Raw genomic sequence first — 104,593 nt, 5'->3', positions numbered from 1 at the left:
GGTGCTTCTGTGAGTTAGGGCTTTGCCAGATTCCCAGCTCCATCCATTCACTTGATAAACATTTATTGAGTGTTTACTGTGTGCCAGGCACTGTTCTCAGCATTTGGGACAACTGTACGTTGAGTCCTACTGTCTTCATGGAGCTAACATTTTGGATAGAAGAGGAAAAATAGATAACAGCTAACCCTCCATGTACAAGTTCCACATCCTTGGATTCAATCAACTGCAGATACAGATATTCAGGAAGAAAGGTTGTAAATGTGCTGAATGTGTGTGGACATTTTGCCCTGAAGAGTAAAATGTCACAGCGATGTCCCTGGCATTCACCTGGCAGTGGGTATTACAAGTCACCTAGAGCAGATGTTGGGAGGATTGCGTGGGTTCTACGCAGATGTGATTCCATTCTATATAAGGGATTTGAATGCCCAAGACTTTGGCATCTGTGGGGGTCCTGAACCAATCCCCCACAATAAGAGGGAAGATTACAAATAAGTATCTGAAAGGAATGTTCTGGAAAAAATTAAACACGGCAATGGGCAGACAAATGATTGTCAGGGAGAAGGGCCCTCATCTAAGGAGGGCATTTCTAAGGAGAAAATGACTTTTGAGTTTGTCCACAAGCAAGAGAAAGAACTAACAGGTGGAGACTTGAGTGTTTTGTTAAAGGAACAATGTCCCAGCCCCCCCTCGGCACTTGGTCCCATCAACACCATCCCCCTCTCTTTCTCTCTTCCTGTATCTTTTTTTCCAGTGCTAGGGACTGAACCCAGGACTTCCTCTACACTTGGCAAGTGTTCTACCACCCAGCTACACCCCCAGCCCAACGGCCTACACTCCTGCAGGACTTTTCCCTTCACGCCCTTTTCTAGACTGCTTGAGCTAAGATGAAGGCTAAATATGAAAATTAAGCGATTTCACAGCCCAGTGCAAGCATAAATTCTGTCAATCCTGGTCTTATTCCTTGGAGGGATTGTCTGGTTAGAGTCCCCGGCACAGCTGCCCACCTGAGCACCCTGCCCCTCCATCCCCTCCATCCCCTCTCATGCTCCCCAGCATTCCCTGCCTGGGCTTTGAGGGAGCTTCAGAGCTCTTGTCTCAGAGCAGGTACAAATCAAAGCCTGGGTGGCGCTGGCCAGAAAGAGCCCCGCCGGGCATGGTGGTACACAGCCATAGTCCCAATCACTTGGAGGGCTGAGATGAGGATCACCTGAGCCCAGGAGCTCAGGACCAGCCTGGGCAACATAGGGAGACCTCGTGTCTAAAAAAGTTTAAAGGAAAAAGAAACAGCCTACAGCCGACGAAGAACTTAAGCACTGAGGATGTCGCTCAGTGGTGGAGCTGTTGCCCACCTGCCTGGCACAGCCCTGGGCTCCATCCCCAGGCCTGGTGGTGGGGTGGGAGGAATAGAGGAAAGAAGGCTAAAAAGACAAAACAGAAAAAAAAAAAATCACAGGGAGGTACCAGCTCACACTTCTTGGAATGGCTGTAATTGGCAAAACAACATAAAACAACAGAAATAACCAACGTCGGCAAGGATGTGGAGAAATCGGAACCCTGGAGCTTGGCTGGTAAACTGAAGGGGTGCAGCCACTGTGGAAAGCAGTATGATGATTCCCCTCCCCCCAAAATCCTCCAGTTACCATAGGATCCAGAAATCCCACTTTGGGGTACAGACACAAAGACTTGAAAGGAGAATCTTGAACAGACATTGGCCCAGAAACACCATTCCTAGCCCAAAGGTGGGAAGTGACCCACGTGTCCAGGAGGGACAAGCTGTGGTCCCTCCACACAAGGAAGAGTGACTCCGCCTTTGAAAGGAAGGGATTCCTGGCATCCTCCGTAGGGCTGGCCCTCCAGGACATTATGCTCAGTGAAGTAAGCCAGGCACAAAAGGGCAAATCCTGCCAGGAGCGGTGGCCCACACCAGGCATCCCAGCAACTGGAGAGGCTGATGCAGGAGGATCACAAGTCTGGGCCAGCCTGGGCAACTTAGCTAGACCCTGTCTCAGAATAAAAAATAAGAAAGCCCAGAGTTGTCGCTAAGTGGTAGAGCACCCCTGGGTTCAATCTCCAGTATCAAAAAAATTAAAAATAAAAAGAGAGGATGAGATGAATAATATCATTCCCCACACAGGAGGTCGCGCAGTGGTCAGATCTTGAAGACAGGAAGTAGGATGTTGGGAGCCAGCCGCTGGGGAGGGGATGGGGCCTGAGTGCTTACTGGGGACGGTTTCAGTGTGGGCAGATGGAAAAGTTTTGGAGATGGACATGATGCACAACAATGGAGACGCTCCTAACGCCATGGACGGTGCATTCCAAAGGGTTCTGGGGGCAGATTTTATGTTGTGGATTATTAGAAGTAATATACTTCTAGCTGGTCAGAGTGGCGCACACGCAGAATCCCAGTGACTCAGGAGACTGAGGCAGGAGAACAGCACATGGGAGACCAGCCTAGCAATTTAGTAAGACCCTGTCTTAAAAATTAATTTAAAACAATTTAGTACTGGGGATTGAATGCAGAGACACTTAACCACGAAACCACATTCCCAGCCCTTTTTGTTTAACTTTTTATTTTGAAACAGGGTCTCACTAAGTTGCTTAGGACCTTGCTAAATTGCTGAGGCTGGCCTCAAACTTGTGATCTTCCTGCCTCACCTCCTGAGTCGCCGGGGTTCTAGGAGTGTGCCACAGTACCTTTTAAAAGACCAAATTTGGAGGGGTGGGCAGTGAGGCAAACTGGAAATGAACAACCGCAGAAGCTTCTGGAAGGGTGGAGGGTGCCGCAGAGGGTAATATTGGAGACCCAGAGCTGCTGGGAACCAGACAAAAGATCTCTGCAAATGTTGTCCTGGCAGTGACAGGGGACAGACCACAGCCCATCCCTGCCTCCTGGTCCCCTACCAGCGCCTCCCCACTGGCTGAGCCCAACGGGAGCCACTTGGTAAAGGAGCCTGGGAAACCAAGGGGGGACACACCCGGCCAGCGACCTCGGATAACATCCTGGCCTTGCTCTGATTCTCTGGGTGTCCTTGGGCACCCTAGAGCCTCAGTTTCCCCTTCAGAACCCAGCTCGATGCTAATCCCGGTGGCCGGGCCTCGGCGAGGGGGTGGGGGCCCTGCAGTGGCCGGAGACAGGCACGGGGCCTGCTATCTTTTCGGTGTCCACCGGGTGGCACTTCCTTCCTTCCTTCCGCCTTTTGTTTTGGAAACGCTCCAAATCGCCTCCGGGAGAGAAAACCGAGCAGCCCACACGGGCCGCGTCCGGGGCCTGCACAGGGCGTTCGATAATTGCTTGATTGAATGAATCGATGCTCAACCGTGTGGCAAACAGGATCAACGAGCCGGGGTGGCTCCAAGTACAATGAGGAGGCCCGGGAGGGGGCGAGGGCGCTTGGTGGGGGTGAGGACACGGTGGCCCTGGCTGGGCAGGGAGGCTGGGAGCAGGGCTGGGGGGTGGGCAGGGTGGCCCGAAGAGGCCAGAGGGGATGGACATTCCTGACGTCTGGCCCGGGCTGCTTACTGCGGAAAAAGTTACTGAAAATCTTGGGGGGCTGGGGGCGTGGCTCGGTGGTGCTTGCTTAGCCCCTGGGTTGCATCCCCAGCACCGCAAAAAATAAATAAAATTAGACAAAAAGAGCAGAGCTTCTCAGGGGCTAATTCTGCTTCTCATGATGGTTCCCTGAGGGAGGGACAGTGACAGCTGCCCATTTTAAAGGGAGGGAGGAGGCATGAGGTCCCTGTGGCCGGGTTTGATGCTCTCTGCCTGCAGTTCTCTGGGTTAGAAGGGGCCCTAGGGAAAGGTGTCCGCCGCCGGCTGGTCCCCGGGGTCTGCAGGGTTAGGGGCTGTGTGCGCATGCGCGCACACTCGGATGGCGTGAGCGGTCAGGGTCTCTGTGGTCCCACTTGGAAGCTCCCAGGTCTGGCCAGGACAGGACAGGATGGGTAGTGGGAGGAAGCAGCTTCCCCAGTCTGACTCCTGACTGGCAACCCCGCTGCCCGCTCCTGCCCCCTGGGCTGACGTCCCTTCCAACCCAAGGCGTCCCAAACCACAGCTGGCTGCGGTGAGTCAGCCTGGAGCCCACGGGGCTGCACACAGGGCTGAGGGTGGAGGCGGGCGGGGTGCTGCCCTGACCCCAGCTGGCTGCGCCCCACCCCGCCCCCACTTGCAGGCAGTGATTTTCCGTCATGAAGGGGATAAGAAAGCAGCTGAGGTTCTGTGTGTGACATGGCCCAGTTCGTGTCCCCCCACTGAGCAGGGCGGCACTCTCAGGCCTCCTGGGTTTCGTCCAGCTCCCCTCCTGGCAGCTCCCATTTCTGTGCTAATTCCTGCTCTGGGAGTGGGGGTGTCCCTTCTGGCTGAATCCTGCTTCTCCCTGAAGCCTGGGTGCCTCTGGGATGGGACTTGAGGGACGTGGAGGGAGATTTGGGGGTAAATAGTGAGATCAGTCACCAAGATGGCCCAGGCCGCTGCACTGTGACTTATGTCAAGAGCTCAGTGGTAGAGCCCTTGCCTAGCATGCACAAGTCCTTGCGTTTCATCCACCACCACCACCACCACACACACACACACACACACACACACACACACACACACCAAGGGGAGTGGTCAATGGCAGGCAGGTTCCCTTGGATCACTATGGGAATTTGAAAATTCTTCCCACATTCCACTGTGGACTGCAGGCCCAGTGTGATCAAGGTCCTCTCCAGGCCAGCTTCCTTGTTGCACCTTGAGCTTTCTGTCCCCCTGCCTGGGAGTTTGTCTCTACGCCTTTGTTCCCTGAGGACTTAGATCTGGGCCCAGTGACCTTCCATCCTGGGGCCCCCTACAGAGTTCTCCCTCCCACAGCGTTTTATTTTCTTTAGTTCATTTATCACCAACTGAAATGATCTCATTCATGGTCGGAATTAGCAGGACATGCTCTGGACTCAGAGGACTTGGATTCAAACCCCAGTTCTGTCACCTGCCTGCAAAACCTGAGATTAATGGCTTTGTCTAGGGTTCCTTCACTGCCAGAAAACACGCGGCCAGGCCCATGGCCCTGGCGGGACCTCGCGCGGCCTTTACTAGGTGTGCTCCTGCGGGAGGGCTGGTGAGACCTGGGCAGCGAGCCGACACTTCTGAGTGAACAGGAGAGGCCACCAGGAGCGCTGAGAGTGACCAGTGTAGGCCACAGGAGGAGGCCAGTCAACTGGAGGCTCCAGTCCCAGACCCAGTCATGCCCACAACCCACCGCCAGTCCTCTCGGCTTCTCTCAGCTTGTCGAGGGCAGCAGGAGGATGGTGGCTTTGTGTTCGACCACCTGCGCTGGAGTCCGGCCTCTGGACTTGGATGCCCCGCCCGTTTCCTGTCTGTAGATGGAGAACAACCTTGACCTGCCTTACCTAGTTCTGCAGGGTGGGTTCACTGTAAGGGACACCAGATGCCAGGCCACAGGAGGGCTCAAGAAAAGGACATGGCCACCCCTGCGCTGCCCTTGCTCAGGGGCCTAGCACCCTGCAAAACCTGGGAGGGCATCAGGAGACGCCCAGCTGGGGCCACCAAGCTGATCTCGGGGCCAGTGCGAGGGCTTGGCCCGCAGACCTGATACAATTGTGGTTCTGTTTTCCAGGGAAGAAACACTGATGTCAAGCCAGGCCACCTAGTGACACCACGCCTGCAACAGGACAGCAGGGCACTGCAACGTCAGCCTGATTTGTCCCCTTTGGGGCTCCAGCATGTGTGGCCGTGGGCCCTCCTGAGTGCTCTGCATTGAGGACAGACCCCTCACAGGCCAGGGTCCCACCTGGGAAGCGGAGATGATTCCTCAGCTCAAGTCTGATCTCAGGCTAGAAGTGAGAGCTGACCCTGGGGTCCCAGCAGTGTGGTTCAGAATCCAGGGTGTCACTCCTGTGACTTAAGGCCAGCCCCCAGACCGTCCGTGCCTCAGTTTTCACATCTATAAAGGTGTCTTGGATGGTGCTGGGGCCAAGTCCCCATCTTGCAGGTGACCCGATTCCTCATTCCCTGGTTGTGGGGACTTGAATTTCATTCCTACCTCAGCAGGTCTGGGCCCAGTACTTCGGGAGCCTCTTGAGTTGAGAACAAGCTAGTGACCATGGGACGGCTCTGAGAACCACCAGGGTGGGGGTGGGGCTCGGGCTGGAGGCTGCAGGCCAACGCTGTCCTGGGCACGGGGCCAGCGCTGGGCAGTGAGTCAGGGCCCAGGCATGGGGAGAGCAGGGGCCTCCCCATCCCTGTGAAATCAGGCACCTCCCTGCACCCGCCTGCCGGGCCCCACTCGGCCACGTTCCTCACCCACTCGCTCCCTCTGTAGGTCAGTGCTTGGGTTGGCCAAGGTGGCAGAGAAGCCAGGGAGCAGGGTGAGGGGCACATGGTCCCTCTGAGCTTGGGCGCAGCCTCCCTGAAGGGACTGTCTTCTCCTTGGGGAAACAGGTCCAGGATGCTGGGGATGAGTGGCCAGCAGGGGACACCCCCTCGGCCCCCTCCCAGAATAAAGCCAGGCTTCTCCTTCAGGAGGGAGAGCCGATGCTGGGGGAGGAGGGCACTTAGAGCCTGGGCCTGGACCAAAGATAAAAGCTCCTTGTGCCCTTATCTGTGCCCTGCAGCCTGCCAGTCTGTTTGCAAGACCAGAGGGAAACACGCCTCTTCTCCACCCCTGGACTCAGCTAGGGGCTGGGGCTGCGCCATGCAGGGCTCCTGTGGTTCTGTGGGCGAACCATCTGGGGCGAGCATCCTGCCCCATGTTGGCAATGACCACCAACGTGACAGAAGCTCCTCAGCCAAAGGCCAAGGGGCTGATGCCAGACTTGCAGACTGGCCTTGTGTGTCACTTCTCCCCGGGACACCCACAATGGCTGAGACATGTCCTGTTGTCATGATAGAGCAGGAGCTACTGGTATTCAGTGGGCGGGGGCAAGGAAGGCGCTAAATGTCCCACATCGCCCAGGACAGCCCTGACAGCCTAACCTGTCCCCGTCACTGGGGCTGAGGAGGGAGAGCCACATCTGCTCCCAAACCTTGCTTGAGGTTGGCTGCTGGTGTGGACAGGGCTCTGCTCTCCTTTCACGTCACGTCCAAGGACCTGGGGTGCCTCCCAGTGGAGGGAGAGCCCTGGCCTGCACACAGGAGGCCTGGTTCCATCTGCAGCATCAGGGGAAGAGAAGTGCACAGACTGTGGTCCCAGGCTACAGTGTCACTGTAAGGGGAGGTTAAGTCAGGGCCCTACAGCTGTGTAGCGCAGGTCAGGCCAAGATCCCACCGCGAAATCGGGGAGAAAAAGAAACATTGCAGCCAGGCACAGTGTCCCAGGCCTGGAGTCCAGCTGCTCAGGAGGCTGAGGCAGGAGGCTCCTACTAAGTTCAAAGCCAGCCTCAGCAGTTAGGCGGCCTTGGGTTCAATCCCCACTAACAACAACAACAACAAAAGGATAATAAAAACTCCTTTTATATACAAACTTTTCTTTTCTTTTTTTATTTGTTCTACTTAGTTGTACTCGACAGCAGAATATATACAGATATTTAAACTGATCACCACGGAGCTACCCACCACCCGCCAAGGCCGATTCTGCAGGTCACGAGGCTCCTGGCTGCCACTCGGTGTCTACCAGGCTCCAGAGGTAGTCACTGATGAATTTCTGGGAGAGCTGGGTGCTGTCCAGGCGGATGGGCTGGGCCACACTGGGGCCGTAATGGACTGAAGGTTCCAATGCAAGGAAAACCCCTCACACACCTGGCCCTTCCACAACCTGGGGGTGGGGAGGGGACTGCCATTTTAACATTTAATCGATTTTTTTTTTTTACTTTTGAGAAAGGGTCTTGTCTTGCTAACTTGTCGAGGCTGGCCTCGAACTTGTGAATGTCTTGCCTCAGCCTCCAAAGTAACTGGGATTACCTGGCTTGGCTAGCCTTTAAAAAAAAAAAAAAAAGTTTAACACAGTGGAAAAACAAACCCCAAAACAATACCACCAAAACAAAAAAGATATTTAGAGGGGCTGGGACGTAGCTCAATTGTAGTTTAAGATTATGAGTTCAATTCCCAGCACCCCTTACAAAAAGATATTTAGAGACTAAAATACATTTTCATGAAGAAAATATTAAGATGCTATCTTCTTAAAAAGTGTGAAGTACGGCTGCGTGTGGTGGAGCATGCCTGTAATACCGGCAGACTGGGAGGCTGAGGCAGGAGGATTGCAAGTTCAAAGATAGCTTCAGCAGTTCAGCCAGGCCCTGTCTCAAAACTGGCTGGGGATGTGGCCCAGTGGTGAAGCACCTCTATGTTCACGCTGGGTTCAGTCCCTGGTACCAAAAAAAGTAAGGGTCTGGGGCATGACTCAGGGGTAGAGTGCTTGTCTCCCATGAGCCAGGCCCTGGGTTCCATCCCTAGTACCACAGGAAAGGGGGAAAAAAAAAAAAAACAGAACACTTCTTTAGTAGGGCATGGTGACCTGTGCCTGGTTTTGGTCCCTGCTGTTGGGAGGCAGAGGCAGGAGGGTCCCTTGAGTCCAGGAGTTAGAGGCCAACCTGGGCAATTCAGGGAAGGCTCGGTGGTAGAGTGCTTGCCAAGCATGGGTGAGGCACTGAGTTCTATTCTCCACGCCACATATAAGTTAATAAATAAATAAAGGTCCAACAACAACTTAAAATTTTTTTAAATAAATAATAAATAAATGTAAAGTGATCGGGACTCCGAGGCTGCCACACCCTGCTGCCCTCCCTTCTTTTGTGTCTATTCCCAGTGGCAGGACTGCTGGGTCCTAGAGTGATTCTATTTCTCGTTTTTGAGGATCCCACACACCGTGTTCCGGAGCGGCTGCACCCCTTCATATTCCCACCAGTTTCTCCAAAAAAAAAAAAAGGATACTGCCTTTGATCACTCCTGGCTCGCTCTCGTAATCCCACTCTATTTTACTCATTCGGTGATAAAGTTGAGCCACATACCTAGACAAGGGCCGGGGTGGGGGGGAGAAGAAAGTTACCCCTGCATCAACTTGAACCTGCAGCTGCAGGACGGGCTGCAGGCCGAGCCCCAGCACGCGTTCCTGGAACCTACACGGCAGAAGGGATGACGACAGTCGTGTCCTCGTCAACGTCTCTCTCCTGTCTTTCCAGATCGGCCTCCAGCTCCCTGAGCTCCTGCAGCTCTCCGTTTAGCTGAGTGCGGCAGGTCGTTAAGGACCCGGCTTAGCAGGAGACCATCGCGCTGCGCGTCGGGCCCAGGCACCAGGATCCCAGGGCTTGCTAGGCCAGTGCCCGCCCCGGGGCCACACCCCAGCCCCATGCAAGGGATTTCTAGGGAGGACGATGGACACGGTCAAGGATATAGGAGGCTGGCCTGCAGATGGGCATCGTCCTCAGCCGCCCTCTGGAGCTCGGCCTCCAGCTGCTGGAGCTCCGCGTTCCCCTGGCAGCTGCGCTCCTTTGAGTGAAGAAGGCTTTGGGCCACCTCCTCTTCTGCAGCCAGTGTCTCTGCAGAGGGAGAGAAGGCTCCTTGGGGTCTGTCCTCCCACCCCCCACTGCAAGCTGCATCGCCACTTCAGATCGCAAGTCCATTTCCAGAGTTGCCGTCAGAACTTGCACATTTTTGCCACCACACATTTAAATACACCAAAAACTGTAAATATGGGATCTGACCCTTCTCTCTCCTTTTTTTTTTTTGGTGGTACTGAAGATTGAACCAGGGGCAGCCCCAAGCCCCTTTTATTTTGAGACAGTGTCTCTCTAAGCTGCCCAGGGTGGGCTTGGCTTGTGATCCTCTTGCCTCGCCTCCTAGGGTACTGGGAATACAGATGTCAGCCACCATGTCTGGCTCTGGTCCTTCCTGTAACACCTCATCTTTTATTTTATTATTTTTTTTTTGAGAAAGCGTCTTTCCATGTGGCCCAAACTGGGTTCAAACCCACAATCCTCCAGTCTCAGCTTTGGGAGCGGCTGGGATTACAGGTGTGCGCCATCGCAACTGTGTGGTTTGGGTGGTACTGGGGATGAACTGGAGCCTCATGTTAGGCCCCGGCTCTACCATCAAGGTGCACCCCAGCCTCTAATCATAATTTACAACAAAAACAAGTCGTATCAGGAAGCCTAGAACCCCGGGACTCAGTTTCCACTTCCTAGTCACCATCCAAGCCTGGCAGCTCCTGTCTGGCTCTGATTCTCTTCCTTCCTTGTGAGAGTCCACTGTCCCTCCAGGGCCACCCAACAGTTCCTAACTGTCCCCCTGCTTTGACTTCTCCCTGAGTCAATATGCTAATTTATTTCCCTATGGGCCTTGAGTGGCTGCATTAGAGGATGCAAAGTTGTGCCCTGCTCAGAGAAGGCTCCATGTCTCCAGGGTAAGGCTCAGAGGCACTGTAAGGATGGCCTTAGCCCTGAGCCTAAATAACTCCATTTTAAAACTCCAGTTTGAAACCTGGCAGGCAGCCTACACCAGGCAGCCTACAGAGCCCCCCAGTACAAACAAGTCATTTCTCCCCCCCTGATGAGCTCAGAGTGAAGTTTCTGTCACGTTGTCCTTGCCCTGATAAGGGAGAGAGGCAAGAAAATCAGGGTGGGGACCACCAGACCAGATGCTGTAACCCCAGGGCAAATGATGTCACTGAGAAATCCCGTGGGAGCTGGTAGGGATTCAAAGGGTGGTCAGAAGCCCCAAATTTTAGTACAAAAAAGCAAATGAACAGACATTCAGCCAGCCGACCCTGATGCCCTCGCGCTGAGAGCCTGATGAGGACCTGGACTGACATCCCAACTCTTCTCATCTTTTGCCTGATCCTCAGCATCTCCTTCACTGTTCTCAAACTCTACAGCCACATCTTGATGGTGAGAGCCACTTCTTCTCCCTAGGACCCTATCCTCAACTGGCTGTCAGCTCCACCCTAGGAGAGTCCTGCCTTGGGTCCTGACCTGATCAGGGCGGTGTGAGTGAGTGTGCATCTGCTGGACTTAAAGCCTAAGGCTTGAGACTTTTGATCTGACACTTAGCTTTTAGCATGCAGAGGGAATGTCTGTCAAGTGTATTTGCAGTGCTTAGAATTAATCTGGAATTGTTTGCGGTAAACTGATTCTGTCTACTGCAGTGCCTAGCATTAAGGATTGTCATTTTCTTGATTAAGAACCTATAGAGTGGAATTGTATTGAGTGATTTGAGTGAATAAAGCATTGAAAAGGGCAGAAGTCCGTGGACATTCTTTATGCCTAAGTCGCCCTTTGCCCATTGCGACAGTCACCTGAGAGTCTTTTTCTTTCTTTTTCTTTTTGGTTCCGACTTCGGGCCTCACCGTGGTGTCCATGCTGTCCTAGAACTTCTGGGCTCCAGCTATTTTTCCTGCCTCCACCTGCGGAGTAGCTGGGGCTTCAGGCAGGCACTGCCGTGCTGGCTTCCCAGGACCCTCGCCAGCTTCTCACCCTGCCACCTGCTGTCCTCCCCACCCTTCCTTCTTCAAAGGTGCCACAGTTTCCACTGCCCGGGCTCCCTTCTCCTGTGCTCCAGGATGTCCCTGTGCCCCTGCCTCCAGGCACATCCAGCCTTCGAGATCCCCTGGGAAGCTGGGCAGGGTAGCAAGGGGCCTGTAACCCCAGGTACTCAGCCACTTGGGAGGCCGATGCAGGAGGATCCAAGTTCAAGGCCAGTCTTTGCAATTCAGCAAGACCCTGACTCAAAACAAAAAATGAAAAGGGCTGGGGATGGGGCTCAGAGTTAGAGCAGTGGATTCAATCCTCAGTACAAGAAAATAAACACAAAAATAAGGTTCCCTGGAAAAGAGTCTCTCTGCAGGTGGGCTGCCCCACACGCTGAATGATTTATCCCTTGTTTTCTTCCTTGAATCAGAAACCACATCTTTTATTCCCCATATATCTCCAGACACTACCCGGAATAAACACATGTTGAACAGAATACTGAGAAAAATCAAAAGCATCTTAAGAAGGCTACTGTGTTTCCTCCAGAACACAGCAATCTGCCAACCTGTGGAAGACACAGGTTAAAATGCTTCCAAAAGGGCCTGCATTTAAGTTCTCAAAAACTGATGTTAATGTTCCATCAAAGTATTTCGTGTGGCCAGGTGTGGGGGGAGCACCCCTGTTATCCCAGAGGCTGGGGTGTCGATTGCAAGTTTGAAGCCAGCCTCAGCAACTGAGCGAGGCCCCACAGAACTGAGCAAGACCCTGTCTCAAAATAAAAAGAGCTGGGAATGTGGCTCAGTGGTGGAGCACCCCTGGGTTCAATCCCTGGTACCAAAAAGAAAGAAAAAAGTATTAGATGTATTTTTGACAACCTAAACACACACACACACACACACACACACACACACACACACTCCTGCAGCACTCCGACCCTCCAGCAGCCACTGTGAACTCCCAGGGGTTCTCCCTGGCATGGACATCCACATTTAATTCCCTTATGTGGCCATTTCTCCCCATGTCTGTGGGGGATGGTGCCTACCGATTTCCTGTCCTGATGGCGAGGGCTGGCTGGCAGACAGGCTTCCCACCCTTCACCACCCTCCCACTCAAAACTCAACATCCCTCCTTGCTTCTTCCCCGGGTTGATCTCGCGCTGTGGGTGTCCATAAGGCAGCGCTGTTTGCTGGCATGTTGACCAAGTGCCATGGGATGACCCAAGAGTTCTTTGTCCAAGCATTATCAAAAGTCCTCTGCAGAGGGTACTTTTTATTTTTATTTTGTCTGGTGCTGGAGATGGAACCCAGGGCCACACACATGCTCAACACTCCACCACTGAGCTACGACCCAGTCCCAAGGCGGGTGGTTAAACCCATCTCTCCATCAGGGAAGCAGAGACTTGCCCACTAAGCATGCAGCTCCTCACCGAATGTGCACTGGGTCTGTGTGCCTCAAAGCCCAGGTTCCGTGGAATAATCTCAGTCCCTTCAATCCCCAAACTATCAGTGCAGGGGAAAGTAAAGAGGAGGGAGGGGGCCGGGTGCAGGGGCCCACGCCTGTAATCCCAGTGGCTCAGGAGGCTGAGACAGAAGAATCATGAGTTTGAAGCCAGCCTCAGCAATGGCGAGGCGCCAAGCAACTCAGTGAGACCCTGTCTCTAAATAAGACACAAAATAGGGCTGGGGATGTGACTCAGTGGTCGAGTGCCCCTGAGTTCAATCTCTGGTACCCCCCCCCCCCCGCAAAAAAAAAGAGTTGAAAACAATCTTGAAGAGATACACGCACACTCGTGATCATAGTAACAGCATTATTCAAAATAGCCAGTGTCCACTGACAGACCATGGATAAACACAGTGCGGGCATCCATACAGTGGACTATGATCCCCTACAAAAGGAAGGAAATCTTGTCACAGGCTGCAGCGTGGACAAACTTTTAGGACATTACGCTAAGTGGAATAAGCCAGTGACCAGAGGGCAGTCGCTATGTGAGCTCACTTACCATCACTGCCATGTTCATTGAGATAAAGTGGAGTGATGGGTGCCAGGGGCTGGGGAAGTGAGGAGGGGTGTTAGTGTTAATAGAGACAGGGCTCCAGTTTGGGAGGATGAAAATTCTAGATATGCACGGTGGTCACCCAGCAGTGCGAATGTACTTAATTCTGCTGAACCTAGTGCTTAAAAATGACTAAAGTGAACTTTGGGAGGTTGTTCAGTGAGAGCAGCAGGCTCAATGTCTGGACCCCATCCCAGCAAAAAACACACACACATACACACACACAAAGCTAAAATGGCAAATCTTATGTATTTTTTTTTTTTTGGTGGGGGTGGAGGGGTGCAGTTTACTGAGGATTGAACTCAGGGGCACTCAACCACTGAGCCACATCCCCAGCCCTATTTTATATTTTATTTAGAGACGGGATCTCACTGCGTTGCTTAGGGCCTCACTTTTGCTGAGGCTGGCTTTGAACTCATGATCCTCCTGCCTCAGCCTCCCGAGCCGCTGGGATTACAGGCATGCACCACTGTGCCCTTCTCTTATGTTAGGGTTTTAATTTTACCAGACCAAAGAAAACTTAGTAGCCTTAAAAAAGAAAGCAAGTGGTAGAGTGCTCGCCTAGTACGTGTGGGGCCCTGGGTTCGATCCTCAGCACCACATAAAAATAAATAAACAAAATAAAGCTATTTGTCCATCTACAACTAAAACAAACAAACAAATAAGCAAGCAAGCAAACAAACAAAAAACTCTGGCAAGGTTAACTGCGGTGACAAGGGCAGGCCCTTCCTGCTCACCTTGCAGTCGCTGTTCGGCGCCGTCCTGCGTCTCCAGCAGCCGCTCCAATATCTGCTCGTGGCGCCCCAGCAGCCGCCGCTGCTGCGCCTCGGCGCGGTTAGCGCTCAGCAAGCTCAGCAGTCCCTGGCTTACCTCCTCGATATCGCGGAAGGCAGCCATGACTACGCCAGGACCAAACCGCGCAAATTTGACTGCCCGCGGGGTACGCCCCTTCCCGATGGGCTTGGTTTCATTGGCTTATTTCTCAGTCAGTCAAAAGCGATGGCCAATAGGTGCAGCGAGGGGGCGTCTCGGTATGTGGGAGGACGCCTCCGGTTTGGCTTGGTGCGCTTGCGCTGGCTCTTCTGTCAGTCAAAGATGATGACCAATCGGAGCGTCAAGGGGACGTCTTCGGGAGGTCGGCCTGCCGCGCCTGCGCAGGGTGGAAAGTTGCTGAGCGACCTTGAAGGGTTTTTTGGCGGGGAGGCCAAGGTCCAGTGCCTGCTGCTTGCAAGCAGCGGTTGCAGGGGCAAAGCTTCGGGCTGCTTCTTATGGAGCCGACGTTTTACAGTGTGTGTATAGGATACACACAACAAACATAAAAAAATTTGTTACCAAAATGAAGTCTGCAGTCTCATTGGGTTCCAAATTCAGCTTTGCAGTGGCTGTGCGCTGTGTTATCCTGGGCTAGTCACTTAACCACTCAGTGCCTTACCTTCCTCCTCAGTAAAAGGAGGGCCATAATTAGTGCCGAGCTCAGGGTTGGTGTTGGGATAAAATAAGGATTGTGTCTGGTATTCAGTAAAGTGTTATATATAGGTGTTAAGTGAGACTCACACATGGAATTGAGTGGGTGGAGTGCCTAAAATACTCTCAAACCTCACACTATGTGAGGGGTTACAGTTGAGGAAAGACAAACGTCACAATTCAGTGACGTGGTCCTCAAACTGTAAAGGTATCGCTTTGTGGGGGCGGGTGTCATGGTTAGTATTTTCTACAACATAGAATAGAGAAAAATCAGTGCGTGCACGCAGCAAGTTCCAAGCTGGGCTCCAGCTGCCAGGGAGCAAAGTGAGGAGTCACCGAGGAACCTTCGGCAAACTGTCAGGGTCCTGACGGGTTCCACCATCTCCCTCCTCAGCTTATTTACAAGAGACAGGACTTGCCGAGGGGCTGCTTATATTTTTTTAATTGCTTATATAGATAGGGACACTGCTTTCCTGGGATTCCTTTGAAGTCCTAGGAAAGCAAGGAGAGAGACTCATGTACACAACATCCATACATTTTTGGATTTTCTGCACCTTTGGGCTTGTTTGTTTTTGCAGTACTAGGGATTAAACCCAGGGCCTTGTGCATTCAAAACCAGTGCTTTACCATTAAGCTACATTTCAGCCCTTACACACCTTTTGGGGAGTGCTAAGACCCTGGAAGCTATCCTTAGATTTCAAGTTAGGAATCACCCCAGCATGAGGTGTAGCTCAGGCATAGAGGGCTTGCTTAGCATGCACCAGGTGCTGAGTTCCATCACAGAAGGGAGGGAGAGAGGGAGGGAAGGAAGGAGGAAAGGAAGGGAGGGAGGGAAGGAGGAAAGAAGGAAGGGAGGAGGAAGGGGGCAGAGGAAACAGACCCTGTGGCAATGCCTGTACTCCCAGTGACTCAGGAGGCTGAGTCGGGAAGATTGCAAGTTCAAGGCCAGCCTCAGCAAGTTAGCAAGACCCTGTGTGGCTCAGTGGTAAAGTGACCCTAGGTTCAGTTCCCAATGTCATACGCACCCAAATCTTGGGTTCAGTTTCTGGCTGGGCAGCTTACCTGTGTCCTTGGCAAATTCACAATCTTTCTTTCTAAGCTCCGGGGCTAAAGATAGCCTTCTCTTATCAGCTGGAGCGGGATGTCCAGGAGATAAGCCATGCAAGATTGTGTAACCAGAGCCTGACAGACAGAAATACTGCCAAAAAAGGCCACCCACCTCCCTTCCAAAAAAAGCAGTGAGGTCCACCTGACAGTCATTAGGATGGCCACTATCCAAAACAAACAAACCAAAAAAAAAAAAGAGCCAGCTGATGAGGAGAGAGTGAAACCCTCATGAACGCTTTAAAAATATTTTTAGTTGTTGATGGACACAATACCTTTATTGTATTTATCTTTATGTGGTGCTGAGGATCGAACCCAGTGCTTCACACAGGCTAGGCAAGTGCTCTACCACTGAGCCCAGCCCCAGCCCGCTCTTGTGCACTCTTGATAGGTACATGAAATGATGCAGCTACTCTACAAAACAGTGTAACATTCTTCAAAAAGTTAGAGACAGGCCTGGGGATGTGGCTCAAGCAGTAGCGCGCTCGCCTGGCATGTGTGCGGCCCGGGTTCGATCCTCAGTACCACATACCAACAAAGATGTTGTGTCCTCCGATAACTAAAAAATAAATATTAAAAATTCAAAAAAAAAAAAAAGTTAGAAACAGGGATGGGCGAGGTGGCGCATCCCTGTCCTTCCAGCGGCTAGGGAGGCTGAGGCAGGAGGATCACACGTTCAAAGCCAGCCTCAGCATCTTATTGAAGCCTTAAGCAACTCAGCGAGGCCCTGTCTCTAAATGTAAAAAAGGGCTGGGGATGTGGCTCTGTAGTTAAGTGCCTCCAAGTTCAATCCCCAGTAAGGAAAAAATTAGAAATCAAATCGTCCTCCTAGGAATTCTACTCTTAGTTACGTGAAGATGGAAAAGCAGGGCCTGGGATAGAAATGAGCAAGAACGAGTTCACAGCAGCATTATTCACAAGAGCCTAGAGGCAGACACAACCCAAGTACCCATCACTGGACGGGGATGGCGCGGCGTGGTCCATCCATAAAAGGAAGAGGATTCCACCTTGAGAAGGAAGGCGGTCCTGGCAAGTGTGAGGATGCCCAGGGGACGCGGAGGGCTTTATGAGGGACATAAGCCAGACACCAAGGGACAAATCCTGCAGGCCTCACTTAGAGGCAACCCTGAAAACAGTCAGATTCACAGATATGGAGAACGCAGGCTGCGGCTGGGGAATGGGGTGAGTGTTTAATGGGGACAGAGTTTCAGTTTTGCAAGATGAAAGGTGTTCTGGAGGTGGGTTGCACAACCTGTGGGTGTACTTCATGCCACTGAACTGTTCACTTAAAAGTTCAAGGGGCTGGGGCTGGGGCTCAGTGGCAGAGCGCTTGCCTAGCACATGAGAGGCACTGGGTTTGATCCTCAGCACCACATAAAAATGAATATATAAAATATATTCATATAAAATATATATAAATATATTTTATTTTATATAAAATAAAGGTATTGTGTGCATCTACAACTAAAAAAAAGATTCATGGGGCCAGGCTGTAGCTCAGCAGTATATACCGGTGAGGCCCCGAGTTGGATCCCAGGAAACCACCCCCCCAAAAAAAATTGGTTAAGATGGTCAATTTTATCACATGTACATTTTACCAGAATTAAAAACATTCTGGGGCTGGGACTGTGGCGCACTTGCCTTGCATGTGTAAGGCACTGGGTTCCACTCTCAACACCACATATAAATAAATAAAATAAACATCTATCAACAACTAAGGGAAAAATATTTTTTAAAAATATTCTGGGCTGGGGATGTGGCTCAGCGGTAGCGCGCTCGCCTGGCGTGCGTGCGGCCCGGGTTCGATCCTCAGCACCACATACCAACAAAGATGTTGTGTCTGCCGAGAACTAAAGAATAAATATTAAAAATTCTCTCTCTCTCTCTCTCTCTCTCTCTCTCTCTCCTCTCTCACTCTCTCTTTAAAAAAAAAAAAAAAATATTCTGGGCTGGAGCCAGGGACAGTGGCATGCACCTGTAATCCCCAGTGATTCAGAAAGCTGAGGTAGGAGGATCACAAGTTAGAGGTCACCCTGGGCAACCTAGCAAGACACTATCTCAAAATGAAAAATAAAGAGCTAGGGATGTGGTTCAGGGGTGGAGTGCCCTGGGTTCAATCCCAAGTACGGAAAAAAAAAATGTGTGTATATAATGACCTGGGGGTGCGGCTCATGGTAGAGCACTTGCCCAGCATGCTCGAGGCCCTGGGCTCCATCTGCAGCACCACAAAAATGAAACACACACACACACACACAAAAAAAAAAAAAAAAACAAAAACCTAAAAAAAAAAAAGCAAAGAAACTCAGTGGGGCGGACAGGGTCTTCAGTAAGAGCTGACAGAAAACAAAAATGATGATAAACGGTCCTGGCAACGGCCTCATGAGAAACAATCCTTCATTTCCTAAAGGCCCTTCTTGGCTCACAAAGTCCTGGGAAACTGACAAGAGCCAAGGACCTTCCACTCAGAAGTGCTCTCCTTTGCATTAAATGTTTGGGGCCTCCAAAAACTTCTGAAAGCCACCCATTCTCTGCCTCCTGGTTGCACAGCTCAGGGGAAAACTGAAGGGAGTGGAGAAGTCAGGGGAACCTCCAGCCCCATCGCTGTTGGGAGGAGGGGGCTGGAGGGCTGCGGGGGAGCCGAGGGCACTCCACTTCCTCCTGGTACTGGTGACTGGTTTGCAGAAGCCACTTTTATGTACAACTTTCATGTACAACTTGTGCACAAAAGGTATGTACTTAAAACAATAAAGAGTAAGGGCTGGCCCATGCCTGTAATCCCAGGGGTTTGGGAGGCTGAGGCAGGAGGATTGTGAGTTCAAAGCCGGCCTCAGCAACTCGGCGAGGCCCTAAGTAACTCAGTGCGAACTTTTCTCTAAAGATACAAACAAGGGCTGGGGGTATGGCTCAGTGGTTGAGTGCCCCTGGATTCACTACCCAGTGCCAAAAAAAAAGGAAGAGCTGGGGGACCAGGCGCCATGGTGCACACACGTAATCCCAGAAGTTCAGGAGGCTGAGATAGGAAAGAGGAAGGTGAGTTCAAAGCCAGCCTCTGGGAGAACCTGTCTCTAAATAAAAATTTATAAAGGCCAAGTATGAATGTGGCTCAGGATTAGCGGCCCCTGGGCATCCCCCCCCAAAAAAAAAGAGAGAGAGAAAACCTAGCAAGGGCCAGGGCGGTGGCTGAGGCTGAGCACTTGCCTGTCATGCACAAGGCCCCGGCTCCATCCACACACGGACAACTACAATGACACAAAGACAGAGACGCATCCACATTATTTGTAGCTTTATTAAATTCTTTACGTTCTAAAAAAGAGATTACAAAAAAGAATACTTCATTTAGTGTAATACTGTCTTTATGGACGTACCGTGGTCAGAGAGTGAAATTAAAGCTCAGGGATACACGTGGGAAGAGGGTAGGGACGGGGCATGACCCCTGTGCAGCCCAATGGGCATGCAGAGAGGAATGACCAAGTGACGCGGGTGATGGGCGGGGTCAGCACTCCTGGGCCAAAGGGCTGCTTCCAGGAGCTTGGGTACAGCACCTGCTCGCTCACCTGGGGTTCTCTAGTTTCACACGCACACCACCCACCCACCCCGTCCTGGACAGCCCAAGCCTTCTTGTCCAAACATAGACTGACCTTCTACAAAAATCCAAGCCAGCCAGGCTACACCAAGCCCAGAAACCTGCTTCTCTAGGGGAGCAGACAGCTCCTGGGGCTCATTCTGTCCTGCTGGGCTGGGGCTTCAAAGCCCTGTGGACCTGGAGGGCAGCACAGGCCTGGGGAGGGCTCCCACTTCCTTAACAAGGCACACTGAAGGGGGAAGCCTGATCTTTTCCCTGCTTCCCGAGGAAAGGAACAGGAAAGAGAACCACACTGAGATTCTGGGGACAAAACAGACCCAGAAGGAAACCGTAAGCCAATCTGGCGAGCCCTGTTTCCAGCAGGCTCTACTCCAGGCAGCTCCGGAAAGTCTCTAGGTTGTTTAAAAAAAAAAAAAAAAATCCAGCTGCCCTTTGTTTGGTTTTCGGCAAGGGCCTGTCTCTTTAAGTTTGCGCTGGGAGTCCTCTGGGGGCAGCCAACTTTTAATTGTGTACACATGGGGTTTGTGGAGCCTGCCCTGTGCTCTGCCAACACACACATTCCCTGTTTTCTTTCCTTTAAGGAGAGAAATTCTGGAGACCTGTGGAGGAAGAGGAGGGCCCTGGAACCACGGTTCTGGGCTCTGGATGTAGCAGCCACTCTGAGAACTGGATCTTTTTCTTTCAACTCTAGGTCTGAAGGATTTTCTAGGAAACTTGCTGTTTGCCAGGGCCTCTGTGCAGGGGCGGGATGGATTTCTGGGTCATTTCTCCTTGTGAACGGGTTACCTACAAGTCAGAGGCTACCAGAGCACAGGCCGCAGGGTCCTGAGTCCCCCAACTTGAGTGGGGGTGACGCTGGCAGACACAACAAGAGAGAAGGGCTCAGCTGTCTGCCCAGGGGGTGACGTGACAGGGCGGAAGCTACTCTGTGAAGAAAGAGAAGAAATGTCCCCCGGAAGGCCACCTGGAGTGGGGGCAGCAGATGCTGTAACTGGACAGTTAGTCCGAGTGGGGGAGGCGGGCGGGCAAAGCCACTGCGTGATGACGGTGCCTTGACATTCACGACTACAGGAGCACACGCAATTCCAGTGACTTTCAAATTTGGCCACACACAGGAGGATCGCGCCCTTCCCCCGACAATGATTCAAAAATATAAAATTTCCCCTCCTCCGCCCGTAATTGCCGCCGATTGTTCTCCGCGTTCTTTATAAAACCCACACCCGCCAACAGCCCCTGGCGCCGCGTTAGACAAGAGTTGAGCTTTGGTCTGGGCCGCTGCTTTGAACTTGGGTGCCGGAGAACCAACCGGAGCAGGAGTCCCCTGCGAGTCCCTGTCCTGGGCTCCCTGGGGACGCGGTTTGCCTTCCAGACTTGGGCCTGGGGGGTGGGGGGAAGCCCGAGGAGAGAGGGGCAGAGAGGAGACAGGACGGCTGGCGGGCCAGTGGCCCCAAGGGAGGCTCCGGCCGCCCTCCCTTGGCTACTCTTCGGCGGAGGACGACGCCAGGCTCTCGTCATCGGACATCGGGGCGAACTGTAACGAGAAGCCAGTGCTTTTTGTCTGGTGCTATTTCAGATCCCCTTTCTGAGGCATGGACATTAGGGCTGGCCTGTGGATGTGGTGGGTGGGCCTGCCCTGCAGGAGGTGTAGCCCTTGGCTTCAAATAAGGGATGCCTTGAAGAAACAAAGACTGGAGGACTGTCACTGGGGATAAGAGATGGAGGGGATGCAGGCAGAGCGTGCGTGTGTGTGTGTGTGTGTGTGTGTGTGTGTGTGTGTGTGTGTGTCCTAATCCCAGAGGCTGGCAGAGGCGGCTGGAGGAACAGTAAGTGCGAAGGTCCTGGGGCAGAAGCAGAGGAGCTGGGATATAGGAACCCTGGCAGGAACGAGGAAGGGTGGCGGATAGGCTCCCAGAAGGACTTGGCTTTTTCTCAAGTGAGGTGGGAGTCGTAGAGGGTTGAGAGTGGAGAGAGGTGCCCCGACTCCAGTGTCCACAGTGGCCTCTGGCTGCTACGGGGTGGGGGACAGGCTGGAGGTCGGGGAGTAGGACGAGGCCAGGAAGTGGGGGCCAGGGTGGAAGAAACCGCAGTGAGTGGTCCAGGTGGGTGGTGATGGATGAGGGTCTGTCCCTCAGGGGTTCTCTGGGGACAGGGCCACAGGTCAAACTGCAGGGACATTTAGGACACTAGAGGCCCCGTCACTCAATCTTCTAGTTGGAAGCAGGCCCAGAGCGATTCCCTGCAGGATAGGACTGAGGCCCCGCGTCCTGACACCCTGAGCAGGGCACAGGATAGTGGGGATGTAGGAAGGGGGGCTCCCGTGGGAGCTGGGGTGAGTGGGAGACGGGCGGCTGTCTGGGCAGTCGCGGCCCCGGGCCCCTGAGGCAGTTCCCCTGTCTGTTCTGGGCATGGAACCCAGGGCCTCCTGCCTGCTGGGCGGGCACTCTACCACTGACAGAGTCTTGCTCCTATGCCCAGGCTGGCCTCAAACTGTAATCTTCCTGCCTCAGCCTCCCAAGTTACTGGGATTACAGTGTGTGCTGCCGTGTCCAGCTCAGGCAGGATTTGGGGGAAAAAAAACCAAAAAAAAAAACAAGATTTCTGTGGTCAAATAAGAGAAATGCTGAGTTACGCGGAGTTAGGTTTCTTTTCAGTGAGGTTTTCTAGGACTTTAATATGCTGACATGTTGAAGTCTAAGCCAAAGTCCTCACTCTGGCCCACCCTGGTCTCCCACAATCTGCCACGTCACTCTGCCCTTGCCTCTTCCTCCTGGGCTCCCTGATACTTCGTAAATGCAGAGGCACATTCCTGCCTCAGGGCCTTTGCATGGCTGCCCCTTCTGCCTAGATGGCCACGTGACTCACTCCCTCACTTCTTCAGGTACAGGCTGAAATGTCACCTTTTTTTTTTTAAATATATGTTTAGTTGTTGATGGACCTTTATTTTTTTTTTTAAATTTATTTGTATGTGGTGCCAAGAATCAAACCCAGTGCCTCATGCACGCTAGTCTACCACGGAGCCACAATCCCAGTCCCAGAATGTCACCTCTTAGCTGAGACCTAAAGTAGCTCCCCTGGTCCCTGGCCATCCCTCTCACTGCCTTACTCCTTTCTGGTGCTGTCACCTGGTATTACATACTGATTTGCTTACGGCGTCTCTTACTAGATGCACACTCTCGGAAGGCAGAATATTTTTTTTAGTTTTGTACACTGCTGTGACCACAGAACCTACTAACACACGGTAGGTGCTCAGGAAATACAGTCTTCAAGCTATGGTTTGACTTATGATTTCTTTGTTTGAAACACGGTCTTGCTATGTTGCCCTGACTGGCCTTGAACTCCTGGTCTCAAGCGATCCTCTTGTCTCAGCTTCCCATACCTTATGATTTTGTGGGGCGGGTACCAGGGATTGAACCCAGAGGTGCTTTAATACTTAACTACTTTAATCCTCAGTCCTTTTTGAGACCAGATTTGGTTAAATGCAGAGGCTGCCTCAAACTTGTGATCCTCCTCTCTCGGCCTCCCGAGTCACTGTGATTACAGGCGTGAGCCACTGCGCCTGGCCTACCACCCACTCTTCACATACACCTGTCGCCTCCCGCAGCCCCCCTCCCACCCTGCCTGAGACTCACCGAGCACTTGATGTTCATGCGGGAGTACAGCATGGACGCGATCTCGCTCTGCCCGGCATCCAGGGCCACCATGAGAGCGGTGCTCCCATCCTGCAAAGAAGCCGTTGCTGTGCTACTGCCTGGTCACTCCACTCTCCTGGGGAGCCCCTGGGCGGGCACTTACACGGTCGGTGAGCGAGATGTCACAGCTGGGCACAGCCAGCAGCAGCCCCGCGATCTCCTTGTGGCCGTGCTCACAGGCACACATGAGCGCCGTGGAGCCGTCATCGTCCTGCACGTTGACGTCCGCCTCGCAGGTCAGGAGGGCTTTGACCACATCCACTCGCCCGTGGCTGACCGCCAGCATCAGGGCCGTCTGCCCCGCCTGGGCAAGGACCGCGGTCATAGTCCACGTGGGACCAAAGGTAAGATGCTCCTGCTCCAGAACCTTCCAGGGCTTCCCCGGGCTCCCGTGCCGAGCGCCCCCACTTGCTGCAACCCCCTTCCCAGCATCCCATGGGGTCTTGGCTGCCCTACCCTTTTTTTGTGTGTGTGTGGGGGGGACAGTGCTAGGGATGGACCCAAGGCCCTCGGGCCACTCGGCAGGTCACGGAGAGCAGGGCTCTGCAGCTGGACCACAGCTGGGATCCCACCTCCTGGACTCTGACCTCGAGGAATGAGGCAGCCCTCTGAGCCTGTGGAGTGGCCGCTCCCCGGAATGGGAGCTGAGGGCACCGCTGGGCCTGGCACGCAGTGGGGGCTCACTCAAGGGGCCAGGCTCCCCAGGCCCGCGTAGGCCCAGGGTCCCTGCACCTACCTGGCTGGCTTTGGCGTTGACATCTCCAAGCCGGAAGAGCTGAATAACAGTCTCGATGTCATCCTGGGTCTTCAGGGTGGCCAGGGCAGTGAGCATGATGGGGCTGTAGCCTGCGCGGTTCTGCTTGTCCACCTGGCAGACGCCTGCGCGGTGGGGAGGGGACCCGGTGGATGAGAGCCCTGGGATGGCCAGGCCTCCGCCATCAGAAGGGAAGCCGCCTTCCCTCCAGCCCTGAGCGCCACTGCGCTCTCCTCCCTCTGTCTAGGCGCCACCTAACTGGAAGTCCTCCCTGCCCCGGGGGTCCCCACTGCCATCATACACCACGCAGGAGATGGGCCTCCTCCGCCAGAGGGGAGGCTGTGTCCCCCAGGGAGGCTGGGCCCCCTTAGGGCCGCCCCCGCTCACCGCTGTCCAGCAGCTGCCGCACCACGGGGAAGTTGGCGTGTGACACGGAGTAGTGCAGCGCCGTGTTGCCGTTGCTATCGGCGATGTTGACCACGTAGTCCAGCAGCCGGGCGGACATGGCCCGGAAGGTGACCAGGTGGCGCCGCACCAGCTCGGGGTGTGCGTCGCTGCGGCAGGCCAGGCGTAGCCACTCCTGCAGCACCGTGGTGTAGGCCACTTTCTAGGTGGGGGAGGGGTGTGAGGGACAAAGGCCCGGATGGGGGAGGTCTTCCCCCCAGAGGAGCCCCTGGAGCCAACTGAGGTGCCCCCCACCCTGCACGGGGCTCTGAGGGACAGCACCCCGACTCACTAAGACCCTCAGGGTGGGTGTGGACACGGGACGCCTTCCCAGAAGGCCGCCTCTGCCTGGGGACCACCTCCGAGGGAAGAGCAAGGCAGCCCCTCCCCTCAGGCCGCAGAAGCAAGAGCGACCACTGAACTGGGGCCCCCCTCTGCCTCCCTGGCCCGTCTCCAGGGTCCACGACTCAAGTCCCACCCACCCCAGAGCCCCGGCTGGGGGTCTCAGGGTCCTCACTAGGCAGATGGAGGGGGCCACCAAGGGCAAGCAGCAGCCAGGAGTGGTGGGACGGGAGGGGGTCTGCTGAGGGCTCAGCCTACCAGCTCCCGCTCCGTGAGGGCGTTGGGGTTGCCCAGGTACTTCTCCAGGGCCAAGCAGGCCGAGATGAGGTCGGGGCTCAGCTCCATCCTGCCAAAGAACAAGAGGAGCTTGGTCTGAGCGCCAGGTCCCCTGGACGCCTGTCCCCACCCCACATCCAGCTGGGGAGCTGGAGGAGAGCTCTCCACTGTGGCACCCACGAAGTCCTGCCAGGGTCAACTGAAGGGCGGCACTGCAGACCCTCTTCACCAGGGTCACGGGGAACACACAGGTTACAGGACAAAGGGGACATGTGGGCTGGGCTGTTCCAAATGGCCAGGAGTGAACAGAAAGTCTTTCCTCAGGGCAGATTTTTTATCAGGAAAAAAAATATAGGAGACATAATAAATAGAACGGGTGTTGGAGTACACGCCCCAAAGAAGAGAAGAGAAACTTCTGTCTCCTAAAACCTAACACCAGGAGCTAGAAAGAGGCTTTGATGGCCTCCAGAACTTGAGATGCTCAGGAGAAAGCGCTTGTTGGCTAATTCCCACTAGAGTGTGCCTGACTGGGCTCTCAGAGGGCTGGGCTGGATCTGAGAAAGACCCTCTCTGAGTCTCTCCCACCCAGAAAACTGACCGGATCTCCTCCTCCGAGTTGGATCCCGAGGCCCCCTCCGCCGTGGGTACGTGCTGAGACTCCCGAGATAACCGACACTCTTGCCGGCCGGTCTTGGCCACCGCTGTCCCTGGCCTGAGCTGGGGCACTGGGGCCACACTCGGAACCCTGTCTTCGGGCTCTGTGGCCTCGTTCTCTGTGCTGTCATTATCTGAGAAGTTCTCGGCTGTGCTGGAGTCTTCCGATGAGGACTCATACCTGGGGAGGAAGGCAGGCAGGTGAGGAGACGCTGCAGCCAGGAAGGGACGGCAGCCGGCATCCCGTCCATGCCGCAGGAACAGCAGCTGTGACTGGCCACGCCGGGTGCTGCTCTACAACTTCTGCCCTCAGTGCCCCCTGCCCCTGCCCCGAGGGTGTCACCCACTCGATCTCCACCCGCCTTGCACAGGCCTCTCTGGGCTCCTTGCTGCTCCTGGACACCCGAAGCTCCTGGGTGGCACTGGAGGCCCCCACTGGCCGTGGCTGCCTCGGCGTCCTGCTTCTCTACCTGCCTCCTCCGGCCTGGGCTGGCGCCTCTATCAGCAGCGCCCTCCCACACCCCGCCCTTCACTCTGCCTGCTCCTACTTGTCCTCTGCTCCTGGGACTCCTATGGGTCAGGGCCAGCAGTGCCTCCTCAGAGGCTCCATCCGGCCTGGAACCTGCTCTCAGGACCCACTGTCCCCTGGATCAAGGCTGCATCAGAGCAGGGAGTGGAATTGGCATCTCCCAGGGGCTAGGCCAGCCACAAGCTCTGGAGCCAGGGCAGACTCCTGGATCACTGAGTGTTGTTTTTTTGGTACTAAGAATTGAACCCAGGGGCCCTTTACCATTGAGCTACACCCCCAGTCCTTTTGTATTTTTTAATTTTGAAACACGATCTTGCTCAATTGCTTAAGGCTTTGCTTAATTGCTGAGGCTGGCCTCAAACTTGCCATCCTCCTGCCTCAGCCTCCCTCACTGGGATTACAGGTGTGCACCACCGTACCTGGCCTCCCGGATCACTACCCCTGCTAGACACACAGCTTCCTCAGGCCTGTCTCCTCATCTACCTGTTGTCATTTGAGTCAATGGATCAGCCCAAGCGGGGGACTTAGAATAAGGTGTTTACTACGCTCTTTCTTCTCCATGAATGAACTGAAAAAAAGGGAAGGGCTGTGGGATGGGGTCCTCTCACCCGCCGTTGACGCCCACGAACTGCAGGCTCCTGCGCCGGGCCTCGGGGCCCGCGGGCTCCTCTTTCCGCTTCATGATGGACCGCACTCCGGCCAGGGAACCGCCTAGAGGGAGGACTGCGTCACAGAAAGAGCTCAACCCATCCCGGTCACCCTGGTGCTGTCCCCCTCCGTGGCCACCACCCCTTACCTGCACCCCTGGCCTCCTCCGATTCGCAAGAGGCCACCTGCCTGGTGGGCTCCCTGCTGGCGCAGTCACCCGCGGGCACCTGGCCTGTGCTCTCCTCGGGCTCCACCTGGGCAGCGGCTGCTGCAGACCCTGGCGGGGACGAGGACTCTGGAGGTGCCCGTGAGAGACCTGGAAGGACACGAGATGAGGCATCTGCTGAGGGTCACAACAAGCAAATGACAACACTTGTGACAGTTGCTGCTTGTCACTCACATGTCCTGAGCCAGGTGCTGTCACGAGGGCTAAGTCTTACACTGTGTCATCTGGAGGGTCAGGCTGTGGCAGGGGAGGAAACTGAGGCATAGCGACTCTTAGAGGTGAGGCGGGGACAAGAGCTCTAAGGTCACCAGCAAGTGGGTGGCAAAATCCTACACTAACCCTCGTCTGTGGCTTGCCCTGCCGCTGATCAGGGACAGGGTCCCTGTGGCCCTACAGGGCTGGCTTGAGGGTCCCCGCCCTGATGCTGTATGAAGTATTCTCTAGGCGACGGGTTGGATCACAGCCTAGAGCACGGTGGTCAGAGCGGAGACTCAGACTTTTCACCTAGGAGCTGAGTGACCTGGAGCAAGTCACTCAACTTCTCTGGGTTTCAAGCAGATGACATATCCTACCTCACGGCATCACCACTGTGCAGACGAAAGGCAGAGTGACATGAAGGGCTTACCGCAATCCAGCACGTCAAGAGCCCTGGAGAAATACTTGTTACTTCCAAATGACTGTAAACTCTTTCTTTTTTTTGGTAGTGGGGATTGAACCTCAGGGGCTCTCTACCACTGAGCCACATCCCAGTCCCCTTTTAAGTAGCATTGTGTTTTAGAATTCATTTTGTGCTCAGTTTTTCTTCTTTATTTATTGGTACCATGAACTGAATCCAGGGGCACTTAGCCACTGAGCCCCAGCCCTGGCCCTTTTATATTTTGAGAGAGGGCCTTGCTAAGTTGCTCAGCACCTGGCCACTGCTGAGGCTGGCTTTGAACCTGTGATCCTCCTTTCTCAGCCTCCCTGGCTGCTGGGATTACAGGTGTGTGCCACCACGCCCCGCTGTTTATTTTCTTTTTTGGGATGGAACCCAGGGCCTCGTGCATGCTGGGCAAGTGCTCTTACCACCAAGTGACATCCCTGGCCTCCTGACTTTTTCTTTTAAACCTTAATAATAAATTCACATTAAACACACTGGATAGCCAAGTGGAACATGTGGGGAGGCAGATGACCATTCCCGGGCTTTGTATTTATTATTTGGTACTGGGGATTGAACCCAGGGGAGCACAACCACTGAGCTATACCCATCCTTATTTATGGCTGAGGCAAGAGGAACACAAGTTCAAAGCCAGTCTCAGCAAAAATCAAGGCACGGAGCAACTCAGTGAGACTCTGTGTCCAAATAAAATTTAAAAATGGGCTGGGGATGTGGCTCAGGGGTCGAGTGCCTGAGTTCAATTCCCAGGGCCGCCCTCCCACCAAAAAGTACTACATGCCTAAAGCATGGGAGTGTTAGATCCCTGATTTGACGTCAGGCAGCCATTGCTTTAATCATCAGGAAAGTGAAGCCACATGGCTGTTAGGAACCCAGGACTTGGGGCTGAGGTGCAGCTCAGTGGTGGAGCACCTGCCAAGCCCAGGAGACCCTGGGCTCCATCCTCAGCACTGCAGGAAAGAAACAAAGGTTCAACTGGTAAGTTTCACGTGTATGTATCACAGTTGAAATGCTTCCTAAGTAGGCTGCGGACAAAGGTGACCTCCTAGGCACAATCCCTGGGTCATCTGCTGCCCAGCTGGGATAGGGACAGCAGGAGCTAACGCCCCAGCCCAGCAGGCCGGAGAGGGAATGACCGTCCAGCCTCCACCGTGCCAGGCTGCCCCGTCTCAGGATCCAGCCAGGCCCCCAGGCCACAGATGGCCTCGGAGTTGCCACTTCCGCGGGGTTTCCCCTTCCTGCCACTGGGCACAGCTGCTGAAGGCCAGTGCTTTGAAGTCCCCTTAATGGATACAATCTTCTTGACACATGCAGCATGACTTCCTCAAGTTCACACGCAACACTCAAGGGTAGCGGAGAAGGGAGAGAGGCCCCGCACGGGCCAGGGTGGGAGGGCGGGGCTGCAGGTGACACTGGGCCTAGAGACAGTTGGACCCAGGGTGTGGCCGAGGCCTGCGCTCCCACGAGGGCAAATGCCAGTGTTCGTGAATCCCCCGATTATTTTACGTTTAACATTTATTGTTATTTTTTATGCAGTACTGAAGACGGAACCCAGGGCCTCGTGCATTCCAGGCAAGTGCTCTACCTCCGAGTGACACACCTGGCCTCGTTTTCTTTTAAACCTTGACAATGAACCCACATTAAACACACGGTATAGCCAAGTGGAGCATGTGGGGAGGCAGATGGTCATTCCCAACCTTTGTGCTTATTTTTTATTTTGGTGCCGGGCACTGAACCCAGGGGCGCACGGCCACTGAGCCACATCCTCAGCTCTTTTTTTTATTTCGAGACAGGGCCTCGCTAAGTTGCTGAGGCTGGCTTTGAATTTGCGATCCTCCTGCCTCAGCCTCCTAAACCACTGGGATTATGTGCACATGGTTGTCACTCCCCATCTCTGCCCCAGACTCAGGGCTCCTGACTTAGAGTCACTGGAGAAAGAACAGATGAGACGGAAGCACAGGCCCATGAAATCAGCCAGACCAAGGCGCAGACAGACTCCACTCACTGGAGGTGCCAGAGTCACCAGACCAGAGACAGAAATGGAAGAGGCAGAGCGGGGTGCAGGGCTGGGGCTGGGGCTCAGCGTTTAACGGGGAAAGAGGTGAACGCTCCGGAGCTCGAGGTGGGGATGGCTATGAGACATTGGGAACGTGCTCCCAGCCATGAATGACCAGTTCCCTTAAAACGGTTCAACTCATAAATGTATGTTGTGTGTTTCACCATCAGTTTTTGGGGGGAGGCGTTGCTGGGGACGGAACCCAGGGCCATGGGCACTAGGCGAGTGCTCCGTCCCCGGGCTCCACCCTGGCCCAGTTCCACTGCTTAAAAATATAAAAACATTTCTCAGCTGAGGGCCACAAAAACAGGCGGCAGGTCATCGTCTGCCACTCCCTAATCTGGATGATGCCAAGAACCTCTGAAAGTTCCTCCTAGAGAAATGGACGAAGGCTCATAAGACCACAGGGAGACGCTCGGCCGCGCTGGAAACCAGAGAAATGCAAATTCCAACAGGGAGCGAGAACTCTGCACCAGCAAAAGGCGGGCAAAGCAAGAAAGGTGGATGGGCCACGGGCGGAGACGCAGGGAGCCAGGCAGCAGCCCAGGCCCGGCGGAGGGCATCCCACGGGGTGTTGGCACAGACCACCAGACAGGACCCGGAGGCCAGCGGGAGGGTGGCCCTAGCATCGTCCACAGGAGCCAAAGGTGGAAGCTACCTCCCGGCTCCCACCATGAGGGGAGGAGATGGGGAAAGGCTGGAACTCACCCGGGACAGAAATCTACTCAGCTTCTTGAAAGTGACAAACCAGATTTAAAAACACCAGTGTAGGGCTGGGGTGGTGGCTCAGGGGCAGAGCACTTGCCTGGCATGTGTGAGGCACTAGGTTCCACCCTCAGAACCACATATAAATAAAATAAAGGTATTGTGTCCATCTACAAGAAAAAAAACCAACAACCCACAAACCCACCAGTGTGCGTGGAGAAAGGACGGGGTGGGGGACGGCTCAGTGGGAGAGCAGCAGCCAAGCTGCGTGAGGCCTGGTTCCATCCCCAGCCCAGGGGGAAAAAAAAAAAAGAGGAGGAAAAAAATAAGAAAGAGATTTTTGTTTTTCTGAAACACAATACCATTTAAGGAAATCAAACACACACAGGGCATATTTTCCAGTGACACCAAATATCTAAATAAACTTCTGGAAGGTGAAAAACCAGGAATGATAGCAAACGGGAGGGGAGGGCCGGGCGTGGTGGCATGCCCCTGTAGACGCAGCCACTGAGGCCGGGGATCACAAGTTTGAGGCCCGCCTGGGCAACTCCGCCAGATCCTGTCTCAAAATAAAAATGGAAGGGCCGCTGAGTGGCAGAGCACTTGCGTCCCATGTGAGAGGCACAGGCTCAATCCCCAGCACCACATTAGGAAAAAAAAAGATGGGGGAAAGAAGTGGTGGAGGCGGGGGTACCTGAATGGCACAGAGGAGAGGTTGGGAAGGTGTGGTATATGGGCATTTTTTTTTTTCTTTTTTGGGTACTGGGGATTGAACCTGGGGCACTTAACTACTGAGCCACACTCCCACCCCTTTTTTGGCATTTTATTTAGAGACAGATCTCACTGAGTTGCTTAGAGCCTTACTAAGTTGCTGAGGCTGGCCTTGAACTTGGTGATCCTCCTGCCTCAGCCTCCCTGGGTTGCTTGGGATTATATGCATGTGCCACCATACCAGACAGTTTTTACATTTTTAAGTGGTTTGGGAAAAAAAATAAAAGAATAAATGCTATAGGACATGTGGAACATATTTAAAAAATCGAATTTCAGCATGCACAAGTAAAGCTTCGCTGGGGCACAGCCAAGCTTGTTCCTTTATCCCTTGTCTAGCTAAGTTGCCCAGGCTGGCCTTGAACTTGCACTCCTCCTGCCTCAACTTCCCCAGCTGCGGGACCAGAGGTGTGCACACAGCACCTGGCACGCCTGTTCCTTGACATCTCACCGACGGCTGCTTCTGCACCATGAGGACAGGAGGAGGCACTGAGCTGGCTCAGCGTCCGCACTTAACTCTTGGTTTTCTTTCTTAATATTTGATAATATCTCAATAAGGCAGGGAAAACGGAACGGAGACGAGTGAGCAGATGAGAGAGAGAAGGTAGAGCCCTGCAGAGTTGCAAAGCTGTCCGGCTAAGGACGGAGGGGACAGAGAAGAAATACCAAAGCAAAACAGGAGACCAGCGGGTGTGGTTGGCAGACTGGAGACTCAGGTCAACTCAACACCGGGAGAACGTCTCGCGTGGTCCACCCTCTTTGCTTACGACAGGTTTCGGGAAGGGTATTTTCAAGGGCCTTCATGTCTTTTACTGAATTACTTTACATGCCCACGGCTGGCGCTCTGTCCACACTTGGTGCAGCTCAATAACTTAAATTTTTAAAAATCAATTCTGGGCCAGGCATGATGGTGCATACCTGTAATCCTGGCTCCTTGGAAGGCTGAGGCGGGAGGATCGCAAGTTTGAGACCCTAAGGAACTTAGTGAGATCCTATCTCAAAACAGAAAAATAAAAAGGGCTGGGGATGTGGCTCAGTGGTAAACTGCCCGTGGGTTCAATCCCCAGTATCAATCAATCAATAAATAACTGATTGTTTTGGGGGCTGTAGCTCAGTGGTAGACCACTTACCTAGCACACTCAAGACCCTGGTTCCATCCCCAGCACCACAAAAGAAAAAGAGAGAAGAAAATGGTGTCAGTATTTTAAAAAAGAGCATGTCCAAAGAATTTGGACGAATAGAGAAAATGCTCCTAGGATCACGTTAAACTAAAGACACAGTTTGAGTGTTGGCTTTGAGAACCATAGGCAAATTCCTTTACCTCCCCGGGCCTGGGTTTCCTCATCTGTAAAATGAGAATTAAAACATCAACACTTCATAGGGTCATTGTGAATTCAAATGAATAAAATATGAAACAGGCATCCAATAGCACCCCGGAATGCCATAATTTTCTTTTTTCTTTTTCCAGTACTAGGGATGGACCCCAGGGTGCTCTATCATGAGCTATGTCCCCAGCCCTTTTTACTTTAATTTTTGGAGGCCAAGCCTCACTAAGTTCCTGAAGCTGGCCTTGAACTTGCAATCCTCCTGCCTCAGCCTCCGGAGCTGAGCTGCCAGAGTGACTGGTTCCGTTCGACACTTTGAGGGGCCCTTCTTCACCTTGGGGCCTCTGACCGCTCGGCCTTGCCCAGAACACTGTTTCCTTGACTCCTTTGCCCGCCTGACTCCTTTGCATCTTGGTTGGGAGATGCCACAAGGCCTGGAGGTGACCGTGCGCCCTGCCTCATGCCCTAGGCCCTGCTGACCATTTGACATGATTCCCACCTCCCCCCCCCCCTTTTTGTGTTGCTGGGGAGGGAACCTAGGGCTTCACACATGTAAACCCCTTGTCCACCACTGAGCCGTGCCCTTGGCTGTGTTTCAGTAACAGACTGGCGGGACCCCCAGTTCATGGATGAGGACCCGAGGCATAGAGGGCTTACGCAGCATGCTGCGGGACCGAGGGACAGGGAGCAGGAAGTCAGAGCTGAACCCAGGCCATCACCCTATCTAGCTGTCCCCAATTCCACGTCTCTATTTTTTTGCTTTAAATACATGAATTCCCTGAAGTGACATTTCCCATCACTGCAGTCTCTTGTTCAGTTGTTGCAGGGGCTTTGGTCTGTCTAGTTCACGGTTGCATTCCCAGTGCCTACAACAGTCCAGCACCTAGTGGGCTCTCCATAGAGGTCTGCTAAATGAGATATCGAGATGAATGAATGTACTCCAGCTCTGCCCAAGCAAGGCAAAGACCAGGGTTGCCTGCAGCAAGAGGGAGTGGAGTAAGCCACCAGGAAGGACCTTCAGGGACAGCGGCTTGCACAGGGGGTGGACACTGCTATGTCTGTATGTCCTGCAAGCAGGAGGCCCCATGGCTGCCCTGGGAAGCATGTCTGGAATGGAGGGTGCCTCTCAGAGATTCCGAGGCTGGGCCGGGCGGGACCGCTGGCTGAAGGCCAGAGTCGCAGGGCTGGGTGTTTGGATGGACACAGAACAGAGGAGTGGTGTCCGGAGTTGGCCAGGAACAACACAGGGAAGTGAGAAAGCACAGCTGGGTCCCTGCCCTCAGTCCCTGCCCTCCGGATGTTGGTTGGGCGCTGGGCAGCTGACCCTGCAGGCGGGAGGAGAATCTGGGACCCCCCTTGGAGCCCTGCCCCAGGTTCAAGCTGGCCTGGGCTCAGATCCCGGCTCAGCTGCTTCCTGGTTGTGTGACACCTCAGTGAAGTGAAGTAAAGCGTGTGAAGCCTCAGTCTCCCCAGCTATAAACAGGTTGACCAAAAATTATTAGAAGCAGCAAGAAGCACTGATGGAGCACTTACTGTGTACGTGAATTCACCAGGGTTTCAGAGGTGGGAACCAGTACTATGCTACTTCACAGAGAGGTGGGCTGAGGCCCAGAGAGGCGGTATTGCTCACCCAGGTCACACAGCAGGAAGTGTATCTGAACTCAGGTCCTCTGGCTGCACAGATGACCCCTCCTTGGGTAAAACACTTTGCACAGCATTTAGCACTCCTCGGCGGGTACTCAATAAAGAACAGCTGTCATTATTATGAGTCATTCTGGTAGCTTCTCCCTGGGCCCTCAGGGCAGCAGTGGCTGGGCAGATGTTCTGCACACCCTGCACCCTCTTTCCTGGCATGAGGACTCAGCGCTTCTTCTGGGGCACCCCCTTCCTCTCTTAAAGGCCACAGAGCCTGGGTGGGGCTTCTCTTCCTTCAGGATCCAGGAATAGGCAATGAAGGCCACTCCTGGGTCTTTGACTGGTACTATTTAGACTAAGGGGCTCCCTTTCCACGGAGCTGGAAGGAAAAAGCCCTGGAGCGATGGGGCCACCTTCCTCTGCCCATCTCCAGGGTAGGAAGGAGAGTGACAATAACTTAGATTCCTGATGGCATCTGAGCACTTGGATCCAGCTATACCTGAGGCTGCCGGTTATATGAACAACCTGTTTCCTGTACCAGAGATGGATTCCCGCCACTTACTGAATACACAAGGAGGGTTTCTGCCCAGCTAACCGACAGACTTACACAGAACCTCCTCCAGATAACTCCTGTTCTGAAGTTCACAAGGAGCCATGCAGAAGGTCCCATGCTAGACACCCAATTTCTCCACAGGCCTCTACAGCCCTTGGGTCAGTGGCTCACTTGTTTGTGGATGAAAAGACAGAGGCTCTGAGAGCTGGATGATGCGGCTGGTGAAAGGCTGGGGCAGGGGCTGGGCCCTGCCATTCCCAGGGTCAGGATGAGCAGCGGAGAGAAAGACAATCCAGACTCTCCCCTCCCCCTGTGCCACACTCACCTGCCGCCCCTTCGCAGCTCCGCTCTGTGATGCTGATCTTCTTGACCACGTGGACGTTGCTAGTGGACGCAGTGGGCACCGGGCACATTGTCTCCACCACCTCGTGGCTGCGGAACACGGGGGGGTTCTCTGCCCCTCCTGATGTCGCCAGGGCCCTCAGCCCCACTCCGTAAGGCTCCAGGCTCTGCGCTCGCTGTGCAGGGGCCCCAGCAGCTGTGCTGGCCGCCACCTCCACCTCCCGCGGCCCTTCCACCACCCGGACCGTGTCCACTCGGATGGGGCTGTCGGGCGGGGGCCAGGCCTGGGGCTCGGCCTGCCTGGCCTGGGCCGCCTGCAGCTCCTGCAAGGCCTTTTTGAGCTGGGTCTCCAACACGGCGATCTTGGCATTCAGCGCCGCCTCCCCGTCGGGCACGCCCAAGTCCCGCTCGCGGACCCAGGTGCCCACACTCCGGGTCTCGAGCGCCGCCGGGTCGTCGGGCGGGTCTGGGAGGTCCAGGCAGAGCTCGCTGCGGCTGCGGCCCCCGGTGGGGTGGCCCAGGAACTTCTGGCTCTTGAGCTGCACCGTGAGCTGCCGCTTCTCCTCCTGCAGCACCGACAGCTTCACCTGCAGCACGGGGATCAGCTTCACCTGCTCCTCCAGCTGCCTCAGCTTCCGCAGGGCACCGGCCATCTGCTCCCGCACGTGGGCCAGGTGCCCGGCGCTGGGCGGCACTGGCGTGGACAGTCCCGAGCTCCGAGGCGTGGGCGGCAGCAGCCCCACGCCCACCAGGGAGCCCGTGGAGCCGGCTGCGCTGGGCGTCAGGGAGCCCAGGCCAGGGGGCGCGGCCGCCTGGTCCTCCAGGCGGCGCCGGGCGTCCAGCAGCGTGCGCTCCACCCGCGGGTTGAAGCCGGAGCGCGTCTCCAGGGCGCCGTACTGCGGGTAGAAGCCCCGGCCGCAGTAGGAGTAGGCCGAGTGGCGGCTGTCCCCGCTGGCGTTGGAGCACAGCGACTCGGTGGACGTCCACCAGGAGCCAGGGCCTCGCGGCAATGAGCCCAGACGGGGACGGCGCTGCACGGCCACCCGCCGCAGCGTGTGGCCCTTCTCGATGTCGTCCACGTACTTGAGAAAGTCCAGGTCCAGGCGGTAGCCGTAGGGGGTCTCCACCGAGTAGGGTGGGTCAGGCTCCTTGGCGGGGAAGGCAGGTGGGGAGGCTGGGCCCGGGGTCCCTGGGGTGGAGAGAGAGGCCAGCACCTCTAAGCACTGCTGTCCCCCTGCCTGGGCCCAGGCTGATGCCCAGGAGGGCCAGGTTCCATGTGCCCGAAGGCTGGAGACCACCTGGCATTCCACACCGACTCCAGGTCACCCTCAGGCCTCCCAGGGCAGGGCTGAGCTCCCTGGAGACTCGGTGTCCTCCCGCCTGCCCTGAGACAGAGGGCCCGGACTGCCTCCCTCTGGTCCCCCAGCAGGACTCTCTCTCCCCCACACTCTCCCAGGACAGCGGGGCCACCCCCAGAAGGAAAGGGTGTCCCACTCTGACTCTGACCCTCTCTTGTGCCTCCCAAGTCCCCAGCACAGGGATTTCTGGCCCCTTCAAACTAAACCCCTTCCCAGCGAGAAGGTTCCTTTCTTCAGATCCCCGGCCATGGCAGGGCTGTACTTCTCCTGCCCAGGACCCCAGTGCTGCACCATGTCCCCCCAACAGCCTCCCAGGACAGGTCCCTATCTCCCCCTCGGGTTACCCCTTCATCCCAGCAAGATTCTGTCTCCTTCAAGTCCTCCCAGGGCTGGGCTGTGGCCTCCCCCTCAGGCCCTCAGGGCAAAGCCCTGGACAGAATTCCCAGGGCAGGGCCCTTCCCCCCCCCCCAGACCCCTGACCTGGGAAAGGGGCGGGCACATGCAGGACTTGGGCCATCTTCTTGTCTGCAGTTGTTCCTCAGGAGTCACTTGGGGGACAGTGAGTCAGACTGCCTGCAGCACTGGCTGAAGGTTACCTGGGGAGAGGGGGTGGTGGAACGGGTCAGGAGGAGTCTGCAGGGGGAGGGGAATGTGGCCACACAGTGGCTCCACCCAGGTCTGGGACCCTCTCATATGCACACTCTGCCCAGCCAAGGAAAGGCCCGGAACAAAGAAACCAAACCTAAGGCCTGCGTGCACATCTGTCCAGCCCCTGGACAGGCTCCAGCTGTTCCCACAGCCCTGCCTCCACTCGGCCCTGGGCCGGGGGCCCCAAGCCTGACAGCCCCACCCTTCCTGAACCCCCTCTCCTCAGCCCAGGCCTGGAGCTGGCCACAGAAAAAATTGGGGGCTAAGACAGACAGGCTGGGGCGCTAACGGGGGACAGTCTCCCTGCAAGGATCTAAGGAGCCACACAGGGGTAGTGGACCCCTAGGTGACCCCAAGGCAGAGAGCCCTGGTGGGGGGTAGGGAAAGTGGGAGGCACGAAGCCCTTCCCCTTTATGGAAACAATTTTCTCTAAAAATAAACAGTTTCGCTACACAGAACTTCCTGCCCCCCCAGGATGTGTCCCGGCTTGGGGGTGCAGCAGGGAGAGAGGGCTGGGGCGGAGGCCCGGGAAGCCATGGGGTGGAGGGGAGGAAGTAAGAGGGGGCGCCTGGAGGCTGCAAAAGGGAGGAACAATCAGGGCTTCTCACTAAACCCCCCTCAGCCCTGGAGACTAGGCAGGGCCCTTTTGTCCCCCAAACCCTGCCTGAACTTGGCCAGTCCTTTCTGCAATCTGACTTCTAGCCACCTTGCTGCAGAACCCACAGCTCATCCCACAAAGAAAGTGAACCCTTTCTGGCATGAGGGTACCTGGGCAATGGGTACCTGGGAAGATGGACCAAGTGGGGCACCTGTTGGGCATGAAGGCGGGGTTGGGGTTCCAGGGACAGCTGAGTATGTATGTCTTATGTCTTCTCGTCCTGACTTGCTTAGTCTCTCTCCACGTCTTTCTCTTTCCACTCTTCTCTGCCTCTCTCTCCACCTCTCTGTCTCTCAGTCTCTCCACTTCTCTTTGCCTGTCTCTCCACGTCTCTGTCCTCGCTTCACTGGCTTTCCACACCTGGAATGCACCGTCACCAGTTGTAGGAAATTTGGTTTTCCATCTGCCTGCAGCCTCACCCCATGAGCAACAGGAAGTTGATCTGAAATATTTTCTGGGGACCTAGGAGAGACCCAGAGGCAGGGAGCAGGTTTGGTATGGCCTGGGGCAGGGGGAGCAGGTACACCCAGTAGGTGTAGCAAATAACATCAACATATAACAATAGTCAAGGTGGGTAGTTATTACTCTGGCTTACAGATGGAGAACCTAAGGGGATAGAAAAGTGCAGCGACTTGTTCGGGTCACTTGGGCAGTGGAAAAGCCGCTCCACTAGAACCCACCAAGCCACTCCCTGCAGACTCCACGGCCCTCTACCCATTTCCCAGACATGGAGGTCTGCAGGTCTCCAATTATCTGACCACCTTCCATGGCCACAGAAAGAGACACTGGGAGTGTGGGGTGGTGGCATGTGGGTGGAAGGACTCCTGGAGGAACAGGAGGGGAAAGAAGGGTCAGGTGGGGAGCTCAGGGAAGGGGTACAGGGGTCTCCAAGAAGGGTCAGGTGGGGGAGCTCAGAAGCTCCCCAATGCACCTCCCTGCCAGCCAGGACATCTCCGGGGGTTTTCCTGCCCCTCTCTCCGCCCCAAAGTTGGGGGCGAGGATACCCCGCCCCATGCAGGGAGGGGCGGGGCCTGCGGGGTCCCAGGCTAATAGCAAACAGCTGCAGCTCCCCACGCCGACCCAGCCGCCAGGCCGAGGCCCAGCCCGGCCGGACGCCGGGCCGCCTTCCCGCCGCCTGGGGCCTGGCCCTGCCACAGAGGGCGGGAGGAGGGACCAAAGGGCGGGAGGGCAGGACAGGGGCCGAGAGAGGGAGAGAGGCGGCGAAGGAGACAGGTAGAGGGGAGGCAGGGGTGGGGGAGAGGGACAGGGCACGGGGGAGGGATGGAGGTAGATGCGGGAAGAGGGAAGTGGGGCTAGGGTCAAAGATGGGGAGGGGACAGGGGCGCGAGACCGAGATGCTCTCAGTCGGGAAAGTTGGGGACAGTGGAGGTTGGAGGCAGTGGCTCCTAAGGAACCACGAGGTTGTGCCCGGAGTTGGAGGTGGGGAAGGGACCGCACACGAACTCCGAACCCGACTCGAAGCCCGACCCCAGCCCGGCTCCTACTCGCCTGGCGCGCTCCGGCCGCCGCCGTCCCTGCGTCCCGCCGCCCTTGCGTCCTCCGCGCCGCCGCCTGGCCGCCCGGCCCTCGGGCTGGCCCCGCCCCTGGCCCCGCCCCCGGCCGGCCCCGCCCCTCGGGTGCCCCAGGCCAGTAGGGTCAGGGGAAAGGCAGAGTGGTGGGGTGGACGCGGTCTCACCTGCACGGCAGGTGTGTGTGCACGTCGCGGGTGCCCGACTCGTCCCCCTTTGTCCCCGCCAGCCGTCCCAGGGGCTGGATCCCCCACCGCTGGCCTCCCCCGCCCTCTGCATCTGGGCGGCCGCGGGGGCGGGGCTGGCCGGGGCCCAGCTCGGGGAGGGCTGTGGGGCGGGCGCGGCGGCGGGAGGTCACCCTTCCCCCCCACCCCCTGCCCCGCGCAGGGCTGGAAGCCGCCCAGCGCAGGCCTGGTACACGGTGGCGTGACCATCGCGGGCTGGGAGGGGGCTGCTCTAGCGCGAGGCTGCAGAGGCGGCGGCTAAGGCCTGGGCGCCAGAGTCAGCCAGACCTGGACTCCAATCCCAGGCTCATCCATCTTTTATTGCACTGAGCCCAAGTTTCCCCATCTGCAAAATGGGGCTAATCATGTCGTCAATCTGACAGGAATGTGGAGAAGATTGCCTAACCACTAGGCAGGAGCCCAATAGAGGTCCCTCAATAAAAAAGCCCATAAATGGGGTGGCCACATTTTTTAAAAAAGTTTCACCTTGCTGGGACTGAACCCAGGGCCCCATGCCTGCCAGGCAAATGCTCTGCCACTGAGCTACACCCCCATCCCGGGGTGGGCGGCTCTTCTGGAAGCACTCCGTGAGGACTTGGTTAAGTGTTATTATTCCCAGTGGACTTGTGGACTAAAATTTGTGTCACTTTTCCCACTAGAGTGTCAGCTTCATGAGGGAAGTCACCACTGTCCCCAGTACCCAGGAGGTTATCAGTGTCTCACTGGGTGTCACAGGACACATGGCTGTGAGGGGATGGACTGTACAGACGTGACCCATCCCCCAGTGACCACATCATACAGGCTGCATATAAAAACCATTTTAAATTAAAAAAAGTTAGGGAGCATCAGTGCACACAGACAGGAGCAGACAGACAGAGGGGCAGAGGGCTCAACCCCAAGTACAGTGCAGGCACCCTGAGGCTGAGAGGGCAGTAGGGGCGACTCCCAGCAAGGCACAGACAGCTGAGGCCTGGATGCTGGTCCTCTGGGCTCAGAGGTCTGCCCTCCGAAAACTTGCTCTGTTCAGAGAGTTCCTGGGGGAGGAACAGGGTTAGTCAGCATGGGTCCCCAGCAGGGCCTCCAACTCCACAGGGCTCCCTCCTCCACCTCCTCTTATGACACCACCCCCTCCTCTTCCAAAGATCTTTTTTAAGATCTCTCCTGCCCCTTTTATCTTCACCCTGATCTGGCTGTGGGGTTTGCAGATTCTTGGAATCCGCCATGGGAGGTATGAATCCGGCCAGTTTCACAGATGTGGAAACCAAGGGTCAGACAGCTGAAGACACATGTCAGGGACATGGCCGCCCAGAGACTGCCCTGCCTTTGTACTTATGGACGATATGCAAAGCTTTGAGCGTGGCCAGTGTTGCTATGCGAGTGTGCCTGTCCTGGCCAGCCTCCGCTTGCCCTCTGTAGGGTAGGGGGCCCAGGTTGGACACCTGAGGCTGGCTGGGGCCGGGGCCAGCAGCTGGGGCAGGCGCTGGGTGAGCAGGGGCTGCAGTGCTTCCCGCAGGCGGCAGTAGTGGCGCTCCAGTTCACGGTGGTACTCCTTCTGGTCAGGCCCAATCAGGGCTTTGTTCTTCCGCAGAGCGTCCTCACATCTGAGGGCCAGAGGGCAGGAGATGGTCAGCAGAGAAAGCAAGTCCCCGAGGACCCAGCCTGCAGGGAGGCCCACCAGGGGGTCAGGCAAACTGAGGAGGAGCTATCATCAGGAGCGGGGGCCAGTTAAGTGAAGAGCTGGAACGGGGGACACAGGAGCCTACGGGGGACACAGGAGCCTTCGGGAGAGTGTCAGACCTACTTCTTGCAGAAGTCCTTGAAGCAAAGCCGAAGTTTGTTATGATGCCGGAACAGCTTGGGGTCTTCTGGGATCTCTGCCAAAAATACCTGAGCCACCTCCAAGGGACCCTACAGGGTGACAGGGACCCATGAGGGTGCCTGCATGGGGCCTAGAGTCGCCCTGGGAGCCTGCACCCCCCATACCAGCCGTGCCTGGTTCACGGTGGGCCCCACAGAGCCCTGCAGCACCATCTGTAGCATCTTGGCATCTGGAGGGTCCTGTTCAGTGGCAAAGGCCAGCTCCCGTGTCTTCTTCTGCATGTCCTCGATGGCCACCTCCACTGGTGTAAGCACTGTCTGCGGGTTAGGGAGGGTGTATACACTTGCTGGGGCCTGATGGTGTCCTGACCCAGGTCAGCCCAAGGAAGCTGGGATCCCACTGAGGGCACAGGGCCCGAGAGGCTGGCAATGAATGAGCCCTGGGGGCTCCTGTCTGCTGGGCTCTGCCATGGTGGGGGTACTGGTGCAGCTGCCTTTGACTCTGTGGTTGGCATGGTTAGGGTCCAGCCTAAGAGGTTAGGTCTGGTGCCCTTGAGTCCAGTGTCCCTATGTCTAGGGTCTCCAGGCCTCCCTGGGTCGGGAGGTAGAGGCTTGAGGTAGAGGTCAGAGTTTGAGGTGCCCCCCACCTCTCCAACCCAGTTCTGGGGTACTTGAGCCTCTTCCTGGATCTGGGGTCTCCAGGCCTTTCCTCTCTGGCTGGAAGGGGATGGACTGTACATCCAGACCTCTCTGGGTTGCCCTGGACCAACAGTTCACAGTACCTCTCCTTTCTGGGTCTTCCTTGATCTGGGATCCCCATGCCACCCCTTTCTAGGTCTGGATTGCTGAGCCAACCTAGGTCTAGGGTCCCTACACCTCCCCTTCCCAGAGCCTGCTCAGTCTGATGCCCCCCTCCCCTCCCCGCGCCCACCTCCTCCCGGTGGCACACACGGATGCGCGTCTTGATGTAGGGGAAGGCGTGCTCAGTGCTGAGCAGGGTCTTGCGCTTGTGCTGCTCGGACAACTCCCCGTGTGCACGCCCATCCGGCGTGAAGGGCGTGCAGAACAGGAAGGCTCGCAGCCCATAGTTGCGGTCAAAGTAGGTCACGCGGTCCTTGAGCTCATAAGTGTCGAAGTGCGGCTCCACATAAGTGATCTGGATGTAGGCCTGGGGTGTGGGGTGGGGGTGAGGGTTCCTCAGCCCCAGCACAGGCACCTGGTGCCTCAGGCCTGGTGAAAGAGGCCCTGGCTGCCCTGAGTCTGGGGGCTTTTGATTCTAGGGTTCCCAGGTCTTCCTACATCTGGATGACGGGGACTGCCCTGAGGAATAGGCTTTAGGCTCCCCTAGGAAAATAAGTTTTGGAGTTGTGTAAGAGAAATAGGACTTTAGCTTCTCTGGGAAATAGTATTTAGAATCTCCTTTTATATAGGATTTTGGGAGGATGGTTGAGAGCCCACCTTCTGTGGATCCAGCTTGGACTTGTCCACGGGGTTAGAATCTTTGATGATCTCCACCACATCGTCCCCAAACCTCTCTGTGTAGAACTCCTGAGGACATGGGGCTGACTCGGATCTGTACGATGGCAGCCCCCACTCCAGCCCCCAGGCAGCCTGGTGTCCTGTCCCCGCCCCCCACATCCCCCAGAGACTGGACTTGCCTCTAATCGGTGGGAGATCTCAGCCAATTTGGTGATTGAGGGCTCCTTGTACACAAACTCCTGCTCATCCAGGTCCCCAAAACGTGCGCCATAGAAGCCCACTCGGAAATACGTCCCGAATACACGCTGGGGCTGGGAGAATGGGGTTTTGTTGTCTGGGAGGCACCTCTGGAGGCCTCCGTAATCCAGAGATGGGTGTCCCTGTGCCCCACAAGGCAGAATGCGGAGGGAAGCAAGATAGGGCTGGGGAAGAAGTTGGCATGGACAAGGGGAACCCTGAGAACATCAGGAGGGTGTTATGCACAAGCAGAGGACCTGGAGAATTTCAGGGCATAGGTCTGGACCACAGCCAACTGCCCATACTCCCCGACCCGTCTACCTCCCCGAGTGGTTGTTCTCATTTAACACCCCAGACTTCTGTTTTTCCCGCCTCCCTCTGCACTCGTTCATCATCTGGATCCCAATACCAAATTAGGACCGGGACTGTATTGCTCATATCTGGGTCCCAATGCCCATGGGGCTGGTATGTAGCAGGTGCTACACAAATGCTTGAATGGCTGAAGGGTGATCCGGTTGTCTTTTGCTTTGGGACAGAGGCTCTGGCTGCATTGTTCTAGGGCATCGCTCTCCTGCCGCAGCCTGACATTTAGAAGGAAGAATCCCTCTTCACCCCAAGAATGCCACCTCCCCCCGGAAAGGAAGTTGGGTGCTCAGATCACTCACCACGGCAGATCCGGGCAGGGTGGAGCAGACATGGTGGGGCCGGAGGTGGGGGGTGCACAGAGAGAGACAGTCATGGCAGGGGTCAGATGCCACCCCCCTCCCCTCGGGTCCTGGCCATGGCCCCCTATGAGAATCACTCCATGGGCAGAGAGATCAGGGCTTTGGGGAGGGAGGGGCCCCCACCCAGCAGGCCTGCCAGGACTCTGGGTTCCTGCCATCTTTGGCCAGAAAATTCTCCCTAAACTAGGAGATGCCTAAAAATAGAAGGGAAGAGGCGGGACGGGGGGGCATTAACCAGGGACGAGGAGCAGAGGTCCTGTGGGAAGCTGGGAGTTGTGGAGGCAGGACAGAGACTAGACACTTGGAAAGGGAGAGCCAGAGTGACAGGCCAGAGACAGCTGGGGAGAGACGGAGGAGAGAGACACAGGCAGAGGCTGAGAGAGGGCGAGGGAGACCCGCAGCCCCTCCCTCCACACCCCCCCTGCAGCAGCAACAGCTAGCCCTGCCTGCGGGAGGGGTGTCTCGAGAGCCACCAGTTGGGTGACTCACATCGTGCCCTGGAGATCTGGGGCAGGGGGGGGACATCTGGGGAAAGGGGGGAGGTGGAGGGGGGTGCGTCATCACCCACAGAGCCTCGGGCCCCCTTGGCCAGTGGTCACGCTCTTCTTGTGCCCCCTAGTGGTCCCTGACCTCGGCTGACCAGGCATCACAAGGGTCCCTGAGGCAGGTGGCCCTGGAGGGCAAGTGGACTCACCTCCCAGCCGGAGCTCTGTGGGGGAAAGTCAAGGTCAGCTGGGCCTGGGGATGGGGATGGGGATGGGGGGCCCGAAGGCAGTCCTGGGGATCGTGTCCTGGGCCCACCTGGTGCATGATCTTTGTGAAGGCCTCCTGCAGCTTGCCGTGTACCGAGGCCAGCTTCCTATAGTCACGGTGGGCTTCCAGGATGGGGATGAGGTTCTTGTAGACTTCATTCACTGCCTCATAGAGCCCACCCTGGGGTGGGGGGTGGAAGGCATGGGGTCAGGATCCCCCAAACCCTCTGTGCTGCCTAGAACCCCTGCTGGCTTTGCTCCTGTCCCCCCACTCTGCTCCTACCAGCTTTCCCTCACCTCTGACAGGAAGTCCACCCTGACCACTGTCCCCCAGATGGGGCACTAGCCTTTCTGCTTGGTCCCCACAGAGCCCTCTGTGCTCTCTACAATTTGTAACGAGCTTCCAATGTCAGGTGCTGGGTACATCTGTATTTTGTTCCTTTATTGCTGAGAGGATCTCTGTGATCATTCTTTTTTTTCCCCCCAGCGCTGGGGATGGAACCCAGGGCTTTGCACATGCTAGGAGGGTTCTCTACCACTGAGCTCCACCTCCAGCCCTGGAACTCCTTCTCGCTGGAGGTGGGGAAACTGAGCCTCAGAGACATGAAGGGGTTCCTGAGGCCAGGATCTAAACACCAGCCCATCCGGCCTGGTGCCCGACTTCCATGCCCAATTGTTTCCTGGCACGTGACAATAATCGTTTGCATCTAGCCTGGCACACAGCAGGTACCCTTAAGTGTTTGACCGACTGTCAGAAGTCTGTGTCCACTCTCTGGCTTCTACCCAAGGACATTGTCTTTGAAGACTCCAACAAAGTGACAATAATTAAATAATTAAAACATCACTAGAGGAGTTGGCATATTAAAAAAAAAAATCTCACTGGGAGGGGTGTGGGTGTACCTAGTGGTAGAGTGCCTACCTGGCATGCCCGAGTTCTGGGTTCCTGGGTTCCATACCCAGCATAAAAAAAAAAAAAAAAGGCCTAAAACCTTATTTCAAAAATATAGGGAACTGACTGCAAACAGATTCCCCAGTTTTTGTCTTTTTAGATTAAAAGACTTCAGAGTCAGGGCAGTGAGATTACCTTGTATGATACTATGATGGTGAATGAATGTCATTGTACATGTATCGAAACAACCCTGCTGTGAACTATGAACTCTGGGTGACAATGTGTCAATGTAGGTTCACTGACTGCAGCAAATGTGTCACTCGGAGAGATGTTGATAGTGCAGAAATCTCTGTGTTGGGAAGGAGGATATGGGAAATCTCTGTACTTGCTGGTCCATTTTGCTCTAAATGAAAACTCCTCAAAAAAAAAAAAAGTTTATTTTAGAAAAGCATTTTAAGTCAGGTCCAGTGGTGCATGCCTACGAACCCAGAGACTCAGAGGCTGAGACAGGAGGATTGCAAGTTTAAGGCCAACTCCAGCCATTTATTGAGGCCCTCAGCAACTTGGTGAGATCCTGTCCCAAAATAAAAAAATAAAAAGGGCTGGGGATATAACTCAGTGATAAAGAGCCCCTAGGTTCAATCCCTAGTACCAAAAAAAAAAAAAAAAAAGTGTTTTAAAAAGACTTAAGATGCATAACACTAACTATTAGCAGGATGATGAAGCTAACAATAAAGTATCGTACATTTCCAAATAGCTGGAAGATGGATGGGTGCCGCTCAGTGGTAGAGAGTTTGCTCAGATTGTGTGGGGCTCTGGGTTCTATCCCAGCACCATCAAAAAAAAAAAAAAAAGGGAAGATGAGAGGACTTTGAATGTTTTTAACTGAAGAAATAATAAATATTTCAGTTGATGGAGACACTAGTTACCCTAATTTGCTTATTCCATACTGGTATCTGATTCATATGGTATAGACACTGTATCTATGCTTATATCATCGCATACTTGTACCAAAACATCAGGCAGGAGGATCAAAACCAGCCTCAGCAACTTACCAAGACCCTGTCTCTTAAATAGAATATTTAAAAAAAGGGCTGCGGATGTGATTCAGTAGTTAAGCAGCCCTGGGTTCAATTCCCAGTACAGAAATCACTTTGTACCCCATAAATATAATTCCCAGAAACAGGAATCACATTGTACCCCATAAATACAATAATTACATATCAATTTAAAAATTTTTTAAAGGGACTGGGGCTGTAGCTGCAGCTTGGTGGTACAGCACTTGCCTACCCTGTGAGAGGCCCTGGGTTCCACCCCCAGAACCCCACCCCCCACACGCAGAAAGGCCCCCATCAGCCATAGTAATGATGGGCCCCTTATGGACCCTGGTTCAAGACAGGCAAATGCAAAAAAAAAAAAAAAATATATATATATATATATACACACACACACATACACAGTGTCGGTGACTGAACCCAGGGCCCTGTGCACGCTAAGCATGTGCTCTACCGCTGAGCTGTACCCCCAGTCTCCAAAATGATAACTAGGAGACATCAGGGACATCTAAAGGTGGACCGGGATGAGGCGATAGTAAAGCTTCCCTATGAACTCGCTCCTGCGGGAGGAGAGTTTTGTAAAGGGCTTTTTTCTGTCAGTGAGGGCCACACACAGAGGCAGTGAGCACATGACGGGTGACAGCTGGGATGTGTTTCAGGCAGGAGCGTCTCAGGCGTGCACAGGCGTATGAGTCTTTCAAGTCTCGTTTAAGTCAGGGCCTGGTGTGGAGGGCTAGGAGAGGCCGAGGACTCTGTGTTTTTTAAATACGTTTTTAGTTGTAGATGGACACAATACCTTTATGGGGTGCTGAGGATCGAACCCAGTGCCTCACTCGAACTAGGCAAGTGCTCTACTGCTGGGGGGTGGTGGTGTGGGGGGGTGGTGTGTTAAAATGCACTAGCGCATGTATTTTATAAAAACTGTGAACTCTGTCCTTTTATATGTCAAAAAAAAAAACCCAAAAATACTCTAAAATAAACTCTAGGAAAAAAATGTTAGGGACGAAGAAGAGATGATACAGGACAGAATAACACAGGTAACTGCAGAATTGGGGTGGTGGGTATGGGGCAGGGGGCATATTACAACTTTCTTTAAACTCCCCCCACCACCACCCGGTACTGGGGGTGGAACCAAGGGCCTCACACATGCTAAGCACGCGTTCTACCAATAAGCTACATCCCCAGTCACTTAAAACTGTTAATTGGCTTTATTTTCAATTCCAGAATTGGGCCACACTTCATGCCATAAAATGGAATAGGTGTTCCAAAGAGTGGAGTAGGAGTTGCTTTTATATTTTACTTATTTATTGTTCTGCAGTATAGGGGATGGAACCCAGGGCCTTGTGCCCGCTAGACAAATGCTCTACCACTGAGCTACATATACCCCAGGCCTTTTAATTTTTTTAATTTTGGGACAAGGCATTGCTAAATTTCTAACTTGCGATCCTCCTGCCTCAGCCTCCTGAGTAGCTGGGATGACAAGTGTGAGCCACGGCGCCTGGCTCGGAGGCTGGTTTTATGGACAGAAAGGGGCAGAAGCAATAAGCTTCTGTCTTCCTTCCCATTGCTGCAAAGGTTCTATGGAAACAAACCTCCAGTTGCAGCTGTGTGTGGAAGGAGGGCTGGCTACAGCCAGGCCTGTTTCAAAGGTGTAATGGGGAGAAAGGCAGGAAGAGGGCTTCTGAGGAGCAACATTGTCCTTGCTAAGTCAGGGAAAGGCACGGGCAGAGGTCAGCCGACACCCCGGGCCTCACCATGGTGAAGTAGGCGGCCGCCTGCTCCAGCAGCCCCACCAGCCCCAGCTCCGTGAAGTGCTTCCCAGAGCAGAAGCCCTCCTCGTCAGGAGACAGGATGTCGTCGGAGATGGCGGACTCTTCCAGCACGTTGGAGGAGATGTTCTGAGGTGGGAGGTGGCGTCAGACCCGGGCCTGGCCACCAGGCCTTCCCCTCCCTGCTCTCCACCCCAGCCCGCTCACCTGGAAGGACACACAGCCCACAGGCAGGTGGCGGCTGTCTTCGAGCAGGGCCAGGTACTCGGCCACCAGGGCGGCGGCGTGCACCATGCACTGGGCGGCTTCTGCGTGGTTGCCCAGCTCCGCGTGCTTCCCCGCCATGTTCTGCAGCCACGTCAGCCGCAGGTCCGGGGAGCCCTGGTAGCCCCGGGCGATCCTGGTGTCCAAGCGAGAGGGACGTGAGGACGGGTCTCTCCCACACACCATCCACCCACGAGGCTCACTACCCCACCTTCTGCCATGGGCCGCCCATCTGCTCACCTGGTCCCGTGTACCCATCTGTCCCCCATCCATCCCCCCGCCAGCCCATCCCCCACCTGCCTGTCCCCTCATCCATTCCCACACCTGCCTTCCCGCTCACCTGGCCCCTCCTGGCCCACCTCATGTCTTCCCCTCATCTCCCTCCTCATTTGTCCTCTGTGACCTGTTTCCTGGTGACCTGTAAGTCTCCTCTGCTGCGCCTGGTCCACCTTCTGCTTACCTGTCTCCACGCTTACCTGTCTCCTGCCGTACATCATCTCCCCTCCTCCCCCATCTGCCTGTCTCCTCACTTATCCCACCCCCTCCTTCTTTCTTGTCCCCTCAACTGCCACCCAGGTCACTCTCACTTTGCCTGCTCATGAGCTCACCTGTGGAACCCTGACCCCCTGAACTCACCATTCCTTTCTGTGCGCTGTGTCACCTGACCCCCGTGGGCACCTCTCAGGTGCCCCGCCATCCCTATCTCCAACAGGTGGGTCCACCTGCCCAGCTCCCAACTCCACGTTTCTTTTCTTTCTTTCCTTTCCCTCCTGCCCCACCCTCCTTCCCTCCCTCCTTCCTTGCACAGGGCACTGGACCACTGAGCTACCTCCCCAGCCTTTTCTAAAATTTTACTTTGACACAGCATCTTGCCAAGTTGCCCAGGCTGGCCGTGAGCCCGTGATCCTCCTGCCTCGGCCTCCCCGGTCTCTGCTCCCCTCACCTCTCCTCCCCTTCACTTGACCTGGTTCTCACCTGTCATTCTGTTATCATCTTGAGTCCCCCTGCCCATTGGGGATGGAACCCAGGACCTTGCATGTGCCAGGGAAGCACTCCGCCACCCAGTCATCTCCAGCCAACTACAGCTTGGACTCAGTGTCCCCCAGAGCCATGAAGTAAAGGCCTGACCCCAGAGGCTCTCGGGAGGTGGTGGGTCTCTTACGAGGCGGGGCCTCGAGGGATGTCATCAGGTCGCTGAAAGCCCTGAAGGGGATCTGGGGCCCCAGCTTCTTCCTCCTCCCCGGTGTCCTGGTCACAGGGAGGGGCTCTGCCCTGCCACATGCTCCTACCACATGTCTCTCTCCACGGCACAAAAGGAACGAGGCTGATCACAGACTAAAACCTCCAAGACCATGAGCCTAGAGGAAGCTTCTCTCTCTATGAGCTGACAGCTCGGGTCCCTGTCACAGTGCAGGGGAGCTGGCCAGCACACACGCTCCGCGGTGCGTTCCCTGGTGGTCCCCTGTGTCTCGCCGTCCCCTCAGAGGTCTGCTGGCCGGCCAGCTTCACCTGTCTGCTCTCCTGCCCCTCTTTACTTGTCCCTGCTGTCACTGCAGGCTTGCTCCTCCCCACCACCCCTTCTCTCCTGGGGCCAGGAGGCGTGGGACAAGGCCGCAGGCCGGGCCGGCGGGCGGGCTCACCGGTACATGAGGTCGATGAGCATCTCGGGGTCCTCCTGGTGCTCCTTCATCTTCACCGTGTCGGTCAGGATCATGTGCAGGTTGAACATCAGGTCCTGCACCTGGAGCCACGGAATGTCCGAGGCCAACGAGGGTGGGGTCAGGGCTGGGAAGGGGAGGGCAGACCGCTGGCCCAGGGTGGGACACGGGCGTCACCTGCTCTGCGAAGGTGCTATCCCGCAGCCCCACGTCCTCCTCGGCGTAGGTGAGGATGGTCTTGAGGGACCGTCGCAGATGCTCTTCACTGAAGTTCTGCGTCGTCCCCACAAGGGACGACAGTGACATGGTCACCTGCATCTTCACACGGGCAAAGTTCTATGGGGGCAGGGGAGGTAGAGTGGCCCGGGAGCCTGGACACCAGGCCTCACCCAGCGCCTGCCCAGGCTGCCAGCTGCTACCCCCATCTGCATGGAGGAGCCCATCCCACCTGAACCCCTCATCCTGACCCCTCTGCCCGCCCGAGATGCTCGGTGACCGCCACCCTCCCTCTTTCCCCTTGGGGCACTGTGAGCCGGGCCTAGGCAGCCCCTCCCCGACTCACGTGGCCGATCTCATAGTTCTGGCGCATGAGCAGGTACAGGGAGGCGCTGGCGTGCGTGCGGATGGTGCTGATGCGGCTGCCGCAGTGTCGCAGGAGCCTCAGGCAGAGGTCGGCACACAGCTCCGTGTCCTCCTCGAACAGCAGCTCTGGGAACTGCCCCCGGGACCCAGAGGGCACTGTTTAGCCCTTCCCCATCCTGGCTCGGGAGCTGCCAGATGGGGCTGGGCAGGGGCATCGGTGCTCTGCCCTCTTTGGCCATCAACAGTGGCCTGTGAAGTCAGAGCTGGCTCTGCACCCTTGCTGTGTCCTTTCCTCTGGAAACTGCAGCTAAGGAGACTGTTTCACGAAACTGTCAAGTAAATGCCCAGTCGATGGGCAGCCATTATGACTCTGTGAACTGTGGAAGTCGAGGGGTGCTCACCTTGGACACCAGAGCCCGCTGGGTGGCCAGGCCATGCTGCAAGAAGAGGGCACTCTGGGCACTGCCCAGACTGTACAACACAACCTTCAGTACCGCGCCCAAGACGCTTTCTCGCGCCTCTGACAGCATCACCGTCTTTGGGGAAAGGTGCCAGAAATCCGGGTATTAGAGACTGGGCTGGTGACAGGCTTAGGGAAGGAAAGGGAGCGCAGAGCTGGAGATCACAAGGCACTGAGTGGGCACGTGCTGGGTCAAACCCTACCTGAACGATGATTTCCAGTGTGTCCAGAACCACCAGGCTGGCCTCTGTCGCCAGGTTCCCATCCACCAAGGCCTCATGCTCCATTTCATCCTTGGTCCTGAAGGGGAGATGAGGGCTTGTGAAGCCACTCAGGGCCAGATCCCACGTCACAACTGAGCTCCCTTCGTCCACTGGCTGCCCAGCGGGGCAGCAGCTCTCTAGAACCCCTCCCTGCCTGCTGCGTTCGATAGAGCCTGCATGTCCCTCAAGGGCTCATGTGCTGACAGCTTGCTCCTTAGTATGGCAATATTCAGAGGTGGGGACTGGCGCCATGTCCTTCCGTCCCTCAGAAGAGATTAAGGTCGTTCTTGTGGGACTCCTTAGTTCTCCAGCGTGGGTTGGTGGAAAAGCCTGGTTCCACCCACACAGGCTCCCACCACCATGATGCCATCTGCCAGAGGCAAAAACTGATGGGGTCACCTGCTCTTGGACTTTCAGACTCTAAACCATTTTTCTTTTCTTCTTCTTCTCTCTCTCTCTCTCTCTTTTGTTGTGTGTGTGGTGCTGGGAATGAACCCAGGGTCTTAGACGTGTTAAATAAGTGCTATACAACTGAGAAACCTCTTTTCTTTATAAACAGCCTTCCTGGGGTAGCTTGTTACAGTATCACGCACACTAGACCTACTTGTCCACGCGGTCTGATGTTTGTTTCCAGTGTGTAACGCTCTTGCGCCATCGAACATTCTCCTGGTTCCCAAATGGGCTCCTCTCTGCGATGTGAGGGCATGTTCATAGATGTATAAAAACAGGACGACACACACATGGGCATGGGAAAAAACACAGGTATGAAGACACTGTCATGGGAAAATCCTGAGGGACGCTGGGCAAAGCTAAACCTTGCTGAGTAGGCAGGCACCCCAAACCCAAATAACATGAGGACAGATGGAGAATATGGACACTAGTGACACATGGGGGACTGGGGATGGAACCCAGGGCCTGAGCGAGGGAGGCAAGCCTCCACCAATGAGCCACCCCCCAGCTGACAGACTTCCTTCTGGGGCAAGCTTGCTGCTGGGGGACCGAGGTGGCCTGCTGGTGGGGACGGGGCCTCCTCTCACCGCGACTCCTCCGCACCATCTCTTGCCGCGCCCCGATGGTGCCCAGGATGGCCTCCTCTAGCCGGGCCTTCATGTCCAGGGACTTCTTGAACGTGAGGCTGTTGATGCGCTCGAAGGCCTTTTTGCCCTGGGGGCCCAGAGGACTGGGGTTCAGAGTGACCTCTGCTCTGGGCCCCATACGACCTCTAGGACCTTCGCTAGAAGACGCAGCTCACTTCTCTCTGTCCCATCTCACCACCTTCCAAATTCTATTCCTATTCCTTGGCTGACACAGAAATAAGCCCCTTTTGACCTCAGCCTGGCGGGAGCCTGTGCGCAGACACCCCCCCCCCGCCCTGCGCGCCAGCCCACGGGGCCCCCTTGAGCCTGCCCTGCACCACCGCCCCGCCCGTTCCCTCGGACCTTGTACTCGAAGGCCGCCAGACAGAGGTACAGCAGATCCAGGAGCCGCCCCAGCTGGGGCAGGGCCAGGTCAGCCGCCCAGCGCTGCAGGAGGGCCGGCTCTGCGTTTTTCAGGACCCACAGCACGCACACCAGCAGCGTCCGGCTGGACTCGGCAGAAAGCGGGCAGCCGGAGCGGGATGCCTGGGGCCAGAGAGGGCCAGAGCCGGCTCATTTTCTCCACTTGAGACGAACACTGGCCCAGGTGATTCTCATGACGCAACTTCTCTCAGCCAGTTGGATGGTGTCCCCGGGCATAAGCCTCGTACTTACGGTCGGAGGGCCCTGTGAGATGCTGGTCCGGGAGCCAGGGGCCAGGGGGCCACCTGCAATGGCCATGGCCACCGACGGGTTGATGGTACTTCCGATGTCCCCTTCGCCTTCAGTATCTGAGTCGAGCATGGAGGCCAGTCTTGACCGCTGGCCTGGGCCCTCTGCAGGGAGGGTGGGATGGGGGAGAAGAATGAGTCCTCAGCAAGTGCCAAACCCGGGCCCCAAGTTCCAGAAGTCTCACATCACCCCCTCCCCACCAGGTCAGGCAGGGATCTGACTTCTCCACCCAGAACCTCCTTTCTGCTTTTAATTAGATATTCTAATTATGCTACTGTTTGTCAGACCCACAGAAGCCTGGGCTCTGTCTGCTCTGGGCACTGCTAGGTGCTCAATGGCTAGACCACAACCTGGCCCTCAGGACTCTTAGGGACACAGAGGGCTGCGTGTGGTGCTGTGCACGTGTAATCCCAGCTACCTGGGAGGCGGAGGCAGGAGGATCCCAAGTTTAAGGCCAGCCTGGGCGACTTGTGAGACCCTGTCTCTAAGTAAAAAGGGCAAGGATGCACCTCAGTGGTAAAGAGCCGTAGGGTTCAGTCCCTGGGACCACACACGCACACAAACAGCAAAGAGGATGAAGACCATGACCACAATAGTAACAGCAGCAACACGGTGGCTGTTCACACAGCACCCATTTGTGTTTCCGCAGCCTCCCGCTCTAATCAGTCAGCAAGGCCCTGGGTTCAATCCCCAGCACTGACTGCAAGAAAAAAAATTTTTTTATAAAATTATCTCTTAAACTTCAAAAGAACCCTGAGGCAGGTACTTTTATCATTCCCTTAAGGGTGAGGAAACTGAGGTACAGATAGGTTACTTGGGCAGGCTCACCAAGCAGCTAAAGAGAAGAGCTAAAAATTGAACCTCAACAGTCTGATCCCTAAATCTATTATCTTGAAAAATATCCCTGGCCCCAAAGAACTGTCACCAGAGGGAGGGGCTGAAAACAGATGTACTACAGATTTTTCCCTAGAGTCTCAGTGTCTCTCTCTTTTTTTTTTTTGAAAAAGACTGGGCCTATGCTGCCCAGGCTGGTCTTGAACTCCCGGGCTCAAGTGATCCTCCTGCCTCAGCCTCCCGAGTAGCTGGGACTACAGATGCCCCCACGTCTGCCTTGCGCTGGAGACTTCTGAAACTCTAGCCCAGCTCAGCGTAGGAGGGGGTCCGCCCCTCACGGCCTCTGCCTGACAGCAAAGGGAAGAGCTCCCTGGGGAAGACGACATTGCTTCGGCCCTGTGGTCCCTTTGTATACAGCGTCCAAAACACAATAAAAAACCCACAGGACACGTGACCAGATGGGAAAATGAGACGGAGGAGAGGAAAAGGGGCAGCAGAGGCAGACACACGAACACGACAAGCTGATGTCCACAGATCAGCCACGCGTGGGGTGTGAGCTCCAGTCCCAGCTGCTCGGGAGGCCGAGACGGGGGATGACTTGAGCCCAGAGATTTGAGACCAGCCTGGGCGGCGCAGCAAGACCCCATCTCAGAAATCAGTAAACAAATTAATAACGTAGTTAGAATCAGAGGAAAAGACGGGCACAGGGGGCCAAGAGATGGAGAATTCAACATCAAGATGAAGGCTATGAAAAACAATGAAACTGGACATTTTTCAAACAAAAATATCATATCTGAAATTAAGAATTAAATGGCAGGGGGGACAGAGGCCGTAATTCGTGACCTCAAAGACAGGTGGACAGAACGTTTCCCAGGTGAAGCACAGAGGTAAAGGGATGGACACAGCTGACGCGTGACACTAGGCGGACGTACGTGGAGCGGAGTCCCAGGAGCGCGGAGAGAGAGCGGAGCAGGAAAGAAATTCAAGAGAAAACCGCTGAGAGCCTCCCCGGAGGGTGGACGGGACTGACCCCCGAGGCCCGGGCTGTGCTGCTGGCCGCTGTCTACGAGGTCCCTCCGTGGCCCGGGGCGTCTGCTGATGAGTGGACGCACAGCCCCACCTTCCTCTCCCCCAGGCGCGTCCCCCTGTCCCCCCACACCCCCTCAGGAGGTGTCAGGACAATGCCGCTTGCGGCTGGGAGCTGACAGTAGGTCAGACCTATGGTACCTCAACTGCTCTGTGAAGTCACTGGGGCCATGACTGTCCCCACTTTCCGGGTGAACCTAAGGTTGGAGAGGCTGCGGGCCCCACGGAGCCTGTGTAGAACCGGAGCCTCCTCTGCTGGCCTCTCGCCCCTGCTCTGACCCGAGAGCTCCGGCCTTGGGGGACGGAACCCTGGACCACGTGACCCACCCCTCCCTGGCCCGCTGACCAGCAAAGTCATGTAGCCGTGGCAGAGTGTCCCGTGCGAGCGACAGCAGCGGCAGGTACAGCTCGGCCACGCGGGCCTTCACGGTGGCTTCGGCGTAGCGGGGGTCCGTGTCGTGGCTGCACAGCAGGGTGTGCACGGCGCAGATGGCCTTCTTGTGCAAGAGGGATGCCCTGCGGGGCGACGGGGTGCTCAGGAGGGAGCACGCGCTCCCGGCGCAGCCACTCGCCCTGGGGTCCCGCAGAATCTGGGCTCACCCTTCGGCCTCAGGTTCCAGGGCCAGAGCCAGCTCCGTCAGCAGGAGCCCGGCCAGAAAGTGCTGCTGCCGGAACAGTCCGCTCAGCTCGAACATGCTGGCCACCTTGGGGTCCGGGGCCTGGCTGGAGAAGGTGGAGCTCTGCAGAGGGTCGGGAGAAACGGGGGATGGCAGAGTGCCTGCGTCAGGGGGCGGAGGCGAGGTCACCTCAACGCCATCTTGGAGTGACTGGAGATACGATCTCACGAGAGACTGGGGTTAACTCATCTGGAGGTGACAGCATGGGGTTAAAGCCAGCACTGAGAGTCTGAGGTCACCTATCTGTAGGTGACAGGTCATGGGGTCAAAAGTCAGAAGACTGAGAAGCAGCGGGTGGAATGTCCCTCTCAGATTCAGGGGTAAAAAAATCAAGCTTGACTTGAGACTGATGGGCCAGGGGTGAAGGTTCAGAGGTGAAAAGTCAAAGGTAAAGGGTTAGCCCACCTTGGCAGCAGCCCTGGGTCTCAGGGGTCCAAACAGAAATGAGGGAACCACAGAAGATGGACTGAGGTGCCAGTCCCAGGCCAAGGGGAGGAGGCAGAAGTGGAGGCCCACTTACCTGGGAGGTTGTGGAGGACACAGATGGGGAGGGTGAGGCCGGGGGTGACAGGGGGCAGCAGGGGAGGTTGAGGGTCACGTAGTGCTCGTGGCTGCACAGGATGCGGGTGAAGTCCAAGCGGAGGGTCAGCAGCGCTGTGGGGTTGGGGGCGGACTGCAGCCGCGTGGCCACCTGCAGGGAAGGGGCAGTCACTGAGGATGCCAACGTGGCCCTGCGCATCACCCCATGTGTCCTCCGCCACGTCACTGGCCACGCCGACCCCTACCTGCTTGTAGTGAGCTCGCACCAGGCTGAAGACGAAGCCACGGTCCGCCAGGGACAGGAGGTCACTGAGGAAGAAGGCCAGGCTGGCGTTGAGGCGCTCGGCCAGCTCTGCGTCCTGGGGACACAGGAGCTCTCAGTCCAAATCCACACTGCCTTGCTGGGCTGTCACCAAGGCCACTAGTGACCTCCACGAGCTGTGCCATCGCCCCAAAGCCCCGGGTCATCCTGACACCTCCATCTCTGGGCTCGAGGAACTCAGTCCCTTCCTGGCTGTCCTCCCTGACGTCCCTCCCTTCCCCATGCTCCACCCAGGATGCTCTCTTCCTTCCACTCTCGCCCAGATTTGAATAGCACGCCAGCTGCAGTATCTTGGAGACTCCACTCCAAGATACTGCAGCTCTGTCCAGAGTTCAGAACTGGGCAGACTACATTTCCCAGCCCCCCTTGCAGCTGAGCACAGCCATGTGACCACAATCTGGCCAGTGGGATTGAAGAGGAAGTGAGGCGACCACTTAAGTGGAAAGGTAGGTTTCCCCCTTCCCACAGCCTGCAATATCTGATGTGGGTGCCATGGTGAACCCCCAGGGCCAGGGCCAGGCCACACTCTAGAGCTCCTTGTAGCCTACATCCGCTCAGAAATAAACTCTGTGATCAAAGCATTTGAACTTTGTGATTTTTAAAGCATCTGTGATTGTGTTCAAGCAAATTAATCTCTGCCCTGATAACTCACATAGCGATCATTTAACAAGCATCAATTGAGCACCTGCTGTGTGCTTAACCCTGTGAATGAGACAGACACTGTCCCGTTGCTTGTCTAACCCACAGTCTCATGTGGGGAAGACAGACAATAAACAAAGGAACTGAAGGTAATACAACAGAACAGGGCGAAATTTCACGATTTCCAAAGGATGAGAAAGAGCCAAGGGGAGAACGGGATTCTAAGTAAAGGGAACAGTGAGTGCAAAGGCACAGAGGCAGAATGTGCCTGGCAAGCGTGAGGAACAGAAGAGACCAGCAGGACCTGAGATCTGGTGGGGCCTTGTTCTGCCCTCCTGCTCTTGTCAACCACTTGGTGGCCTTACTAGTTAGCCTCAGTGGCCTTCAGTTAGTTCCCTGCGACCCTAAAGGAACTGGACTCTGAGTCCACAGGAGGACAGAGACTGAGGCAGCCTGCTGTATGGAGGCTGATAGTATTTGGCAAATATTAAGTGAGTGAATGAAACACAGTGGCTGTGGCTGATGTCCCCTGGGGGCAGCCACAGTGCAGCGGCTCAGCAGCACAGCTCTTCCCTGCAGGCCCTCTGGGGCTGGTTTCTGCACAATCCAGGTCGGCCCTTGGAAAGGCTCCCGTGAAGCCAGACCTTCAAGACCAGCCAGAGGTCACATGGGATTGTGCAAGGGCTGGCTTGGGCCAGAATGTGTTCCAAAAACCAGAAAGTTCCTTTCGAATCCTAAAGTACTATTTCTTTTTAAAAATCAGACATCAGGTCTCAGCAGAGACACTCCTGCAGGGTTTGGGCTGGCGGGAGCTGAGCAGGTTGCCCGTCTGAAGCCTCCTCTGGTCACCACAAGCCCCCCTCTCCTCACTGAAGCTGGCAGTGAGGACACAGGCCCTGCAGCGGGTGGATGGCTTCAAGTCCTCATCCAACCCCTTTCCTGTTGTGTGGCACCAGGTTAAGCCAATCAGTCATGCTCTGCCTCAACATCCTCGTCAGTAAAATGGAGACAACAGAACTAATTTCATAGTTTTCATTGTGGCATACTCATAAATCATGTCTGTAAAATACTTTCAAACCGAAATTAAATAATTTTATTTTATTTATTTATTTTTTAATATTTATTTTTAGTTTTCGGTGGACACAATATCTTTATTTTATTTTTATGTGGTGCTGAGATCGAACCCAGCGCCCTGCGCATACCAGGCGAGCGCGCTACCGCTTGAGCCACATCCCCAGCCCAAAAGAAAAATTAAAAGAAAGATTTTGAGCAAAAAAAAAAAAAAAAAAACAACTTAACTATGGGCTGGGGCTAGGGCTCAGCAGTAGAGCACGCGCCTAGCATGTGTGAGGCCCTGGGTTTAATCCCCAGCACTACATAAAAAAATAAATAAAATAAAGGTATTGTGTCCAACAACAACTAAAAACTAAATATGGGGGAAAAAACTACCTTCATGTGCAATTAGGAGAACTTTCTTTTTTTTTTTTTGGTACTGGGGAGTGAACTCAGGGGCACTTGAACACTGAGCCACATCCCCAGCCCTATTTTGTATTTTTTTTTTTAATTGGAAATGGACACAATACCTTTACTTTGTTTATTTAGTTTATTTAGTTTGTTTATGTGGTGCCAAGGATCGAACCCAGTGCCTCACACACGCTGAGCAAATGCTCTACCACTGAGCCCAAACCCTAGCCCGCTATTTTGTATTTTATTAGAGACAGGGTCTCACTGAATTGCTTTGTGCCTCGCTAAACTGCTGAGGCTGCCTTTGAACTTGCTATCCTCTTGCCTCCGCCTCCCAAGCCACTGGGATTACAGGTGCCCAGCCCCAATTAGAATTTAATAGCATCTAGGTACTGTACCTAGAGACACAGTAAGTGCTCAATAAATGCTCCATTTAATTATTATCCTGATTATTACTGTCTGCCCAACCCTCACAGGTACTGGAATTGGTGATCTCCGAATAGCAATATCTACTTATTATGCATCTACAAGCATACTGGCCCTGTGCTAAGGGCTAATGGATCTGCTCTGCTCACCCCAGTCCAGCCATACTCGCCCACTCAACGCCAGGCACAGTCCTGCCTCTGGCCTCTGCATCTGCTGTTTCTCCTGCCTGGACTGCTGTTTCCCCGGTCCCCAGAGACTGTTCCCTCACCACCTTCACTCTCCCCCTAAAACTCAGCTGCAAGAGGGTAAAGCTTTTGTTTTGTTTACTGTTGTGTCTTTACATCCAAAATAGGGCTGTGTACCCCAGGTACTCAAGAAACATGAACAGACCCATCCAAAAGACCTTGGCAGCCGAAGGCATGGGGCAGGACTGGTGCCCTCACCTGGCTGGCCCCAAGCCTCGCTTAGCCCCTCCCCTCACTGAGGTCACGAAGCTCTCACCTTGTGGACACGAGTAATGACCTCCATGCCCACAGAGCCCACCAGGGCAGTGATGTCATCCAGGAAGCGCCCAGGGAAGCGCAGTTTGCGGGGCGTGTCCAGCCGCTGGCCCAGAAGCAGGTGCAGAGCCATGCTCTTCACCTGGGGGCGGGGCGAACAGGCGAGGGGCGGGGTTTTAGCGGAAGGACCTTAGGGTGTGGGGGCGGGGCCTGAGTCCTGTAGCCCAGGCCGAGGGAGGAGCCTGAGGGCTCTGGGTGGACTTTGTGGCATGGGCGGGGCTTGAGGAGCCTTGGGCATGAGCCTCCCCGGGTCCTCAGCCCTGGGTTCAGGAGTGGGAAGCCTGGGGCGTGGGAAAGGCTTGGGCAGTTTGCGGGGGCCAGAGATTGGGGCCCGCGTTCCGAGTTTGAGGGAGCCCTGGGTTAGGTTTTGTGGGCGCATTAGAGGTCTAGTGGAGATGTGGCCACATCCTCTCAGCAGGGGACCTCTTAAATTTTTGGAGGTGGTCTCAATCCTGATCCCTCTCTGTGTGGGGACACCTCTTCCAGGAGGGAGGTCCCCTCTCTGAGCGGAAGTGGCTCATGAGACAGTGACCTGTCTCCCAGTCTCCCAGGGAAGCAGGGTCCTCTCTCTGTGAGCATCTCTGGGGGCCACTTCTCAGGGGTCTCAGGTGTAACCTCAAGGATTTTTTTAAGGGTCTTGCCTGGGGGTCTCTTTCCTTGGGCCGAGAGCAGGGGTCTCACCATGAGCTGGAAGAAGAACCAGGCGTGCTGCAGGATGGCCTCCCGCACAGCGCTGCTGCTCACCACCCACTGCAGGGCCAGCTCCTCGTGAAGCAGCTGCAGGCAGGGTAGGGGTCACCAAGAGCCAGGTGCCACCCCCTCCCACACCGCCCCTGGAGAGCATGGCAAGGGAGGTTGAGGCTCAAGGGCTGGGGTCAACAGCAGAGGCCATGCGGAAGGACAGGGGCAAGAGCAGCTGAGGTGCCAGTTCCCGGGCTGGGCTCTGGATCGGGGGAGCAGCTCTGGATCCCTTTGCTGGGGGCCGGGAACAAAAAACATGGAACCCCCCACCACCCCCACTACCTTCTGCACAGTGGGTCTCGGCTGGGGGGCCGGCAGGGCCGTGGAGGAGGCCTCGAGGTAGGAGGAGGCTCGGCTAGAGCTGCAGTCGATGGCCTAGGGTGGGATGGGATGGAGAGGATGGGATGGCGAGGATGGGATGGCGAGGAGAGCTGGTGTGGGGGTGGTGGCAGGGACACGGTGGGAGAGACAGAGGTCCACACTGACTCATCCGAATGGAGGAAAAATGTGTCCCCATGGACATGGGTAGGAGGAAAAGAAGAGGAAAAAGAGCTTCCACGTGGATGTGTGCTGTGGTCTGAGTGTGTCCCTGAAGTGTCATGATTTGTAAACTTAAAACCCAGAGTCACACATTGATGGTGCTTGGAGAGGGGGGCCTCGGGGAGGTGGTTAGGACTGGATGAGGTCAGAGGGTCGGCCCTCCCGATGGCATCGGTGGCTTTATAAGAGACCTGAACAAGTACCTTTGTGTCTTGCTGTGACACAAAAGTTAGGATACAGTGATCACAAAAGTCCCCATCTGATGCCAGCACCATCCTCTGGGACTTCCCAGCCTCCAGATCTGAAGCCACATAAATTAGTCTCAGGTATTTTGTTATAGCAACAGAGAACGGGTTGAGACAGTGTGTGGGGACCGTGGGGGGCTGGTGAGGGCAGAGGGGAGGAGGCACGGTCTGTGTGCACTGGCCAGGGAGGGGTCAAGGTGGTGTGGGCCGGCCAGGGTGGTGGAGGCGAGGATCGAGAAGGAGTAGCTGGAGTCAAGTCGATGAAGATAAAAGTGACGTAGAGAGGAGGTGACAAACCAGTGTGACCAGAACAGGCAAGAATGTGGAACCACCGACCAGGGGAGGTGGGGAGACTGGGTCCCAGCTCGGACCGAGGTTGGCCAGTGCGAGTGGCAGACAGCAAAGAGGGGAGGAGATGAGCAGGGCTGTGAAGGGGTTTGGAGCCACAGGAGGTGACCACGGGAGTGGACGGGGTGCAGAGTGTGAGGGAGTGGTGAGGTGGGCTGCATGGATGGAAGAGGCGGGTGCGACCAGAGGAGAAAGCAGATGAGCACAGGAGGCGAGATGCTATGGAGAGCCCCAGGTTCCAGGCCGGGCCTTCTCCAGCCTCGCGTGGGGCCTCAGCTGGCCTCGGTGACTCCTGCCCGTGGAACAGGAGGTGAGGCTGCTGGCTGGGGGAGCAGATCCCATGATGGAGACCCGCCCTGGCACTTGGGGGCCCCCAGCTCCATGGTCCAGCCACGTCCGGCCTCACCCACCACAAGGCCAGCCTCAGCACTCTTCCTGCCTGGAGGCCCCCTGCCACAGCCTCATCGCCTCCCACCTGCTCTGCGAGGCCTCCCTGATCCTTCGGGGAACTGAGAATGTTGACGACAGCCCTGTGAAAAGTGCTGGGGCAGGGGGAGCTGGGTGGCAGAGCACACGCTCTCAGCAGGCACGAGGCTCTGGGCTCAATCTTCAGCATCCCCCAAAAAATGCTGTAGGGGGGCTAGGCAAGGCCCACGGACCCAGACTTTGAGATTGCCAGTGACCTGGGAGAGGACTGTGCGAAAGTCCCCTGCCTGTGCTGCTGACAGTTCCCCAGGTGTGGCACGGGAGGCAGGTGGCAGGCCCTGGGGCCAGACAAGCAGGGCAGCCTCCTCTTGCTGTCCGGTGTCATCTGAGCTGGGTACCATCTGCGTGTGCCCTTCCCTCTGCCTGGAACCCGCACCCACCCGCCCTGGCTCATCTCACTCTGCAGGTCCAGCAAAAAACGTCCCTTTCCTGGAGAGTTCCCCCCAGTCCTCCAGGAGGAAAGCTGGTGCCCTGCTCTGTCTCCGTTCACCTCCTCTCAGGCTGTTCCTCCCCCGAGGTACACACCTGCATGTCTGTCCGATGTGTCTATCTCCCTGACTAACTGGGGACTCAGGGTGGGGCAGGGCGCGGAGCATTCCTCACAGTAGAACCAGCTCTGCCTCGGCCCAACTAGTGCCCAGGCTTGGGACTGTGCTACTGTGCCCTTTCCTGAGTGCCTCTGCCATATCTGAACACTCAGAGAGACAGGGGAAATGGGGACCAGAGAGATTCAGCCCATTGCCTGGAGCACCAGCTGGGGACATGGGACAGCTGGGACTTGAACCAAAGCACCTCTCAGGCCAGGTGCATGGTAGAAGGGAGCCTTTGTCTGAAAGGGATGTGGGATTCCAGGGGTCCAGTGCTTCACCCTTGACACCATTCAGTTGCCTATGCCAAGGAGACAGCTGAGAGTCCCCTGGACAGAGGTGGATCAAGGGGAGGGAACAGGCCATGCAGGGCAGTGAGGTTATAAGTGGCTGGATTTGCATATAATTTACATGCTCTTTGCATATCACCCCAGTGTTCTGTCTCTGCTGAGGCTGTGGCCTATGTGACAGCAAAAGGCAGGTTGAAACAACCCAGCAATTCTTGCAGCACAGACTCCACAGCCCCAGACAAAGGCAGGAGGGGCTGCCACCTCCTTCAGGCAGCCCCCCTAGGTTAGTTGGTCACAGCCAGGAAGGTGGGAGGAGCTCATGCGGAGATGGAGTCACATGCGTTCAGGGCAGGTAAGAAGGGCACCTGTCTGGGGTCGGCCCCACAATAAGGGGGCGCCCGCCGCAGCACAGCCTTGGTGCCTCCTGGAGCATAAGCAGAATTCACCCAGGAGTGTGAGCGATCGACGCCCTGGAGACACACGGGGAGGTGGTAGCGTCCCGAGAGGAGGGCGAGGAGAGCAGCACAAAACACCCAGTGTGGACGCGGCCCGGAACTAGATGTGTGCCCACACAAGTGTGTGCACCCGTGCATGCAAGTGCGTGGAATGCATGCACATATGCAGCCACGCACATGAGCACGGGCATACACATATATGCGCCGTGTGCGTACGAGCAAGGTACAGATGCATATGCACTGTGTACGAGCGTGGAGTGCACGTGTATATGCACCTGTGTACATTTGTGCCCGGGGCACATGCATGTATGCGCCTGCCACGCTGGGTACACACGACTCTTTGGTCAACCTGACCAAGCTTCCACCACCCATCCTCGGGTGAAGGCTAGATCCAGCACAAAGTCTGACCTGCAGCCCCCCTCCATGACAGCCACATGCTGGCCACAGCCAGGACACGTGTCCTCTCCGAGTCGTGCTCTCTGTTTTCCATTCTCATCTGCTAATGAGATTCCTCCCCCCTCCCCCGCCCACTCGGCGGCCATGGCCACTTCACCCTACCTTGTTGGCCAGGATGCGGGAAACCTCATCATCCACGGAGCCAGGGGCCACAGCCAGGTCGGGGTTGCTGCTGCTCACGCTTTTAGAACGGGCCAGATAGAGGCTTGCAGGGCGGCCGGAACCACGGGCCAGTGTGGCAGCCTGCACAGTCACCGGAGGGGCCCCTGGGGATGGACGGAGTAGGGTCAGCCCCGGCCCACCTGCCTGATGAGTCTCAGCCCCTTCCCAACTCTGTGGCCCTCGATACAGCCATTTTCCTTCTCTGCGCTTCCAGGTTGCAAAATGGGCATGAAAAGAGCAACTGCTTCATAGCAATTTGCACAGATCGAAGAACACTGGAAATGGTGCCTGGCACATATGATTTAACTATTCAACAGCAAGAATTTGCCAGACTCGGTGGTGCACACCTGTAATCCCAGCGGCTCAGGAGGCTGAGGCAGGAGGATCATAGAGTTCAAAGCCAGCCTCAGTAAAAGCGAGGCACTAAACAATTCAGTGAGACCCTGTCTCTAAATAAAGTACAACATAGGGGCTGGGGATGTGGCTCAAGCGGTAGCACGCTCGCCTGGCATGCGTGCGGCCCGGGTTCGATCCTCAGCACCACATACAAACAAAGATGTTGTGTCCGCCAAGAAATGGAAAGTAAATATTAAAAAAATTAAAAAAAAAAAAATAAAGTACAACATAGGGCTGGGGATGTGGCTCAGTGGGCAAGTGCCCCTGCATTCAATCCCTGGTACCAAGAAAAAAATAATAATTCTAATTTTCTTTATGGTTCAGGGAATTGAAGCCCGGGCCTTGTGCATGCTAGCCATGTGCTCCACCGCGGAGCTACACCCCCAGCCCAAGTCCAGTTTTTAGTGGACGTTCACTCTGTACCAAGCATTCTGCAGGGATTAGGTCAGTTACTCTTACCAGCATCCCCTCCAGGCTGGTACTGTTATTATCGCTGTTTATTTTTTCTTTAATACTTATTTTTTAGTTGTAGATGGACACAATACCTTTGTTTTATTTATTTTTATGTGCTGCTGAGGATTGAACCTAGGGCCTCACATGTGCAAGGTGAGTGCTCTACCATTGAGCCACAACGCTAGCCCTATTATCACTGTTTCACAAATGGGAAAACAGGCTCAGAGAGGTCAAATTCCTTGCCCAGGGTCACAGAGCTTGCAGGCAACAGAACAAGGATTTAAATGCAGGCACCCTTGCTTGAGTCCCTGCCACAACCTAATGAAGATGCTTGCTGAATGGTCAAACCAGCTGCCAGTCCAGTGTACAGGGGTCACACTCCTGTGGCTGGGGCAAAAGTGGGTGAAATGTTCTCTCTTGCAAGTTGCCAGCTCAGTGCAGGCCTGTGTGGCTCTGGGGCCTTTGCACACACTCTTTTCTCTGAGTGAGTTGCTCTTCTCAGATTTTTCTTGTCTCCCAGGGCTTTCCACCATCACTCACCGCCTGGAAGGCTGGGCTCAGCACCAGGAAGGCGAAAGGCATAGTAGATGTAGGCAGCCAGCAGCGGGCAGTGACCACGGGCATCCTGGACTGCCTCCAGGCTCCGGTGGACAAGGCTGACTACATGGGCCATTGCTTCAAAGGCTCCACGGCCCAGGTTCACTGCCGGGCAGAGCAGAGGTCAAGTTCCAGGGCCCAAGGCCTCTTCCCTGCCTACTGACCTTCCAGAGGAAGAGGCATTAGGGTCGAAGGACTTAAGTGGCTATCAAGGGATTTCAGAGGACCTGCTCTGGGTGCTGGAGACTGGGGCCATTTTTCAGATAGGAAAACTGAGGCCAGAGGAAACTAGGTGACTACAGGAGGAACTTAGGATCAGGGCACTGAGGGGGTCACTCTCTAGATGGGGAAACTGAGGCCCGAGGCCACCCTTGCTCACCCATCTGGCCACTGATGATGGGGGGCCGCACCACAAGGCGCACGAGCTTGTCCAGCACATGGTGGGAGAAGGCCACCAGGGGCTCGGGGCTGGCAAGGCGCAGCGCCGACAGGCTGGCCCGCAGCTCCTGCTCCACGGTGCCCTCGCTCAGCACCGCGTCCTTGAGTCGGAACGGAAAGGCCCCCTCCTCCAGCACGTGCACCAAAGTGAAGAATTTGTCCAGGTGTGGGTCCTGGGTGGGGGACACAAAGGGAGCCGGGCTGCCGGTCCAGGAAAGCCCCGGGGACCAAGGCCACTTCCATCTGAGTCAGCAGCTTCCCTGAGAGCCCGGCCAGCCGATCAAAGTCACGTCCACGGCTCGAGGCCAGGCCTCGCTGGCCAGCGACAACTATTACCCAACTGCATCGCAACCGGGAGGGCAGCAGGGCAGGACTCCCGGGTTCCCACCCCACCCCATACCTGGGGGTGGACAGAGGACGCGGCCATGAGCTCCACGCTGAACACACCCTTGTGGCCGTCCACCCAGCGCATGCCCGGCAGCGCCACCTGCGGGAGGGAGGTGCCTGGTGGGCACTGGAGGACCCTCCCCCATAGATCAGGCCACCAGGCCGCCCCAGCCATTGCGACACCATGGCCTGAGCATGGCCTGGCCCGAGGGAGCAGGCGGGCACCCTGCCCCCAGCCCAGTCCCGGATGACTCAGGGGGTCCGCCAGACAGTGAGGACACCATGCACACGAGAGGACAGATACGGGTGAAGGTTAATTGGAGGAAACGATGAGTCAGGAACCCTGTAGGGGGCCTGAGCCCCCGGGGGTTGAGGGACAGCTGGACAGGAAGAGGGAGGGCCACGCACACTAACAGGGGTGGAGGGGCAGGGGCGGCCCTGGACGAACTCGTGGGGGGCAATAATCAGCGAAGTGAGGCTGCTATGGGGTCAGTGAGCACAGACGTGAGGGCCAGTTAGGGGAGAGAAAGGGACACGCAGTGGGAGGGAGGGGAGGACACCCCAGAGGACGAGGCTCCCGGGGGACTGGTGGAAGTCAGATGGGGTCTCGGGAGCGCTCGCCCCCGGGGTTCTGCGAGGACAGGAACGTTGACAGAAGGTGGCCAGGGCATCAGTGGGTGCCACAGGGGACAGCGTCAGGAGGCGGGCAGCCCAGGCACGTACGTCGGGTGTGAGCACGGAGTAGCTGGGTGGCGGCTGGTCCACGGACACAGGGAGGCAGAAGGGGCCAGTCCTCAGGCGGCCGTGCTGCAGCAGCGGGATCCACTGGGGAGAGAGCAGGGGTCAGGCCTGGGCGCAGCATCAGGAAGGGGACAGGCAGGGCTCCGAGGGCAGCTGGCTCACAGTGAAGCCCACGGGCGTCTCCAGGGCAGCGCCCGGCCGGGGCTGGCAGCTGACGTGGTAGAAGGTGAAGAGCAGGTGGTGGTTCTCGGTGACGCAGGCCGGAAGGCACAGCTTGAACTCCTCGTAGAACTCAGGGGACCTGGCCGGGCAGGCTGGGGGTCAGCGGGAGGGCTGGGGCCCCACGTTGGGTCCAGCACGGCGGGGTCCTCTCCTTGGCCCGGGCTGCCCCCAGAGGGCTCTGGGCGCTGCACCTCCTTTCTTCCTGGCTCCATGCCCAGGTGTGTCCCTGACCCCAGGAGTGTCCACAGGTCCTCCCACGTCCCTTCTCCCTCCCGTCCCTGCCCGGCCCCATCCCCACCTACTTGTTATGGTAGACCACAGGTGTGAAGGCCTCACGTGTGAATTCGCTGCAGCTGGACTTGCCAAAGATGACCTGGGGGAGTGGGGACATGAGGGACCCGGCGGGATGACCCATCCCTGCTGCTCCCCGGGGCGCAGACACTGACCGGCAGGGCCTGGCTGGGGTCCTCGCCAGCCATGTACTGGACGCGCACGGTGAGGTTGCGCACGGAGCCCTGGCGGCTGCTGAAGTTGAGGCTGTGCGGGTACACGTAGAGCAGGTTCCTAGGGCAAGGGCAGGGCTCAGAGGGACACAGTCACGGGGGAAGGGGGTCCCGAGGCTGGGGCCCTGAGCTGGGGCAGGCCGACCCAGCGCCAGGCGTGAGATACGAATGGCAGAGGCCGGGGAGAGATGGGCACCCTCAGGGCACAGGTGGGAGTCTAGGGAGGCCGGGGAAGCCAGGTGGCCAGTGGTGCAGCCTGATCCCTGCCAGGCTGACCTGCCCGGCCACAGAGGCCCGACTGACTGGGCTCTTCGGGCCCAGCTGTCCTTCCCCCAGAAGAGACCTGTAGAGTTATGTGGCCTGTCCCCCAGGTGGGAAAACTGTGACCAGCGTTGGAAGGTGGGGCTGGGGTCAGGGTGCTGCCCCCCACCCTGCAACTCTGCATAAGTCCCAACCTACCCGTGGGCCTCAGGTTCCCTATCTGTACAATGGGACATCAGGCCACTCAACCGAAAACTGACAACAGCACCAATGATGACAGGTAACTGCAATAACAATCACTGCACCAAACACTTCTGTGGCACCTACTGGATGCCAGGGTTAATTCTATGCACTCAAAATGAAATAATTCCCTCACTTCTTACAAGCAGCCAGCAAGATAGGATACACAGCACCCCATTTTACAGGTAAGGAAACTGAGGCACTTGCCCCCCGTCATCCAGGGAGTAAAATAGCACTCATGCTGGTCTGAGGCGAGGCATACGTGGGCCCTGGAGTGAATCTATGTGTCCTGGGGAAGGATTCTGCCATATGTTCTAGCTCCCTGGCCACCAGCCAGGTCCACAAGGACCCCTGTGTTGGGGTGAGAGTGTGGCCGGGGGCAGAGCGCTGGCTCAGCACGCACAGAGGCCTGGGTTCCCACCTAAGCTGCAAAGCAAAGACCCCGCATGGCAGGCTGGGAAGTGCCAGAGGAGAGCGGGTGCCGCATGGCCACTAGAACAGCTCTAGGTGAACCCCGTGTCCACACAGTCACCGCTGTCCTGCTGCCCATCAGAGGGAAAGCGGAAGCTCAGTGTGGTGAGCCCCAGGGCCCCTCCATGGATGCCTGGGCCAATCCCTCCTAGTGCCCCCAACCCACAACTGGCCCTGAGCCCCAGCCAGCGTGATCTCAGCGTGGCCCGGCCGGACACTCGCCTGATGCAACTATTACGCCCCTGCCAGGCCCTTGCACAACACGGGGCAGCTGGTGGCCAGTTAACGATTGACTGGGGGTTAATGGCAGTGTGGGGACATAAAAGGCGGCGGCAGCAGCACTGTGCCCACACCCCTGTCCTTCAGCCATGCCTGCACTCACTCTGTGCCTCCTGTGGGCTCTGGCAGCAGTGGCCCAGCCTGCCCCAGTGGCCCCCATGGGTGGCCTGGAGCCGGCACAGCATGAAGAACTGACCCTGCTCTTCCACGGGGCCCTGCAGCTGGGCCAGGCCCTCAACGGCGTGTACAAGTCCACGGAGGCCCGACTGACCGAGGCCGGGCAGAGCCTGGGCCTCTATGGCCAAGCACTGGGGCTCCTGGGATTACAAGTCAGCCAGGGCCGGGATGCAGCTCAGGAACTTCGCACCAGCTTGCTGGAGATACAGGTGGGTAGGGCAGCGGGGGTGTTGTGGGGTGGGTAGGAGTGTGTAGGGTGTCCAGTGGCCCCAGTTTTGCCCAGAACTGAAGAGGGTCCCAAGATGCAAGACCCTCAGTGATGAAACCAAGTGAGTCCTGGGCAAACACGGAGGAGCTGGCATCCTAACACCCCACTGCCTCCCGAACAGCTAGAGGAGGATGATCTGCAGCTGCAGGCAGAGGCCACAGCCCAGGTGCTATCGGAGGTGGCCCAGGCCCAGCGGGTACTACGGGACAGCGTGCAACGACTGGAAGCCCAGCTGCAGGGTGCCTGGCTAGGCCAGGCCCGCCAAGAATTTGAGGCCTTAAAGGTAAGGGGCACTTGGCCCTGGGAGGATTGAGACTCTGACTTCTGGCCAGAACTCTCTTCTGAACCTTGAGTCCTAGATACTTCCCAGCTCTATGACCTCTACTCTGTGACCCTGAGCAAAACCCATATCTCTTTCTATGCCTCAGTTTCCCCATTTGTAAATAGAGCACAGTTGATATTTCAGAGCAATTCAATTCAAGGGCAGGGTACATAGTAGGTACTCAATACGTGCTTATTACTCAGGCATCTGGTAAGTCGTGAGTGCCCAGTAAGTACCTAGAACTGTTCAATGCCCTTTAATAGACCACGTGATGCTCATAACTTCACAAAGAAAGTCCCGTCTTAAACTTATCTTATGGATGGGGAAACTGAGGCCAGAGAGCACCACTGACTTGCCCAGTCACATAGATGTAACAGGGAGGACTGGGCAGGGTCAGGGGATGAGAGGGGAGGAGACCCCCACTGAGGTTCTTCCCTACCACGCAGGCTCACGCTGACAAGCAGAGCTACTTCCTATGGGCTCTCACGGGCCATGTGCAGCGACAGAGGCAGGAGATGGCAGCTCAGCAACACTGGCTGCGGCGGATCCAGGAGAGGTGAGCCTGGTGGGGGCCTGGCACGCAGGGCAGCTGGCTGGGGCCCGTGCAGGGAGCCGGAAAGGGCCCCTCACCTGGTGTCCAGTGGCCCCAGTTTGGCTGAGCCAAACTCCCCGTCTCCCTCCCCAGACTCCACACCGCGGCACTTCCAGCCTGAGCCTGCCTGGGCAGAACAGAGGATCAGTCATGAAGCAAGGGACACTTCCGTGCTCCATGCGGCCCCCAGGCACAGAGGAGCTGCCTGTCCAGCGGGGCCGGCCAGGGCACGCCGCTTCCAGCCACAGAGCAGAGACAGAAGCAGGCGGGGTGGACGGCGGAGGACATGGCCTCCCTGGGCGGGTGGAGGAAGGACGCGCATCCCTTTGTGCCCACAATCCTGCACTAAAGCAGAGCAGTGGCATGTCACCCTGGGTGTCTGTGTGTGTCTGAATGTCCCCCATGCCAGGGCCCAGCCACTCCAGGGACAGTACCTGTAGCTGGTGTGGGGAGAGTAGACCTCGCGGGCAGGGAACTCCAGGATCTCCTTGGTGGGCCGGCCCCGGGGGTCTGGGTAGGGCTTGACGTGAAGCAGCTCAGGGGAGAGGCAGAAATGGGGGTTCTCGGGGGCTGGGGAGATGTCGATCTTGAGCTGGGCTGGGGAGGAGGCAGCAGTTTGCACCTGTCTGGGAGCCTCTGGCCAGGGGACCCCCCTGGGGCTACGCAGGTGAGGCTCTGTCTCCCCCAGCTGCCCGCTGGTGGCTCTGACCTTCAGGTGTAAAAAGCTCCAAGTCACCCTCAACCCTTCTCTCACCCTCAGAGATGACGTGTCCGCCCCCCATGATCCCCACTTGACCCACATTTTTTTCTTTTATCTGTGGCCTCCACTGAAAGTTCAGCCCCTGAGTTGGGGAATTTGTCAATTATGGTCAGACTTGAGTCCCTGGCGCCTGACACAGCAGGTGCTTAGTGCGGGTTCACTGAACCCTCCCTTATTGACAGGGGCGCCACGCACCGGTCACAGGCCGCAGGCGCCGCAGCAGGGACGATGGACGCCGCATGTCCGCCAGGAATTTAAAGAGGTCCTCATCGCTGAGTCGTTCTGCTTCCTGCAAGGGACAGGTCCCCATGACCCAGGGATAAAGGGCTGAGTCCCCAGGATCCAAGCAACCACAAGGGTGGGGAGAGTCCCCAAGCACCTCTCCTGGCAGTCCCCTGCCTCCCAGTCAGACACCTGCTTAAAAAAGTTGGTGACAGTCAGTGTGGCCGGGCGGAAGCCAGAGAAGCTGCAGGTATCATCCCCGCTACTCGCTCGGTCCTGGGGTCCCCGACGGCGGCGGTCAGTCCAGGCGGGTCGGCGCTCTAGGAGACAGTGACAGTGACAGGAGATGAGGGACAAAGAGACGCGGAGACCCAGGTGTGGTGCCGCGCTCGGCCGGCAGAGGGCGCGCCCCTGCCCTCCGCTCCGCCCCGGCCCCGCCTCCTCACCGCCCTCCGAGTCCGAGTCGCGGTCGGGCTGCCCCGCGCTGCTCACGATGTTGGCCAAGTGCACCGCCGTCCAGGCGAAGGGCATGCGGTACCGGCCCAGGCGGGTGCAGAACTGCTCGGCTGCCAGGCGCAGCTTCTCCAGCTTCTCTTTGTTCTGAGGGAGACCCCCGCCCCGACCAGCTCAGTGTCCCAGACCTGCCAAGTGCGGCATCTGCCCTCCGCCAGGTCCAACTTCCATGCCCGTACCTTGGCCGTGTCCACCTCCTTCATCACCATGTAGGGCTCACAGCATTCACTGATGTCCCCTTGCTGGAGCACCTTCTCCAACTGTGGGGCAGGAAGGCCCCAATAAGACCCCCTCTTCATGGGGGGCTCCTGGACCCCCAAACTCTCCATCCCACTGCTGGCGATCAACCCAGGGACATGCTAGGAAATGGCCTTACCACTGACCTACACCCCCAGTTCACCCTGGGGCTTGTGCTCCAAGACCACCCATGGCTCCTGCTGTCCCTGGTACTAAGTGCCAGCACTCTGCCTGCCCAGTGGCCACCTCCTCACCACCCTTCCGACCACCCCAAACTGTAAGTCGCAGCTCACACTTAGCTCCGGACATTTTCTTGGCATAACATGTATTAGCATAAACAGTCCGCCGCTCTGAGTCACGAGGCCTGGACTCCTCCAGTCCTGACCGCTCGGGTTGTGGGACCCTGGGCAGCTCTTTAACCTGCTCTGCGCCTTAAGTTTCCCCACGTATAAAATGGGGGCATAGCAACTCTCATCTTGGGGGCTACCGTGAAGACTGCACCCCTGTGACACCAGGCCATGAGCAGGGTCTGCTTGTGGGCACTCGACCCATTTCATTATTGTACCTAACTGAAGGTTTGGGGAAGAAACTGACCCCACCTGGAAAGAAAATCCCAGATCAATGTCTTCCTGCCCCAATTAACTGAGCAAGTCTCAGCTTAAAAAACACTGTCATCATCATCCACAAACCTCCTATCATCTCACTTGCCTCCCCACTGGGACCCCCACCCCAGACTGCTGCATGTGCCTGGGATGTCCTTTGTCCCCAGGCCTATCTGTCCATGGGTCTCAGCTCAGTTGCCACCTCTTCAGGAAGCCCTCCATGATTTTCCCCCATCCAGGTTGGGTCTCCCCTGGGCTCCTCTTTCTGGTAACATGTCTGCCTCATCCCCTGAGGGCAGGGACTGAACCTGTGGCCTTCACCGTTATTACCCCCTTGCCCTGCCCCACCAGGCACCTTGATGACCAGGAAAATGTCGGGTGAGGGATAGGTCACGGAGAAGATGGCGGAGCGGGCCAGGGTGGAGATGGCGGGGTGGGTGCCATGGGCACGAAGCAGCCCCTTCATGGAATCTGAGTTCAGGTCAAAGTAGAAGTTTTCTGAAATCTGGGGACACGAAAGGCAGCTTAGCCACCGTCTCCAGGAAGCCTGCAGTCCCTGAAGCCCAGAAGGAAGAGGAGGAGCAAGAGGAAAAGGGGCTCCTACCTTCTTCTTCTCCCGCACGTCGTACAGGGCCAAGATCCCGAAGATGGGCTCAATTTCTATCTCGAACCTGTGGGTCAAGGGGACCAAGCTCCCTGACACCCACTCTGTTCAGGCCCAAGGAGAGTGTGGCTTGTAGGACTAGTGTGTCCCATTTTGCAAAAGAGGAAACCGAGGCACTAGAGGTTTGTCCCCCCCTCCTCTCAGCAGGCGACATGCACACAGCCCCACCTGCAACCACGCCTGGCACCCAGGTCACAAGGAGGTGGCTCTTGGTCCTATTAACCCACTTGCAATGCCCTCTGTCCCCATCTTTGGAATGACTGCTGCCGCCTCCGCCACCGGGGTGGAGCCCAGTCCTGGCCACCAAAACCCTCTCCCTGCTACTCCACTTGGTAAAGAAGCATCTTGGAACCTGAGGCTCCTCACTGTCCTGAGAACAAAGTCCCAACTGCCCACCTCCTGCCTGTCTCCCTGCTCCAGAAGGTGAGGTGCCCACGCACTCCTTGCCCCACTCCTCACCTCCTTCCCTCCCTCCCATTTGGCTATTCCTGCTCATTGCTGGGCCTTAGCTTAGGTGATTCCTCCCCAGGGAGCAGGGCAGCCCCACTGGGCCTACAGAGCCCCTGGGTATGTCCTCCCCGGGCTCCATTGGGCCTTGTGTGGTTCTGTGTCCTGAACAGCATAGGCCCTCGGCGGGTGTTTGCAGAATGACTGCGTGAGCCCAGAGAGCCCGTTCCAGCCCTGGGATTGAGGTGGGAGGCCCACCCAGGCCTCGGGCCAGAATGGAACCTCCTTTTCCTGTCCCGATCCAGGCAGGAACTGGGGGCGGGGAAGGGCAGGGCCTGGCGGGGGCCCAAGTCCACATCCTGTTCAGCTCTGTTCCCACGCACTGGTCTGCTGCACTGCTGGCTGCTCCCTGGGGTCCCCCGTGGAGGGGGCCTGTGCGGCTGGGAGCCAGGCCCAGGATCCTTAGCACCCCGGTCACCCTGGCTCCCAGCCGCAGGGCAGGCGAGTGCCAGACTTGGGCCCCATGAGTCGTGTGATCTTGGGCACGATTTTGTGAGTGTGTGCCTCAGTCTCCCTATCTGCACCCACTTCACAAGGTTGGGGTGAAACAGATATAGGCGAAGGGCTGAGAGGAGAGCCTGGCACCTCAGGGATGGCAGCTCAATGCCCCGCTGCCCAGGGCCAGGCTGGGGACCCAGGGCCTTGCACACGCGGGGCGAGTGCTTGACGGACCCACACCCCCGCCCAGGAGCAGCAGTTCCAAATGACACAGGGAGTCTTATCTCCCCCGTGAAAGCTCCTGGTGGCCTCGCAGGCTGCAGGTGCCTGAAGTGACGGTGCCACCCGCGTGGCGGCTGAATGTACACTAAACCGCGTGGCCGCGGGGAGGGCAGGTCAGCATACTCACTTGAGCGACAGACACTTGACCAGGATCCTCTGTCCAAAGTGCTCTCGGGGTGGCTCCGGGGGGCTACAGCGTTCTACAGCCTCATCCTGCCAAGAGCCAGGTGGGACCCTGGGATAAGTCCTCCAGGAAGGCCCTGGAATGCCTGGCACGGAGCCAGCGCCACCCTCAGCCTCACCAGACTTCCCTCGGAGCCTTGCTTCTGAGCCCCCGCACGTGCTGTTCCCTACCTGGAATGCCCTTCCCTCCTCCTCCTCGTCTGGTAAGGTCTGCGGGCTGCTCAGGGCCAGGCTAGCTGGCACTTCCCCAGGAAGCCTTCCCTGACCCCCGGCCCTAGACAGGCACCTCTTCCAGGTGCTCCCAATGCCCTGCCGCTGCAGGCCCTGGCTAGGGCAGTGTGAGGGACAACGACGGGTACTGCAGCCTGGCACCACCTGTTCACCCTGTGATTTCCCAGTGAAGGGTCTTTCTTCCACTAGACTGAACTCTGAGGACAGGGACTGGGTTTACCTTATTCACGGTAATATCCCTACCATAGAGCAGACACCCAGACACGTAGGTCCAATAAACACAGAGATACAACAGGTACAACTAAACACTGGATTAACACAGGCATGTACAGAAGACATTTAATAAGTGCTGATTGAAAAAAAAAATATATATATATATTTATAAAATTGCAGATAGTCCCTGATTTATAAGTTTGATTTATAATTTTTTTAACAGTACTGGGAATTGAACCCTGGGGTGCTCTACGCTCTACCCCTGAGCCCCATCCTCAGCTCCTTTCATTTTTTATTTTGAGACAGGGTCTTGCTAAGTTGCTGAGGCTGGCCTTGAACTTGTGATCCTCCTGCCTCAGCCTCCTGGGTCAATGGGATTAGAGGCATGTGCCACCAATTCATAATTTTTGACTTGATGTGCAAAAGCACACCTGTATAATCATTCTGCTTTTCTCTTTCGATATGAGCTCAATACCTTCCATGAGCTGTTCAGCACTTTATTAGAAAATCGGCTCTGTGTCAGATGATTTTGCCCATCGTAGGGTGATACAAGTATTCTGAGCACATGGAAAGTAGGCGAGGCTAAACAAGGGCATTTGGCAGGAAGGTTATTAAATACATTTTCTACTTACTATCTTTTTAACTTATAAGAGGTTTATTGGGCTGTAACCCAATAAACCTGTTATAAGTTAAACATATAAGATGAACAACTATATACTTTAGGAATCTGATAAATACAGGAGTATACAGTAGGCACTCAATAGCTAAATAAAAATACAGGTATATGCAGTAGATGCCAAACACATGTTGGTTGGATAAATATAGGCATGCATGGTAGGTGCTCAATACTTATGGGTTGATTATATAAAGAAGTATACAGTAGGCATACAATAAATATTGGTTGCATAAATGCATACTGGATAAATGCAGGAAGTCTAGCAGGTGTGCAGTAAATGCTATTGACTCAGGATAGTGCATACAGTGGGCACCCAGTAAGTGTTGGCTGGGTAGTACACAGGGATGCAAGGCGGCTGGAGGAGCCTGGCCTCGGGCTCAGGGCGAGGCCACGGGCACCCACCTCGTCAGGTGCCGGGTAGAGGGTGAGCAGGGCGCGGGGCCGGTTCTGCCGCCGCTGGGCTTCGTTGCGCCGGTCCACGTCCTCGGGGGCGGCCCGCTCCAGCAGGGAGGGCAGCAGGGAGTCGGCCGCCAGGTTCCTCAGGTCGAAGATGCCAGAGGCACCACTGCTTCGAGGGGTGTCCTCCGGGGAGCCAGAGCAGCGCCGGGAGTCATCCTGCCAGAGAACGCACAAGCACTGAGCGCCAGCTGGATGCACTGCTCTATGTCTAGGGCAGCCACGACAGGGTCACCCGGGGCTTTGGACCCGTCCCTTCTAAGACGTGGACACACCCACCAGCCCCCGGATTGGCTCCAAAGTAAGGCCGTGCCGGGGCTGGACCAAAGAGAGCCTTTCCGGGGACTCTGCGCACTGCTGCCAGGTGAGCAGACAAGCCCTTCCATCCGGGTTGTCACCTGCCCTGGGCCCTGCTCACACTCCACCTGACCACTCAGGTTCCAGCTCAGCTCTGTGACAGTGAGTCTCTGACCATCACTAAAGGCCTGTTCCCCATCTACAAATAACAACAACGGACACAGGGCCACTGATGCCTGCAGTAACCTCCCGTCGCGTGCCAACAGCGTACTGGTATCAAGTAGGTGCTCAGGACCCTCTAGTAACTTTATCATGCTGGGTCTCTCTACCTGCGAAATGGGTGCAACAATTTCCCTGATCCATTAGATAGAAGAGAACAAGTGACTTTAAGTATACACTAAGCACTCAATGAAAATCATAATTACCACCCACAACTTTTCACTCATGGGGCAGGTACTCGTGGGCCTGTCTGGGGTTCAGCATTGACAGGGTCATCTCCTGAGGCTACACAAATGCCCCCACAGTGACCCGGGCCCAGGGTGCCCTCACCGAGTCCTCCAGGCCCGATCTCTCGTCCCCAGAGGTGTCCTGCTCGAAGACCTGGCGGCTGAGACCCTTCTGCCGCTCGCGCTGCGTCTCGGTGGTGATGGGGCTGTAGGCGGCACTCAGGTGCTGGTACCTAGCAGGAGGCGGGGCCGGGCAGGTGGCAGGGCTCAGGGCTCCTAGGACACTGATATGCTTGGCGAGGGCCACGTGGGGCCTGCAAGGCCAGGGTCCTCCTGGGGCTCTACCTTAGGAGTCCAGTTGCCCTTGCGAGACAGTGGGCAGATAAACAGGAGCACTGGCCACAGACGATGGCTCAGACCCAGACTCTTGATCCTCCACCCACTACTGAACTGCCCCCAAGTCGGACCAACCTTCTGCACACGATGACCCAGTCTTCCGTGTACATCTCCACAGCAGCCCTCGCCTGGGCATCCAGTTTTCTACAGCAAAAGAAAATCAGGGTCAACAGAGCCAGGCCAGTGCAGGTCCTTCCCGGGGCCTGGGAGGCGAGGACTGTCTTTCTGCCCATTTCAGAGGTGAGGAGACGGAGGCTCAGAGAGGGAGGATGAGTGGTCCAAGGTCACACAGCAGAGCCAGGAGTTGGACTTGGGACTGCTGGAACCTGCAGCCTGCAGGAGAGGGGTGTGGAGTGGGGTGGGGGGCAGGACACACCCATCCTCTGGGATCCCCGGCTCCGTGGTCCGGCACTCCCGGGGCTGCCGCTGCAGCTCCAAGTCATCACATGGGAATTCCACCAGCTCCCTGAGGGGCCCGGGCTCAGCATCTGGTGGCCGGCTTAGGAGCACATCCTCGAAGTCCAGGGGTTCAACAACCTCCGTCAGAGGGACCTGGGTCAGTGCAAAGTGGCCATGACCTGAGTCAGGGCAAAGCAGCCGCCTCCCCCTGGGCTGGATGTGGAGGTGGGCACCTCAGGCCTGGGACTGGACTAGGAGGGTGGTGGGAGCCATGGAGGGCGTTGGAGCTACAGAGGGTCCAGAAAACAATGACCTCAGACTTTCCATCCAGCACGGTGGCCCCACCCTTCCCTTTGGGGCTCCGGGAAGGAAATCACAAGCTGGTGTCTGAGGAGGGAGGGATCCATGGTGGAAGGAATGGAAGACAGTTCCTCAGGCCCACAGGCAGGAGGCCACCCCTTCCCACTGCAGCAGCAGGAAGCCGTGTGGGTGGTCCAGGGGGCAAGGGGACCTCCCAGGGACCACCCACGGGCTCCCAGCTCCGCCAGCCTTCCCTGGGCTGCCACTGTCGGAGCCTCAGGGACAGGGCTGGCAGCCGGGCCATTGGAGGGCAGTGCTGCCCCTACTCACCCCCAGGGAGCTGCCACTGCGCCGGCTGGAGTGCGGGGAGCCGCTGCGCTCCCGGGACACCTGCTTCCGCACCTCAGAGGCCACGGTCCTGGGGGGACAGGAGGGGAGGCTCTGGGGAACAGGGAAACCCAGGCTTCGGGCCAGCCCCATCCTAAGTGAGGAGAACCCAGACCAGGGAAGCTGCGCCCAGGCGCGGGCGCCGCACTCGGGCTGCGAGCCCGGGGCAGTCGGCACCCTGCACCCCCAAGTGGATCTCGCACCCCCTCACCACCCACAGTCCCACCAGGACACGTCAACCAGCCTGAAGGACCCCCTGGTCCTGCCTCTGCTCCCTCTGCCCTCCCTGGGTTCCCAAATGCCCAGCCCCCTGCGCCCCATCTAGGGCCGGCACCTCGTTCCACCCGAGCAACAGGCCTCCCCAATCACTCCTGCCCAGGCCCAGCCAGTCCCCCCACAGCTGCTCTGGGCTCACAGGGCCACGAGCACCAGGCCTGGCTCTCAGGGAACACGCCGTCCCCTGGTGCTCTCAGGGGGCTGAGGTGGGATGCCACCGTGGGGCCAGCGTGACCCCAGGCCAGGGAGGCGGAAGGACGGGGTGTTTCCCAGCCGGGGGATGCAGCCCCGGGCCCTCTACCCTGAGCCGCATCCCAGGGCTTTCCACTTATTATCTTGAGACAGGGTCTCGCTAAACATAGCGTTGCCCAGGCTGGCCTTGAACTTGCCATCCTCCCGCCTCAGCCTCCTGAGTCGCTGGGATGACGGCTTGTGCGCGGCACCCGCCTGGCAGAGAGACAACTTGCACACACACCCAGCCTCCAGGTCGGCTCGGGCCTGGCCGTGTCTGAGCTGTCTCTGAACTCGAGTGAATGGCTGAGACCCACAGGGAAGAAGCCAGTGCAGGAATCTGGGGCAGATCTGGTGGGACATGGATCACCCAGGCCCTCCATGCCTTCAGCTGAGCTTGGAAGGACAGGAGAGGGACAGAGAGCCCTGTGGTTACCTAGGGGGACACTGTGTAGGGCAAGGGAACCGCAGGTACAGAGGCCCTTGGCTGCACTCTGCACTCTGAGCATGGCGACCCTGTTCCCAGGGCTCAGCCAAGGCAGGAGCCCGGGCTCCTCCGCGCTTCTCACAGATGCTCCAGCTTCAGGGCCCCACATACTAGGTGCTCAATAAAGTCTTCCCGATGGAATGAGCCAGACCCTCACACTTGCCAAAATCCGCTGATTTGGGAAAAACAATAGATCCCTTTAACTATGTGACTTCGGGCAGGTGGTCACCTCCCCTGGGACCTGTCTTTCTCACTTACTTTTGTGCACGTGGGCCTGTGTGGCTCGTGATGGGACTCAGTCCTCACACCTGTGCTCCTCTACCCCTGAGCCACCCCCTAGTTCTCTGTCCCTTAAAATCAAGAGGCCAAAACAAGAGCGCTCGGATTCCGTTCCTTTCGCTTCCCACTTTTTGTGATCCTTGGAAATTCCCATAATGAAAAACTGTGCCCTTCGTGGGTGTGGCCGCAGACACCCGTAATCCCAGCAACTCAGGAGGGTGCCTGAGGCGGGACACCACAAGTTCCAGGCCAGCCCCGCACCTCAGTGAGGCCCTAAGCAACTTAAGACCAAGCCACTTAGCAAGACCCCGCCTCAGAACAAAAAGTTGAATGTCCCTGGGTTCAATTTCCCACACCAGAAAACTGTGCCCTCAACCACACACCCCATGACCCACAGCCCATCGATGGGATGACAGTGTGTGGCGGACCTGGTAAGACCCTCAAGGCAGGGAGGGCCTGTGGGAGACTGAGGCCCACTGGGACCCCAGCCCTATGTGGCGGCCTCTGAACTCAAACCCGCGTGGATGGAACAGAACCTGGCCAGGACCTGGCGTGGGGTGCCCCGGCCAGACAGCCCGGCCCCAATCTTGGGTCTCCGTGTCCTGTCCACTGTTTCTGTCAGCAGCCCCAGAACTTGGCTTCTGCCGGCTGCAGGGTGAAAGAGCTTCTCAGAAATGCAAAGTGTTAAAAATCAGGGCTTGTGCAGCTCGGCCAGCATGGGCGAGGCCCGGGGGTTCCCTCCATGGTACAGCAAAAAAAAAAAAAAAAGAGCTTTGTGCTCACCGTGGGCAGCCTCCTCTGAACCCCGGGCACGCAGGGCCTGAGGGTGATTTAGGAAAGATGCTCAAGTCCCAGCTGTTCTGCAGCTGTTACCCCAGAGGGGACAGAGGAGGGACGGACGACCTCCAGCCTCCCTTCCCACTGGCCCTGGGTCTCCGGCCCGGGGGTCAGCGGGCTCTGCTGCTGCACTCTGCGTGTGGCGCTGGTCAAGCACGGACGAGTGCTGAGATCTGGATCTGGGGTGAGTGTGTGCCCCAGGGATCACGTGTGGAAATTTAATCCCCAGTGTGAGGCGCTGAGAGGGCAGAAAGACTGTTCTGCATGGTGGGCACACCTCTGATCCCAGTGACTTGGGAGGCTGGGGCAGGAGGATCACAAGTACAAGGCCAGCCTCCACAATGTGGCAAGACCCTGTCTCTAAATAAACAAGAAAAAGGGCTGGGGATGGAGCTCAGTGGTAAAACAATCTCTGGGTCCAATCCCCATTACTAAATCCATCCATACACACAAAACTAATCCAACTGTGGTGTTTAGAGGTGGTGCCTTTGGGTGGTGATTAGAATTAGGTGAGGTCAACATGTCAAAGTTGGTGTGAGTTAAATAAACCTCTTTTCTTGATAAAGGTACCTGACCTCAGATACTTTGTTAAGGTACATGAAACAGACTACTACAATAAGTAACTTCTCCTCCTGGCCTCTGGGTTCAGGACAGTGCCTACCATATCAAGCTATTCTAAGTACAGAGCATGGCACATAGTAAGTGCTCAATTAAGGCTTGCTGTCACTATGTGGTGCTCAAACACAATCCTAGGAAAATGAGTTTTCTCCCCAACCCAGTATTAGGGGTTGAATCCAGAGCCTCGGGCATGCTAGGCACTTGCTCTACCACTGAGCACAGCCTCAGCTCTTGTTTATTCTTTCATTTTGAGACAGTCTTGCTAAGTTGCCCAGGGTGGCCTCAAACCTGTGATGCTCCTGCCTCAGCCTCCCTGTCACTGGGATTACGATGTGCACCGCCCAGCCTGTTCCTTGGCTCTGTTTCTACATCAAAGTCAAGTGAAACTCAGAAGGGGCTTGTGACCCACCCAAGGCCACACAGCCAAACTTGGAAGTGTCCAGAACAGCACTCTGAGGGGGTCAGAGGTCAAAGTCTGGGCTTTTCAGCTCTGGAAGTTCTGTTGCTCCACAGCCCAGGGAGCAGGGCCAGGGACGGGGGCTCCAGCACCCAGCTCCTGTCTCCGTGCCCTCCATCCGCACCCTCCAAGACCCAACAGCATCTAAATGAGGTTGGGTCTGTCCCTCAGGACCACACGTCCCCTTCATGCCACGTGGGGTTCTTGGAGGCCGACGGCATGTGCTGCGGCCACACCACACCCTCTAATGACAGCCGACCTCGCCCAGGGTCCACACCTAAGAAACGTCCCTAATTCCTCCTTTTCTCACCCCCACATCCAACTTGGCTCAGATGCCCCCAACAAGGCAGATTTAAAAATCGGAAGCAAAATATTAAGCCGAATTTAGTGGGTTTTCCCAGGAGAAAACCTGGGGAAAGTGAAATGGGAGAAAGGGTAACAACTATGGACCGCATCCCCAGGGAGGCCAGATCAACCAAGGTCTACCCTCAGAGGGAAGGAGCATACTGAAGCTTCAGGCGCTGTGTGTTTCCACCAGTGCAAAAAGCAAGGGAAGAAAACAAAATCCAAACAAAATCATATAAGCCTGCCATCGACAGGAAATTCTGAAGACAACAGGAGCATCAGCGAGGAGATGAACAGAACTCTCATCCACTCTGATGCTGAGTACGGCGACACATCTGGAATGATCATCTGGAACGATCCAAAGGCGCCATTCCCGGATCCATGCGGTAGCACACACCTGTGACCCATCTACTTAGAAGGCTGAGGCATGAGGATGGCAAGTTTGAGGTCACCCTGGGCAACTCAGCCAGACCCCGTTTCAAAATAAAATGAAAAGGGCTGGGGATGTAGCTCGGTGGTAAAGTTCCCCTCCATTCAATCCCCAGTACTGCAAAACTTAAAAGTAAAAAAAAAAAAAAAAAAAAAAAAAAGATATCCGAATCCATCAATTCCATTCCAAGGCGGAAATACTCAAGAGGAAACACATGGCCAGGAATGTTCACGGCAGTCCTGATCACAAGAGTCCCAAAGGGAAACAACCCACATGTTCACTGATCAGACAGAGGGAGAACACAAACAGCAAATAGTACAGACGGGAATAGTATACAGCAATGAAAAAGAACAGCAATGAGCCTTCCAAAATGAGCACAATGCATGAAAACTGTGCCCAGATTCAACAACCCAGTGTTTGTTCACATGACGTTCTCAAAAGGCAAAACTAAGCCACGGCCGACAGGGTGCCAACTGGGATGGAGGAACCATAATGCCAGTCGCAGGAGCCCATAGGCATAAGGGTTGCTATGGGGCTGTTGGGCATGTGTCAGGAGGGGCTGCTAGAGTTGGAGAGCCCCCATCTTTGACCCACGGAGCCTTTCTCCTGATGTTTGCTTTATAATTACTTTTAAAACTTTGCCCTTTTCTGTATGGATGTCAAATGTCGCTATTTTTAAAAAGGTCAAATAATAATAGTAATGATATGGTCAAGTGCCGAATATTGACATATGAATGACAGATTGCATGTACGAGGGTGGTCCCATAAGATTATGACAGGGCTGAGTTGCTTAGTGCCTCACTATTGCTGAGGCTGGCTTTGAACCCGAGATCCGCCTGCCTCAGCTTCCCAAGCCACTGGGATTACAGGTGTGCACCACGGCGCCCGGCCTGAGTTTGTACTATGCCTTCTCTGTGTTCAGATACGCAAACACCCTGGTCTACACTACTCAGGACAGTTAATGCGACACAGGTTTGGAGCTTCCAGCAGTAGGTGATGCTAGGCAGCCCAGGTGGGCAGCAGGCTGCACCAGTTAGACTGTGTAAAAGTCCTCTGTGATGTGGGCAGGACGGAACTGCCTGCCCATGAACTTTTCAGTAGTGAGTGATACAAGCCTTTTTAATTTTTTTCTTTCTTCCCTTCTTTTCTTTTTCTCCCTGTCGTACTGGGGATTGAACCCAGGGTCTTACATATGCAAGGCAAGGGCTCTACAAGCAAGTTACATCCCCAGCCCCCTATTTAAAAAAATTTTTATTTTGAGTCAGAGTCTTGCTAAATTGTCCAAGCTGGCCTCAAATTTGCAATCCTCCTGTCACAGGCCCCCAGTAGCTGGGATTACAGGCGTGTGCCACTGAATCATTATTTCTTTAAACAAAGAAATGTAAACTGTACATATAAGACAACACAATCCCAGAAAGAATATGCTACAGTCAGAGACTCTGGTGAAGAGTTCAGCAAGCATGCTCTAGGACATAGGGAGACAGGAAGGGGTGTGGCTTCCAAGATTCTCCTGGGCTTCAGGGCCACAAAGTCCAGACCTTTCACTTTGAGTTTCAACAGTCACATCTGAGCTCACAAGCTACAGTGACAATTTAACAATCGATATCCCAAAAGGAGACCAAGTGAATAACAAGCATTAACGGTTGTCAGCACTGTACACTGTATTTGACTTACAGCATCTGTTCATGCACACCTGTAATCCCAGCTAATAGGGAGGCGGAGGCAGAAGGATCGCAAGTTCGAGGTCAACCTGGGCAACTTAGCAAGACCCTGTCTCAAAATAAAATTTTTAAAAGGGGCTGGGGGTAGCTCAGTGGTACAGCACTTGTCTGGCAGGCAGAAGGCCCTGAGTTCAATCCACAGGATGGGGGGGGGGGAGGAAAAAGAAAGAATCTGCTCATTGGGAAAGTGGAGAACTACCTAATATTTGGGATAATCTGGTATTTTCGAACAACTGAATGAATGGATGAACGCAGGTCCAGGTCCAGCGGAGACACCTGGGTGCCCACTAGCCTGCTCCAGAAGCTGGGGGCCACTGGCTCACAGTTCAGGAAGGCCTCGGATCTTTCTCTGCTCTTACCCTGGGTTCTCCAGCATCATTCCCAGGACAGGAACCAAGACCCCTCTTTCTCACTCAACTGAAGCTAGGACTCAAGGACATAGGGATTGAGACGTAGGGAGACCAGTCAATAAATATTATCTCCAGGCTTGGAGAAACCAAAAGTCCAAACAGAAACAATTCAGAAACAAATAATGGCAGATCATAAAAATTGCCCAACCATAATGCCCCAGATGCCAGGTTACATCCCTCCTCTGTTCAAAACCCTGCCAGGCTTCTATACACTGGAGGTAAAGTCAAAGTCCTCTCCACAGAAAGGTTCTGAAAGATCTACTGCTACTGTCCCCCTTGGCCTGGGCCTTTGCACTTGCCACTTCTCTTGTCCTACACCTGGGCCTGGACCGCGCTGGCCTCCAGGTCTTTGTTGAAATGCACCTGCTGATCCACACCTTCTCAGCACACCTCAGGGAACTACACAGCCTCCACCCTCCCCATCCCCTTCCCTGTCCAGTAGGTCCTCCGTAGCCCGGGGGCACTCCCACAGCCACCTCATCAGGCTTTTCCTCTGTCACCCCACTGTATCTACCCCCAAGAGCAGGGTCTTTTCTTATGTTTCCATCAGGGCCACTGGGTTCCCGCTCTTTGACCTGAGAGGCTCAGGGCAGGTCCCCCATGGAGAGGATACTTGAGCAGATTCTGAACCCACTCTAGCAGCAAAGACCCCAGTTGTCAGCCCCAGAGAATGTGACATCCCCCACTCAGGCTGAATCTCTCACAATCCCCGGTGGACACGGAAATGGATCCCCCAGCGCCTGGCGCCTGTCCCCTCCCCCGTCTGCCCACCAGCTGGTTCTGTCCCCAGCCCCCACTCTGTCCATTCAATCGCCCATCATCCATCCCCAGCGCGTCCAGCCCGTGCTGGGAGAGCCTGAAGCAGGAGGGGGGGGGCTGTCCACAGCTGTCCCCTGCTCCCCCGCTCCTCCCCAGACAGCTGGGCACTGGACCCTGGGGCGGGAGAAGGGCTTGGGAAACTTCCCGAGGGGTTCCAAAAGCCGCCAGGGCACCATCCCTGTTCCGTGCCGCAAGCCAATCACCCAGCATAGGACAAAAAATCCCTCCAACCCAACCCAGCGGGCGCGAGGAGGACGAGGGACCAGCAGAACCAGAGCCCGCGCCAGAGCGCAGGATGGGCGCCGCCGCCTCCAGGGAGCCCCCCGGACACGCCCCCGAGCGTCCTCCGGCTCCGGGGAGCGAGACCTCCGCCGCCGCCGCCGCCGCCGCGCTGCCCGCAGAGGCACCACGCCCAGCCGCGCTCCGCGCCTCCGGGGGTCCCCAGCCGGCAGGAGGAAGCGCTCGGGGGTCCCCGGCGAGCGGAAGGGGCTGAGCGCGACGCGCCGGCGGGGAGGGGCAGGTCGCCGGGGCGGGGCCAGCAGGGCCACCGGGTCCCCGCCGCGCTACCTGTTGATCTTGTGCGCGAAGGCGCGGCGCTCGGCGGCCGCCATGGCGCCCGGTCCTCCGCCGCCGCGCGCTCGGCCCCGCGCTCCGCGGCAGCCGCAGGTTCTGGGCGGCCGGGCGGGGCGGGGCGGGCGCAGGAACGGGGCGGGGCCAGGTCTGGGGGCGTGGTCAGGGATGGGCGGGCCGGGGCCGGGGTCCTTCCGGGTGGCCTCGCCTGGCGCGCAGCCCCTGCCGGCCGGGGGCGCCTCCGGGGAAGCCGAGGCTGGGAGTGCGGCCGGGAGTGAGGCTCGAGGGCGGAGGCCCGGCGTGTCCTGACGCCCGTCCCGGGACGTCCTCTCCGCGCTCCGACTCCCGCCCGAAACAATATGAAGTTCACTTGAATAACTGCCCTACGGGTACCCGCCGACAGCGTCGCGCGCGGTCTGCGGCGCACGCACGTGGGACCACTGGCTTCCCGCCTCGTACGGACGCGTCAACTGAGGCTCGGGTGTTGGACGCGGGCTCAGAAGGACGCACCGCCGTCTCCAGGGACGTCCTGGGGTGTGCCCCGCCCGCAGGCGGGAGTTGGGGTGAAGAGGTGGAGGGGTCTTGCTGGGCTCTGGGGTGCCCGGAGAGGTGACTCCAGGATCTGGCAGTGAGATCTGAGGATTCAGTCCGGAAGCCTCGGTTCACCGGAAGGAAGCTGTGGGGATATCTTGGTTAATTTGTGGTCCCACCACTCTCCCCTTTGGCCCTTCTCCTAGCCGCTCCTGGAGTTTAGAAGAGTCTCCAGCCCTCGCTCATCGGTGGATGTGCCAGCCCTTTCCCACTCCGTGCCTTTGCACGGGCAGGTCATCCAGTCCTCCTGAACAGCCCTTCCAGCCGTGGTTGCAGAACGTCCCATGGAGGAGTGTGTGTCATGTAGCTTATCTGTAACATTACAAACACACACACACACACACACACACACACATGCGCACATAAAAAAAACTTGTATGTATTTTTGTGCGTTGGTGGGTGGTGCTAGAGATTGAACCCAGGGTCTCCCACACGCTACTCAAGTGCTCTATCACTGAGCTACACCCCTGCCCTCCTAGGGAGAATTTAAAATTGAATAATAATAGGAAATGTTCTGGCTCAGGCCTTGGCATGTATTACTCTCTTTCCCATGTATGGGTGCTGGCATTATCTCCCACCCACAGGTGAGGAAATGAGACCCAGAGAGACACAGGGACTTGCTCCAATTGCCCAGTGAATCAGTATCACCGTCTGAGGAGCCAGTCCCACAGGAAGAGGCCTGCATGGTGGAGGGTCCACTTAACCCTGCCATTTTGGCCCTGGATTCTGTCCTGGAGGATGAGGCCACATCAGGGCTTCTCCCAGGTTGGCACCTGACTGCTACCAGGTTGGTACCTGTGATGTGCCAGGTTGGTACCTGTGCGAGGGCTGCTGCCACCTGTGTGTACATCACAGGTACCAGCAGCCCACGCACCTGCTCAGAGTAGTCCAGCCACTTTGGCCTGGGAGATGTAACTCCACCCACAGCTCCCTGCTGGGCCTCACCCAGTGTCACCCTACAGCCTCACCTCTCGGATTGCTGGAGCCAGGCTGGGTAGGAAACATGGAGGTGGGCAGAGATTTACAGCTTTCTCTTCTCCCCTCTGCCTAGTTGCAGTTACCCCCTTGTATCTGATCTCCCCCCTCCCTCTACATGGCTCCCCCCGCCAGTTTGTCCCCCTTCACTGCTCAGAAGGAGCCTGGGAACACATAGGTAATGTCATGTCCCTCTTCTGTGCAGAACCCTCCATAGCTCCCACCTCACTTGAGATAGAATCCCAAGTCCTCGGACAGCCTCCAGGCCCGGCATGATCTGTCCTCGTCACCTCCCTACCCTAATCTCCTCCCTCTTTCTCCTTCAATCACTCCACTCCAGCTGCCATCTCTTCCTATTCCTCTGGACCCCGGAACACAGTTCCAGGGCCTTTCCACATGCTGACCCCTTTCCCACAAGTGCTGCATGATCTGTAATGCCAGCAGATGAGGGAAACCCAGAGAAGGGACCTGCCCTGTTTGCCTATGAATCCATGTCAGATCCATGATTTGGACCCAGGTCACCTGTCCCCAGTTGTTTTTAGACTAAGTTCCAGACCTGGCTGTGTGACCTAGGGTAAAATTTTCAACCTCTCTGAGCTTCAGTGTTCTCATCTGCTCCATGAAGGCTCCAGGTAGGTCACAGCATGAGGAACAGGCAGCAGGAGGTGGATGGGACCCTGGACCATCAATTCCCTAAAAGCTGGTGGGGGCCGTGAGCCCAGGACACCAAAGCGCTGCGTTGGTGGACAAGGGGTTTCCAAGATGCCTCTAAGCAGAGCACCTAAGCTGCCTGGAGCCTGGCGCCTGCCCTGGTTGGTGCCTGCCAGACCTGATTGGTGAGGCTGTTCTCCAGGGCGCAGCCAGGCCTGACTCAGACAGGCGGGGCTGGGGTGACCCTAGTAGCTGCTCAAACAGGGTACTTTGGCCTCCTCCGGCTGCCATCGCAGAAGACACATTGTGGGGTGTGGGGCAGGGTGGGGGTGACGGGTCTGGAGAGCAGTGGGGCTGAGGGGGTGGCAGCAGCTGGGACTCAGCAGCCTTGCTGGCGAGTCCCATCTGAGAGAGTGAGGAGTACTGAGGACTTCTACCTTCAGCCACGCCACACCCCACTGCTGTTCCCTGTGCCTGGAACACTGTACCACCCACTCCTCGTTTGCTTGATCCCTTTTTCATCCCTGGATCTCAGCTTGGACCCTGTGGTCCCCACAGCTGCCTGTGGTCCTGACTCAAGCCTCCATCCTACTGAGTCCCGGTTGCTGAATTTTTCATCTCCTCGGGGTCTCCAGCCCCTGGCATGTAGCTGGGGCTCTGTTAATATCTATTTCTAGTGTCTCTTATTTTCCTGATCCGCTGCTCGGTGCAGGCTCCGGGGCTTGCCATTTGAAGCATTGTAGCATTAGAACAGGATTTTGCATTTTTCTGTTCTGCGCAGTTTCTCTGGACCTGTGCATTGGTTGTACCTTGAAATGCTGTGTCCCCCTACTTTTTTTTTTTGGTACTGGAGGTTGAACCCAGGGGTGTTCTATCATTGAGCTACTTCTCCAGTCTTTTTTTAAATTTTTATTTTGAGGTAGGGTCTCCACAAATTGCTGAGGCTTTCCTCAAACTTGTGATCCTCCTACCTTGGCCTCCCAAGCTGCTGGATCACAGGTGTGTGCCACTGGCTCTGGCTTCCCCGACTCCTTAACATTTCTGAACATCTCCTCATTCCTCAGGTCTCTGCCTTTTGGAAGCCTTCCTTGACCACCTCCCTCCACTGTGAAAACTGGGGTCAGGGGCTCCCCTCCCTCCAGCCTCTGGTTTCTCCCCTGATAGTCCTGGTCACACTTGGCTATAACTGCCTGTGACTGGTCCCATTACATCTGTCCCTGCACTTGAACGTGAACTCCATGAAAGCAAGGACTTCTCTGCCTTATTCACTGTTGTGTCCCCAGCACCCAGCACAGGCCTGTGCATACTGTAGGTGCTCAATAAAAGGATGAATGAGGCAGAATGCCCTCCTGTCCCCGGTGCCTAGCATCTCTACCATTAGTTTGGAGGGATCGATTTCTGCCCGAGACGGAGGCTCCTGGGCCTCCCAGACGGAGGGGTGCTGGGGGCTACATGTAGTTGCCCACTGCCCCCTGGTGCCCTTGGCAGGACTTGCCCTGTTAGGTTCACAGGCAGGGAGCTCTGGGGCCTCCACATGCCCCAAGAAGGTGGTAAGCAGGTGAGCCTGGGTGCGGGGTGGCATGCAGGGGACACCCATCCACCAAGCCCTCAGTGAACACCTGCCACTCACAGGCTCCCACTGGCCCCAGGAGGTCACCTGCCTACAGGTGCGGGACACTGGGCTGGGAGAGCAGTCACGGTTCTCAGGTCACACACTGGAGTCACAGGATGCATCCGTGCCTGTCGCTTTCTGGGACATCTCCCCCTGGTTCTTCAGACGCACATTAGCAGTTCAGTGAATCACTGGACAGAGGGACGGACGGACGGACGGATGGATGGATGGATGGATGGATGAGTGTGTTATGGAGTAGGAACAATCATAAGTAGGACTTAGAGTCCAGAGATTCTTGGATTGGAGTCCCGCCTTAGTCACAGCCAGACTGCATGACCCGGGGCCTCCCTGGGCTTCAGTCTCCTCATCTGTGAAGTGGGTGTGGCAGTCTCTGTGCTGAACGTCCACGGCTGTGACTGCTGTAGGTGATGTATGGCCAGGACAGCCCCAAACACTGGGGGACACTGCCCTGTCGGATTGTTTTTCCTGCTGCTTCCGGAGCTGGGAAAGGAAGCTGGAAGCCATCTCAGGGTGTCCAGGCCTGCCTTTGGGATTTGAAGTCACAAAGAGAGGCCAGTAGAGCAGGCCACAGGCTTCCTGTTTTCTTTGAACAGATGGCCCAGTCACCTAACACTTGTCTGTCTGGATGCTTGTGCATTGTCCCTGGAACTCATCTCTTTTGGAAACTATATATTTGTTTAATTTTTTTTAAGAGAGAGAGAGAGAATTTTAATATTCATTTTTTAGTTCTCGGCGGACACAACATCTTTGTTGGTATGTGGTGCTGAGGATTGAACCCGGGCCGCACGCATGCCAGGTGAGCACGCTGCCGCTTGAGCCACATCCCCAGCCCCATTGTTTAATTTTTTAATCAGCGCATCATAATTATGTCATCCCACCCTCTGTGTCCAGCCTCCAGCACACCCTATTCTGCTCTCCACTGTTGTAAGATCAACTTTTCAGTCTCCATATGTGAGCGAGAGAATGCAGAATTTGTCCTTCTGTGCCTGGCTTATGCTACTTGACATAACATCTTCCAGTTCCATCCCTGTGGTCACGAAGGCCAGGATTTCCTTCTCTTTTATGGCTGAGTAATATCGCATTGTGCACACAGATCCCTTTCCACTTCCACTGAGCCTGCTCATTCTCCAGGTATTCGCATCCATACTGACACCCAAAGGTGTGTCAAATAGAATTGGGAGGAGGAGATCCATGAACAAGGAAGAAACCAACTTGCATCTTTATTTTTGCCAACCTCCTTTAAACACAGGAGCAATGCTTGGGAGGCTGAGGCAGGAGGAGCAAGTTCAAGGTCAACCTAAGCATCTAGGAAGACTCTGTCTCAAAATTTAAGAAGGGCTGGGTTTGCAGCTCAGTGGTGCAGCATGTGGAAGGCCCTGGGTCAATCCCCACTGCTGCAAAACAAACAAACGATTCTGCAGAGATAAGGAGGTGGCCCTGCATAGTGGTTAGACACCTGGATGCGTGGGTTCGAGTCCTGCCGTGCGTCAGCTTGCCCACCGGTAGGACCTTTGCTTTACAGCGTTCAACTGGCCGATGACAAAGCCCAACTGAGGGTCCTGAGGGCCGTGGAGGATGCAGAAAAACTGGAAAACTCGGAGCCTGCTGCTGGGAATGCCAAATGGGCAGTGGGCGATTCAGCTTGGTGATCCCCTCCCCCAGCCCCTCCCTCCTTTCCTTCCTTGACAGGGTTTTGCACGTTGCCCAGGTGGTTCTCCTGCATCCGCCACCATGCCTGGCTGGCTTGCTTTTCCTTTTTTAAAACATGCGATGGATCTCATCGTGCTGCCCAGGCTGACCCTGAACTCCTGGGCTCAAGTGGTCCCCTGCCTCAGCTTTCTTTACTGCTTGCAGGTTGAGTGACTCTGACCCCCGAGCCTCAGTTTTCTTACCTGTGAGTTGGAGGTACCTAGGTCAGAGGTTTGGCCACCTCAGCCTCTGAGTTTTCCAGGTGCCGGTGGATAGTTCTTAGTCACGGGGACCCGTCCCAAGGATTGGAGGAGGCTGAGCTGTGTCCCGACTAGCACCCAGTAGATGCCAGTAGGGTCCCTACTCCCAGATGTGACAACTGAAATATCTCCAGACATTGTCCCATGTCTCGGGTGGGTGAGGGAGAACCCCTGGTGGGGGAGGGGGACTAACTGAATCCATGTGCAGACAGCTCTGCCCAGGGCTGGTTCACAGTGGGCGCTTAATAAATGTTAGCTGGGGCTGGGGATGTGGCTCAAACGGTAGCGCGCTCGCCTGGCATGCGTGCGGCCCGGGTTCGATCCTCAGCACCACGTACAAAAACAAAGATGTTTCTGCCAAAAACTAAAAAAATAGATATTAAAAAAGTTTCTCTCTCTCTCTCTTAAAAAATAAATAAATGTTAGCTGTTTTTGTTTTGTTCTGTTGCAGTGCTGGGAATGGAACCCAGGGCTTCAGACAGGCTAGGCAAACCCCCACCACTCAGCTACCCCCCTCCCCAACATTAGCTGTGAAGAAAGAGAGAGCTAAGGAGCTGGGGGTGTATCTCAATGGCAGAGCACTTGGCCGGCATGTGGGAGGGCCTGGGCTCCCTCCCCAGCTCTGGCTTAGGTTAGAGAAGGCCCTAGTCTGCAAGTCTTCGACAGCAGAGGTTCACTTCTCACAGTTCCGGAGACTGGTTTGATTCCTGGTGAGGATTCTCGTGTGGCCTTTGGTCAGCTCGGGTCTCTCTTTAGCTCTCTCTCTCTCTCTCTCTCTCTCTCTCTCTCTCTCTCTCTCTCTCGCTTTTTTTTTTTTTTGTAGGGGGGGCACCGGGATTTAACTCTGGCACTTGCCCACGGAGCCACATCCCCAGCCCTATTTTGTATTCTATTTAGAGACAGGGTCTCACTGAATTGCTTAGAGCCTCACTAAGTAACTGAGGCTGGCTTTGAATTCACAATCCTCCTGCCTCAGCCTCCCGAACCACTGTGTCGCAATGGTCAGAGGCGTGACTTATGCAGTCGAGAGGAGAAATAAAGAATGTTCACGTGTTTCTGCCCTTATCAATGCTTTATTCTCTCAAAATCACTCAATACAATTCACTCAATATGTTCTTAATCAAGAAAACGACAATCCTTAATGCTGGGCACTGCGATCGACATAATCAAGTCAAAGCAAACAGTTCTAAATTAACCCTAAGCACTGCAACCACGCTTAATCACGACGGACTTATCACAGACACTCCCTCTGTGTGCTAAGCCCAAGTGCCAGATCTAAAGTCTTAAGTCTTAGGCCTTAAGCCCAGCAGATGCACACTCACACAGACGGCAGCGACCAGGTCAGGAACTGGTGGAGGCTTCTTCTGAGTGGAGTTGACGGCTGCTTGAGGAGTCTGTCATCAGGAGAAGTCGCAGTTCTCACCAGGGTCCAAGGCTGCCGTAGAGTTTGAGGGCGGTGAGGAGATGCAGAGGATCAGGCAGATGATGAGAAGAGTTGGATGTCAGTCCAGGTCCTCACCAGGCTTCCGGGCTTGTGTGCACGGTATCGGCTGGCCAAATGTCTGTCCTTTTGCTCTATTATTTATGCTAGTTTGGGGAGCTTCTGCTTGCCCTTTGGGTCCCTATCAGTTGTCACCAAGTTTCTTAGTGACGTTTTATACCTTAGAGCCAAGTTATATGGTTTGGTGGCTTCTGCCCTGATTTTACACTCTGACCCTTATCAGGGTTAAGGCAAGTGACATGTTTATGCCAAGAGATTTCACTCCGACTCTTACTAGGGTTGTGGAAAGTGACTTGTTTATGGCCTGTTCCAGGCTGAGCCTGATGACGTATTGGAGGGCTCTGTAGGCTTGTGCCTGGGGAGACTGCAGGTCTTTAAAATGGAGTTGCGCAGGCTAAGGTCCAAGGCTATCCTTACACACTGGGATCACAGGCGTGTGCCTTGTGCCGACTTAGGCTCAGCTCTTTAATCTTGGTGCTGGGCCATCTGTCTTACCAGGTACCGGGGCTCGAGCTCAGAGGTGGTGGCCCTGCAGCCAGGGAGGTACCAAAGCACATCGTCGAGCATCCGCGGCACACCAGGAGCGGACTGGGCGTGGGAGAGGCGATCCCGCATCTCTGCTTCCTTGGCCCACTCGGTTTCCTTTCGTTAGGTTGATCCCTTATTTTCCTAGGACTGAGTTCAGAGTTCCCCTGCAGTGTTGTCCCCATCTCCCTCTGGACAGCATGTATATGTATACATACACATGCAGAGAGATCTAAGAATATATATACAAGGATATATACATATGCGCGTATATAAATATCACGGACATTGATATGTATATCGCACACATGTTTACATATTTGCATATCTTTACATGTATTTACATACCATATATATGTATTTATACATCTATACATCTATACATAGCCCTAAATTTATGCACACGAGATGACTTCATATCTTTTCATATCCACATATGCTGCATCCACAGATTTGACCAACTGCTATATTTAATCTTAGCCGAAAGGCCGAGAAGCCATCAACCAACTGCTGATTGAAAACATTTGAAAAAGGAATGCATCTGTGCTGAACACCTGCAGATTTTTTTTTTGTCATTATTCCCCAAACGACACAATACAAGAGCTCTTTTCATAGCATTTACACGGCCTTAGGTATTATAAGTCATCTAGAGATGATTTGAAATCTGCAGAGGGATGTGCGTAGGTTATATGTGAGTACTGCATAGTTTTATATAAGGCCCTTGAAAATCTGGGCTAATTGTATCCTGGGAAGGGAGGGCCGTGGAATCAATCTCCAGAGGACACTGAGAGATGATTGTGTATGAATGTGTGTATACACACACGCATGCACACACACGTACACACTAGATATAAAATGGAAGTGATTAATTAACTTATGTATTTATTTATTTTCATGGTGCTGGGGCTGCAACCCAGCGCCTTGCACATGCTAGGCCAGCACTCACCCCTGGGCTATTGCCGTTCTGGGGATGTCCTGGCAACTCTCCTTACAGGCACATGTGCTCCATGGCTCCTTCCTTATGGCCTCCTGGCCCCACTTTGTTAGGTTTTGACATAAGTGACTCCATTTTTTTTGGGGGGGGTACCGGGGATTGAACTCAGGGGCACTCGAGCCAGCCCTATTTTGTATTTTATTTAGAGACAGGGTCACTAAGTTGCTTTGCACCTCACCATTGCTGAAGCAGGCTTTGAACTCGGGATCCTCCTTTCTCAGCCTCCCGAGAGGCTGGGATTACAGGCCTGCGCCACGGTGCCCGGGGAAGTGACTCCATTTTTATACTAGTTACCCTCATATTTCATCACCGGCCTGGAGTCAGGCCTCTCAGACATTCATACGCTGACCTTCCCAGAGCTTCTCAAAAAGAACCACAGCAGACAGTTTGAACGCAGCCTGCCAGGAAAATTCCTGCCCAGGGAGGGACTGTTTCTCCTGACCCCGGAGGATTTGGCTAAGTTCCAGGTCAGAGCTGTCTTTCTGTTTCCTCCAATCCTCTCACTGGCCTGGTCCAAGACATGGACCTGCTTCCCATCATCTCCCCAGGCTCAGCAAGGAGGGGCTGAGAGGTCCAGGGAACCCCCCCAAGAAGCAGAGGCTGGTCTGCTCAGCCCGGGACCCATCCGGGTCACCTTTCAAAAACAACAGCATCCTGCCCTTTCCTCTGTTTCCTTGGGGGGGTGGGGGGCGGCTCAGGAAGAGCAAATTAGATTCCGCTTTTTCCCTGTGACACTGGAAGTTGAACGGAGGGTACTGTACAGTGAGCTGCTTCCCCACCCTCTTTTTTCTTCTGGTTTAGGGTTTTGCTGAATTGCGGAGGCTGGCCCCACACTTGCACCCCCCCAACCCCACTTCAGCCTCTGAGTAGCTGGGATTACAGGCGTGTGCTACCCCGCCCGGCTGAAATTTTATTCTTTATCCCAAAGTCGTCCAGCAAGTAGGTAATCTAAGATGCAAGCTCTGCTCTTCAAGGTGACTCAGGGATGAAGCTCTGCCGGTGTTTTTTAATTGAAAACATTTTTAATTGACAGAATAGTTGTACATGCTTATGGGGTACCGTGTGGTGTTTCAATACACGTCTACAGTGTGTAATGATCAGATCAAGGTTGTGGTCATATCTGACATATCCACCATGTGTCATTTATGTTGGGAACAACCAAAATACTTTCCACTAGCTATTTTGAAACATTCAGCTAATTGTTGTCCACCATAGTTCCTCTACTCTGTTATAGTATGTTAGACGTTGTTCTCCCTGGTTAACTGCCCCTGGACTCTTAGCATCTCCACTCTCCCACTCGCCCTAGCCGCTGGAAATCAATAATATTTTCTTTTATTTCTTCTTTTTTTTTTCAGTTGTAGATGAATGCAATACCTTGATTTATTTTTATGTAGTGCTGTGGATCAAACCCAGTGCCTCACACATGCTAGGCAAATGCTCCACCACTGAGCCACAACCCTGTTTCTCAATATTCTATTCTTTTTTGGGGCCGGAGGTACTGGGAGTTGAACCCAGGGGCACTCAACCACTGAGCCACATCCCCAGCCCTATTTTGTATTTTATTTAGAGATAGGATCTCGCTGAGTTGCTTAGCACCTGCTTTTGCAGGCAGCTTTGAACTCGCCATTCTCCTGCCTCAGCCTCCGGAGCCCCTGGGATTATAGGCGTGAGCCACTGTGCCTAGCTAATATTTTATTCTTGATTTTTTTGATAAGTAGGGTTTTTAAATTTTTTTGGCCTTTCACATATAAGTGAGAACATGCAGAATCTTTTCTTTCTGTGCCCGACTACTTCACTTAACATCATGTCCACCAGTCCCAAGCACATTGCCACAAATGACAAGATTTCACTTTATCGTGGCTGCATAGCACTCCACTGTGTATGTGTACCTCATTTTCACCCATCTAAGGACACCAATGTGGTTTCGCATCTGGGCTGTTGTGAACAGTGCCACAATGAACGTGGAGTGCAGATGGGTCTTTGCCAAACTGATGTCATCTGTGGATTTACGTAGTGTTAGCACAAACGATGCACGCGGGACAAAGGCAGGAGGCAGGGATCACACCTGGGGTCAGCGGGCCTTTCTTTATTCAGTGTTCAGCCGCATCCTGGTCCAGCTCCCGAATGGCTCATTTTCGGGACAGAAAATGAAGGAGGCTGAATCGAGGACCTGGCTACACAGGCTGGTTTAGGGGGGCAGGAGGGCAATTCCTGGGGTCCATTGCATCGCTGACCCATTAGGGTGGGACAGGAATGCGAACAGGGAGTTTCCTGGGGCTTATTGTCCCGGGGTCAGCTGAGCCTTTAGGGAGGGGCTTCAGTACCGTTCAGTTAGCAATTCCTTTGTGTCTCTTTCCTCCGACTGAGGTCTGGGATTTTTTTATTTTTAGCATTTTGTTTTTCAGTTGCAGTTGGACACATTACCTTTACTTTATTTTTATGTGGTGCTGAGGACGGAACCCAGCGCCCTGCATACGCTAGGCAAGTGCTCTACCACCGAGCCACAAGCCCAGACCCTGAGGTCTGGGATTTTAAATGACAAAATTTTAAATTTTACGGGGAGGAGGCAGATGGGGGAAGAGCTGAAGAAAGGGAAAATGTCCTTGGACTTCTACTCCTTACCCTTCACCCTTCGTTTTCAAGAGTGGGTTGCTGGATCCTATGGTGCACGACTCAACCGGTCAGGGTCACTCCAAGTGAGTTTGGGGAATAAATAAAGACGCAGAAAGTGCCTTTTCTTTGGGTTCAGTGACCGCTCCTCAGCTGCAGCTCCCACCAGGGGGGAAAGGCAGGCAAGAAAGAGCAAGAGACACCAGCAGAACCCTTGTATAGGGCTGAAGCCATTCAAATGAGGCCAGGGGTCAGGTTTCAGGGGACAGTCTTGCTTTGGGGGTGTCTTGCTGTCAGCAGGTTGACTGACATCTAGGAAGGCCACGCCCATCCTAAGGGGAGCTAGTGTCACCTGCCCAAACAGAGGGGCACCGTGCGTTCAGTCAGCCCTGCACTCAGTGCTCATTGTCCACACACACACTGCCCAAGGCTGACTTGCCACGTCTCCACACTCTCATGTCATGGCTCAAGGCTGGGGGCGCTGGTTCCCACTGACAGCTCCTGACCATATGGTAGACCTAGTTCTAGTTTTTCCAGTTTATTTCTCCATACCGTTTCCATAATGGCTGTACAACTTACATTGCCACCAATGGTGAGGAAGATCTTCCCTTTGTCCGCATCCTCACCAGACAGAAGTAGGGTTCGGTTTTCATTTGCTTTTGTTTTTTTTTAATCCAGGGGCACTTAACCACTGAGACACGTCCCCAGCCCTATTTTGTATTTTACTTAGAGACAGGGTCTCCCTGAGTTGCTTAGACTCACTAAGTGGCTGAGGCTGGCTTTGAACTCACCATCCTCCTGCCTCAGCCTCCCAAAACACTGGTGTTACAGGTGTGCACCACGGGCTCCGGGCCGGAAGTAGGTTTAACAGCTGGGTCAATTCTCACTCAGAAGGTTCTTAGCACAATCTTTCAGAGCACATCGCAAAAACTCAGATGAAGCTCCATTTTTTGGAAGGACCAAGTTTTCCGAACCCAGTTCCTTCCTTCATCATTAGAAAAATGTCCTGCCGGGCTCAGGATGTAGCATAGTGATAGAGAGCTTGCCTAGCATGTGCAAGGCTCTGGGTTCCATCGATCCCCAGCAACACAACACGCACACACACAAAATGGGTGGAAGCTAATGCTGACCCACATTCCTGCAATGAGAGGAAACAGTGTTTGGAGGAAGGCCTGCATGGACCAAGGGAACCGTTCTGTCTCCATAAGGTGGGGACTGCAGACCTGGGCAGCACCAACAGGCACCATTTATATTGTTTTCTATGGGAATAGCGCCCCCTAGAGCTCTTCAAGGGAACAACTCCAGAATTGACCCTACCCGATACTGAGTCAAACCAGTGTAATTGGGCAGTTCAAGTTCACAAATAAGTCTTCCTTCTTTTTATTCAGAATACTGTGGATTCAATGGCTCTGCTGATTTCAATGGCTCAGGATTTTTTATAGAAGTTAAAAATACTTTCTGCAACCAACTGCAAGCCTGAGACAGCGTACTGCAAGTTTTCAGAGGTTGATAAAAAGGTGGATGGGTGTACTGTGTCCTTCTCTTTTTTTTTTTTTTTATGAGAGAGTGAGAGAGGAGAGAGAGAATTTTTAATATTTATTTTTTAGTTCTCAGCGGACACAACATCTTTGTTGGTATGTGGTGCTGAGGATCGAACCTGGGCCGCACGCATGCCAGGTGAGTGTGCTACCGCTTGAGCCACATCCCCAGCCCCACTGTGTCCTTCTCCAACCTTCATGCCCAGCTGGTGAATGGCCCCGGATCTGGGTCTCAGCACTCTGAGCCTCTAAGTGACGGGCTTGCTGGAACCAAGGGCATGGTGGCATGTGGATTACACCCAGCAAAAAACAAAGAGACACATGTCAGCACTTGAGTCATGGTCTGGGAGGCTGCCAGCAAATCTACTTGGGAAATTCACATTACAACAGGAGTTAAACGATGAGGAGACACACTTGGTTCAAATCTCACCTCTGCCACTTGTTCACTCAATGAGCTGAGGCAGGTGATACATCCCCTCTGGCCTCAGTTTTCTCATCTATAAAATGGGCATAAAATACAGTAGTACCACCTTTATCCATGGTTTTATTTTCCATGGCTTTAGTTACCTGAGGCCAACAACAATCCAAAAATATTAAACAGAAAATCCCCGAAACATTGCACAGATTTTTAAATTGCATGTCATTCTGAGTAGCATGATGCAACCTCACACAGTCCTATCCTGAATGTGAATCATCCCTTTGTCCAGTGTATACACAGTAAGTGCTCAATAAATGCTTGACCAACAAACAAATTAATTCAATGACCAACCTTCTGCATCTTCTGGTTATTATTGAAATCTTCTGCCTCATGATGAGAAGTCATTGCCCAATCAAGCTTTGAACATTTAATCTGTGAGGTTGGGACTATAGCAGCCTCTCCTATCTCTGCTACCCACCTGAGAGTCACTTAGTCATCTGGATTATCAGGTCAAATGTTGCAGTACAACAGTGCTTGTGTTCAAGTAACACTTATTTTACTTAATAATGGCCCTAACGTGCAAGCGTGGTGATGCTGGAGTTTCAATATGCCAAAGAGAAGCCTAAAAGTTCTGCCTGTAAGTAAAATGATGAAGGTTTATCATAGGTGCATAGATAAAGGGGAAAAATAGTATATGTAGGATTCAGTACTATCTGCAGCTTCAGGAAGTCAGTGGATCTTGGAACCTATTCGCTTGGATAAGACATTTTGACATTTTGGCTACTGCTATGTTGCTATAAACAAGGGGCATAGGGTGTACAGGTATTTGTTTCAGTACCTGTTGACAATTATTTTAGTTAAGAATTTTGCGTGCATATTCTCAGCTTCTGGGTATTTCTCCCTTTAAACGGATCATTCCATACTTAACCAGTCCCTTTCAAAAGATATTTATATTGTTTCCAATCATTCAACAACTCAAACTAGTTTTAAGGGCTGGTGTTGGCAGAACAATATCCTGCTGCCTATTTTGTAAATAAAAAGTTTAATGCCGCAAAACACATTTTATTGCAACATAGCCACACCTGTTTATTTACATGGTTTCTTTTTAATTTTTCTTTAGTTGTAGAGGGACACAATGCCTTTATTTTATTTATTTAAATTTATGTAGTGCTGAGGATGGAACCCAGTGCCCCACACATGCCAGGCAAGTGCTCTATCACTGAGCCACAACCCCAGCCCCCCGATTTATATTTACATGTTTTCTATGGCTACTCTGGCTGCATCTTGACACACATGGTATAGCCTGCAGAGCCAAACTGTTTATACTTGGCACCGTCCAGAAAAAGTTTACCAACTTTTGACCTATACGCATTTAAATAAATCTGTAGTAGAAATTCCCAGGACAAAGCCTGCTCACAAGCTTTAAACTGTTCCCATTGCAGTTATCATAGGTCCTCCAGAGACGTGAGAGGTGCAAAAATCCCTGGAAGCTGTTTAGGAGATTTTCAAGGGTGCTACACTGAGACCCCCGTGGAGGAGCCTTGACATTCCTGGGACCAGCCGCCTGGCTAAAGCAGGAAATTCTGGACAGCGCCCCTCATGCTAACAAGAGCAGAAGCCCCTCAAGAAGCTCACCCTCATCCATTGGACTGGCTGCCACTTACTTGCTGCTACCCGGACCCTCGTCAGGACACCGTTCCTCCTGGCTACCAGCCCCCCACCTCTGCAGGGTCCACACCCTGAGGCCCTCTGCTCTGTGTGGCTCACGGCTGCCTGGGCTACCTTGGGGGTGAGTATTTTGAATATTATCAAGGATCTCTTGGTACTCCACGATTTCGCTCCTCTCCTTTCCAGAAGCCAAAAGTAGCTGGGTCAAAGGAGTAGAAATGCCTGATCTTTTGTAGTAACAATGAGATTCTGGGAGAACAGTGAGTGTCCCAATAGGACAGGGGCCTCCAGGTCACCCCTCAGTGCCTCTCAAACTGCAGAACCTCAGCATCGAGAGCATAAGTCAGAATAGGAGTATGCAGAAGCAAATGGAATTTTTTTAAAAGTCTAGTTAAAAAAATCCTTGATTATGAAAATGCTCTTTCCTTTTCCACTTGGCAGCAGTGTTGGCCATTATCATCTTTTACTGTCCCATCAAAGACTTCCATTTGGTGCTGCCGTCTGGTGACGCTTTTGTACCCATTTCCCTTGAAGGATGAGGTGCATGGCCTGGCCACTCCCAGAGCAAATGACTGATGCCAAGGGTCTGTCCAAGCCTCAGAAAAGAGAGGCACCTTTGTGTGCTCCAGACCTTTCTGTTGGCTGATGGGTTCTGATGTGTCACCTTCTTTCCCAATGATTGTTAGCAAAATAACCCAAGCCACAAAATTCCCTTTGTCAGGTATGGATCCGGTTTTGTGGCACCTCAACACAAACATCGCTGCTGCAAATTTGACATGAGCAATCCACCAGCTGAATCGAAGTGAAAACTTAGGTGTCGTTTTTGTTGAATGCACTTGGGCCCCAGTCCATCACAATACACGATTTTCTTTTCAGGGGAGGGGTTTACCCCGGATTGAACTCAGGGGCACTCAACCACTGAGCCACATCCCCAACCCTATTTTGTATTTTATTTAGAGACAGAGTCTCCCTGAGTTGCTTAGAGTCTTGCCATCACTGAGCCTGGCTTTGAACTTGCGATCCTCCTGTCTCAGCTGGGATTACAGGCGTGCACCACCACGCCGGGCAATACATGAATTTAAGGAAAGTCTGCAGACCAACATGGGTTACTGACATAAATGCCCTGTGTGGAAACGTGTATTTTTATTTGAGACATTCCATTTTCTTGGAAATCATGCTTTTTAAAAAGATCTAAAATATAAAGGAGCCAGGCCCAGTGTTGCAGGTCTGTAATCCCAGGGACCGAGGAGGCTGTCAGGAGAATCACAAGCTCCATGCCAGCTTCAGTGACTTAGCAAAAGGAAACAGACATCACTTTCATAATTAAGGATTTTTTTTAAGAGAGAGAGAGAGAGAGAGAGAGAGAATTTTTTAATATTTATTTTTTAGTTTTCGGTGGACACAACATCTTTATTTTATTTTATGTGGTGCTGAAGATCAAACCCAGCGCCCTGCGCATGCCAGGCGAGTGCAGTACCGCTTGAGCCACATCCCCAGCGCAAGGAATTATTTTTTACTAGATTAAAAAAAAACCATTTGTTTTTCCATGTTTACCTAAGCAAATCGGTGATACCCTACCTCAAAATAAAAAGGGCTGTGGTGTATTTCAATGGTAAAACACCATAGGTTCCATTTCCAGTATCAAGAAAAAGATAGAAGACCAAGCATGTGGAGAAATAAGCATCTCAGCACATCTTAAGTTCTGTTAGTAAAGATACATTGGAGGCTGAGGCTGTAGATCAGTGGTAGAGGGCTTGCCTAGTGTGTGTTGGGGGCCTTGGGGTCCAATCTCCAGCAAAGGGAAAGAATGATACATTGGAGTGGCTCTTCTATTATTTCTACAATAGCATTTAAAGATCCTCCTAATACTTTTGTAGTGACACTCCAAAGATACCGTTTTCTAGAATCTGAACTGCTACAAACAAATTGTTCTGGTTTCCTCCACGCTTTTTGCCAAATGTCTTGCATTTGTAATTTGCCAGATGCCTGCACAATCCCTCGGTAGTCATCAATTCAGTGGGTGTGCACTGGGATCTGGAGCCCGCGGTGCAGGAGAGTTGTCTCGGCTTGGTTTCTTTAGGCTGACCAACCAAGCGGTAGCTCTGGATGGCCAGGGCATAGCTGCCTATGTTTGGCGGGGAGACACCAGAGTCTGGGCGCCACACTGCCTGGCCAGGGCCCAAAGGGGCTTGCAGAGGCGCCCCAGCAGCGGCACTTTACTGCCGCGTTCCCGCTGATCGCCGCCAGGGGACGCAAGAGGCCGGGAGCTGAGGGACCGCTTTGCAGCGATTCCGGGGCGGGGCCGCACGGGGGCGGGGCTTAGAGGGAAGGGGCTGGCCGGGGCGGGGCCTCTGAGGGGCGGGGCCTCCCGCCGCTCGCTCAATCCTCCTTTCCGGCCAGTTTCCTCCTCTCCCTGCTCCGACGTCCAGTCCTTGCGGCCCTCTGCCATCCTTTGCACCGCCACTTCACCCACGCTCCTCTGCGTCCCCCTCCTTTCCACTCTCCTTTGCACCTGCCTCCCCGTTTCCGGCCTCGAGCCCCCTCTTCGCGGGCTTTAAACCCACTTTCCCAGGCCTTCTTTGCACCCTACACGTTCGCAGGTTCCTTTGCACCCCCTCCCCCCATTCTCGTGCCCTCAACCCCTAGTTCAGGCTCATTTCAGATGATCTTTCAGAGAAAGGCGTGGGCCAGGGCGGAGACAGTGACTCCTCCACGAACATCTAGTCCAGTTCCACGTTCAAGAATCGGAAGACTTGACAAAGGAACATGGAAGTAGCTAAAGTGTAAATTGTTTCTGCCTTTTTGAGCCGCACCCTTCCCCAAACCCAGCCACCCAGGACCTGGACACAGATACACTCCAGCCCAGGGCAGGACAGAAAGGGACCACCTGGGGTAGGATGTCTCTGGACCGGGATGGGGAAGCCAGGTGGACTAGGTGCTGCAGGAGCTGCTTTCTGTGCACATGCAGAAATGCCACTACATCTCTGTCATCATCAAGAAAAGGCAGTGACCTGTGGCACAGCGCTCAAGGGCAACTGAGCAGAGCAGACCTCAAAGGGGTTCTGTGCTTCACAGGTTCCTGCCTTCATGTCACCCTTGAGACTTCAAAGCTCAGCCTTCATCCTGCTTCCTGTGAGGCCTCAGGCAGAATCCTTGGCCTCTCAGGCCTTGGAGAAGAACGGGTGAAGCATGGGCAGGGCCTCGGAGGGCCCAGGGACTTGCACCTTGATCCCTGAACTGTGTGTAGTCTCTTGATTCATTCATTCCACTGGTG

At 55.2% G+C, this 104,593-nt stretch overlaps 4 protein-coding genes and 1 long non-coding RNA gene across 11 annotated transcripts; 2 read left to right on the top strand and 3 right to left on the bottom strand.

Moving 5' to 3' along the window:
- Window positions 1–3,240: 3,240 nt before the first annotated feature.
- LOC113190461 (uncharacterized) lies at window positions 3,241–9,309 on the top strand. Its single transcript, XR_003301781.1, has 4 exons — window positions 3,241–3,356; window positions 5,610–5,832; window positions 7,488–7,616; window positions 9,109–9,309. It is a non-coding gene; the product is annotated as an uncharacterized LOC113190461 (long non-coding RNA).
- Spc24 (SPC24 component of NDC80 kinetochore complex) lies at window positions 7,489–14,354 on the bottom strand. Of its 2 annotated transcripts, XM_026399746.1 has the most exons (5): window positions 14,182–14,354; window positions 9,321–9,465; window positions 9,050–9,154; window positions 8,861–8,937; window positions 7,489–7,693 (listed from the first exon to the last, which is right to left on the bottom strand). In XM_026399746.1, exons 1-5 carry the CDS (start codon window positions 14,339–14,341, stop codon window positions 7,572–7,574), a joined length of 609 nt encoding a protein of 202 aa, XP_026255531.1. In that variant the 5' UTR covers window positions 14,342–14,354; the 3' UTR covers window positions 7,489–7,571. The 2 variants fall into 2 exon arrangements, with proteins under 2 accessions (XP_026255531.1, XP_026255532.1); XM_026399747.2 differs by lacking the exon at window positions 8,861–8,937 and having other exon boundaries at window positions 7,537–7,693.
- A 4,941-nt stretch (window positions 14,355–19,295) lies between these two features.
- Window positions 19,296–39,444, bottom strand: Kank2 (KN motif and ankyrin repeat domains 2). Its single transcript, XM_026399645.2, has 13 exons — window positions 39,366–39,444; window positions 37,986–38,322; window positions 37,035–37,150; window positions 35,180–36,385; window positions 27,080–27,247; window positions 26,892–26,994; window positions 25,699–25,935; window positions 25,083–25,170; window positions 24,426–24,645; window positions 24,021–24,163; window positions 23,388–23,588; window positions 23,225–23,314; window positions 19,296–21,126 (listed from the first exon to the last, which is right to left on the bottom strand). Exons 3-13 carry the CDS (start codon window positions 37,069–37,071, stop codon window positions 21,073–21,075), a joined length of 2,547 nt encoding a protein of 848 aa, XP_026255430.1. The 5' UTR covers window positions 37,072–37,150; window positions 37,986–38,322; window positions 39,366–39,444; the 3' UTR covers window positions 19,296–21,072.
- A 972-nt stretch (window positions 39,445–40,416) lies between these two features.
- On the bottom strand, window positions 40,417–86,347 carry Dock6 (dedicator of cytokinesis 6). Of its 5 annotated transcripts, XM_026399593.2 has the most exons (50): window positions 86,264–86,347; window positions 78,730–78,817; window positions 78,077–78,252; window positions 77,776–77,844; window positions 77,408–77,537; window positions 76,508–76,720; window positions 74,930–75,015; window positions 73,516–73,582; window positions 73,267–73,416; window positions 72,252–72,332; window positions 72,006–72,159; window positions 71,752–71,879; window positions 71,533–71,626; window positions 71,012–71,174; window positions 67,911–68,028; window positions 67,767–67,837; window positions 67,405–67,543; window positions 67,225–67,326; window positions 66,515–66,601; window positions 66,056–66,287; window positions 65,620–65,781; window positions 64,171–64,334; window positions 63,523–63,627; window positions 60,944–61,036; window positions 60,602–60,697; window positions 59,862–60,002; window positions 56,755–56,868; window positions 56,490–56,660; window positions 55,893–56,032; window positions 55,639–55,808; window positions 53,316–53,476; window positions 53,004–53,186; window positions 52,602–52,728; window positions 52,169–52,253; window positions 51,505–51,601; window positions 51,243–51,377; window positions 50,822–50,974; window positions 50,437–50,595; window positions 50,242–50,342; window positions 48,545–48,737; window positions 48,323–48,466; window positions 44,674–44,805; window positions 44,567–44,581; window positions 43,090–43,215; window positions 42,890–42,979; window positions 42,363–42,599; window positions 41,606–41,749; window positions 41,415–41,521; window positions 41,053–41,214; window positions 40,417–40,647 (listed from the first exon to the last, which is right to left on the bottom strand). In XM_026399593.2, the coding sequence occupies exons 1-50, from the start codon at window positions 86,305–86,307 to the stop codon at window positions 40,605–40,607; spliced, it is 6,342 nt and encodes a 2,113-aa protein (XP_026255378.2). In that variant the 5' UTR covers window positions 86,308–86,347; the 3' UTR covers window positions 40,417–40,604. The 5 variants fall into 5 exon arrangements, 3 of the variants coding, with proteins under 3 accessions (XP_026255378.2, XP_026255379.2, XP_026255380.2); XM_026399594.2 differs by lacking the exon at window positions 60,944–61,036; XM_026399595.2 differs by lacking the exon at window positions 63,523–63,627.
- Window positions 69,166–70,902, top strand: Angptl8 (angiopoietin like 8). Of its 2 annotated transcripts, none has more exons than XM_026399597.1 (4): window positions 69,166–69,604; window positions 69,785–69,946; window positions 70,450–70,541; window positions 70,671–70,902. In XM_026399597.1, the coding sequence occupies exons 1-4, from the start codon at window positions 69,308–69,310 to the stop codon at window positions 70,696–70,698; spliced, it is 579 nt and encodes a 192-aa protein (XP_026255382.1). In that variant the 5' UTR covers window positions 69,166–69,307; the 3' UTR covers window positions 70,699–70,902. The 2 variants fall into 2 exon arrangements, with proteins under 2 accessions (XP_026255382.1, XP_026255381.1); XM_026399596.1 differs by having other exon boundaries at window positions 70,432–70,541.
- Window positions 86,348–104,593: the final 18,246 nt, after the last annotated feature.

The sequence above is a fragment of the Urocitellus parryii genome, chromosome 3, assembly GCF_045843805.1.
Source record: "Urocitellus parryii isolate mUroPar1 chromosome 3, mUroPar1.hap1, whole genome shotgun sequence".
NCBI lineage: Eukaryota > Metazoa > Chordata > Mammalia > Rodentia > Sciuridae > Urocitellus > Urocitellus parryii.
This window is presented reverse-complemented; position numbering and strand designations above follow the sequence as displayed.

Coding starts and splice junctions, on each gene's coding strand:
- Spc24 (XM_026399746.1), bottom strand. CDS start 14,341: ATGGCTGCCTTCCGCGATATCGAGGAGGTAAGCCAGGGACTGCTGAGC. Junction 9,466..14,181: donor CGCCGAACAGCGACTGCAAG/GTGAGCAGGAAG, acceptor CTCCCTCTGCAG/AGACACTGGCTGCAGAAGAG. Junction 8,938..9,049: donor GTCGTCATCCCTTCTGCCGT/GTAGGTTCCAGG, acceptor GCCCTTGTCTAG/GTATGTGGCTCAACTTTATC.
- Kank2 (XM_026399645.2), bottom strand. CDS start 37,071: ATGGCCCAAGTCCTGCATGTGCCCGCCCCTTTCCCAG. Junction 36,386..37,034: donor TGTGCCCGCCCCTTTCCCAG/GTCAGGGGTCTG, acceptor TCTCCACCCCAG/GGACCCCGGGCCCAGCCTCC. Junction 24,646..25,082: donor CCCTCACGGAGCGGGAGCTG/GTAGGCTGAGCC, acceptor TCCCCCACCTAG/AAAGTGGCCTACACCACGGT.
- Angptl8 (XM_026399596.1), top strand. CDS start 69,308: ATGCCTGCACTCACTCTGTGCCTCCTGTGGGCTCTGGCAGCAGTGGCC. Junction 69,605..69,784: donor CCAGCTTGCTGGAGATACAG/GTGGGTAGGGCA, acceptor CCTCCCGAACAG/CTAGAGGAGGATGATCTGCA. Junction 69,947..70,431: donor AAGAATTTGAGGCCTTAAAG/GTAAGGGGCACT, acceptor CCTACCACGCAG/GCTCACGCTGACAAGCAGAG.
- Dock6 (XM_026399593.2), bottom strand. CDS start 86,307: ATGGCGGCCGCCGAGCGCCGCGCCTTCGCGCACAAGATCAACAG. Junction 66,288..66,514: donor CGTCCTCTGTCCACCCCCAG/GTATGGGGTGGG, acceptor TCCCCCACCCAG/GACCCACACCTGGACAAATT. Junction 53,187..53,315: donor TCTCACAGGGCCCTCCGACC/GTAAGTACGAGG, acceptor CTCTGGCCCCAG/GCATCCCGCTCCGGCTGCCC.